At 42.9% G+C, this 144,179-nt stretch overlaps 1 long non-coding RNA gene across 6 annotated transcripts; it reads right to left on the bottom strand.

Moving 5' to 3' along the window:
• Nucleotides 1–43,050: 43,050 nt before the first annotated feature.
• Nucleotides 43,051–125,895, bottom strand: LOC111751346 (uncharacterized). 6 transcript variants are annotated; one of them, XR_010318223.1, is made up of 6 exons: nt 124,649–125,895; nt 124,086–124,270; nt 122,675–122,735; nt 118,188–118,272; nt 66,324–66,471; nt 43,051–53,145 (listed from the first exon to the last, which is right to left on the bottom strand). It is a non-coding gene; the product is annotated as an uncharacterized LOC111751346 (long non-coding RNA). The 6 variants fall into 6 exon arrangements; XR_010318225.1 differs by lacking the exon at nt 66,324–66,471; XR_010318222.1 differs by lacking the exon at nt 43,051–53,145 and having other exon boundaries at nt 57,437–66,471.
• Nucleotides 125,896–144,179: the final 18,284 nt, after the last annotated feature.

The raw sequence follows: 144,179 nt of genomic DNA, 5'->3' as shown, positions 1-144,179 counted from the left end.
TCCCAGAAAGCAGGGGAGCCTCTCCACTGGACGTACGACATGGAAGTCCCTCTGTCCCCAGAGTACCTGAGGCGTCTTTAATAGGCCAGCTTACGGGTATTACACATTCTGTCCCAGGTGTTGCAGCCCTAAAGTCCAGCCCACCCTCAGTCTCTTGGAGTCCCTCAGTGATCCTTAATAGAATTTTTTTTCCCCTGGCTTACTTGCCAGGTTCAATATCTTGTTGATCCGAGGACACCTCAGAGTGGCCTGTGGGCACTTGGGAAAACAAGTTTAGAGCAGCAAGTCTCAAAATGGGGTCTCTGGACCAGTAGCATCAGCCTCATCAGGGAGCTAGTTATACCACATAGCATACCAGGTGCAGTGCAGTCGGCTCCGACTCGTGGTGACCCCATGTGCGTCAGAGAAGAATTGTGCTAGGTAGGGTTTTCAGTGGCTTATTTTTGGAAGTAGATCACCAGCTCTCTCTTCTGAGGGGCCTCTGGGTGAATTCAAACCTCTGACATTTCTGTTGGCAGCCAATTGCTTCAACCAACCATTTGTATCACCCATAGACCCCTGGGAGCTTGGTAAAAATGCATATTCTCAGGGCCCACCCAAAGCTACTGAGTCAGAAAGTCCCAAGTAGAGCTCAGTAAGCCTTGCTTTCACAAGTCCTCCAGGAGAGTCTGATGAATGCTCAAGTTTGAAAACCAAGTTTGGATCTTAACATGGGAATTTCCTCCTAACAGAATTGTGGAGGCAGTTCTGGCAATGTGGCAGCAGATCCAGGGCCCCTGCCCCTCCAGGCACATTGCCACCGTTGTGAACTGCCTCCTCCAGCAAGTAATGAGTCACCACACCTCCTCACAGACAAGCATCCATCTCCCCACACAGCCTCTGCAGCATCTTCCCCTCCTGCTCAGGCCTGAAAGAGAAGACAACTGCAGATGGATACCTGAGAGCCCAACCCAGGTGCACGAGTTATTGCCCAACCACCAGGTTTGTTATCTGTTCCCCAAGGCACCGCTCTTTACTCATCCGGAGATGAGTGAAGCGCCTCCAACTTCCACCAGGTGCGTTCTCATTAGGCACTGAGTGGAATAGATAAATGAAAGGTGCTATCAGTAACCACACCACTTACCCAGGTGAAGCTCTGTGTTCCACAGCCCCATGAGCCTGGCTGACCAGGTAGCTCGCTGGAATTCTCCCACATAGCAGGAAGTGGGGGAGAGGCCGGAGCTTAGAACTTTGACTGTAACTACAAACCAAAGGGTGTACCTCCTCCTTGCATAGAAAATGGCCCTTAGCAAGAGTCCAGATGATCTCTTCACCTAAAATCCAATGGATTCCACCATTGGCAGCCCCTAATTTCCTCCTGCTTCAAACCTAAACTCCCAAAGGCCTTGTCTTTCTCTCACTCCTCATTTCCCACCCCCTCGGTTGCCACCGAACCCCAGTGCCTACTGCTTCACCACAGTCCAGTCAGGAGAAATTCACAGTCCATGTTCAGAATTAGCCAGTGGGCAACCCAAGTCACCAAGACCACAAGTCTGTCTGGAAAGGAAATAATGAGGCTGGCCTAAGACAACACGAGAGAATTGCTGGAATTTTTATCTTCAATCTAGAAAGAGTCTGTTCTCTATCATGAAATTTAAGAACTAAAAACTAGGGACTCCGACTCTATGACTCTGTCTCTAGCTCCTTTCATGTCCTTCTTTCTCCTCAAAGCCTAAAATCCTATCCGCTGTCACCTGTCCAGCACACCTTCTCCCTCTTTTGGTGACAGTTCCTTGTTTTTCCTTTCCAGGGGGATCTGGTAAGACTCAGTTGCGATGCCCCAATCCCTCAGCAGGTGGACATGGACCAGCCCAGGCCAATCAAATTCTCTTTCCTGGGAAATTGAATCCTGAAGGCCATGTCAGAGAGGAGGACAAAAGGCACCTGGCGAGAATATCTGCAGAGACTCCGCAGGCACAGAAATCAAGAGAGCCAGGATCCAGTTCCCCTAGGCCTTTCCTTCAGTTTCATGGGCCACCAAGTAGGTTGCTCTCTCCTGTAAAAAGCCCTGATGGGTACCCCATTTTCAGAACCCAGACCAACTCCCAACTCCTTCAGAAAGCCCCTCAAAGATCCTCTCACAGAGCTCCTTGGTCCCTGATTTGGCCACCATTTATAATCTTCAACCTGATGTAGTATCATATATTACAAAGCATGTGTTCGGCCATGTGACATAAGGAAAAGTGTATGGCATCAGAGGGACCTGAATTTGAACACTGCCGCCACCATTATTTAACCTTGTGACTACAGTAAATTGTTTAACTTGCTTTCTGTACTTCAGTATCCTGAGGATGATACTGTTTACAATGTACAACTACATATTTATTATGAAGAATAAATGAAGAGTCAATATAATGAGTCCAGCACATTGTCCACCAAATACTAGATATTATGGGTTGAATTGTGTCCCCCAAAATGATATGTTGAAGTCCTAACTCCTATACCTATGAATGTGACCTTGTTTAGGGAAATAGGATGTCTGAAGATACCTGTAAGCATGAAGTCATACCAGAGTAAGGTGGATCCTACTCCTGTCTGAGTGGTGTCCTATAGAAGAGGAGAAGAGGCACAGGGAGACAGAGGGAAAATGACCATGTGAAGATGCCAAGGAATGCCTATGGCTACCAGAGTCTGGGAGAGACAAGGAAGAATCTCCTAGAGCCTTCAGAGAGAGCATAGCCCTGCTGACACTCAGGATTCAGACTACTAGGCTTTAGAACTCTAAGACATTAAATTTCTGTTGTTTAAGAAAGTCCAGACTTACTGGTCTGAGACTGGAGGAACCCCCAAGACTATGGCCCTTCTGACCTGGAAATGAAGCCATTTGCAGGGACCACCTTCCAGCCAAATAATAGACAAGCCCATAAAATAATAACGCCCAAGAGGAACATGCTTCTTAGAACAATCAATTACATAAGATCAAAAGGGCAACATTTGCCTAAAACCAAAGATGAGAAAGGAAGGGGTAGAAAATTAGGACAAAAGGATACAGGGAGCTCAGGGGAGAAATGAGGAGAGTGCTGACACATTGTGGGGAATGAAACCAAGACCATGAAACACTTGACGTACAAACTATCGAATGGGAATCTAATTTGCTTTGTAAACTTTCACCTACTGCACAATAAATAAAGGTCTGTGGTTTAAAGCCACCCACTTTGTGGAACTTTGTTATGCTCAGCCCTAGGAGACCATGACGCTAGTAAGTAACCAGTGTTGCTTTCTTTCCTTGCTTGGCGTCATTTCCCTGATTTGATTGTTCTTGAAACAAGGACCATGGCTTGTACTTCTGTATCTCAGCACATAGTAGGTGTACTTTGTCTCGGTTTCATCTGCTGACCCTAAATCCAGATCCCAGCCATTCGCTGTAGAATCTTTAGAATCCAGTTTCAACTGCAGGAACACTTTCAGATTCTATGATTACAGTTTTCTTGACTATAACTTTATTTGCTATGAGTTGTAAAAAAAAAAAATTTTTTTTTTTTTTTATGAGTTGTATTTGGAGCAAATGTCTCTAAATATATTTTTTAAAGTTTTGTTTTGGTTGCTATTCTATTAATATGCAGCTCCAGAAAAGCTAAGAACTAGAGGGAGAAAAACTATAAGAAATTAAAAGCAGGATAAAATTCTACCCAAGTGTTTACTCATCCTTAGAGTCACGTTATCCGTAATGATGATCTAAATCTTTCTTGCTGCAATTTAGTCTTATTTTCTATCACACTCTGCATTTTGCATAATATACTTGAAGAGAGTCTTTGAGTCACTTTCAAGTTTGTATCTTCAGCTTCCTTATACTTTTCTCTTAGCAGCTCATATTTATCACAGGATTACTAGATACTAAGCACTAGGCAAAGCACTTAACATGTATTTTTGAAATTTAATTCTTATAATAATCCTATGATTATCCAGTATACTATATAAACACTAGTATCATCCCTATTTGATGAATGAAGAAACTGAGCTTAAAGAGGTTGTATAACTTGCCCAAGCTCACACAGCTAGTAACTAATGGTGCCAACACTTGAACCCAGGCACCAGCACCCACGCTGCCTCAGAGGTTCTAGTGTCCTTACTTTTGTGCTTTCTGTTGGGAGGGCAATCTGTCATGGCCCTGAAATCCTCACCTAGACCCCTAATCAGGAGCCTGGGGCCCAGAGCATCTCCTGATGACAGAGGCTGGAAACTGACCCTCCCATTCCCCAGTTGCTTCTCCTTACCAGGGAAACTCCTTCCCTGTTCTTGGGTACACAGAAAACACCCTCTCCACTGCTCATGGGTGTGCATCACACAGCACCTGGCCAACCCCACTTTTGTATCTGTTCCTGGTGAGGAGGGAACAGGCCCTTCAACTGCAGAACTAAAGGGGTACAAAAAGACCATCATCCCTGCATTGGCTGATCCAGAGAGTGGCTCATTGGCCTTGGGGACCGACACCCATGGTTGAAGCTGACCTTGGTCTGTCTCCTGTCTATGTGAGTAAAGTGTTGTTCCTCCCATCAGATGCCTGTTTATAACTCACGTCTTTCTGTTTCAATGCTGTTATTGGACTTTCTCCCATTTCTCTTCATTCATCTTAGTAATAGTTTACTTATGATGATGAAAACTATCCTGTGCAAAGAATGGGAGAAAGGTCTCAGAGTGTACACAGACCAATGGGGCCATGTTGACAGCACAGAAGAGGAATGGAGAGGCATTAGGAAGAGCTTGACTCCATGTTACTAAGCAATTACAGGGATTACTGGATAAAGACTTGTGGCAGCTAGAACCTCAGCGCAAAGCCCAACATCCAAGAACCCTTCCTTGAAATAATAACTCTGATTTGATGAGTGCCTACCACGTGCACGGTGCTTTAGGGCACTTGGTATGCTCCACGGTGGCTCTTGTTTAGATGAGGAAAAGGGAATTCAGAGAGATTAAGTGGCTTGCTCGCAGTCACATAGCTGTAAATGACAGGTTTGGTATCCATGCCTCTACATGAGCCCAGAGTATGTGCAATCTCCCCACGTACACCTTAGTAGGTGAAGGATTGCCATGGGCAACACTCCTGCCTGCCCAGGGGCCTGGTGGGAGCGTGGAGTTATTTAAGGAATTGTATTACATGCTGCATCTACCCACCCCATCTCAGCTTTGTATTCATTCACCCATACTTACTCAGCAAGCAGACACCATATTTAACATCTTCGGTTTATAGAGGGGCAGTTGGAGCCCTGGTGGCACAGTAGTTAAGAGCTATGACTGCTAACCAAAAGGTCAGCAGTTAGAATGCACAAGCCACTCCTTGGAAACCCTATTAGGCAGCTCTACTCTGTCCTGTAGAGCCACTATGAGTTGGAATTAACTTGAAGACAATAGGTTTAGTGGTGGTTCAGTGGTGAAATTCTTCACTTTCACGCAGGAGACCCAGGTTCGATTCCCAGCCAATGTACCTCATGCACAGCCACTGCTCATCTGTCAGTGGAGGCTTGTGTGTTGCTATGATGCTGAACAGATTTCCATGGAGCTTCTAGTCTAAGACCAGGAAGAAAGGCCTGGTGATCTACTTCGAAAAATCGGCCAATGAAAATCCTGTGGATCTGATCCCCAACTGGTCATGCAGATGGCATAGGACCAGGCAACATTTCATTCAGTTGTGCATGGGGTTGTCATGAGTCAGGGGCCGACTTGACAGCTGGTAACAACACCAACAAAACAATAACATGTTAATAGAAGACTTTACAGATCACAGAGGCGTTTTCACAATGAAGCGAAGGTAAGCTTGGTAAATTAGTGAAAGCCTCCTAATTCCTAATCTAGCACTCCTCCCATTTCGCCTTGCAGTATCTAATCAAAATGTGCTCTCTGTAGAAAATAAACAGAAGAATTGTGTTGGAATGAGTGTTAGTGAAGAGAAATTGACACCTGGGACCCGTTTTAAGGCAGTCTTTCTATACTACAGTGAGGGGACGATGTATAAAGTACCTCCTTAGAATTAATGTCCCCAAATCCAAACGGTGAGAATGTGATTGCCAGAGTACCCACATATGACTTCCATTGAATGCTGGGCATTGAAGAGTCATGGTCCACGTGACTAAAATTACACTAACACTTCCGGTTCTTCTTGGTTCTGCAGGAGGCCATGTTGGAAGGCTTATGGCTTCAGGTTGTTTGTCACTTCCATGGGTAACCAAAATTACAAAAAAACAAGCCAGTTACTGTCAAGCTGATTCTGACTCACGGTGGCCCCATGTGGGTAAGGAAGTAAATGACCAGCAGTGAAAAGGTAGGCATGTTTTTAAGGGCTTGTAAACGTGTGATCCAAGTTTTTCTTTGCTGGTGGCCTTTGAAATCAAGCCAGTTGCTCAAGCAGAACAGGGTCATTGGCTTTCTTATGGGGTCTATTAGTTGAGCCACGTGTTATGCTCTTTCTGCTGAGACGGAGGGGTTAGCATTGCATCAATGGCATAGAAAAGACTTTATTCATGGGAAGCATCCCAAATAGAAATGTTGCTGTAAAAGTAATTAGACTTGAGTTTAAAAGGATCAGTTCCTCATTAAGGATTTTCCTCAAAGGCTTTTTACAAGCTTAAGCTTGAATCTAATCTCCAGTGTCAGCTGTGGAAGGGAGTAAGACACAGATGTGCGTTCACATACTAAGGAGTGTGTGCTCTGGCTTCACTAACAGAGCGTAATAAGCATTTGTATACACAAACATAAATCTACACTCACATTCCATTTTCATACACCTACAGAAATGTAGATGCTAGAGATCAAAGTCGAGTATTGCACTTATAAAACCCACAGAAAACTCCATAGCCATGATTAGAATTAAAATTGGTTATTCTCTACTGTTTTTGTTAGTTGCCATCAGCTCCAACTCATGGTGACACCATGTACACCAGAACAAAATGTTGCCCAGGCCTGTGCCATCTTCATGATTGTTGATATGTTCAAGTCCATTGTTGAAGCCGCTGTGTATTTTGAGTGCCTCCCAACCTAGGGAGCTCATCTTCCAGCAGGATATAGCACGATGTTCTGTTGTGATTCACAGGGTTTTCATTGGCTAATTTTTCAGAAATAATTACTGGGCCCCTTAGTTATTTTTTTAGTAGTCTGAAATGCCAGTGGAAACCCTTTCAACATCCACTATAATTCCCTCTCAGCACATTCAATGTTTACTGTATATCTGGCTGTATTCCAGGCTTAAGAATACAAAGTTAAATAAGATATATTCCTTCTCTTCAGGAACTCACAGTCTCAAGCAGGGTTTCTTGAAGTACGGTACAACCCGTAGTACCCATAAAATACTTACATGGAACTCTGGATTTCTGGGAGTTGCCTACACACAGTGGGGTGCAGACTCTACTCAGGGCCATTGAATCAGGATCTAAATCAGAATCTCTAAGAGTGGGCTCAGAAATCTTTATTTTATATGAGCCCCCCAGGTGATTTCTTATTATGCAAAAGTTAAGTAAGCGACATCCCCATATCAAAATATTTGTAAAGAATTCGTGATTTGTATTCTGATAAGGTTTCAAAGTCTGGGCTTTAGATGCTAACTCACTTCTTAAGAAAGCAGAGACAAGAGGCAGAATCAACATGGCACTATAGACAGATGCACCATGCCATCCCTCCACAGCAAAGACCCCAAAAACCAAGTAAAACAGAGACAAACATTGATCCTGGAACCCTAAACATCAAATGAAGAGATAAAGAACTCAACCAAGCACCAAATGGAATAAGAAACTGACGAAGAACACAGACTGAGGAGAGATAAGAGCAGAGGTCCCATATCAGCTAATGCTGCAGGGATTTGCCATCTTGGACTCCTGTCAGAGATCAGTGGGCACGGAGTTTGGGAAAGCAGCTTCACAGAGCTCCCAGCAGGAGACAGAGCTCCCAGCAGGAGACAGAGCACCCGGTAACCAGCCATACACGCTTTCCCACCCCCCACCCTTCTTCCCCCCACTTGGCCTCTGCCGCTTCCCAACAGGCTGAATGACCACAGCCCAGCAGGTGCCAGCTTGGAGCCACTTGGATTCACCCCACCCACACCGGCTGACTCTGTCAGTGCCATTTTGTTGTTGCTGCTGTTGCTTTTTTCAGCTTCTTTTGGTTTCTTCCCTGCCTCTCACTTCCTCCCCATCCTTTCTCTTTAACACCTGGCTCTGTGTGCCATCTTTGCTTCTTCTTGACAGGCTGTGAAGTGCCACTTGGCTAGGGAACTGCTTCCCCAGTCCACACAACCACACTGGTGGGATCCCTGGGTTCTTTTGTTTTGTTTTGTTCTGTTTGTTTGTTTTCCTTTTCTTTTCTCAGCCTTGGGAGCACCTTCTAGCCAGGCTGTACCGGGCAGCTTGGAAGCCACTTACTCGGTCTGCGCAGCCACTTTGGTGGGATCCCTGGGGGCATTTCTTCTATTTTTTTTTTCTTTTTTCCTTTTTATCTTACTTCATTTCTTAGATTCTTTTCTCTCTCTACTTATTATTCTTTTCCTGTCTCCTGAATACCTGGAGCTGTGTGCCATCTCTGCCCCTTCTAGCCAGGCTGTACTGTACAGCTTGAGAGCCACTTGTCCAGTCATGCAGCCACATCAGTGGGATCATTGGGGGCCTTTCTCTTTTTTTCTTTTTTGTCTTTTTTGGTCACTCAGTTTCTCATCTCTGTCTAATTACGTTCTTCTCCTGTCTCTTGAGTACCTGGTGCTGTGTGCCATCTTTTCCCCTCCTACCCAAGCTGTACTGCGCAGCTCGTGAGCACTTCCCTGGTCTGCACAGCCACACTGATGGAATCCCTAGGGGCTTTTTTTCTTTCCCTGTTTTTGTTTTTTTTCCTTTTTCTTTTTTATTATTTTTTTCTCTTCCTTTTTTCCTTTTATCTTCCTTCGTTTCTCAGTTTTTTGTCTCTCTCTCTATGTAACTTCTCTTCCTGTCTCCTGGATACCTGGTGCTCTGTGCCATCTCTGCCCATTATAGCCAGGCTGTACTGCACGTTTGGGAGCCACTTCCCCAGTGTGCAAAGCCAAGCCAGCAGGATCACTGGGGGCCTTTCTTTTTTTTTTTCTTAATTTATCTTTTCTTTTTTCCCTTTTGTTTTTCTTCATTCCTCAATTTCTCATCTCTCTCTGTTTTCTTTTTTTTTTTTCCTGTCTCCTGAATACCTGGCACTGTGTACCATATCCATGCCTTCTAGACTCACTGTGCCCCAAGGCATGGGAGCCACTTCTCCAGTCACTGGTGACATCCCTGGGGTCATTTTTTCTCTCTCTCTCTCTCTTTTTCTTTATTTCTCAGTTTCTTTTCTCCCCACTTCAATGCCAACCTCCTCCAGCACTTTTTTTTAATTGTTTCTTTGTTTGTTTGACTCCTGTTTCTCTATCCTCTCTCCCTTCTTCCCATATCCATCTTAGTTTCACACATCACCACCTCCCCTTTCCCTCCTGCCGACCGGCACCGTGTGCTGAACATTACACCCCCAAGAAGCACAAGCATGGCCAACTGGAACCTGCCCTGCACTTAACCCTGGCCTGCCGCAAACAACCCATCCCTGCCCCTCCCCTTCATCTGGACCTGCCATGCTGTACCATAGCCGAGCGACTGGCCCTGCCCATTGGACAAGAAGGTAAAAAGTACATGCCCACAGATGAGCAAACAACAAAGAATGCACAGTCCAACTGCTCAGACATAACCAAATAAAACAAAAAAGCAGGATGAAAGAAAAAAACCTACCATCAATAAATGAAGAAAATAACTACTGAACGCCCCAGAAGAAAGCAGACAATATCAACATGTATTTTAAAAAAGGGCAGGATGGTTCCAGCAGGTGTCCAAAATAAAACACCAGATGACTTTCCAGTAGAAGAAAAGGCACTAGAACTACCTGATAGGGAATTCAAATCTCTGATATTCAGAGCAATCCAAGAGTTGAAGCAAAAAAGCAGATAAAAATGAAGAAAAAATAGACAAATTTATGGAAAATACAGACAAAAAATGGAAGAATTCAGGAAAATAATACAGGAGCAAAATATCAAAATAAATTCACAACTAGAAATCATACAAAAACAACAATTAGAAACACAAAAGATAAACAACAAGATTTCAGAAATGGACAGTATCCTAGAAGGCCTGAGGAGCAGGTTGGAAACAATGAAAGACAAGATCAGTGAAATTGAAGACAAATCCTTGGATACAACTTTGTTGGACAAAAAATCAGAAAAAAGAACAAAGAAAAATGAAGAAACCCCAAGAATTATGTGGGATACAATCAAAAGCAAAAATTTTCAAGTGATTGGAGTTCCAGACAGGGGAGAAAATGGAAAACACAGAGAAGATCATTGAAGAATTGCTGACAGAAAACTTCCCTAATATCATGAAAGATGAAAAGCTGACCATCCAAGAAGCTCAGTGGACCCCACATAGGACAGACCCTAAAAGAAAATCACTAAGGCATATCATAACCACACTCTGATAACACCAGAGACAAAGAAAGAATGCTGACAGCAGCTCTAGAAAAATGAAAAGACACATACAAAGGAGAAACGATAAGGCCAGTTCTGACTACTCAGCAGAAACCACGCAGGCAAGAAGGCAATAGGATGACACATATAAAACCTTGGAAGAAAAAAATTGCCAACCAAAAATAATAAAACTGACAAAGCTATCATTCAAATATGGTGGTGAACTTAGGATATTTCCAAATGAACAGAAATTAAGGGAGTATGTAAAAACCAAACCAAACTTACAAGAATTATTAAAGGGAGTCCTTTGGTTTGAGAACAAACAACATCAGACCACAGCCTGAATCTAGGATGCAAAATCTCACCAGCCAGATACCAACTTAGGAAATGAGTGTTCAAGGACTATTCAAAACCAAAAGAGTTACAACAGGTAACCAGAGAGGTTGATGTGTAAATGACAACACTCCAGAATGATAAAAGAAGGAATAAATGGTATAGGTATAGAACTTTCTAATAGAGAGGAAGGTAAGGCAATGCCAAGTAATAATAGACTGGTTCAAACCTAGGAAGATAACGGTAAATTTCAAGGTAACCAAAAAGAAAGTTAACAACCCTACTCATCAAAATAAAGAAGAAAAACATAGTCTCAGTAGAAAAAAATCTACAAAAACAAAAGAAATGGGAAAAAATAATCCACAAACAAAAGGAACTCAGCACAGGAGAGTAAGAGGAACAAAGAAAACGTCTACACTTAATTTAAAAAAAAAAAACTACAAAATGACAGCAATAAACTCACACCTATCAATAATTACACTAAATGTTAATGGCCTAAACGCACCCATAAAGAGACACAGAGTGACGGAATGGATTTAAAAAAACAGGATCCATCAATATGCTCTCTACAAGAGACTCACCTTAGAAAAAAAGATGAAAATTTATTAAAAATGAAAGGATGGAAAAATATATCAAGCAAATAAGTACCCAAAAAGAGCAGGAGTGGCAATACTAATCTCAGATAAAATAGGCTTTAAAACAAAATCCACCAGAAAAGACAAAGAAGGGCACTATATAATGATTAAAAGGATGATCCATCATGAAGACATAACCATAATAAAAATCTACACACTCAATGACAAGGCTCCAAAATACATAAAGCAAACTCTAACAGCACTGAAAAGAGAAATTAACAGCTCTCTAATAATAGTAGGAGACTTCAACACATCACTCTCAGTAAAGGACAGAACATCTAGAAAGAAACTCAACAAAGATACAGAAGATCTAAAGGTCACAATCAGCCAACTTGACACTGTAGACATATATAGAACACACCATCCAACAGCTGCAAAGTACCATTCTTTTCCAACACACATGGAACACTCTCCAGAATAGACCAAATCTTAGGCCACAAAGGAACCCTCAACAAAATCCAAAGCCTTGAGATAATACAAAGTATCTTCTCTGACCACAACACCATCAAAGTAGAAATTAACAACAGGAAGAGCAAGGGAAAAAAAAAAATCAATTACTTGGAAACCTGCTTAGAAACCACTGGGTAACAGAAGAAATTAGAGATAGAACAAAAAAAAAATCCTAGAATTAAATGAGAATGAAAACACCTCATACCAAAACCTTTGGGACAGAGCAAATGCAGTGCTCAGAGGTCAGTTTATAGCAACAGATGCACACATCAAAAAAGAAGGGACAAAATCAAAACATTAGCTACACAACTCAGACAAATAGAAAGAGAACAGCAAAAGAAGCCCACAGCCACAAGAAGAAAGGAAATAATAAAGATTAGAGCAGAAATAAATGAAATAGAGAATAGAAAAACAATAGGAAATATCAAGAAAAACAAAACTTGGTTCTTTGAAAGGACTGACAACATTGACAAACCACCTTCCAAACTGACAAAAGAAAAACAGGAGAGGATGCATATAACCCAAATAAGAAATGAAATGGGGGACATTAGAACAGATGCAACTGAAATAAAAGGATCATAACAGAGTACTATGAAAAAACATACTCCAAAAAATTTGAAAACCGAGAGGAAATGGACACATTTCTAGAAGCACACTACCTACCCAAACTAACACAAAATTATGTTGAAAATCTGAACAGACTCATAACAAGATAAGAGATTGAAGAGATAATAAAGAAACTCCCAACAATAACAAAAAGCCCTGGCCCACATGACTTCACTGGAGAATTCTACCAAACAGTCAGAGAAGAGCTTATACCAGTACTACTCAAACTATTTCAGAACATAGAAAAGTGATACTTCTGAATTCATGCGATGAAGCCAGCATAAGCCTGATACAAAACCAGGTGAAACCAAATCCATTGCCATCAAGTCGATTCCAACTCATAACCAACCTATAGGACAGAGTAGAACTGCCCCATAGAGTTTCCAAGGAGCACCTGGTGGATTAGAACTGCCAACCTTTTGGTTAGCAGCCATAGCTCTTAACCACTAAGCCACCAGGGTTTCCAAAACCAGTTAAAGACACCATAAAAAAAGAGAATTATAGACCAATATCTCTCATGAATATAGATTCAAAAATTCTCAACAAAATTCTAGCCAATAGAATTCAACATCAAAAAAAAAAAAAAAATACACCATGACCAAGTGGAATTCATACCAGGTTTGCAAGGATGGTTCAACATTAGAAAATCAATCAATATAAACCACCCCATAAATAAAAGAATCACATGATCATCTCAATCAACGCAGAAAAGGCATTCAACAAAGTCCAACACCTATTCCTGATAAAAACTCTCAATAAAATGGGTATAGAAGGGAAATTCCTCAACATAGTAAAGGGTATCTACACAAAACAAACAACCAACATCATTCTTAATGGAGAGAGGCTGAAAACATTCCCCCTGAGAACAGCAACAAGACAAGGATGCCCTTTATCACCACTCCTATTTAGTATCGTGCTGGAAGACCTAGCTAAAGCAATAAGAGGAGAAAAAGCAATAAAGGACATCCAATTGGTAATGAAGAAGTAAAACTGTCCCCGTTTGCGAATGATACGATACTATACATAGAAAACCCAAAAGACCCCATGAGAAAACTATTGGAACTAATAGAAAGATTCAGCAGTGTAGCAGGATACATGATACAAATACACAAATCAGTTGGATTCCTATACACCAACAAAGAGAACTCCAAAAACGAAATCAGGAGAACAATACCATTTATAACAGCTCTTAAAAAAAAATAAAAACTTAGGAATAAACCTAACCCAGGATGTAAAAGACCCATACAAAGAAAACTACAAAACACTACTACAAGAAATCAAGAGATCTCCAAAAATGGAAAAACATACCATGCTCATGGATAAGTGGACTCAACATTGTGAAAATGTCAATCCTACCCAAAGCAATTCATAAATACAATGCAATCCTGATCCAAATACTAACAACATTCTTTAAAGAGATGGAAAAACTAGTCGATAACTTTATATGGAAAGGGAGGAAGCCCCAGATAAGTAAAGCACTACTGAAGAGGACTTGCACTACCTGACCTCAGAACCTACTCTACAGCTACAGTAGTTGTAACAGCCTGGTACTGGTACAAAGACAGATACATTGACCAATGGAACAGAATTGAGAACCCAGATGTAAATCCATCCACCTATTATCACCTGATCTTCAACAAGGGCCCAAAATCCATTGAATGAGGAAAAGACAGCCTTTTTAACAAATGGTGTTGGCTAAACTGGGTGTCCATCTGCAAAAAAAATGAAACAGGACCCATACCTCATACCATACACAAAAACTAATTCAAAATGGATCAAAGGCCTAAATATAAAGCCAAAAACTATAAAGATCATAGAAGAAAAAATAGGATCAACACTAGAGGCCCTAATACATGGCATTAACAGGATAGAAACCATAACTAACAACACACAAAGACAAGCTAGATAACTGGGATGTTCTAAAAATTAAACGCTTATGCTCATCAAATGTCTTCACCAAAAGACTAAAAAGAGAACCTACAGACTGGGAAAAAAATTTTTTTGGTTATGACAAATCCAACAAAGGTCTAATCTCTAAAAAATCTACAGGAAAATCCAACACCTCTACAACAAAAACAAATAATCCAATTAAAATGTGGGCAAAGGAAATGAACAGACACTTCACCAAAGAAGACATTCAAGTGGCAAACAGTCACATGAAGAAATGCTTGTGACCACTAGGTATTAGAGAAACAAAAAAACGCAAATCAAAATAATCGCAGTAGATATCATCTCACCCTGGCATTACTGACACGAATCAAAAAAACAGAAAATAACAAATGTAGGAGAGGCTGCAGGGAAATTGGAACTCTTATGCACTGCTGGTGGGAATACAAAATGATACAACCATTTTGGAAAATGATTTGGGGCTTCCTTAGAAAGCTAGAAATAGAAGTACCATATGATCCAGCAATCCCACTCCTAGGAATATATCCTAGAGAAATAAGAGTCGTCACACGAATAGACATATGCACACTCATGTTCATTGCAGCATTGTTCACAATAGCAAAAAGAAGGAAACAACCTAGATGCCCATCAACAGATGAATGGATAAACAAACTGTGGTAGATACAAACAATGGAGTATTACGCAATGATAAAGAACAATGAATCTGTGAAGCATCTCATAACATGGGTGAATCTGGAGGACATCACGCTGAGTGAAATAAGTCAGTCACAAAAGGACAAATATTATATGAGACCACTACTGTAAAAATTCATGAAAAGTTTTACACCCAAAAAGAAACAATCTTTGACGGTTACCAGGGAGGAGAGGGCAGGGGAGGGGTAGGGATGGAAAAACACTAAACAGACAATAGATAAGTGGTAAGTTTGATGAATGGTAAGCAGTACAAAATACTGGGGAAGCCAGCACAACTTGTACAAGGGAAGGTCATGGAAATTCCATGGACACATCCAAACTCCCTGAGGGACCAAATTGCTGGGCTGAGGGCTGTGGGGACCAGGGTCTCAGGGAACATCTAGCTCAATTGGTATAACACAGTTTATAAAGAAAATGTTCTGCATTCTACTTTGGTTAGTAGCATCTCAAAAGCCTGTGAGTGGCCATATAAGATACTCCACTGGTCTCACCCCTTCCAGAGCAAGGAAGAATAAAGAAAGTTAAAGACACAAAGGAAAGATTAGTCCAAAGGACTAATCACCACATCTACCATGGCCTCCACCAGACTGAGTCCAGCACAACTAGATGGAGCCTGGTTACCACCACCAACTGCTCTGACAGGGATCAAAATAGAGTGTCCTGGACAGAGCTAGAGAAAAATGTAGAACAAAATTCTAAATCATAAAAAAAAAGACCAGACTTACTGGCCTGACAGAGACTGGAGAAACCCCCAGAGTATGGCCCCCGGACACCCTTTTAACTCAGTACTAAAGTCACTCCTGAGGTTCAGCCAAAGATCAGATAGGCCCATAAAAGGAAACTAGACTAAAGGTGCACACTAGCCCAGGCGCAGAGACTAGAAGGTAGGAGGGAACAGGAAAGCTGATAATAGGGAACCCAAGGTCGTGAAGGGAGAGTGTTGACATGTCGTGAGACCGTTAACCAATGTGATAAAACAGTATGTGTACTAACTGTTTAATAAGAAGCTAGTTTGTTCTGTAAACCTTCATCTAAAGCACAATTAGAAAGAGAGAGAGAGAGAAAGGAATGAAGGAGGGAGGGAGGGAGGGAGGGAGGGAGGGAGGAAGGAAGGAAGGAAGGAAGGAAGGAAGGAAGGAAGGAAGGAAGGAAGGAAGGAAGGAAGGAAGGAGGGAGGGAGGGAGGGAGGGAGGGAGGGAGGGAGGGAGGGAGGGAAGGAAGGAAGGAAGGAAGAGAAAGCAAGCAAGCAGAGAGACCCTTCTCCATTCTATGTGAAATCCTGGTAGAACAGGACAGAAATGAACTTCTTCCAACTGATCATGGTAAACCTTCCTAGATTCTGCCTTCTCTCAGTAAGTTTCCACACCTCACCGTATTTCACGAGGCCCCCAACAAGCCCCCTGCCTTGTAAAATAGCAGGAAGAATTCTGGAGTGGCTAAGAGTTAGAGGCATGTTAGAATCAGACCTGGGATGAATCCTGGTATATTCACTTATCAGGAGGAAACCACAGGCAAGTTACTGAGCCTTTGTATCCTCATCGGTAAAATGGAGATAATAGTAGTACTTAGCTCATTGGATTATCAGGAGTGAATGAAAAACACATACAGAGAGCACACACATGACATACAGTAAGCCTTTAATAAATGTCATTGCTGTGGTAACCAAAGTCCTTGGTGGAACTCTTGTGGGTTAATGGCTCTGGGATTCCACCAGCTCAGAAACACAGAATCCTCTGCAGGACAAGATCTTCCCTTAAAGGAATGTCAAAAACCATGAAACACTGGCACCTAAGTAAGTAGACAGGAGTCCCTGGGTGATGCAAATGGCTGCTAACCAAAAGGTTGAAGGTTCGAGTCCACCCGGAGGTGCCTAGGAAGAAAGGCCTGGCGATTTGTGTTCAAAAATCAGCCACTGAAAACCATATGGAGCAAAATTCTACTCTGACAAACATAGATCCCTCATGAGTCGGAGTCAACTCTATAGTGACTTGTTAACTAGTAAGTGGATGGACAATGATGCACTTCTAAACCATGGTGTGGAATTTGCAAGTTATGGGATACTATAATCTGTGGCTGGGGCAGGGGAGTGGCCAGTGTTTGATATATAAAAAATATATATATAAAACCCACACAGCTATACCTCACCTAAAGCAAGCTAGATCTATAGAAGTCCAGGGTTACTATGCATGTCTTTATCAGAGAATAGACATTTAGCCCCCTAAAAAACATTTAATATATAGTTTTATTTACAAAATCATTATCCAAACATAAAACTTCAGGAGAGCATACAGTTTAAATAGTGTTGCCAGATTTAGAGGCGCCCCGGTGGTAGGGTGCTTAAGCACTCAGATGCTAACTGAAAGTTTGGCAGAAAAAAAAGGTTGGCTGTTTCAGCCCACCAGCAGCTCCGCTGGAGAAAGATGTGGCAGTCTGCTTCCGTAAAGATTACAACCTGGGAAACCCAAGGGGGAGTTTTGCACATACATTTATGATTTGAATTCAACATCCTAGTAACTTTTATGTTAGTAACAGAAAAACTAGAAATAAACTTATCACTAGTCATGTGAATTATTAAAGTTGGAAGTGATATAAAAATTAGTGACACCGATCACATGGATTAAATAAATTTAAGCTTTCCTTCAAATGCCTTGTTAGTACTAGAGGAATAAAAAGAGGGAAAGAAAAATTAACTTGCTGAGCAATTAGTTATTAAGACCAGGTGCCAAGGTTCAGCCTGTAACCCGGGCTCAAAGGTCAAATTTGCTCTTTTACAATGAAGAAACGCTGACCCTGAGCTTCTAGGGCTAACGTGGGGGTTAACCAGCCCCCAGTGCAGATTGCCTTTCATTCCTTTAATTCCGTCTAACATGGGAACAGGTAAAGTGCTTTTCCTTTGATTGATAATACTGGTTGATATTACAAAAAAAAAAAAAATTCCCATTTTGGAACTGCCAACTAGTTTCCATGGTGAAAATTTCCTTTGGAAATTTTCAAGTCTTTAATAAACCTTGCATTGAAGTGGTATGGAAGTGAATATCAAGAGAAGTTTCAGGACTTTGTACTTTGTATTTTAAAACAATGCCTCTGCCATTCATATTGATGCTGGTGCACTTTTAATTCCTCTCAAATCGGTAGGCCACAATAGTTGAGAAAGTACTCCATGGCAATACAAGTATCAGTAATCAAAGGGAAATGAGATCAGGGTAGTAGAAAATGCATAAATGTGGAAGCAGACAACCAGGGTTAGGGCTCTACCTCTGTTGATTACTGGCTATGCAGAATTTGGTAAATCAGTTTCTCTCTCTGGATTTCTTTTCTTCATCTGTAAAAATAAATGGTTTCCATCCAAAACCGATCATGGGGATAGCGCGGAACAGGGCGGCGCTCCTTCCATGGCTCGTGCTGTTGCCATGAGTCAGGGGCCTCCTCCGTGGCAGCTAGCAAGAACAACAATCTACAATTCCGTGCTTCTTGGTCTAACGATGGAACTCAGATCTCTCATCTTTTACGGGCTATAATAGTTTAAGCAAAATCTCTCCTTTCCCTGTTTCTAGAAGTCTTCTGTGTTCATAACCCACACACACCTCCCTCACCCTGCTCTGATGATGAAGTCAGGTGGCCTTAGAGACCACTGTGAAAAATACTGTCCTGTAGCAGAGACACACCAGCAACGTGTACAAAGAGAGAAAACGGCTTTAAAGTAACATCGTCAACAAGTAAGGAATGGTAATACTGGAGAAGACACACATCAGAGGAGCTGTCGTCAAAACCCAGGCTTGAGCCGTTTAAAACTACTGAAGGGTGAAATCCTGAGCTGCCAAACATCCAGAGGAAGAAGGGTCAGGAAATCATGTCCCATAAGGAATTGCAGGGGAAGGAATCGACCATGAAGATACAGGGAAACATGCTGGCCACCCTCTAATATGTAAGGGATCGCTTCTCTTGCAGGCCACCACCATCCTAGCCCTCACTCCCAGCTGAGAAGCCAAGGACAGTCAGCCCTGAGACCATCTCTGTGTGCCCCAAGTCCAGGAAAATGAAAGGGGGAGAGGCTAACATTTTGCTCTGGAAGCCCCCTGCCCCGGTGACCTCTGACACCCTTGTCCTCTGAAATAATTAGTGCTGCAGTGAACACCAGTGTACAAGTATGTGTTGTGCTCCTGCTCTCCAGTCTCTTGGGTCTATAAATACCTAGGAGTGAAATTGCTGGGGTAAGACTTCTTTTTATATAAGTGTGGGATCTCTTTTAGAAAGATTTTCATCCAACATGAAACCCAGAGAGGTTTCTGAGCTTAAAGAGGCAAGCTGCAGCGCTTTGACAGCACGTATTTGAGACCAGTAGCAGGGTCTGTGTTTTGTACTCACACCTGTTAGCTGGCTGCACTGATGGCAGTGGGGTGAAAGCTCAGTCCCCAACACACGCCTCAGGAATGAGATGGGCTGAATTTACACGCAGTTTAAGTTTTCCCTTCTGCCTATTATACATTCTTGACTTGATGAAAAGCAGCATATTGTCAAGTCAGTATTTCCGAATTGTCAGGGTTCGCCCCACAGAAGGCAGGAAAAAAGCAGGTCACGGGTGGCCCAGGGAAGGTGGTAGCTGCCATTGAAGGAAAGAGGCTTCTATTGGAACCCAGGGTAGTGGCACATTTTTCTCTTCCCAGTAAAATAAAAGTCTGTATCCTCTTGTCATTGAGCTCAATGGAGCTTTTAAGTCTATTTCTAGGAGTTTTTCCTGGAGTCCTTCAAGCTTTTATGAAAGGTTGGGTATGTTTAAAGATTATTTTTCATTTTTAATGTCCGACGAGTATGCTAGTTATATTTTTTATCAAGTTTAGCTTCTCTTTTTGGTTATTACCATTATCATTGTCAATTTTTGAGAGGCAAGTCTTTGCAAGGGAAATCAAGAAACACCATAAAAACCTCTGTATCACTTGAAAAAATGAACCAAAGGATGTGGTCCATGATGGCAGTGTAGTCAGGCGCTTCATGCCATCCCTCTTGGATATATAAGATAACTTAGGAACACTAAGCAACAAGACAAGGCTGAAGAACCAGAGCAAGCGACAGCTAGAAGGAGAGATCATTCAAAAGCAGCAGAAACAGAGAAATACAGGTTGCCAGTGTGCTGCTAGCCAAATAGGCACAGCACGGGCATACTGAGACAAGCAGGCAGCATTCTCAGGCAAACCCACCCCACTGGGTGCAACCAAGCCAGAACGGCTCCACAGGCACCTCCACAGTCAGCAAGGAGCGCTTCCACCCTGCCGGAGTTAAATGCATGCACCCAACCCACCAGGCACACCCCAGCCCTCAGTGCCGTGGTTCCACAGGCCTGAAGGGCACCCTCACCCTCCTCACCCGTCCCCCCTTCTCTCACTCCTGACTCCAGCGCTGTGGCATTCAACATTGCCATGCCCCCTGACCCGAGAGCTCACAGCCTGCTCTGGAGCATCCTCCCCTTCGCCCAGCCACTAGTATTGCGGGTCCACAGTCCATGCAGGGGGTCACCAGTGCCAGCACTTTGCTGGCCAAGTGGGCACAGCACAGCTATACTGGGACAAGGCAGGCAGCATTCCCAGCTGAAGTCCTCTTACCTGAGGGAGCGACTCTGGGCGTAAGTCAGGGGTCACAGAGGAGGGCGTCCAGTCCTGCGAAACTTAGATGCAGGCACCTCACACACCGTATGCACACCAGGCCCCCAGGCCGGAGGTACACAGGCCTGGGGGGGCACTCCCAACCTCCTCACACATTCCCTCTCCCAGGCTAGCAGCTGCTGACCTGTGACATTTGACACCGCCCTGCCCCCTAAACCAGGAGCTCTTGGCCTGGTCTGGAGGCACCTGCCCTTTCACCCAGCCACTGACTGGCGCAGGGGTCCTCAGACTTGCAGCACTTTCTGCCCCCTCTGCTTACCTATGCAAGCACCCTGCTGGCTGAGCCTGCACAATGCAGCAATATTGGGCAAAGCAAGCAGCATTCCCAGCTGAAACCCACCCCACCTGGTGCAGACAAGCTGGAGCAACTCTGCGCTCGCTGCCAGAGTCAGGCAAGGGTGCTTCCTGTCCTGTTAAAGTTAACGACACCCACCCCACTCACCTCACACAACACAACCCCCATGCCAGAGGTCCGCAGGTCTGGGGGGCATTCTCATTGCTTTCCCCACCCGTCCCCACTCAGGACTGCTGTACAGCATGCAGCATTCACCACCACCCGCCCCACAAAGCGGAAGCTCGATCACCCATGCCAGGAACCTGAGGGCTGGTGACACTGTGCAATTCCTCCAGCCAGCGGCACCAGGCACCTGAGGACTGGGTGCACAACCTCCCTCCCAACGTGCTGTAGTGGACAGGGGCACACCTTGCAACTGGGCACCTGTGGGCTGGCGACATCCTCTCTACCTCGCCCCCTGCATCACCCTTCCCCCCAACCAGAGCTTGCTCCCACTCCAAACACCCGCACACAGTCCTGGCCTCCCAGGACTGTCGGTGAGTGTCTCTGCACCACCCATCCCTTTTTGACAATGAATGTGACACCATTCCTCTTCAATTTGTCATTTCTGGCATAATAGGCCATATGACTGTCTGATTCAAAACGGCCTATACCAGTCCATTTCAGCTCACTATGAGTCGGAATTGACTTGACAGCAACAGGTTTGGTACTTATACCTGTGATAATTAGATAATATTTGTGTACCATGCCAAAAGAAAAAAAAAAAAGCAGCAGCAGCAGCTCTGATGGCATAGTAGTTAAAGAGCTAGGCTGCTAACCAAAAGGTCAGTAGTTCGAATCCACCAGCTGCTCCTTAGAAACCCCAATGGGGCAGTTAGTTGTACTCTGTCCTATACGGTCCCTATGAGTTGGAATCGACTCAATGGCAATGGATTTGGTTTTGGTTTTTGAATGTTTAGGATATCAATTTTTATGTGTTTCATTTCATTTTTGATGACTTCCAATTTTTCTAGATTCATACGTTGTACATTCCATGTACCAATATTAATGGATGTTTGCAGCTGTTTCTTCTCATTTTCAGTCATGCCACATCAGCAAGTGAAGGTCCCGCCGAAAGCTTGACTCCATCCATGTCATTCAGGTCCGCTGTCCGTTGAGGAGGCAGCTGTTCCCCAGTCGTCTTTTGAGCGCCTTCCAACCTGGGGGGCTCATCTTCCAGCACTGTATCAGACAATGTTCCGCTGCTACTCATGAGGTTTCGCTGGCCGATTATTTTCAGAAGTAGACTGCCAGGTCCTCCTTCCTGGTCTGTCTGAGTCTGGAAGCTCCACTGAATTACCCTGCTGGTAATTGAAATACTGGTGGCAAAGCTTCCAATATCAGAGCAACACGCAAGCCTCCGCAGTACGACAAACTGACAGACGCGTGGTGGCCCTATGAAGTCAAAAAGTAGAAAATTCATTGTCCTTGTCTCACAGATTCAGGAACTTTTAAGTACGGTTCCACATGCCAGAGCCTCCTATCAGGCTGCTCCCCGCCGGCCTCATCCAGATCAGGGCTGTGTTTAATCGGCATGCCTTCCCGCAGTGCTGAGACGAGGCTGCTGGGGCGCAGGGCGCTGTGGAAGGCTGTCATGGCCCCAGGCCGCTGCAAGGGAGTCCCTGACCACTCTGCCCATGGATTAAAATACACAGTGGCCTTGGGACTTTCCCACCAGGCAGAAATCAAACCCTCCTGGCTGGCTCCACCCATGTCCTTGGTGTTCGGTCATGGACTATTACTCGCTCATCATACTGTAAACCTCACTCAGCTCATTTCCAGCGTGGAAATAAAAGTAGTGGAGGGCTATACAAGGAACAGATCGTTTAGGTGTTTGTGATATTTTGGGTGGTTTGTTGATTTGCTTTTATAAAAGGTTTCCAGAATGGTTAAGTGTGATGAGAAGACAGCGTGACTATGTGGAAACAGAACCACAGGATTTGGGACCCGCTGGGGCTGGGTTAGAATCCCAGCTCCGCCAGTTACGAAGATATAACCTTGAATTAGATACTTAACCTTTGTTGTCAGTTGCCTTTGAGTCCATCGTGTGCAGAGTAGAACTGCTCCAGAGAGTTTTCAAGGCTGCGACTTTTTGGAAGCAGATCACCAGGCCTTTCTTCCAAGATGTCTCTGGATGGCCTTTGAACCACCAACATTTCAGCTAGCAGTTGAACACTTAACAATTTGCATCACCCAGGGACTCCTTACTTAACCTTTATTGCTTCAATTCCCTTACCCACACATTCACAAACGAGCTCTTGTGAGGATTTAACAAGACAGCTCATGTAAGGCAGTGGTTCCAAAGTGTTGCCCCCAGACCAGCAGATCAGCCTCACATGGGAACTTGTTAGAAAAGCAAATTCTTGAGCTCCACCCCAGGCCTACTAGATCAGAAAGTGATGGGGCCCAACAATCTGTGTTTTAACACGCCCTTCAGGTGATCCTGACGCAGGCTCCAGTTTGATTACAACCCAGGGAACCTTACAGGGCAGCTTTACTGTATCCTACAAGGTCGCTATGAGTCAGAATCAACTTGATGGCACACAACAATATAAATAAGGAGCGCTGATGGCGAAGCGGTTAAAGCATTCAGCTGCCAGACGAAAGGTCGGTGGTTCGAACCCACCAGTCACTCTGTGAGAGAGTCTGCTTCCGTAAAGATTTACAGCCTTGGAAACCCTATAGGGCAGTTCTACTCTGTCCTATAGACTTGCTATGAGTTGGAATCAACTTGATGGCAGTGGGTTTGGGATTTTTTATTTTTGGTGGTACAAACAGTTAACATGCTCAGATCCTAACTGAAAGGTTCAAGGTTCGAGCCCACACAGAGGTGCCTGGGAAGAAAGGCCTGATGATCTACTTATGAAAAATCAGCCATTGAAAGCCCTAGGAAGCACAGTTCTCTTCTGACACACATGATGTCACCATGAGCCGGGTTGACTCCATGGTCACTTTAATCCGTTCTGATAGCCACTACTGATATATATTCCAGACCCTGCCCACCATCCCCCTGCCATCCCCACCCAGCCACTGTCTGTACTTGAGTACAAAGAAGCTCTCCTAGCCCCCGGGAGGCACAGGAGGTGCAGGTGCAGCAATTAGGAAGATTCCAAGGTTCAGTGGAGAAGCTGTGAGCCTGCCTGTTTCTCTTCCTTGGCCTGGGCAGCCTGAAAGACCCGCAGTGGAGGCCATCAAACACTTGCCATTTTCTGTTGGTTAGTTGGGGAAACAATTTTGTTTAATCTCTTGGTGAGCATGATATCCATGCTATTGTCATGGATGCCTGACGTTATGCTGCCAGTGTGTGGTGGGCTGACCCTGGCAGATCATCCCCTGGGCTTCGGACTCATCACTGGTAGCAGTTGGTGGGGCTGGACCCTGGTAGATGGCTCTGAGCAGGAGGTTTCTGGCCATCTGAGCCATTTCTCTGTCCCATGTTCCATGATTGTCTGTGTCCCCAGACCAGGGATCTCCAAGGTTCTTTTAACAGGAAAAAAACTGGTCTTGTAACCAATGTCCCTAAATTCTACATATAGAAATTGTTGAGTTGGCAAATGTTTTGTTGGTTAGGTTTTTAATCACAATTTTTTTTTAATGGTCTTCTTCGAGGGTTATAAATGTGGTCAATCTCACATGGCAACACAGAAAATTCAAGTACGGGGCAGGCAGGAAGACATTGCTCATCACAGACTTCAGGGCCACTGACCACAGATAACAAACCGAGGTATGGCCTGGATTCATGAGCCTGGAACCTTCACCAAATGGTAAGAGTAGCAAAACAATGCATTTAATATGAACCGAACAAACAAACATGAATCATCCATTCAATGACGCATGTCTGTTGAGACCTGTGCTGTGCCCTGGGAACACAATGGTGACAAGGAAAGATGCCCTTAGCCAGCAGTGACAGGAGTGTGGGGGTGGGGGGTCCAGGAGAGCCTCCCAGAGGAAGGGAAGCCAAGGCCAAGGGGTGACGGGTCAGCGCCCCTTAACCAGGCAAACCGACAGGAGGCTGCACAGAAGGAGTCTGTCATGGGCCACATTGTGGCCCCCAAACAGGTAGGTTGAAGTCCTAACCCCCAGTGCCTGTGGACATGCCTTACTTGGAAATGGGGTCTTTGCAACTGTTATCAGTTAACATGACGTCACACTGGAGTAGGGTAGATCCTAATCCTATATGACAGGTGTCCTTATAAAAAAGGAGAAGAGACATGGAGAGAGAGGATGGCCAAGAGAAGAAGGAGGCAGAGATTGAGGTTTTGCGGCCACAAGCCTAGGAACACCTGGGGCTACCAGAACCTGGAAGAGACAAGGAAGGACCTTCTCCTCGAGCCTTTGGACAGAGCATGGCCCTGAAGACACTCTGAATTCAGACATCTAGCATCTGGTTACAACAGCACTAAAACTAATATGCTGTCCTCATGTAGGTCTGGAAACCTAAAGGAAAGTGAGAGAAGGCTGCTCGGGCAGCAGGAAGACATGAACTGGAGGGTAGCTGAGGGGCCATGTGACCAGAGATGAAGAAGGTGAAATGAACAGGGACTAGTACTGAAGACCTCATAAGCCTGCTAGTGGCTGGGCATCTATCCCCAGGGCCTGGGAAGCCACTAGAGGCTTGTAAGCAGCGAACCAACTTCATCAGGACACGATGGCATGGGGTTTCTAAGCATAAATTCAGAACTGGAGTTGAGTCTAAGTTCTATCACTTTTTAGCTTATGTCCTTGGGCAAGTGTCTTAACTTCTTTATACTTCAGTTTCTTAGTCTATAAAGTGAAGTTTTGGTATCTTACAGGGAAGCAATGAGGAATAAATAAGATAAATGTATATAAAATGCTTAGCATAGCAACTGGCATATAGTAAGCTCTCAATAAACATTAGTTGCTATCATTACTATTATTAATGTTACTCGGCAAATATTATTTTATTATAAATTTAACATATAATACAAATTGGGGTTGTCACAGCCTTTGACCCTGCCCCGACCCATCCAGAATCATCCGCTCAGTTTTCCCCCTTCTTCCTCCTTCTAGCAAGGAAGGATTCTTGTCCACCGGGATTGAAGCTGCACAAGGCATCCAGTCACTCCAGGAGATAATTGGGGCTGTGGAGGGAGCTTCTGGACGAGCCATCGCAAGACATGTGAAACATGTCTGTCCTGAAAAGAAGGTACTGAGTGCCCCAGACAAGGGAAAGCAAAGATTTTTTAATGAAAACAATCCGTCTCCTTGGGGGAGGAGGAGCAGGAGGACGGAGCAGGGGAGAAGTTTAGGACTGGAGGGTGGTGTGAGGAGCATAGGGGAGCAGCTGGGGGTGAGAGGAAAGGTGGTGGGGGAGGAGACAGAATTCAGTGAAGAGTTGCACTTGTTGTCGTTGTTAGCTGCGGTCAAGTCAGGCCCCCAATTCATGGTGACCCCATGCACAATGGAACAAAACGTTCCATCACAGATGGGACCATTGTGAACCACGGGGTTTTCGCTGGCTGATTTTCAGAAGTAGATCACCAGGTCTTTCTTCCTGGTCTATCTTAGTCTGAAAGCTCCACTGAAACCTGTTCAGAATCATAGCGACACAAGCCTTCACTGACGGGGGATGGTGGCTGCACATGAGGTGCATTGGGCAGGACTTGAACCCAAGTCTCCTGCATGGAAGGCGAGAATTCGACCATTGCCCCCAATAATTGAATTTGGGCTTCTTTTAAAACCTTTTCTACAGATGCAAGAATAAAATTCCCTTTTAATTAGTTTGGCTCTTGTCCTGTGCTTTATAAGTTGACTCTGGGTGGAGACTCTGTGAACAGAAGCCAGGATCTAGGAGGGTTATTTTTTATGGAAACCCCGGTGGCATAGTGGTTAAGTGCTACAACTGCTAACCAAAGGGTCAGCAGTTCGAATCCACCAGGCTCTCCTTGGAAACTCTATGGGGCAGTTCTACTCTGTCCTATAGGGTTGCTATGAGTCAGAATTGACTTGAAGGCAGTGGGTTTGTTTTTTTGTTTGTTTGTTTATGGTACCCATGCAGCTTAAAATGGGCTTATGAATACCAACTCCCTGGGCTATTCTTAGGATTAAATGTGCTAATGCACATTGTATCCATCACCCTTTTACTAGATTATGCTGCAAACAAGCCTCAAATCTCAGTGGCTTACAACAACAAAGGTTTATTTCTCACTCCTGTTACATGTTCATTGTGGCTTGGCTGCATGTCTTTCTTCTGGGAACCAGACTGATGGACACGCCCCTATCTGGGACAAAAGCAGGACTGGTGCAGAGGGAAGAATGGCAGAATCCTTAATAGCTCCCAGAGCTTCTACTTAGCAGTCTGTTACTCCCAACTGCATCCCATTGGACAAGCAAGGCATGTGTGTCCTCAACAGAGTAGGGAGGGCATGTGTAGCACAGAGAGGGGCAATGGGTACCTGAGAACAAGAATGTACACTGCCACAAATACATGAAACACTTAGGATAGTGCCTGGCACATGGAAAGCCCTCAACAAATTATTACAATCATTAGTATCAATCTGTAAAATGGGAGGAATGTAGTCGCAACTTCATAAGGCAGTTGTGAGGATAAGGGGGGTAACCCACGTAACCACTACCGTCTATCAGTTCGTCGTACTTGGTGGCTTGCACGTTACTGTGACGCTGGAAGCTATGCCAATGGTATTTGAAATACCAGCAGGATCATCCACGGTGGACAGGTTTCAGTGAATCTTCCAGACAAAGAAAGACTCAGAAGAAAGGTCTGGCAATTTACTTGCAAAAGTTAGCCAATGCAAACCTTATGGAATATTGTCCATTGTAGTGCTGGAAAGGTGAGCCCCATAGATAGGAAAGATCTCAAAATACACAACAATGGACTCAAGCATAACAAAGATTGTGAAGGTGGCACAGGGCTGGGAAAGGTTTCCTTCTGTGATACTAGGGCCACCATCAGTAGGAGCTGACTCAGGAGCAGCTAACAAGAACACACATGCAGCCCTTGGTGCAGGGCCCAGCATGTAATAAGCTGCTCGATAAATGGCAGCAATTAGTGAGGCTAATGGACAGGGGAGGCTCAGGCAACAGAGAGGAGGCAGACAAGGCAGCATGTGGTGGCCTGAAGCTACAGAGGGTAGAGGACTTGGCGGGCTGGGTGGGAAAGGATGTTTGTGTTTCAGGGGGTCAGAGACCAGAGCAGGACCCCGAGAGCCAAGGGCTGCCTGGCAGCAGGAAATGCCAATAACTCCCAGCCGGCCGAGGGGACAACCTGCAGCCCACCCGCAGAGCAGAGCAACAGAGACCTCGCTGTTTGTCCAGCCTTGCCTGGGCCTCAGGGCCAAGCCTGCTCCTGACAGAAAGCCCATGCCTGCCGGCACCATGCCTGCCTCCCTGCTCTGGGGCCTCAACCTCACAACAGCCATGCTTCCCATTTCTGAGCCTCTCAAACACCCTGCCAGCAAGGTGGGGGCCAGGGACCACAGGCCCTCAGGAAAGATATATTTAGACCAGGTTTTTTTGGGAGGCCCCTCCTACTCATTCTAGCCCCTGTCTCCACACTCCCCCACCACAGTGCTTTCCTCCCCGAGGTGGGTCCTCACACCTTCCCCAAGCCTTCTTTGTGCCCAGGTCTGTACTCAGAGCTCCACCCCGCCCCCCAGCCGCCTTCCTTCTCATTCATTCACTCAACAAACACTTCCTGAGGGCCCACGCTGTGCCAGGCCATGCTTATGCCCCAGGGGAGGAGACTGACAGGAAACAAGAGAAATAAGCAAAATATTTCATACATTAGACGATGGTAAGAGCTAAGGAACTAGAGCTAAAGAAAACCCCAAACCAGTTGTCAAGTCGGCTCCCTACTCACGGCAACCCCATGTGTGTCAGGGCAGAGCTGTGCTTCACGGGGTTTTCAATGGCAGATATTTTGGAAGTAGATTGCCGGGCCTTTGTTCCAAGATGCCTCTGGGTGGACTTGAACCTCCAACCCTTCGGTTAGCAGCCAAGAGCGTTAACCATTTGCCCCACCCAGGGACTTACTCCTACAGTGCTAAGAAGGGGCTACAATTTCAATGTGGACACAGAAGGTCTCACTCAGATGGTGTAGCAAAGGCCTAAAGGAGCCAAGGGGAAGAACTTTGGTCAGAGGAAACAGCAGGCCCAAAGGAGAGTGTTACATATTGGAAAAACAGCCAGGAGCCAGTGTGGCTGCAGCAGTGAGCAGAGGAGAGGCGCCTCCACAGGGCTTTCTTCTTCCCCCAATTAACTGTCCCATTCTCCCAGCCAGGGAACTCTCGGGCTCTGTGTGATTCTGTTTCAGTCACAGGGAAAATCTGTTTCCTGGAGCTGTGGCTGCTGGACTCTTCTGATAGGTCTGAGCTGGCGGAGCCTGCCTTCCTGGCTGTGGGACTGGGAGGGCAGGCATGGAACCACACATACCTCAGTTTGAATCCTGGTTCTGCTGCCCCGAATCAGCTGTGGCAGACAGATGTCGTGAGCGCCCCGTCCATATCAGCCAGCCCTCCCGGAGGCGACCTGCTGCCCCTTCCAGCTCAAGCTAACAGCTCCCTGTGTCCCAGCCTAGGTGGTAGCCCCAAGAACACGCCTGGCCCTACACAGGGCAGCAGGAAGTGCTGGAAAGCAACCCCCCACCCCCCCGCCCCCCGTCAGCTCTGCAGTCTCTAGAGGGCCTCAGCAGTATAACTGCTCCCAGCATGCCTCAGTGGCTTTCCTCACGTCCCTGCTCCCTCTGCATGCTTCCTGAGATCACCACTCGAATAGACTACTTGCAACCAAATTCGTGTCCTGGGGTCTGCTTTTGGGGAAACCAAAATTAAGATGCCAGCCATGTGAATCTGGGAAAATTATGCAAATTCTCTGAGCCTGTTTCCTCACCTATGTAAGGGAGACTGTGAAGAATACGGAGTCCCTGGGTGGTGGAAATGGTTAACGCTTTCGGCTGCTAACTAAAAGATTGGAGGTTCAAGTCCACCCAGAGGCACCTTGGAAGAAAGTCCTGGTTATCTACATCCAAAAACTCAGTCATTGAAAAACCTGTGGAGCACAGTTCTACTCGACTCCCAGCAGCTGTTTTTTCTGAAGCATAATGAAGAAGAGATGGGCAATGAAGAGCAAATGAATGGGTTAAATTTGTAAGGCAGATTGCAAAACACAAACTGTGAACCCTAATGTAAACTATGGGCTTTGGATAACAATAACGTATCAGTATTTGTTCATGGAGTGTATCGAATGTGCCACACCAGTGCACGATGTCAACCACAGGTCAAACAGCGCACGCGGGGGAGTGGGGTCTGTGGGAACTCTGTACTTTCTATGCAATTTTTCTGTACACCTAAAAATGCTCTAAAAAATAAAGTCTATTTTAAAAAATCATAAGGCAGCTAGTCTTATGCCTGGCACAGAGCAGGCAAGCAATAATATTGGACTGTCAGGAAGAAACGGAATGGTGTATGTGAAATTGCTCTGCAAACTATGGCAAGTCTACTAATTAAAACCACGGCCTCCAAGCCAGAATAGCTGGGCTCAAGCTCTTCTGCCCCTTACCAGCTGTGCAACCTTGGACAACTTATTTCACCTCTCTGTGCCTAGATTCCTTAATCTGTTAAGTAGGACTAGTATTACCAATTGCACAGGGTTGTTGTGAAGATTGAATAGCTCGTGTAGCGCACCTAGACCTGCAACGGCTCATAATAAGAACCACACAAGTGTTTGCTACATTATTGTTATCACGGATTTGTTTACATGCATTGCAGTGTTACTTTAGTTTTATGCTATGCTGAAAATGCACCCGTGTTTTATGGACTAGGAGATGCCTCTCTCCAGCTGCTGCTCCAACAAATTCTGCAGGTTTAGTTTGTCACCATGAGTTTTTTTTTTTTTAATTACATAAATAATTCATGAATTCATTCAATTAAAAAAGTCAAAGAGTATACAGAGCAAAACTTGAAAATCCCTTAACCTCCTCCCACTCCCTTCCAGCTGAGGACAGTTGGGAGGGCTTTCTCCCAGTTCCCTTTTATGCACCGACATACGTACATACGTGCCTATATGTTACAGAGGTAATAACATACTAAACCTACATTCACACTGCTATGCGATTTGCTTATTTCCTTTCAGATACATTTTGGAGATTTTTCTCTGATGATGCAATGAATCTGCCTCATTCTTTTAATTCTCAGAATGGATATACCCTCCTTTGGTTTAACAATTCCCGTATTGATACACGTTCGTGTGGCTTCCAGCTTTCCCCCTTTGAAGACTGTGCCACAATCAACATCTTTGTGCACACATCTTCACACATGCAGATGAATACTTCTAAGGACAGATTCCAGGAAGTGAATCTGCTGCGTCAAATGTATGCGCGCTTTTTTTTTTGTTTGGACAAATATTGTCAAATTGCCTTCCACTTTACACTCCTACCAGCTTTGGAAGGGAGGCTTGTTTGTTTGTTTGTTTTTATTTTAAAGAACGCCAGGAAAGGTTTTCTTAGGCATTTGGTCTCATAAGAGAGAAGCATCACGTTTCTCTCTGACCTCTAGAAACAGTAATCTGTTCCTTCTTTTCATTCCAGAGAGCCAACATCCCAGTGGCAGAGCCCCTTCCTTCAACCCGCGCCAAACCACACACAGAGTAAGCAACTATAATGGGGGAGAATTATTCCCCTAAAAAGTGTCGCTGATTCGATTTGGTATTCACACTGAAGTGTGAAAAGATTGAATCTCCTCCTCTGTGGCCACCTAAAAGTTTGCTTTTTTAAGCAGAAACTGCTGGTTAACTACCAAACACCCCTGCTTCCTTAGAACCCCAAACCAAACCCACTGCTATGGAGTCAATTCCGACTCATAGCGACCCTATAGGACAGAGTCAAACTGCCCTGTAGCGTTTCCAAGGAGCACCTGGCGGATTCGAACTGCCAACTTTTGGGTTAGCAGCCACAGCACTTAACCACTACGCCACCAGGGTTTCCGCAGAATTTTATATTTTTGGTGGCTTAACAATCTGAACTACATTTCCCAGCCTGCCTTGTAGACAGGGGTGGCCAATGGCCAATGAGCTGTAAGTGAATCTGTGGCTGGGGCCTCTGGGAAAGACTCCATAACGGTGGCCACTCAGCTGGGAAGTGAGCCCCTTTTCTCCCTCCTCCCTTCTTTCTACTTGGAATTAGGCGTGGTTTTCATCAATTTCAACCGTTCAACCATTAGAATGGACTGTAGCCTTTGTGCTTAGCAAAGTACTGGAGGATCCTGCTGGGGACTGTGTTAACTCTTTAGTTGCTAGGTCTTGGGGAAGATCCAGAGAGGCCAAGAGGCAGTGGTTATTTGCCCGCCAGTTCAGAAATGCGTTGGTATTTTAACAACCAATTAGCCGTATCTGTGTATTCTAACCAAATATCAGCCTACCTGAAATAAAAATGTGATGGCTGGCGCTCCAGCTGTTACGTGGGACCATGAGGTAATCTTCAAGATAGAAGCCACTTACTAAGATGATGGACAAGTACAGATCCTTGGCCTCTAAAGAATATGGAGCTACCATATAAGCCCTTTAGACTTCTTTTACAGAAAGCCCCTGGGCAAAAACTCAATCACTTGCTTAAGCAGTAATTCATTGTTACATGTTTTTGCCCATCATGACTGAAAAACTCAAGTCTACACTTCTGTGGCCAAAGGAGCAGCTCTTATTCTACAAATTAAAAGTGCTTTGAGGTTCCTGTGAATAACTCTACACCAACCTGTGGCCTTCCCTAAACATACTCCCATTTGCCAATTCCCCTCTTGTATTTAGCATCGGTTTTGCACAGTTCTCCAGAAATGGCCTGACGCTTTTTGCTTTGGACACTTTCTATTAATCCAGATTAAATCTGGGTGAATCTCTTGGCTCCAGGATCCCATCCCTGACTTCTGTCAGGCAGCTGAGCTCCCAAATGCAAATCTCCTATGATTCAAAATTTCAAAGGAGTCGAAGTTTGATGTTTGCACCCATTATAGAACAGGACATGGAGAGATTTTCTATAAAAATGTTCAGTTAAGTCTTGTTTATAATACTGGAAAAATGGAGGCAATCTGTGTCCCGTAAGAGGGAATTAGGTAAATTATGGTATGTCCATTCAATGGACTACTGAGCAGGTATTTTTAAATGTCGGCAATGTTCAAAATATATTATAAAAATTATCTGTTGCACAATTTCTTTTGTAAAAATAATGTAGAACTGTATAGATGTATTTACATGTATTAGTAAGCATTAGTAAGGGCTAATGCCAAATATTTTTATACAGGTTATCTCTGAATTCATGGATGATTTTTAATTTTCTTCTCTGTGACTTTGTATATATTTCAAAATTTCTAGGATATGTATTAACGTTATAATCAGAAAAAAAAATCCACATATCTATCTATCTCATTGTCTATACCTATCTATAAGTATGTGTGTATGTAACTTTTCAATAACTTAGAGACAGGTGAAGGGATGGGCTAATGAGGAAAATCCAGTCTGGAGCTTCAAGTTCGTGGCTGATTCTTAAATCTATTACTCTGAGCCCAGGCTGATTCAGTTCTGGGAACGGAACCTTGTTGAACGCCCCTGGCGTTTCCTAAGTTGTATCACATGACCCAGTCATGTGCCCAGGTAACAAGCTGTCCAGTTCCTCGAGGAACAAAGGCTAGAAAAGGCCACTGAGGGGCTCCCACATCTGGGAGTGGATGGTGGCAGGGCTGGAACATTCTCCCCCCACCTCCCTTCTCCTTTCCACTCATGCTCCCTCCCCCAACTTGGCACCACTCTCCCCCTCTGTCCCAGATCCCTCTGCTCTCCTCCCCAGGGGGAATGTGTCCTGCCAGCTCTTACCCCACCAAATGAGGAAAGGGAACTTTTTCCCTAACTGCTGCCCCATTATGGGAGATTTGTTCATTAAACCAGCAATCCTCTTGGGCCGCAGACAACACTACCCAGCCCAGCCCTGGACCTCAGCCTGGGCTCCAACCCAGGAATGGTGGCAGCCCAGTCATAGCAGCTGCCCTGGAGTCCAGTACCCATTCTCAGGGCCAGCCCAGGCTCCTCCCCATTCTCAGGGCCAGCCCAGGCTCCTCCCCATTCTCAGCGCCAGCCCAGGCTCCTCCGGCCCTTGGGTTCTGATGCATCTTGCAGTATGCACTGGAAGGGCAAAGGACCAGGCACAGGACTCTCACAGCCAGCCAGTTAGGATCTGCCCAGCAGAATTACTGTTTAGGAAGCATTGGGTTTTTGTTTATGGGGATGGAAAATTTGGCAGCGGTCATTGGAGATGGTTGCACAACATGATTGATATAATGGATCTCACTGAATCGTGTATGTAAAAAATGTTGAATTGGCAAAAGTGGTATTAGCTATATTTTTAAAACAATAAAAACAAATAAATAAAAGGATCTGCCCGTCTGTTGAACCCTTAGCTGAGAGGATTGTTTTCAAGTAGCCCATCACCTGAGCCCAAGCCAGGAAGGAGTTTAGCCTACTGGCGGCAGCCTCCCTCCCCACCCCATCACTCCCCTCACCTCAGGCTTGGGAGTTCTTCACACGGAAGGGAATCTTGCTGCTCGGATCTAGGGTGAACCCTACAGTCCAAGGCCTTGCAAATTCAAGGCCTTAAGCCCACTCTGTTTAACTTCAGGTCAACAAACCATCTGCCTCTAGGGCTGCATCCCCTCCCCCCACCTCCTCAATTACATCTATTTTGGAGGTAATGAGGACCAGAAGAATGTAAACAAGACATAGTATATATACACGATGGAATACTACTCAGCCCTAAAGAGAAATGAAGTCCCGATGCAGGCCAGAACATGGATGAACCTTGAAAACATCATGCTGAGGGAAATGAGTCAGTCACAAAAAGACAAACACTGTATGATCTTGATTCTATGAAACAGCAAATAAATAGAAGCCAAAGATTATTAGTGTTTACCAGCAGTGGGGGGAAGGGAAAGGAGGAGCCTTTGATTAGGGGGCACTGAGGTTATATTAACAGCAGTGGGATGGTTGGGAAAAGGATCGCAAGAATGGTTGCACAGCTCGAAGGATGTAATCGACGTCATTGAACAGTTCATGGAGAAATTGTTGAGTTGGTATGTGTTTTGTCATGTATATTTTCACCACGATAAAAAAAAATGTGTGTGTGCTTGCACACACACAGAAAGAAAACAGCAGTGTACCTGTAGACTCAGTAATAAACTATTTACCCACTTGGAGACAGGCATAGTTCTTCCCTCTTCCATCCCCACCCACCCTTTTTCATCCTTAACCCAGCCAGCACGAGTCCCTCCCTGAGAGATCATTCTGAAGGTACAAGAGCGATCCCCCAAATGGCTGTTTCCCTCCTGCACAGCCTCAGCCCAGGGTCTTCATAAACAGGCAGGGGTTCTCAGAGAGCCCAGTGGGGCTGAATATTCATGAGAGCTGCAGCTTGCAGAGCAATGGTCCTGTTAGACCAGGCAGTCCAGAATAGCCGGCCTGCCCAGGGAGGTGGGAAAAGCCATTGTTACCAGGTACCTGCACTTGGCCACTTCCAGGGGAGTGACTGTGCCCTAAGCTCAGTGACATGAGCTTTGTAAGCCTCAGCGTCCTCTTCTGTAAAATGGGTCTAATGCCAGTAGCTACCTGATTAAGGTATTGTGAGGACTAAATGAGCTACTGCTTGCAAAGTGTTTAGCACTGTGCCTGGCAAAGAGTAAAAGTCAATTGCCATCAAGTAGATTCTGACTCATGACAACCCCATGTGTGTCAGAGTAGAACTGTGCTCCACAGGGTTTTCAATGGCTGATTTTTGGAAGTAGATCACCAGGCCTTTCTTCCAAGGCACCTCTGGGTAGACTGAGCCTCCAAACTTTTGGTTAACAGCTAAGTCTATTAACTGTCTGCACCACCCAGGGACTCCTGCACAGAGCAAGTGCTCAAAACATGGTAGTTTCACAGTGATGGTCATGGTAGTTAGTGTGACCACCATCAACACTTCCTGAGAGCCCACAAAAGCAACAGAGCCAAGTGTGCTGAACTGTCCACAGACCCCCCGCCAGGGTCAGCCCTTTCACACAAACTGCACACTGATCACAGCCCAAAAGAGACTACTTCTGATGACAGATGGAAAGTGTGCCTGGTATGTGGCAGGTCCTCAGTAGATGTCTGCTAAACACGTGCTAAAAAACAGACGCTAGAATGCGGAAATAGTGAACAGATCAGGGCTGACACGTTCCTCCCAGAAGGACCACAAACCATGCCCCCTCGCAGGCAGCAGTGATGCCAGCTCTGTAGCTGGCGGCACGTGTGGGCTGGATCGAAACCTTTGGAGCCAGGCTGGCTGGGTGTGAATCCTGGCTCCGTGGCTTACCTCCTCTGCATCAGTCACTTAAACCATCTGTGCCTGTTTGCTCATCCGTGAATTGGGTGCCATAAAACGGCACCCACCTAATAAGATTATTGTAAGAATTAAATGCAACACAGCACCTGAAAAGCAACCAAGTCACTGCCTTTGCACACAGTAAATGTTATCATATTATTGCTGTTATTATTACTGCCATCATTATTGTTGCTGTTAGTCTTTATTTTTAGAAGATGTAAGTTCGATTCCTGCCTATAAGCTATACATAAAATTTTGAGGCAATTTTAGTCATTTCTCTGAGCTTTGGTGTCATCACCTATAAGATGGAGGCCTGATACCCTTTCCTTTCTTGACCTTGCTGTGAAGATGAAAGCAGGGAAGGCCAGTGAAGTGCCCTGTGCCTGTGTGACATTCCATGATAGCCTTGGTATTGAACTGCTTTCTGAACATTTCAGTTAAAATTCAAGTTTTTAAAAAGTTCTTATTTAAAAAGTTTAAATTTTATTTTATTGCAGTGAAATATGTAGACAAAACGTTTGCCATTTCAGCCATTTTTACATGTGCAATTCAGTGACATTACTTCTGTTCACCACGTTGTGCACCCATCACCCCTGTTTCCAAGCTTTTCCTCACAGGTGCTCAGCGCTCCCCAAGCGATGACCCCCTCCGCCCCCCCACCCCTGGTACCCACTGACAGGCTTTAGTCTCAAAGTGTCTGCCTAGTCCAGATACTCCATGTGAGTGGGATCATATAATATTCGTCCTGTTGTGTCTTACTGAGTTCACTCAACATAATGTTTTCAAAATTGAAGTATTTTTGAGTAGCTTCAGGAATTGTGGCCCATCAGTTCAGAGGACAGATCAGCAGCCACGCCCAGTGGTGTCCGTTACTTCAGTTCTTAGGAACATGGGCTGAGTAGCCAAGCCAAACTCATCGCAACAACACTGACCCTTTAGGTCCTGCCTCCCCAGCATCCTCTGGAAGGAAGGTCACCTTCTTTGTTCATGGAACATGTTAAGTGAAAGATACACTGCCGGCCACCAGGTGACTTGTCGGCTGGAAGCAGCACTGACGTTAAAACACACAGCAAGTCGTCTTCTCTTTGTCTTGAAGAACTCGAAGTCTACTTCTTCAGTTCCAGTTCAGCCTTCTCCACGGTTGCGCTCGAATTTTGTGGTTGCAGTTCCTCTTCTTAACTAAACTCATTCCACAGCATAGTCTAATTTAATGGCCCTGGTCAACAGCCTGACCAAAAAAAAAAGAAGGAAGGAGAAACAATGGTTCAAGGTAATTTTGGTTCTGTGGATTAGTCCAAAACCTTTAACACTCATAGTCATGTCTCAACTTGTCCCTCAGAGCTCTGGAACGAAGTAAATCTCCTCAGGGGCTCTACCAGAGCATGTTAATTCTAACAAGATGAAACTGCTCTTCCAGGAATTCATTTCAAGAAAATTTTCCTGGAAAACTCTACTGTCCTCCATAAGAAAGCATTGTTGTATTAAGGTGCTTAAGATTATGGACATTTTTCTAGGTGCAGGCACTCTGAAGTCATAACTTATTTTTTGACCAGCCCTTGCTTGCATGTGAGCTCATGAGACAGAACAGAAGAAAGCGGAGAGAACTCCCACCCACTGCTGGTGTTTGGTCATTTCTGGCTGTCTTTCCTCTCTTAAAAAATGGAGATAATGGTACCTGCCCAGCAGATTCTACCAGGGTGATAAGATCATGTGTATAAAAGTGCTTTGATCTCCTTATAGAACTGATTTGACAGCTACCATAAAGTCAACTCTGACTCATTGTGACTTTATGTACAACACAAGGAAACGCTACCTGGTCCTGCATCATCCTCACTGGGGCCTTTGTGCCAGTCCATCTCACCAAGGGTCTTCCTCACCTTCATTGGCCTCTACTTCACCAAACATGATGTCCTCTTCTGGTGATTGATCTCCCCTGATGACGTGTCCAGGAGCCTAAGCTAAATTAAGGATCAGCGGTTCGAACCCCCAAGCTGCCAAAAAAGATGTGGCAGTCTGCTTCCATAAAGATTACAGCCTTGGAAATCCTATAGGGCACTTCAGCTCTGTCCTGTAGGGTTGCTGTGGGTCAGAATCAACTCAACGGCAATGGATTTTTTTTATGGGATGACATGCCCAAAGCAAGCAAGTCAGAGAGCATTCTGCTGTGATCCATAAGATTTTCACTGGCTAATCTTCAGAAGTAGATCACCGGCCCTTTTTTCTAGGCTGTCTTAGTCTGGATGCTCTACTGAAACCTGTCCACCACAGACGACCCTGCTGGTATTTGGAATACCAGCGGCATAGCTTCCAGCATCATAGCAACACACAAGTCGCCACAGTCTGACAAAGTGACAGACAGGTGGTGGCCTTAGAGAAATAAAAAAAAAAAACTTCTAGAAATACTGTTCTTTAAATACCATTTTATTATCATGTATAACTTTTAAATTTGTCTTGTGTAATCAAGTGGCAATATTTTTGGATCGTCTCTAATCCCATTGGTCAGTGTTAACCAGAGGCCCATCCACTCCTTTTCCTACTTCCCCACTGACAAGCCTACCAAAGATTAAAAACAGAAAAAAGACAAAAAGAGTAAAGAAAACTAACATTTGTGGTGTGCCTTCCATGTGCCAGACAGCACACGTACGAAGAGCTTTGTATAAATCATCTCATTTAATCCTTACAACAGCCCCTGTGAGAGAGGGATTATTATCCCCACTTCAGGGGTTAAGAAACAGGCTCAGAGAGGTTAAGCAATATGCAGAACTCTAACCCTAGCCCAGGATTTCCTGGGGCCTAATGGGTTGTTCTTTCTACTCAACAGTGGCGTCATCTCTCAAAAAAACAAGTTGCCGTCAAGTTGGTCCCAACTAATGGTGACCCCATGTGTATCAGAGCAGGACTGTGCTCCAAGTGGTTGAATTTTTTTAAAGTAGATCACCAGGCCTTTCCTCTGAGGCATCTCTGGGTAAACTCAAACCACCCGCCTTTCTGTTAGCAGCAGAGAGCTTAACTGTTTGCACCACCCAGGGACCTATAGTGTCTACTGTCTCTCCAATTGAAGCTCCTATTTACAGCTTTTGGAAACCCTGGTGGCGTAGTGGTTAAGTGCTATGGCTGCTAAGCAAAAGGTCAACAGTTCTAATCCACCAGGTGCTCCTTGGAAACTCTATAGGGCAGTTCTACTCTGTCCTATCGGGTCGCTATGAGTCAGAACCGACTCGACAGCAACGGGTTTGGTTTGGTTTTTGGTTATTTAAAGCCTTTAAGTTCCTCAACAGTTAGACCTATTACTCATACGCACTTATTCTTTCATGCAAATTCACGCATCAAATAGTTATCAAGCACCTACCACATGCCTGGCCAAGACAATAAACAGAACAGATGCAAGCACTGCTCTCATGGGGTTAATGTCAAAGTGAAAAAGAGTAAAGCAATAAAAGTAAATAAATGAGCAAAGATTTAAAGAATGTTTGAGAGGGAGCGAGAGAGGGAGCCACACAGATATCTGGGGAAACAAAGGGTAAGAAAAAGAGAAAAGCATGTGCAAAAGCCCTGAGGCTCAATGGTACCCGGCAGGTTCAGGGAACTGTACGAGGACAGTGGACAGTCTGGCTGAAGGATTAAAAAGGAAAGGTGGGAAGGCGAGGTCAGAGCAGGGCTGAGAATAGGGTAAGACAAGTGAGGCACTCACCTGGGGCACCGAACAGCTCAGAAGTCAGGTGACTCACGTGTTTTTTTAAATTTTGTAGTTGTTGTTGAGAATATACACATCAAAGCATACAGTGGCATTGACCACATCCTCTGAGTTGTACAACCTTTCTCCCTCTCCTTTTCTGAGGTGCTCTTCTCCCGTTAGCATAAACTCACTGTCCCCAAAGTTTCCTAACTAATCTTTTTAGTCACTGTTGTCACTTTGATTCTACACAGATAGTTCTTAAAAGAGCATAATGCCCAAAGCAGACATTTTTTGCTAGGAAAGCTAGACTATGTGGTTTTAAGAAGATTTCAGGGAATATTTTTGGTTTAAGGTTTAAAGATGATCTCAGGGCAACAGTTTATAGGGGTTCATCCAGCCTCCATTGCTCCAGAAAGTCTAGAGTCCATAAAAATTTGAAATTCTTTCTGTATTTTCCCCCTTTTGATCAGGATTCTGCTATAGAATCTTTTATTGAAATGTTGGGTCATGGTAGCCATAAGCCATCCAGTTCTGGTCTCGTGCCAAAGGAAGCTGTTGTTTATGGAGGCAGTTAGCCACACACTCCACATCCTCCTCATGTCCCTGACTCTCCTTCCTGTGTTGCTCCAGGAGAAGACAGACCAATTGTTGTGCTTGCGTGGCTGCTCCAAGCTTTTGAGACCCCCAGGCACTACGCATCCAACTAGGAGGTAGAACAGGGGCACTAAACATGCCATTAGGCCGATCCTGGGACATCCCATGAAACTGTACCTCCAAACCTCCAAATCAAGGGACCAAATCCCATGAGGTTTTGGTTGTACATAAGCAGCCTCAAGCAGCTACTCTTTTGTTGTTGTAAATAGATCACACAACTTTTGCCAATTCAGCTTTTTACGGGTGTACGACTTATTTGCAATTACAATAATCAGCTGTGCAACCCTGCCCTTAATCAATGCAGTATTTTAATAAATCAAAATTAATGCAGACTAATAACCCATTATAAACATCAGCATTTTAAATAAAGACCGCATCAGTCTGAGTATTCTTTCCTTTTGCCTCAGGCTTCAATATGGTTCGTCATGGGATTTTTTCTGATCCTGTCTTTATTCAAAATGCTGATAATTTTTTATCCCATGGATTATTTTGTATTAATTTTTACATGTTTCATATTCCATTAAAACACTATTATCTTCATTACTGAGGGGGCGTTGCTTGGTTTGTTTGGCTCCCCCTTAAGTTTTGTACCTGAGGGGAAGGTCTCACTTGCCTCACCCTGGGCCTGGCCCTGGGTCAGAGGGAGAACAGGGCCCTCCAGGCCACTCTGTCTGTGAACTCTGACCTCACGTATACCTCAGCTGCCTCAGTGATTCTAGCCACTGGCCCTCCGTGTTACCCACGCTCCAGCTCCAGTGCACTGTGCACGCTGTGGCCCCGGATCAGAAGCTGGTTTGTCTGAGAGGCAGCTAGACTGTAGAAGTTACAGCGACATGTGACTCTCGGCACTGCACCAACAGGCGAGGGGAGCCTGGACCTCCGGTGTATTCATTCAGCAGGGATCGCGAAGCACCTGCTGTGCGCCAGTCGCCGTCCTAGACACGAGGACGTAACCGTGAGCAGGAAACCACGCGGCCTGGCCTGCTGGCCCGCTCACAGCCCCAGCGGTCCTCCCAGGAGAAAAGGGATCCTGGAAATAAACGCAACTAGTTGCTGTGGCGTCGACTCTGACCCATGGCCCCCCATGTGGGTCAGAATACAATCGTGCTTCAGCGGTTTTCCGTGGCTGATTTTTGGGCAGTAGATCACCAGGCCTTTCTTCTGAGGAGCCTTGGGGTGGACTCAAAGCTCAAATCTTTTAGTTAGCAGGCAAGCATGTTCACTGTTTGCACCACCCAGAGAAACCTCTAGAAATACACAGCATCCTCAGATGATACGGTCAGATGCAGCCTCCGGTTCACAGAGGAAGGGTGCTTAGTGGCCATGAAGATGTTCTTCAGAGCAGACACATGTGGGCTCTTGGGTTATATAATTATCCCAAGCCTTGGTTTTCTCATCTGTAAAATGGGAATAAGGATACCTCTTCAGAAGGCCCTTGTGGGGAACCGTGAATAGCTAGCTGTAAGGTGTGGCGTGCCCCAGGAGGGACGTCTCTGCTAGGATCACGATGGCAGCACTGAAGAGCTTTCTGTTTGCATCCTGACTTACACTGAATGCCTCTCTCTGTCACCAAGTGTAAATATGAATTGCTAAAAGAACGCCAAGCCTCTCCAGCGGCTCCAGGTTCCTGTGGGGAGGCAGCTGGCAGCAGATGGAAGAGTCGGGACAATCAAAGACGGAACCAGATCCTGCCAGCACCACTCACAGGTTTGCTAATAAACTGTCCGCGCAGCTCTCGGCAGCTCGTGGCTGTGATAGACAGGTGAATGCGGGTGCAATGCCGTCTTCTCTGCCACCCCCAACTTTACACTTCATAAACCGAAAAAAATCTCAGCCTGCACAGAAAAGCGGCTTTCAAGCAGGCGAAGGAATTTATGGGCCCCAGGCTTTCTCCGGTGGTATCTGTGGGCAGTGAGGGAAGATGGTGCCTGCATCTCTAAGCTGGGTGTCAGCCTGATGGCTGCTCTTTGCCAGGGAGAACCCAAGGATCTCCAGCCAGCGTGGTGCCTGTTGGCAGGCCCAGCCCCTGAGCATGCAGCCAAAGCCACCTGATGCATTTTTCCACACCCAGCTTTCTGTGGTCCCACCTCCAAATCTTAGACCAGGGAGAGGTGGTCAGAGCCCTCTCTGTGGCACCTCTGGGGAAAACCAGAAAGCAGGATGTAGAGAGCGCTGGGAGTGTGGAGCTGGACAGTACCTCAAAGGACATCTAATCCAGAAATGTTCAAACGTTCATTTTAGCAGCAGAAGGAAACCTCCTATTCGTCCCAGATCAATCCTACATATAACCTCAGTAAGCATTTAAAAAAAAAAAAAAAGATGCTCCTCTGAGTTTCTCAACAGAGATGCTGCTGACAATTTGGGCCGGAGAATGCTTCTTTTTGTGGAATGATGCTGCATATAGCAGGATATTTAGCGTCCTTGGCTCCCACCCGTCATCCTTGAGTGGCCAGTTTGCACTCAACTACTAGTCTAAAGGTTGGCAGTTCAAACCCACCAGCGGTACCACGTAAGAAAAGCCTGGTGATTTTCTCTGATAAAGATTAAAGCCAAGAAAACCTTATGGAGCAGTTCTACTCTGCAACACATAGGGTTGCCAGGAGTCAGAACCCCTTTGATGGGAACAGATTTGGTTTTGGGGCCCTTACTCACTAAATACCAGTGCCCTCTCTCCCTTCTTCACCCGTGAATGTGAAACTAAAAAGGTCCCTCACGTTTCCAAATACCTTCTGCGAGGACAGCTGGCCCCTGAGGACTCACCAAGTACACGAAGTTGCAGGCCAGGCAGGGGTCGCTGTCTGAATCTGAGGTATCACCACAGAGCCTGGGCTGTGCAGAGCACCCCTTGAAAACCAGAGCGGCTGTCTGACGGGACCCACAAAACCTCTGGGACCGGCCACATACTCACTGTGCTACCACGAGTAAACCTAGTGGCCTCTTTGGGCCTCAATTTCCTCTTCTGCAAAACGAGACTAACAGCCCCTATTTCCCTGGGCTTTTGTGCGAACCAAGTGAGGCAGCGCACACGCTCGTCCATTGTAAACCCTCAAGCCCTCGGCCTCCCTACCGGGTCACTCATCATAGTACTTGCTGGTGTATGTAGGCACTGTTACCTAGTTTTTTGAAAAGGCTTACCATGGAAACCAAATAATAAAAGCAAAAAGCTCAGTCATAAGGCTGCCACTAAAATTCGCTTCTGTTCACATCCTCGCACACAGGGCCCCATGGAGACCCTCCCACCCAGGCACCTATTTTCGCTTTTGTCAGCCACCAAGATAATCCACCAGCCTGGCCTGTGGTGACTGCTAGACCTAGCACTTCTAGAAAGCCGGCAACTTAAAGAACACTGCTTAAAGCCCAAAAAAGCATTGCAGCCTAGTGGACTCTGACTCACAGTGACCCTATAGGACACAGTAGGGCTACCCTATAGGGTTTCCGAGGCTGCAAATCTTTCTCCCACCAGTGGCTGGTGGGTTCAAAACGCCCACCTTTCAGTTTTGCTGCGTCACCAGGGCTCCTTTGAACATTGCTTAGTCCGCCTCAAATGCTTTCTTTATTACTCCAACGAGTACTCATGACTTGAAAATACATCAGAAAGAAAGGTAAGAACAGATGTGGCGACTCTCCAGATGCCACCATGCAACGTCCATGTCATTTTCAGAATTTTGACAGATTGGAGCCTCGTTCAGGAGTCCCGGGGCAGTACAAGCGGTTAACGTGCTCAGCTGCTAACCAAAAGGGTCACTGTTCCGATCCACCTAGAGACTCCTCAGAAGAAAGGTCTGGAAATCTACTTCCAAAAATCAACCACTGAAAACTCTACAGAGTACAGTTCTACCCTGACACATATTGGGTCACCATGAATAGGAATCCACTCAATGGCAACTGGATTTTTTTGGTTGGTTTGCTTGGTTTTTGTTTTTGTCATGGCTTGTTTTGTTTGTTCGTTTGGGGGGGACCTAGTTCATGAAAAAGGAGTCCCTGGGTAGCACAAATGGTTAAGCACTAGACTACTAACCAAAAGGCTGGCAGTTCAAACCCACCCTGAGGCCTGGCAATCTGCTTCCAAATGGTCATAGCTTTGAAAACCCTATGGAGCACAGTTCCACTCTGTACACATGGGGCTGCCATGAGTTGGAACTGACTGAGTAGCAGCTAACAACAACAACAATAATGGTTAATGAAAAAAGGCTGAGATTTTGTTCATAAAGGAATCGAGAATGACATCACATTATTGAGGCTATATTTTGTTTATTTTCATTGTTGTTATTGTTTTGTCTTTTTTGCTAAATTTCTTGAAATGCACTCTTTAAGTAACAAAACAGAAGGTAGTGCAGGAGGGGAATGAACAAAAGAATCCAGTTTAGCTTTACCCCAAACTGGGACCAACTTTTTTCAAGTTCCAGGTTTTATGAGGTTTTATAGTTGTGCTTATTTACTTCTTTTTCCCTTCGTTCTTCATTCCTGTGTTCAGTGTATGCATTGCCCTGAAAGAAGTGATCTTAAAACTTTCCCAAGGAAGCCCCAGGAACCAGGGAGTGCTGTTTTAGTAGGCTTAGGATCAGCTTTGCAGAATAAAGTTTCACCATATCCCAACTCTCAGCCCCACTCCGCCCCCGGCAATTGTTCTATCAAGTTTGGGCTAAATACAACTTCTTGGTTCAAAGAGAAAATGCAAGGAATGGTTTCACTTGCTTCCTCCCGGGGATTCCATGTGAGTGAATTTAGTATAAGTGAATAAGAAGCATATGATTCCGTCTTTCTATAAACATACCTGGGCTTAAAAGAAATGGAAAAGGTGCCTAGCTCAAAATATTCTATTCCCTCCACATCAAAGAGAAATAACATGAATCCAAAACAAAAGTCTAGGATCACCTGAATAGAATGAGGAAAATACCAAAAGAGCAAAAGAATATTTGCATGAAACTTCCATCTTCACTCACACTGTGGGGATTTAGAGAAGCTCACCTAAACCAGCAGCTGAATTTACGAGGACCACATGGGGCTTAATTTTACCCAAGGGAATACAGGCTCTGCTGTGCTGCTCGCTGACCTGGGCAGCTACAGTTTTTCCGTGTGCGTTCTGGCTCATGTATCTCTACTCAGCTCAGCTAACGAACTGCCAAGGGAAAATGGAAGACAGGCATAGGAACAGAATGTCAAAAAGGGCAGAAGAAAAAGGAAACCTGTTAAATGTCTCTCTTTGCCTTTCCATTACCTTTGCTACCTTTTTAACTGTCAGAAGAACAAACGCATCTGTCTTGGAAGTACAGCCAGGATGCTCCTTAGAAGCTAGGATGGCAAGACTTCATCTCAGGTACTTTGGACATGTTATCAGGAGAGACCAGTCCCTGGAGAAGGACATCATGCTTGGTGAAGTAGAGCATCAGCAAAAAAGAAAAAGACCCTCAGTGAGACAGATTGACTCAGTGGCTGTAATAATGGGCTCAAACATAGCAAAAATTGTGAAGATGGCACAGGACCAAGCACCACTTCATTCTGTTGTATACAGGGTTGCTATGAGTTGGAAAATACAAAACTCTTCTACAATTTATTGTGTCTGGGAAATAATAAGACTATTAACTTACATTAGATTTTAATTAGTGAAGGACACATAATGTAACCTCTAGGGTAACTGCTAAATAATAGTAAAATAAGCTAGTAGAGGAGGGAAAGGAATAATTTTTAAAAAATCCTTAAGTCAAAAAGAAGGTACAAAAGGGGAGGAAGAAACACAGGAAAGGTAGAACATATTGAAAAAAAATAGAAAGATGATATATTTAAACTCAAATATGTCAATAATTAGATTAAAGCAAGTCAACTAAACACCCCAATTAAATGACTGGGAATGGAAATCAAAACCAATTATACACCACTTAAAAAGACCAACCTTAAATATAAGGATGAAAAAGATACACCATACAAGTACTAACTCCAAGAAAGCTGGTGTGCCTATACTCATACCAAAGTAGGCTTCGGGTTGAGAAGCATTTTTGAAATAGAGGCATTTCCTTATACCAGTGGATGTCATTCTGTTTGGGACTAGGATTTTCTTTGTTATGTTAATGGAGCCATGATAGTGTAGGGTGTACCCTAAACTTAATCACTTCTGAGTTACATAAAGAGCAGCATAGACACAGAGACACACAGGAACACCCCAGGGAAGACAGATACCATGTGAGAAATGTTTACAAGCCAAGGAACTAAGGAACATACAGGGTTGCCTACAAGGAAGGGATTAACGTGGTTGAGACCCTGATTTGGATTCTCAGCCTCCAGAACTAAAAATAAATTTCTGTTCTTTAAAACTAAAAATAAATAGAGACATTCCATAAAGATAAAATGCCTATGTACCAGGAAGATACAGCAATTCTAAATTTCTATGGGCCTAACGTCGTAGTTTCAAAACGTACAAAGCAAGAGGAGCAAACAAACAAAAAAGAAATAAATTCATAATCATTGTGGGATATTTAAGCACATTTCTCAAACAGACATAAAACCAATAAATATTTAAAAGTAAATAAATAAATAAAATTTGATAATAAAATATCATTTTAATTAACACATATTAAACACTGCACACAACTACAGAATAAATATTCCTTAAAATACGCACTGGAAATTTACCAAATGTGTAAGAGTACCCTAAAATCCCAAAACCTGAGGTGGTTGGCATAATAAATGGCTGAAACTAGGTTTGACACTAATTCCATTTTACTTAAAGAGTGCACTCATTTTGCCTAACAGTAGTGACCCTTTGTACAGACATAATCTAGCAAGAGTCAGGGAATATTTTTCTTTGTGGTTAAGAATGTTCTGGGGAAGTCTTCCTCAATGGTTATCAGAAGATTGCCCGTGCAATGTGTCCCCCAGAATTGTTTTCCCTAGGATTGTTCTGTTCTCAAGAAATTAGTGCAATGTATGTAAGCAAAACGTCAAAGGATAGAATTAGCTGATATTAAACAAGATATACTCTGAGTAAGGGATCTTATGATCATCATGTAATTGTCTTGCGACTATAGCCAAAATGAAGTAAATGTCAACCAACCAGAATATTGTTCAAATTAAGTTCCTGATATTTCTGTACAAACATCCCTACCCATATTCTGTACTTCGGAGCATTTTGTTCATAGAACTTAATGTCGCCCGGTTCATGAGTTGCATATCTCTCAATAACACTCTTTGCCTTCACTTTCGACAGACTCAAGGATTTTACTATTTGACACTTCTTGGTGCCAGGTATGTGGGGTCCGAAGGTGCATTATCTTCAGCAGCCCCCAAGGAACTGGGGAACCAGGCTACAGTACCAGCAGAGCCATCTTGAGCTCCCCATTTCCACAGACCTCTCTGGAGTTGCCCAAGGTAAATAACCTCTCGCACCTGAGCTTTCGTTTTCTTGTGTTGAGTCTCTCTGAGTTTTATTTTGATAGTCTGTCCTTTTTGTCTGTTTTACTTTCATTTTGTCTTAATTGTTACACAGAATCTAAAAGTCCTATAAACCTCAATAACAACGTAGGCACAGGACAAGCTGTTCCCCATGGCACTTATCCCCTGTCAGGACTTTTGTTTTGGCTCTGGGAAACTGAAATTAATGCTCCGTTCTTACTCCTTGTTTTATTTCTGTTTCTGTGTGCACATTTAAGGACCCCAAAGGAAGTTAATTGAACTCAGTGATCCTCAGGTATCTCAAAAGAGGTAATAGGTAATGCCAAATCTAAGAGTGACTCAGAGTTCCCTTCAGGGATTCCAGCTCATTACATGAATAATCATTCTGGTCCCATAACTCAGTTATTTTTTGTCTAGTTGGCATCACCACACAAGAGACAGCTTGGAAAATCGGTGGCCACTATGGGGATCTTTTGAACATTCTAAATTAGCATTTCTGTGTGGTAGATTGAAAAAAAAGAGGCACCTCACTTAAGCAAACTCAATGAAATTCATATTTTGATTGGTATCAGAAGCACCTAAGAAATATCAGGACAATAAAATTACTTCCCCACAGCACACTGTCTCAAAATTAACTAAACAGAATAAGAAATTTCGAAAGTCAGATTTAAGTTCCTACCCCATCTGCATCATTGCTGGCTGCTACTCCTTATATTCTTCTCTGCCCTCCTACTTCTCTGATAACACTGTCTGAACTCCCTTTCTTTCCTAAAGAATCTGCTAGCAAACCTTTCCCTGAAAAGCCTTTTAAGGTCCACCCCAGTGATACTGATGACCCCCCCCCCGCATTACTTTTGCTCCTTGGACATATACAGAACTGTGCAATGCTGTAAAGAACTTTCTAAAGCTACATGAGGACCCCTACACATTTACTGAAGAATTTGAAATCTTTGTTGAAGCTTGCCAGCCTGAACTCCCTGATTTATACCAGTTAGTCTATATGATAATCAGACAGAGGGAAGTCCCTTTAATTTTAGAATGAAAGATTTGATTTGACCCATAAGAAAACAAGAAATGGAAGGCTCACAGGACTGAGAAAATTTTGTCTCCCATATAACAGCTTTCTGAGTCCCCAGCATTGAGAATACCCAGTGCAAAGAAAGAGAAACAAAGTAGAAAGCCCTTCAAGGCAGGCTTGTATTGAGCAGCCTTAAAGAGACCTTAGAAGCTTCCTCTAGAATGTGCTGATAACTGTCCTTGCCAAGATAACTGAACAACATAGTCGCAGCTGATAATAAGACAGAATAGGAAAAAACTAAAATGAGAGGGACTGCCTCTGTGTTGCAAGGCAAATGGGCTGGACCTGTGCTGCTTGCACTTGAAATGGTGGAGGAATGCCTCCACAAATGACCAAAAACTCTGCCAACTTTGCCCAGATCTCCTGACCTGCAAAAATAATTAAGACTGAGGAAATTAAGGGAAGCAGCCTTGCAGACAAGGCAGCCAAACATGCTGATTCTCAAATGATTAAACAAGAAATATCCAAAATTTGTTTATATTTCTAATTTTCATGAATTAACTTTAGAAAGACTATTAAAACATCCTTGATAAATGATGCTGGATTTCCCCCTACCTGGAGGCTGCTTTTAACATCATATTCAAAAACACTATAAACTGTTGTCGTTTTTGTTGTTCGGTGCTGTCAGATTGATTCCAACTCTTAGCAATGCTATGCACAACAGAATGAAACACTACCAGGTCCTGAGTCTTCCTCCAATCCTGATCCATGTTCTTAGTGCAGTCCAGGTTTTCGGGTTCTTTGCTCAGCACAAAAATTGAGTAAGTATGGTGAAAGGATACAACCCTGAAGCACACCTTTCCTGCTTTTAAACCACTCAGTAGCCCTTGTTCTGTTCTAATGACTGCCTGTTGGTCTATTTACAGGTTCCACAAAGCACAACTGAGTGTTCTGGGATTTCCATCCTTCACAATGTTATCCATAATTTGTTATGATGCACAGAGTCGAAGGCCTTTGCATAGTCAATAAAACACAAGTAAACATCTCTCTGGTGTTCTCTACTTTCAGCCAAGATCCATCTGACATCAGAAATGATATTCCACATTTCGAATTTCTGAGGGTTCCCTGTCAATGTACTGCTGCAAACACTGTTGAATAATTTTCAGCAAAAATTTACTTGCATGTGAGGCAGACACATGAGACTATGTGGGCAGCTCCTGTCCAGAAGCGAGACGAGAAGGCAGAGGGGGACAGGAGCTGGTTGAAAGGACATGGGAAATACAGGGTGGAGAGGAGGAGTGTGCTGTCACATTATAGGGAGAGCGGCTAGGGCCACATAACAATGTGTGTATAAGTTTTTGTATGAGAAACTGACTTGAATTGTAACCTTTCACTTAAAACACAATTTAAAATTTTTTCAGAAGAAAAAAAATTTACTTGCATGTGATATTAATGATATTGTTCGATAATTTCCACATTCTGTTGGGTTGCTTTTCTTTGAAATAGGCACATATATGGATCTCTTCCAGTTTGTTGGCCAGGTAGCTGTCTTTCAAATTTCTTGGAACAGATGAGTGAGTGCTTCTAGCATTGTATCCATTTGTTGAAACATCTCAACTAGCATTCCATCTGTGATTGTTAAGGTTATGTGTCAATTTGGCTGGCCCATGATTCTCAGTCGTTCGGCAGTTATGACGTATTTTGGCAATTGTATGATATTGTAATCACTTCCATGTTGAGATTTGATGTAATGTGATCACCTCCATGATGGGATCTGGTGTGAGTTGCTGATCAGTTGAAAGGGAGTTTCCTTGGGTGTGTGGCCTGCATCAAATATAGGTGGACATTCTGGCAAGGCTTGTGGGCTTCTGCTCACTCTGGATCCTGCAGCTGGGTCCTGTTTGTCTGACCTCTGGTTCTTGGGACTTGAGCTAGCAGCTTACCTGCGGTCTTGCCTGCCCATCTTGGGATTCATTGATCTTGGCAGGCTGTTAGCAAGAGCCCTGCTCTCTGACCTGCCGATCTTTGGTTCACCAGCCTCTGTGGCTACGTGAATCAGGAGAAGCCTCTATCCTGACCCACAGGCTTGGAACGTTCCAGCCTCCACAACTGCATGAGCCATGGAAACCCTGATGGCATAGTGGTTAAGTGCTACAGCTGCTAACCAAAATGTCAGTAGCTCGAATCCACCAGGTGCTCCTTGGAAACTCTATGGGGCAGTTCTACTCTGTCCTACAGGGTCGCTTTGAGTTGGAATCAACTCGATGGCAACAGGCTTGGCTTTTTTTTTTTTTTGGTTTATGTAGATACTTATACACTTTACTGGTTTTGCTTCTCTAGAGAACTCAGCCTGAAAAAAAAAAATTTTTTTTTTTTTTTTTCAGCCGAAGACACTGTCAATTCCTGGGACCTTGTTTTGTGCCAACGCCTTCAGTACAGCTTGGGCTTCTTCCTTCAGTACCATTGATTCTTAACCATTTGCTACCTCCTGAAATGTTTGAATGTCGACCAATTCATTTTGGTACAGTGACTGTGTTTTCCTTCCATCTTCTTTTGATGCTTGCTGCATCAGTTAATATTTTTCCCATAGAATTCTTCAATATTGCAACTCCAAGCTTGAATTTTTTCTTCAATTCTTTCAGATTAAGAAATGCCAAACATGTTCTTCCCTTTTGGTTTTCTAATTCCAGGTCTTTGTATATTCCATTATAACACTTTAATTTGTCTTTTTGAGCCACCCTTTTAAATCTTCTGTTCAGCTCTTTTATATGATCATTTCTTTTACTCGCTTTAGCTACTGTACATTCAAGAGCAAGCTTAAGAGTCTCTTCTGACATTAATTTGGTCTTTTTTTTCTTTCCTGTCTTTTTAATTACCTCTTACTTTCTTCATGTATGATGTCCTTGATGTTATCCCACAAAAATTGTATGGTCTTCAGTCATTAGCGCTCAATGCGTCAAATCTACTCTTGAGATGGCCTCTAAATTCAGGCGGGATATACTCAAGGTAGTACTTTGGTTCTTGTGGACTTGTTTTGATTTTTTTCAGCTTCAGCTTGAACTTGCATATGAATAATTGATAGTCTGTTCTACAGTCAGCCCCTGGCCTTGTTCTGACTGATGATATTGAGCTTCTCCATTGTCACTCTCCACAAATGTATTGATTTGATTCTTGTGTATTTTCATTTGGTGAGCTCCATCCATGTCTATGTTCACCATTTATGTTGTTGAAAAAAGGTATTTGCGCTGAAGAGGTAGTTGGTCTTGCAAAATTATAGAATTTCTATTGCCGAAGCCATAATTTTCAACTACTGGTCCTTCTTCTTTGTTTCCAACTTTCACATTCCAATCTTGAGTAATTATCACTGCATGTTTGATCAATTTCAGACTAAAAAAAATAGACAAAAATCTGAAATTTCCTTATCTCTGGCATTAGTGGTTGGTACATAAATTTGAACAACATATTATTCATATTAACAGGCCTTCCTTGTAGCCGTGTGGATATTATCCTATCCCTGAGAGTGTAGTACTTCAGGATAGAGCTTAAAATGTTCTTTTTGGCAATGAATGTGATGCTGTTCCTCTTCAATATGTAATTCCCAGCATAGTAGACCATATGATTGTCTGATTAAAAATGGCCAATACCAGTCCATTTCTGCTTACTAATACCAAGGATATCTATTTTCAAGCATTCCATTATATTTTTTAACAACATCCAACTTTTCTGGATTCATATTTCTTACATTCCATACTCAGATTACTAATGGGTATTTGCAGCTGTTTCTTCTTATTTTGAGTCATGCTACATCTGCAAATGAAGGTCCCAAAATTTTTGCTCCATCAATGTAATTAAGGTCAACTCTACTTTGAGGAGGCAGCTCTTCTCCAGTCATATTCTGAGTGCCTTCCAACCTGGTGGGCACATCTTTCAGCACTATATCAGATAATGTTCCTCTTCTATCTTAGGCTGGGTTCTCTAGAAAAACAAAACCAGTAAAACATATAAATATATATAGAGAGATTTATAACAAGGAAATGGCTCACACAGTTGTTGAGGCCAGAATGTCCCAAGTCTGCTAGTCAAGCACGGACTTCTCCTGATTTTGTAACTACAGGAGCTGGTGAACCCAAGATTGGCAGGTCAGAGAGCAGGGCTCTTGCTCACAGGCTGCCAAGATTGATGAACCCCAAGATCAGCAGGCAAGACCACAGGTAAGCTGCTAGCTGAAGTCATAAAAACTGGAGGTCAGGAGAACTGGAGCCAGCTGCAGAATCCAGAGAGAACAAAAGCCCATGAGCCTTGCCAGAATGTCCACTTATGTTTGGTGCAGACCACACACCCAAGAAAACCTGCTTCCAACTAACTGGCTACTCACAGCAGATCCCATGATGGGGGTGATCACATTACATCAAATCTCAACATGGAAGTGATCACAATGTCATATAGTTGCCAAACCACTGACAATCGTGGCCTGGCCAACTTGACACACAATCTTAACCATCGCACCTGCTATTCATAAGGTTTTCACTGGCCAATTTTTTTAGAAGTAGATTGCCAGGTCTTTCTTCCTAGTCTTAGTCTGGAAGCTCCACTGAAACCTTTCCACCATGGGTGGCTCTGCTGGTATTTGAAATACCAGTGGCATAGCTTCCAGCATCACAGCAACACACAAGCCACCACAGTAAAACAAACTGATGAACTAGTGGTGGTAAGTTAAATATAGTAGACGTAATTTAGAATTTCAGTGATCAATTTCAGAAAATGAGTGTCCATCTGCTCTTTTTCCTTCCATTTTTAGGAAAATGAGTTGCCATTTGTGTTGTCTTTCGTCTGGGAAGCTTTTGTTTGATGCTCAAGTTTTGTCAAAGGGTCTGATATGCCGGCATCTGAGGCTTTGACAAGTTATGAACTGTTTTTCTGTTGAATTGAGTCACTCTCATCCAAGAAATACTCTATACATTTTAGGAAAATGAATTCCCCACATGTTTGGCTTGTGTGGTATTTTATAAACCTGGTTTTTGAGCTGATCTTACAGACAGGTGAATTTACATTGTTTTTCTGTTTAGTTTTTTTTTTTTTTTCCCTGAGGATTTGCCCCTAATCTAGAGTGCTGTGTCTGAGTTTCTGCCTCATGCCAACTTGGAAGCACGGCTGGTGTTCTTTATATGGCTGTCTATAATATCAGTTCTTTTCTCTTCCAAGAAAAACTGCTCTTTTGTGGCAGGGCTTTTAATAGCTACTTTCAGAATCTTTAATATAAATCAGTCCATTTGAAAAGTGTGCTGAAAAAGGATAAATTGTTTATTTTGATTGGTATAACAAGGCCTTAAAAAATAGACAAATTATTTTAAATTACTTCACTAGAGCATCCTATAAAGCATTCAAAGAGAAGGTTATAAAAATATAATTTCCCACCTCTAGATAGTATTATTAAATTAGATAATAATTTCTTCAAAGAATTTATTCTGATTGATTCAGTGATAAATAAATGCTTATATAAATTGCATAGTCTTAATATTCACAGAAATTAAAGAACATGACCACTGCTCATCTGTCACTTTGTTGTACTGTGGTGGCTTGCCTGTTGCTATGATGTTGGAAGCTATGCCACTGGTAATTCAAATACCAACAGGGTGACCCATGGTGGACAGGTTTCAGTGGAGCTTCCAGACCATGACAGACTAGGAAGAAAGACCTGACAGTCTACTTCTGAAAAAATTGGCCAATGAAAACCTCATGAATAGCAGTGGAACACTGTCTGATATAGTGCTGGAAATAAGCTCCTTGGGTTGGAAGGCCCTCAAAATGTGTCTGGGGAAGAGCTGCCTCCTCAAAGTACAGTGGACCTTAATGACATGGATGGAGTAAAGCTTTCGGGACCTTCATTTGCTGATGTGGCATGACTCAAAATAAGAAGAAACAGCTGCAAACATCCATTAATAATTAGAATGTGGAATGTACAAAGTACAAATCTAGGAAAACCAGAAGTCGCCAAAAATGAGATGGAATGCATAAAGACCAATATCCTACCCATGAGTGAGCTGAAACGGACTGGTATTGGCCATTTTGAATTCGATACTCATATGGTCTACTATGCCGGGAATGGTAAGTTGAAGAGGAATGGCACCACATTCATCATAAAAAGGACATCTCAACATCTATCCTGAAGTACTACACTCTCAGTGATAGGATAATATCCATAGGCCTACAAGGAAGACAAGTTAATATGACTATTATTCAAATTTACATACCAACCACTAAGGACAAAAATGAAGAAATTGAAGATTTTTACCAACTTCTTCAGTCTGAAATTGATCAAACATGCAACTAAGATACATTGATAATTACTAATGATTGGAATGTGAAAGTTGGAAACCAAGAAGGATCAGCTGTTGGAAAATATGGCCTTGGTGATAGAAATGATGTCAGAGATTGCATGATACAATTTTGCAAGTTCAGTGACTTTTTCATTGAAAACCCTTTTTTCAGCAACATAAATGACAATTATACATGTGGGTTTCACTGGATGAAAAACACAGTAATCAAATCAACTACATCTGTGGAAAGAAGCAATGAAGAAGCTCAATATCACCAGTCAGAACACGGTCAGGGGCTGAAGAACAGATTATTAATTGCTCATATGCAAGTTCCAGTTGAAGCTGAAGAAGATTGGGGCAAATCCATAAGAGCCAAAATATGACCTTGAATATACCCACCTGAATTTAGAGACCATCTCAAGAATAGATTTGATGCATTGAATACTATGACTGAAAACCAGATGAATTGTGGAATGATATCAAGCACATCATACATGAAGAAAGCAAGGGATCATTAAAAAGACAGGAAAGGAAGAAAAGACCAAAATGGATGTCAGAAGAAACTCTGGAACTTGCTCTTGAACGTTGAGTCACTAAAGAAAATGAAAGAAATGATGAAGTAAAAGAGCTAAACAAGATGTCAAAGGGTGGTTTGAGAAGATAAAATAAAGTATTTTAGTGAAATGTGCAAAGACCTGGAGTTAGAAAAGAAAAGAGAAGAACATGCTTGGCATTTCTCAATATGAAAGAACTGAAGAAAAAATTCAAGCTTGGACTTGCAATATTGAAGGATTCTATGGGCAAAATATTGAATGACACAGGAAGTGTCGAAACCAAATGGGAGGAATATACAGAGTCACTGTACCAAAAAGAATTGGTCAACGTTTAACCATTTCAGGAAGCGGCATATGATCAAGAACCAATTATATTAAAGGAAGAAGTCCAAGCTGCACTGAAGGCATTGGTGAAAAACAAGGCTCCAGGAATTGGTAGACTACTAATTGAGATGTTTCAACAAACAGATGCAGCACTGGAAGTGCTCACTCATCTATGCCATGAAATTTGGAAGACAGCTACCTGGCCAACCTATTCTGAGGAAAGGTGATCCAGCCCAATGTGGAAATTATTGAACCATATCATTAATATCACACACAAGTAAAATTTTGCTGAAGATCATTCAAAAGTGGTTGCAGCAGTGCATCGACAGGGAACTGTTAGAAATTCAAGCCAGATCAGAAGAGGACTTGGAACAAGAGCTATCATTGCTGATGTCAGATGGATCTTGGCTGAAAGATGTTTACCCGTTTTATTGACTATGCAAAGACATTCAACTGTGTGGATCATAACAAATTACAGATACTATTGCGAAGAACGGGAACTCCGGAACCCTTAATTGTGCTCATAAAGAACCTGTACATAGACCAAGAGGCAGTCGTTCAAACAGAACAAGGGGATACTGCATGGTTTAAAATCAGGAAAGGTGTGCATCAGGGTTGTATGCTTTCACCATACTTACTCAGTCTGTATGCTAAGCAAATAATCTGAAAAGCTGTATTATATGAAGAAGAACACGGCATTAGGATTGGAGGAAGTCTCATTAACAACCTCCGTTATGCAGGTGACACAACCTTACTTGCTGAAAGTGAAGTGGACTTGAAGCACTTACTGATGAAGATCAAAGACTATAGCCTTCAGTATGTATTACACCTCAACATAAAGAAAACAAAAATCCTCACAAATGGAACATCATGATCAATGGAGAAAAGATTGACGTTATCAAGGATTTCATTTTAATTGGCTCCACAATCAATGTCCATGGAGGCAGCAGTTAAGAAATCAAATGACATATTGCACTGAGCAAATCTCCTGCAAAAGACCTCTTTGAAGTGTTCAAAAACAAAGATGTCACTTGAGGACTAGGTGCACCTGACCTAACTTATGGTATTTTGTATCACCTCATATGCATGAGAAATTGGAAAATGAATAAAGAAGACCTAAGAAGAATTGACATTTTGAATTATGATGTTGGTGAAGAATATTGAATACACTGTAGATGGAGAGAAGAACAAACAAATCTGTCTTGGAATAAGTACAGCCAGGATGCTTCTTAGAAGCAAGGATGGCAAAACTTTGTCCACATACTTGGACATATTATCAGGCATGACCCATTCCTGGAGAAGGACTGTCTTAGCCATCTTGTGCTGCTATACCAGAAATACCACAAGCGGGTGGCTTTAAGACAGAGAAATTTGTTCTCTCACAGTCTAGTAGGCTAGAAGTCTGAATTCTTGGTGCCAGCTCCAGGGGAAGGCTTTCTCTCTCTGTAGGCTCTGGAGGAAGATCCTTGTCCTCAATCTTCCTTTGGTCTAGTAGCTTCTCCATGCAGGAACCCCAGGTGAAAAGGTTATACTCTGCTCCCGGTGTTGCTTTTTCAGTGGTATGAGGTCCCCTGTCTCTCTGCTTGCTTCTCTCTTTTATATTTCAAGAGATTGACTTAAAATACAATCTAATCTTGTAGATTCAGTCCTGCCTCATTAACATAACTGCCTCTAATACTGCCTCATTAACATCATAGCAGTAGGATTTACAGTGCATAGGAAAATCACATTAGATGACAAAATGGCGGACAATCATACAATACTGGGAATCACGGCCTAGCCAAGTTGACACACGTTTTTGGGAGACACAGTTCAATCCATGACAGACATCACGCTTGGTAAAGTAGAGGGTCAGCGAAAAAGAGGAAGCCCCTCAATGAGGTGTATTGACACAATGGTTGCAACAACGAGCTCAAGCAGAACAATGATTGTAAGGATGGCAAAAGACCAGGTGATATTTTGTTCTGTTGTACACAGGGTTGCTATGAGTCAGAACCGACTAGAAGGTGCCTAATAACACAATGAACATGAATTAGTTCTGACAAAATTTTTTATGTTCTGTAATATGTCAACTTAAAATCAGTTTCCAGGATCTCATCAAAAGAGACTGGTTGTTACAAGATAAGAAAGGGAAAAACATAGAAAAAGAATTTGGATGGATATAGAAAGTTGCAGAAGCTTAGAAGAAGGTTAAATAGAAAGTTACGCTGAAGGAAGGCTAAACTAATTCCAGAGAGAAAAGGGTATATTTATGTGTATTTGGGTGTAGTAATGAATATGTTCTTTTTCTTTTTTTTTTTCATCACGTGAGGGATTATGCTATGGGAGATATACAACAAAGACAAGAAATTTGTCTTTTAATTTGTTTAATAATTCCTTTTATTTTTTTGATGCAGTAGAAGTTCTTGTTTGCTGTAACTAAAGGTTCAATGGGTTTATTCATAAGCATTTGTTTTCTAAAAAAGAAGTTTAATGTTAAATAGCATATAAAACAATGAATTGAGTTTCTTGCTGTTAACAAAATTTTCCTTGATTCTGGGATAAAGAGTTAATTTTATTCTTTGTGCAATCTGCCTAGAAAGCAAAGGTACAACAGAATAAATTCCTGAGTCAAAAACCAAGCCTCACTGCTTCAGAAAAAGCTAAGGTTTTTACCTTCAAGATATTTGGTTAAATAACTCAAGTATTGTTCCTTGGTGACCTATGATAAACCCCTGACAATTTTGAAACATTATAGGAAAGTCACGAAAGATTTGTTTCTGTTTTATAAAACTAAAAGGGCTATGAAAGGATTACTTAATATGTTATGAATTACATCAAATGTGTTGACAAGTCAAGAGAAGTGCCGGCTGTTTGGGGGGGTGAAAATTTATATGCCAGTGATGTTTACTAATATTAGACAATAAGTACATAACATTGTCATCATTTTATTATTTCAATTGCTAAATTAATTGTAATTTTGTTTCCTTTGAATCTAACATTATTGAAGCCAATAGTTTCAACTGAAGAATTCACATAATTTACCCATAGCATGTTTATTACTATTCAGATGTTTATAAACTTGATAATCTTAAAATATTCTTAGTATATTCTGACTATTTTGTATTATGGCTCAAGATTATTATGTGTTGTATCTGAAGTTCTTTGAAAATAAGGCTAATCATTATGTTTAAAGGTATTTTTGTCGAAAGTTTCTTTTTAATTGACTTTATTTGGTTTTGCATTAGTTTTTTAATCCCTATAAAGTCTTTAATTTTTAAGAGTTATTATTACTATAATTTAACCATAGCCACTTTTAAGTTTATCATCTGCAGATAAGTTTTACTTTGCTGATTCAATGGAAATGCTTGCAAAAATATTTCAACAAAAATGGCATATATAGGACTTAAAAAAAGAACCATGCTTAATTCGTCTCACCAATTCCTGTGGGGTTAAACCTGTGATTCATTTATCCCAACTTAAGAGGACTAAGACACCTCCCTGGACTTGTCAGGCCTCTGGTGACTTAAAAATCACATTTAAATACCTTCATGACCAGAAGCAGATGACTACAGAAGTAGACAGCTAATCCCAAAATCACAGAACAAGACTTCATGCAAGTTACTAAACTCTTTGGACTTTGTCTAATAATCATAGCTGTTCTTATGTTAATAGCCTACTATACACTTGTGGTCCTATTCTTTGGTAATGTTATTCACAATGAAGAGTTGTTTAGATTTTATACTACTTTTTTCAGTGATTTACCCTAATGCTTAGAAAGAAAATACATTTGTTAGACTAGCCCAACCAATAATTAGTGCTAGTAACTTGACCGAATGCTGGATCTGTCACCCTTCCCCACAAATTATGCATGAAAAATCAAATCTATTGGCTTCTACTATACTATAGTTCAGAAACCCTGGTGGCTTAGTGGTTAAGAGCTGCAGCTGCTAACCAAAAACTTGGCAGTTCAAATCTACCAGGCGCTCCTTGGAAACTCTATGGGGCAGTTCTACTCTATCCTGTAGGGTCTCTATGAGTCAGAATCAACTCGATGACAACTGGTATACTGGTATACAATAGTTCTGTGCCCCCTTTACCATTAATTTTCATATGATGAGAGTACCCACTGGGCACAAAACTTAAAACTATTAGAAAGGAGAAGATCCAAAAGAGTCTATAAGACAAGACCCCAAAGTACTAATCCTTTAGCTGAAAATTTCAGGTGCAGATATACATTTCTTAGAGCCCTTATCCCAACTTATGGACTTGTTGATTTAGAAATGTCTATCCATAACCTCTCAGCCACAATAACTAAAATTGCTGAAGATATTGAAGCTGGCATGTCAGCACAACAGAAATCTTTAGAATATTTGGTCAAAGTTGTTTTGGATCATAGAATAGTATTAGATTTTATTATAGCTCAACAAAGAGGAGTCTGAACCATTGCAAATAATTCTTGGTTCACCTGATTAATACCACAGTAAAGTAGAACAAGATATCAACAAAAATTCACCAGCAAGCCACCTGGCCTTGCTCCATCACCCTTTTTAGATATATTTAGTTGGTTCATTCTAGCCTTGGATCTTGGTTTAGAGCTATACTGCAGACCGGGTTTGTTGTTGTTGTTAGGTGCCGTCAAGTTGGTTCCAATTCATAGCGACCCTGTGCCCGCTCCTTCACCAACCTTACAATCGTTACTATGCTTGAGCTCATTGTTGCAGCCACTGTGTCAATACACCTCATTGAGGGTCTTCCTCTTTTTTGTTGACCCTGTACTCTGCCAAGCATGATGTCCTTCTCCATGGACTGATCCCTCCTGACAACATGTCCAAAGTATGTAAGACACAGTCTCGCCATCCTTGCTCCTAAGGAGCATTCTGGTTGTACTTCCTCTAAGACAGATTTGTTCATTCTTTTGGCAGTCCATGGCATATTTGATATTCTTCGCCAACACCAAAATTCAAAGGTCTCAATTCTTTGGTCTTCCTTATTCATTTTCCAGCTTTCACTGCATATGAGGCAATTGAAAATACCATGGCTTGGGTCAGGCGCACCTTAGTCTTCAAGGTGACATCTTTGCTCTTCAACACTTCAAAGAGATCCTTTGCAGCAGATTTGCCCAATGCAATGCGTCTTTTGATTTCTTGGCTGCTGCTTCCATTGATTGTGGAATCAAGTAAAATAAAATCCTTGACAACTTCAATCTTTTCTCCGTTTATCATGATGTTGCTCATTGGTCCAGTTGTGAGGATTTTTGTTTTCTTTACGTTGAGGTGCAATCCATACTGAAGGCTGTGGTCTTTGATCTTCATTAGTAAGTGCTTCAAGTCCTTTTCCCTTTCAGCAAGCAAGGTTGTGTCATCTGCATAACACAGGCTGTTAATGAGTCTTCCTCCAATCCCGATGCTCTGTTCCTCTTCATATAGTCCAGCTTCTCCTATTATTTGCTCAGCATACAGATTGAATAGGTATAGTGAAAGAATACAACCCTGACACACACCCTTCCTGACTTTTATTATTATTATTGGTATAATTAAATGCTGCATGATACATATATCCAATGCTTTCACTTCTACTACTACTAATATCATGGTTTTGAAGAGTCTGAGAGACTTAGTCTCACAATTTAGAATATCCTATAGAATACATGTCATTTTTCCTCTCAATATTGCCTATAAAAATATTGCCTATACCCCACCTTAAACATCACAGAAGCAGAGGGCCAAGCTATGGCATGACAAAGATGGAAGACTAGATGGTGCCCAGTTATAAATAATGCCTGGAGTCTTAAATGCTCACTAAAGTGTGCAGCCATGTAAGAAATGAAATAACTTAGCCCATGAAGAAGAAGGCACTCTTATAATTGTGATTTTAAAAACTCTATGCAGATCCTTGATCAAAAGGGGGGATTGTGTAGGAGTACCCTAAAGATCCAAAAACCTGAGGCGGTTGGCATGACTAAAATGGTTTGACATAAAATCCATTTTACTGAATATAAACTCCATTTTACTTAAAGAATGTATTTCTTTTGCCTAACAATAGTTAACCTTTGTACAGAAGTAATCTAACAGAAACCCATTGCTGTCAAGTCAATTCTGACTCATAGCGACCCTATAGAACACAGCAAAATTGCCCAATAGGGTTCCCAGGAGAAGCTGGTGGATTTGAACTGCTGACCTTTTGGTTAGCAGCCATAGCTCTTAACCACTGTGAAGCCAGGGCTCCAATCTAGGAAGAGTCAGAAAATATTTTTCTTTGTGGTTAAGAATGTTCCAGAGAAACCTTGCCTCAATAGTTATCAGAAGATTGCTTACACAGTGTGTCCCCAGAAATTGTTTTTCCTAAGATTGTTCTGTTCTCAGTAAAGGTAGTGCAATTTATATAAGCAAAATATCAAAAGATAGAATTAACTGATATTAAGCAAGATATACCCTGAGTAAGGGATCTTATGAGCATCCTGTAATTTTCTTGTGACTGTAACCAAAATGAAGTAAATATCAACCAATCAGAATATTCTTTAAATAAGTTGCTGATATTTCTGTATAAATAGCCCCACCCTCTTTCTGTAGTTCAGAGCATTTTGTTCTCAGAACTGAATGCTGCCCAATTTGCGAGTTACATATCTCTCGATAAAATTCTTTGCTTTCACTTTCAGCAGACTGAAGGATTTTACTCTTTGACCAGACCAAATCCTTGTTCATAAAGCATGCCTCAGTAAATGTCAAAGGATTGAAATCTTACAATGTATTATGTTCTTTTATCAATAACAAAAAGTCAGAAAATCTCAAACTGCTTGGAAATTAAGCACCTATCTACAGAGTCCAAACATATATTCTTCAAAAATACATACATATCTGAGGATTTAAATAAAAATTAGAGTAAGCATCTAGGGACAGGGCATAGAAAATGAGGAAAACAAGACAAAAAATAAAACATAACAAAGACAGAGGCCTTGCACAGAATGATGATGTTAGTGAACTATGATCCAAGGAGTATGTTTAATTCAACCCTGTACACCTGGGGTCCAAAGGTAAATAAACAAATAATTTTATAAAGAGTTATTATGTCGATATCAGAAAATCTGAATTCGACCATGTTCAAAACTACTGACAAATCAACTTTTGGGGCCTCATGTATGATATCTATAAAAGATTAATCCTAATACTAATTAGCAAACTCTTCTTGTGCTCACTCATTAATACAATACACATCTGTTGAGCATTTTATGTGCCAGACACTGTGCCAGTTTTTGAGGATACAAAGTCACATGAGACACAGTCCCAGCTCTCAAGACACCTGCTTTTGAAGGGAGCTGATATGATATGAGGCAAATTGAGGAAATAGTGTGAGGATAAACAAAAAGCAAAACTGCAGGGAAACGGTAGGTTATACAATAAACTAAGTATTTGCTGATTGATTTTGACTTGGGCTCAGAGGGGTCTACTTTCTAATCTTGGCCTTGCTATGCAACACTTGAACATCTGAGGGAAGGGGGAAGGGTTTATTCAATTCTACAATCCCTGCAATCAGAAGAATAAGAGTTCATTATGTCTTTGTTGAATGAATGAATGTAGAATGATGCCAGTCTTGAGCCAGTCTTCCAAGTTCTATATTTCTATGCCAAGAACCCAGGTATAGAAAGAATTACAGCCTGTTATGGAAAGCAGACTTTACTGAATCCATTAGTAGGTGAACATGATTAGGTGTTGGACTATAGACGATGTCCAATTGAGGATGTTATATCAAGAGTATTGGAGAATTTCATTATCTGTAGGTCAGCTATGAGTCAAACCTACATAATGGCAAGAAAGAATCACCCATCATACCAGTAGCCAGTTGCTATTGAGCCAACTCATGGTGATTCCATGCGTGTCAGAGTAGAACTGTTCTCTATAGGGTTTTCAATGATTGATTTTTCAGAAGTAGATTGCCAGGCCTTTTTTCTGAAGCACCTCTGGGTGGATTCAAACCACCAACCTTTCAGTTAGCAGCTAAGTGCGTTAACGATTTGCACTACCCAGGGACCCCTCATTCATCATACAGTCCTAGAAAACAGCCTGCTCTCCAACACACACTGGGAATGAATGAGAACAGTAGTGCTCGTCTGTAAAATTAGCAAGATGATACCCTCCCAGTAAGGTTGTTGGAAGAAAGACATGAGATGGAAAAGGTCTAGCAATTAGAGGTGATCAATGAATATTTGTTAAATTAATAAAGAAATAGTGAGTATTCTGTAAATGTGATTTCTCCTTCTCCCACCTCTCCACTTTCCTAACACTCAGGGGCAGGTAACCATTAAAAATATATATACTTTAAGAAACTTTCATGTACAACTCTGGGTATATTGAAGTGCAGGAAAAAAACCACCACAGTTATAGCACGTAGAGGTCAACGTTGAACAACCAAAGACAGTGATCGCTGCAGGCCAACGCTAGGAGTGAGCCATGGATCGAGCTAGTGGAGACTCTAGCATCATCAGCCTCAATCAAAGGGCAGCCTTGATGCACACACAGCGTGGGCAGCTCCACAACCCCTGCATACAGATAGACTTATCTCCTTAGTCAATAGATGGCATTGCAAGCATGTGGGCCAAGACACACACCACACAGAATCCCCACCCCACCCTATATCACTTTGCAGCTCATGGTGAATTAGATAGCCTCAGCCTTTATGTGGTTTTGAAGATCAGTAAATGGACTCAATTTCTTTAGACATGGTCAAGTAATCTCCAAAGTAGTTTGCATGTATAATATGCATCAAATTGCATTTATTTATAGTCTGCAATGCGCTAGAAGTTTTGCTGGATGCTGTATAAATTAGCTAGATATTTTTGGATCGAGACTGGGAGGAATCTGGCTTTGCAGCTATAACTCTACAAACATCACCCTCCACTGGCTTTCTAATCTCCATATCCAGCAGCCTTTTCTCAGTCCTCATTTGCTTCAGCTCATATCCCTTCCTGATTTCCATGACATGAAAATTTCCTATTTTTCTCACTATTTCTCTGACTGTTTCATCTGTGTTTACATTGGTTCCTTTTCCTCTTGCAGAGCACTAAAGAGATATTCTTTAGGGCTTTGTTCTCTGCCCTTTTCTCTTTGGTCCGCACTCTCACCTTGAAAATTCACACCTACAGCTTCAGTACTCCTCTCTCTGTGTGTGTCTCTAAATTCAAGTTTCCAGCCACCCTGTAGCTGGCCAACACTCAAATTCTTATGGCTAAAATGATGCTTATCATGTCCCCTAAACCAGCCCTCCCTCCTGACTTCCACATTTTGGGCAGTAGAATTCAGTGGTGAGCTGGTAAACTAACTCTTTGGACTGGAAAGAAAAAGTCCTGGTTTCTAGCATTTGCTGGTTTTCATGGTGTAAATACTCCTACCATGACCAATTTCAAGCTACCAATGTGATGGCACTGAGTACAAGTCAGGAAGAGACCAGTACTAACCAGCTCCAGAAACCACTGAACCAGCCTCCAAACTTCTCAGACTCCAACCTTGAAGTCATGTTTTCTCTTGCCCATGTATTCACTGAGCCATCCAGTAGGCTGCATAGTGCAATTGGGTCTGTTTTAACACAGATTCTACCATCTAGTCTCTCTTTTCCATTTTCACCATCATTGTCTACTCAAAACTATCCTTGCCTCCTGTTCTGCTCACTATATCAGTCTCCTATTTGTTCTCTCCACCCCTGGGCTCTTTCGTTTCTACTACATGACTAAAAGCTTAACCTTCCTAAAGTGCATTTCCCATTGTGTTACTCAAAACCTTCAACAGATCACTTACAAATTAAACATCATAATATGACGTTCAATGCCTAACTCAATATACTCTGCCTGTACCCGTGTTCTTTATCGGTTAAGACTAGGTTGGCCGCAGTTCAACATGTTGATCCAAGATAATGACATAGATAGATAGCTGCTATCCAGTCAACTCCAATTCATGGCCACATTATATACAACAGAAAGAAATGGTACCTGGTCCTGCATCATCTTCACAATTGCCAGCATGTTCGAATCCACTGTCGCAGCCATTGTGCCAATCCATCTTACCAAAGGTCTTCTTCACCCTTGCTGGCTGTCTACTTCACCAAACATGATGTCCTTCTCCAGCAATTGATCCCTCCTGATGACATGTCCAAAGCAAGCAAGTCAGACAGTGTTCTCTTGTGATCCATAGGGTTTCCATAGGCTAATTTTCAGAAGTAGATCACCAGACCTCTCTTCCAAGTCTGACTTAGTCTGGAAGCTCTGCTGAAACCTGTCCACTATGGGTGACCCTGCTGGTATTTGGAATATCAGTGGCATAGCTCCCAGCATCATAACAACACACAAGTCACCACAGTACAAGAAACTGACAGATGGGTAGTGGAGACCCAAAATAATAGTGGTTTAAAAACACAAAAGTTTATTTCCTTCTCATGTAAAAGTCCGAAGGGAAACAGTTCACAGGTGTAGGAAGACTGTGCTCCATGAACTCCTTAACAATCCATGCCATTCCAGCTCACCATTCTGACATTGGTAGTTGGCCAGCATCCTCATGTTTTAAGATGGCAGCCATCACATCTATGTTTCATGCAGCAGAACAGAGGAAACGACAAAGAAGAAAGGACAAAGGGCACATGTTGGCTTAAAGAAGTTTCCAGAAACTGCCACAGGGTATTTCCACCTATCCTTGTTTACCTGAACCTAATCACATGGCCTCGCCTAGCTGCAAGGGATGCTGAAAAATGGAGTCTTTATTCTAGGTGGCCCTGTGGAGATTCTGGAAGAAAGGGAGACTAAATTTGAGAGAACAACTATCGGTATCTGCAACAGGCTTCAACTTACTTTTAAGAACTTATTCCCCATCAAGCCATTACCTAAATATAACAAAAAACAGACATTTATGTAACACTGACTATGTGCTGGAGTCCCTGGGTGGTCCAAATGGTTAATGCACTTGGTTGTTAACTAAAAGCTTAGAGATTTGAGTCCACCCAGAGGCGCTTCAGAAGGCCTGGTGATATACTTTCAAAACATCAGCCATTGAAAACCCTTCTGACCTGAAACTAAAACCATTCCTGGAGACCAGCCCCCCAGCCAAACAATAGATAAGCCCATAAGATAAACAGTAACACCCGAGAGGAGCATACTCCTTAGAACAATTAATTATAGGAGATCAAAAGGACAAACTCTGCCCAAAAGTAAGGCCAAGAAGGCAGGAAGGGGTAAAAAATCAGGACTAAAAGAAATGAGGAAACCAGTACAGAAATGGGGAGAGTGCTGACACATTGTGGGGAATGAAACCAAGGTCATGAAATACTTTTTGTACAAACTATCTAATGGGACACTAATTTGCTCTGTAAACTTTCACCTAATGAAGAACAACAAAAAAGTTTAAGGGGGAAGTAAGTTAATGGTGGTGAAACAATACAGATAGAGATGGTGAGAATGGTGACTGTGAATAATGTAACCAATTTCATTGAACTGTACATGTAGGAATTGTTGAATGGGTGTATGTTGTGTACATTTTCACCAAAAAGATAAAATTAAAAATTTTCTATTAGCCACAGTTAAAGAAAACCTATGGAACATAGTTCTGCTCTAACACACATGGGGTCACAAGTCAGAATCAACTAACTCAGTGGTAACTGTTGCATACTGGTATGACTATGTGCCAGGTACTGGTCTAAATGCTTTACATATATGAACTTATTTGTCATTATTATCCCATTTTATAGACAGGGAAGCTGAGAACCAGAGGATGGGGAACAATACACCTATATAGTTTGTTAAAATGTGAATTCACAGGATTCTGTCAAGAATACCTGTTTTGATATTTCCAGAGGTGAGTCAATGAGTGGTATTTTTTAAGTCTTTCCCACATAATTTGATAGGGCTGGTCCAAGGGCTGCCATTTGGGAATTACTCTTCTATTCAGAAGGGGTTACTTTCCCCATATACACCAAAACTTTCTACCTTTGGACCCTGGGCTTATTGTTTCATTTATTGTGTTTTCCCCGATTCCCTTTCCTGCCCAAACTTCTAAGTTCTTCTCAAATGTTACCTCTTCCTTATCCTGATATTCTTCAACCAGTTGCAATTGTCCCTTTGTTTGAATATTTCCCCTATTGTGAACACCATAATCTGCTTTGTATTATTGTTATTTGTTTGCGCTTAACACACTTAGAATGCAAACTCTCTGAGTAGAACTGCTCTTTATCATCATACTCTCATGTAATGTGCCCCAGTGAAGTAGAGACTGAGTGTCGAGTAAATATTTATTGATCTGAAATGAATTTGGCTCTGAAATTCATTCTATCGATGTAACCACACATGTGTAGAAGGGCTCCTCCTGGTTCTCCCGGAGCCACTGTGATCCCTCCCTCTGGCTCCTGCCTCACTTTCTCAGTACCAAAGCAAAGTTTCCTGAAGGACTAGTCCATGTTCCTTGCCTCCTCGGAGGTACTTTCCACTCCCTCCTCAATGCCTTCCAATCTGGTTTCATAGGGAATAGAATTGATAGGACTTAGTGCTGGGTTTTGCCTCATATGCATACAAAAGGTGAACAAATCTGTCTTGGAAGAAGTATGGCTAGAATGCTCCTTAGAAGCAAGGATGGAGAAGTTTCTTCTCACTTACTTTGGACACATTATCAAGAGGGACTAATCCTTGGAGTAGGACATCCTGCTTGGTAAAATCAGCAAAAAAGAGGAGAACCTTCAACAAGATGGATTGACACAGTGGTTACAACAATGGGTTCAAACATAGCAACAACTTTGAGGACAGTGCAGGACCTGGCAATGCTTTGTTCGTTGTACATAGGGTCACTATGAATCAGAGCCGACTCAACAGCACCTAACAACAGCGTGCTGGGTTGTGGTGATTCAGTGGTAGAATTTTCACCTTACATTCAAGAGACCTGGGTTTGATTCCCAGCCAATGCGCCACATATGCAGCCACCATCAGTCTGTCAGTGAAGGCTTGTGTTGTTATGAGGCTGAACAGATTTCAGTGGGGCTTCCAGATGAGGACAAACTAGGAAGAAAGGCCTGGTGATCTACTTGCAAAAATTAGCCTGTAAAAACCCTATGGAGCACAATGGTCCAATTCACAACCAAACATGGAGACGGCACAGGGCCAGGCAGCATTTTGGTCAGTTGTATGCAGGGTCACCATGAATCAGGAGCCGACTTGACAGCAGCTAACAACAGTGCTGGGTTAGCTGCAAAGAGTGAGAGGGAATGGAAGCTCTGTGAAGGGGAGCTACTAATAGAATGACCACCAGCCTAAGTGACAGAGTTGGAGGGATGCCATTAATCAGAAGAAGGTAGACAGAAGAAAGACAGGTTAGGCAGGAATGAGGATAGAATAAAATTTGGACATATGGTGTCTGAGGTGCCTGTGGGAATGTCCTAGAGCGGATGCCCAATTAGTAACTGATAAGGCAGGTGTGACCTGAAGAGATGGACCTGGGACATATCAAACACGAGAGAGGACGTATGGGACTAGATGAAATTGCTGAGAAAAAATATGGGGAGCAAAAAGGTGATCAAAGGTGTAATCTGGGAAGCAGTGGTGTCAAAGCACTGGGAATCATTTATTGAGACTGGCAATCAGAAGGTCAGAGATGACCTCAGTGAAGGCAGTCTTAGTGGTGTTTTAGGGAAAGAATCCATGTCCTTGTCCTCAAATACTTTGTAAGGCCTTTGTTATTGGTTTTGTAGGGCCACCATACAAAGTACCACAAATTAAATGGCTTAAAACCCAGGAATTTATTCTCTCCCAGTTCTAGAGGCTGGAAGTCTGAATTCTGGGTGTCAGCAGGGCCATGCTGCCTCTGAAGGCTCTAGGGGAAGATCCTTTCTTGACTGTCCCTGCTTCTGGTAGCCTTAGGTGTTTCTTGGCTTGTGGCATTAAAACTTCAGTCTTTGCCTCCATCTTCACACAGTGTTCTCCCTGCATGTCTCTATGTGTCTCTTCCTGTGAGGACACTGGTTCATAAAAAGATTACAGCCCACCTTAATGACCTCATCCTGACTAATTGCATCTGCAAAGATCCTACTTCCAAACAAAGTCACATTCATAGGTACCAGGGGTTAGGACTTCAACATATATTTTGGGAAAACATGAATTAACCCATAACAACCCTTAAAGGAAGAATTACACTCCTGTCTTTCCCTCTTCCCCTCCTTTCACTCCCTCTCTCCTTCCCTCTTTCTTTTTTTGCATGTGCTGTGCCTAGGACCACAGTTATACACAGTAAGTACTCGTTTTTCTTATTTTTCCATTGCCGATGAGGATAATAACATGCCTAATACTCTTGTTGCAAAGTCATGAGTAAAAGATGGAGGACTTCCAGCCAATAGGGCTCCATAGACAGAAGCACCACGCAGTTCCTCCACAGCAAAGATCTGAAAAACTTAAGTAAAACAGAGACAAACATCATTCTTGGAACCTGAAGTGCTAAATGAAGAGTTAAAGAACTCTACACACTCAATGACACACTCAAGAATATCTACACACTCAATGACAAGGCTCCAAAATACATAAAGCAAACTCTAACAGCACTGAAAAGAGAAATTAACAATTCTCTAATAATAGTAGGAGACTTCAACACACCACTCTCAGTAAAGGACAGGACATCTAGAAAGAAACTCAGCAAAGATACAGAAGAGCTAAAGAGCACAATCAGCCAACTTGACCTCATAGACATATATAGAACACTCCACCAAACAGCTGCACAGTACACATTCTTTTCCAGCGCACATGGAACATTCTCCAGAATAGAAAACACCTAAGCCTCATAGCAACCCTCACCAAAATCCAAAACATTGAGCTAATACAAAGTGTCTTCTCTGACCACAGTCCCACCAAAGTAGAAGTTAACAACAGGAAGAGCAAGGAGAAAAATGAATTGCATGTAAACGGAATAACATCCTATTTAAAAACCACTGAGTAATACAAGAAGTCAGAGATGAAATAAAAAAAATTCCTAGAATCAAACGAGAATGAAAACACATCACACCAAAACCTATGGGACACAGCAAAGGCAGTCCTCAGAGGTCAATTTATAGCAATAGATGTACACATCAAAAAAGAAGAAAGGGACAAAATCAAAACATTAACTACACAACTTGAGCAAATAGGAAGAGAACAGCAAAAGAACCCTGCAGCCATCAGAAGAAAGGAAATAAATATCAGAGCAGAAATAAATGAAATAGAGAATAGAAAAACAATAGAGAGAATCAACAAAACCAAAAATTGGTTCTTTGTAGGGATCAACAAAACCAAAACAAATCACTGGCCAAACTGACAAAAGAAAAACAGGAGAGGACACAAGTAACCCAAATAAGAAATGAAATGGACCACATTACAACAGACCCAACTGAAATAAAAAGGATCATAACAGAGTATTATGAAAAACTATACTCCAACAAATTTAAAAACCTACAGGAAATGGACAAATTTCTAGAAACACACTACCTACCCAAATGAACATAAAATGATGCTGAAAATCTGAATGGACCCATAACAAGAGAAGAGATTGAAAAGGTAATTTTTTAAAAAAGCCAAAAACAACAAAAAAGCCCTGGCCCAGATGGCTTTACTGGATAATTCTACCAAACATTCAGAGAAAAGCTTACACCAGTACTACTCAAACTATTTCAGAAAATACAAAAGGAAGCAATACTTCTGAATTAATTCTATGAAGCCACCATAACCTTGATACCAAAACCAGGCAAAGACTCAACAAAAAAAGAAAATTACAGACCAATATCTGTCATGAATATAGATGCGAAAAATCCTCAACACAATTCCAGCTAATAGAATTCAGCATCGTATCAAAAAAATTAATACACCACGACCAAGTAGGATTCATACCAGGTATGCAAAGATGGTTGAACATTAGAAAATCAATCAAGATAATCCACCTCACAAAAAAAAGGAAAGAAAAGAATCACATGATCATCTCAATCAACGCAGAAAAGGCATTCAACAAAGTCCAAAATGAATTCCTGATAAAAACTCTCAATAAAATAGGTATAGAAGGATAATTTCTCAACATAACAAAGAGGATATATGCAAAGGCCAACATCATTCTTAATGGAGAGAGGCTGAAAACATTCCCCTCAAGAATAGGAACAAAACGATGATATCCTTTATCACCACTCCTATATAACATTGTGTTGGAAGTTCTACCTAGAGCAATAAAGCAAGAAGCAGAAATAAAGGGCATCCAAATTGGTAATGAAGAAGTTAAACTCCTTATATGCAGATAATATGATACTATACATAGAAAACCCAAAAGACTCCATGAGAAAACTACTGGAACTAAAAGATTCAGCAGAGCGGCAGGATATAGGATAAACATATTGATCAGTTGGATTCCTATACACCAATAATGGGAATCAGGAAAAAAATACCATTTATAATAGCCCCTAAAAAAACAAAATACTTTGGAATAAATCCAACCAGGGATGTAAAAGACCTACACAAAGAAAACTATGAAACACTACTGCAAGAAACCAAGAAAGATAAATGAAAAACATACCATGCTTATGGATAGGTAGACTCAACATTGTGAAAATGACAATTCTACCCAAAGCAATTTACAAATGCAATGCAATACCAATCCAAATAACAACAACATTCTTTAAACAGATGGAAAACATTATCATTAAGTTTATATGGAAAGGGGAGAAGCCCCAGATAAGTAAAGTGCTACTGAAGAAGAATAAAGTAGGAGGACTCACAGTACCTGACCTCAGAGCCTACTATACAGCTACAGTAGTAAAAAACAGCCTGGTGCTGGTACAATGACAGATGTATTGACCAATGGAACAGAATTGACAACCCAGGTGGAAATCCAACCACCTATGTTTGCCTAATCTTTGACAAGGGCCTAAAGTCCATCAAATGGGGAAAAGACAATCTTTTAACAAACGGTGCTGGCAAAACTGGATGTCCAGCTGCAAAAAAATGAAACAGAACCCATGCCTCACACCATATACAAAAACTAGCTCAAAATGTATCAAAGACCTAAACATAAAGCCAAAAACTATGAAATTCATAGAAGAAAAAATAGGATTGATGCTATAGGCCCTAATGCACGGCATTAACAGGATACAAACCATAACTAGCAACACACAAGCTCCAGATGATAAGCTAGGTAACTGGGATCTTCTAAAATTTAAAAACTTACGCTCATCAAAAGACTTCACCAAAAGAGTAAAAAGAGAACCTACCAACTAGGAAAAAAATTTCGACTATTGTAATTCAGATAAAGGTCTACTCTCTAAAATCTACAAGAAAACACCTCTACAACAAAAAGACAAGTAATCCAATTAAAATGTGGGTAAATGAAATGAACAGACACTTCACTGAAGGAGACATTCAAACGGCCAACAGACACATGAGGAAATGCTCACGATCTCTAACCAAATGCAAATCAAAACCACAATGAGATACATCTCACCCCAGCATTACTGGCATGAATCAGTAAAACAGGAAATAGCAAATGTTGGAGAGGCTGTGGGAGGATCGGAACTCTTATGCACTACTGGTGGGAATGCAAAATGATACAACCATTTTGGGAAATGATATGACGATTCCTTAGAAAGCTAGAAATAGAAATACCATATGATCCAGCAATCCCACTCCTAGGAATATATCCTAGAGAAATAAGAGCTGTCACACGGATGGACATATGCACACCCGTGTTCACTGCAGTATTGTTCACGATAGCAAAAAGATGAAGACAACCTAGATGCCCTTTGACAGATGAATGGATAAACTGTGGTACGTACACACAATGGAGTATTACACAATGATAAAGAATAATGATGAATCTATGAACCCTCTCATAACATGGATGAATCTGGAGGACATTATGCTAGTGAAATAAGTCAATCACAAAAGGACAAATATGACACCACTACCGTAAAACCTCATGAAAAGGTTTACATACAAAAAGAAACAATCTTTAATGGTTACGAAGGAGGGGCAGAGTGAGGATAGAAAAACACTTAATAGATAAGTGGTAACTTTGGTGAAGGGTAAGACAGTACACAATACCGGGGAAGCCAGCACAGCCTGTACAAGGCAAGGTCATGATAGCTCCATAGACACATTCAAACTCCCTGAAGACCAAACTGTTTGGCTGAGGGCTGTGGGTACCATGATCTCAGGGAATATCTAGCTCAATTGGCATAACAGAGTTTATAAAGAATATGTTCTACATTCTACTTTCGTTAGAGCGTCTGGGGTCTTAAAAGCCTGTGAGCGGCCTTCTAGGGTACTCCACTGCTCTCATGCCTTCAGGAACAAGGAATAATGAAGAAAACTAAATATAAAAGGGAAAGATTACTCCAAAGGACTAATGGACCACATCTGCCATGGCCTCCACTAGACTGAGTCTAGTACAATGAGATGGTGCCCAGTTACCACTGACTGCTCTGACAGAGGTCACAATAGAGGGTCCTGGACACAGCTGGAGAAAAATGTAGAACTAAATTCTAACTCAGAAAGAAAGATGAGACTTGCTGGCTTGACAGACTGGAGAAACCTTGAGAGTACGGCCCCCAGACACCCTTTTAGCTCAGTAATGAGTTCACTCCTGAAGTTCACCCTTCAGCCAAAGACTGAACAGGCCCATGCAACAAAGCAAGACTAAAGGGGCATACCAGCCCTGGGGCAGGGACTGGAAGTCAGGAGGGAACAGGAAAGCTAGTAATAGGGAACCCAGGTTTCAGATGGGAGAGTGTTGACATGTCCTGGGGTTGTTAACTAATGTCATAGAATAATGTGTGTACCGTTTGATGAGAAGCTAGTTTGTTGTGTAAACCTTCATCTAAAGTACAATAAAAAAATTAAAAAATAAAAAAGAGTTAAATGAGTTGACCCTCAGGTCAGGAAAAACAAGGGAACCCCTCAATGAGGTGAATTGACACTACAGCCACAATAATGAACTCTAACATACCAAAGATCATGAAGATGGCACAGGACCCCAGGCAACATCTTCTGTTATAAATAAGGTCAGCATGAGTTGGAGCTGACTAGGGCACCCAACAATGACAACCACATGAGTCGAGATTTCAGTAATAGGAAGCGAGAGGTGATTACCCCTGGGCTTCATTTAGGTAGGGAAGGTTTCCCAGAGGAGGAGACAGGCAGACAAGAGCTTCTTCCATTGGCAGAGACTGTTTCAGTCCAAGGATGTCCCATGGACAATGCCTGATGAACAATGGTGGAATTGACTCAGACACTGGGTGGCAACCGCAGCTCCCAGATAATGAATGCAGTTGTCCACCTGCCTGTGAAGAGGCAAGTGTCAAAAAATAAGGGATGTTTCGAAGTCACTAGGAGCCTAGGGCCCACCCTGAGTTGCTGTCCATTTGTCTGCATCTTTTGTCCATTTCTCTGTTTTTCTTGTTCACCCTCCTAAAACCCAATCATCCTTCGCAGTTACAACCACCCTCATGTGTCTGGGAGAAAAAAATGCACAGCTCCTCACAGTTTTTGCCAGTAGTTGGGGGAGGAATATGAAAGCTGGCTGTTGCTCCCACAGCTGAGGCAGCATTAAGTCTTCAAAAGAGGAAACACTTCTGCTATCATCACCACAGTGGTAACTTCTGCAGGATTTCTTCTTCCCATACAGCACTGGACAGCCAGGCTTGGCACACAGCTGAGAGGCAAGAAGAGGGCGTGGCCATGACACTGACTCAGGCCCCTCCCCTGCACAGCTGCCTGTCCCCCACTTCCTCCTCCTCTGAAGTTAAAGGTCAGCCTCCCGTTCTCATGCCAAGTTTTAAAAAAGACCCAAAAAATTAAAAAAAAAAAAGAAAAGTCTCGCTCAAAACTAAATTCGAAAAATGAATAATCTTTCCCCAAACTACTTAATGATACCAGCAGGGGAGAATTATCCCATAAGCAAGGTAAGCACAAGTAGGCCCCTGCTTACTTTGCTTGCTGGATCATCTGCTTTTGTCAGGGATTGCAAATTTTAAAAGAGGCTTTGATTCTGTAGGAAGGTTCTGTGGTTGCTGGGAGAGAGACAGAGGCCAGCCATACCTAAAAGCAGAATTTTGATGTGGTGAAAAAAAGTGAAATTGTTCACTACAGATGATCTGGTAAACAAGGTAAGCACCTTGCCTGTTGGTCAATCCACCCCTGGACACCAGAATGATAAGATCTTCCAATTATAAATGTTTAACGGACAAAATAAAATGCATAAATGCCCTACTCTCTTTTCACGCAAAACAAAAAAGTCAAACTCATTGCCTTCAACTTGATTCCAACTCGTAGTGACCCTACAGGACAGGGTAGAACTGCCCCAAAGGGTTTCCAAGGAGCGGCTGGTGAATTCGAGCTGCCAACCTTTTGGTTAGCAGCTGAACACTTAAGCATTGCATCACTAGGGCTCCATGTTAATGCGGACCTCTTAAAACTGATCCTAATTTCTTTCAGAAGGCTCTGTAGGGTAGATCAAAAGGCTCTTCTTAATACAGAAATATTCCAGTAGTAATGTATTTCCCCATCTTTCCACGTCTTTCACCCTAGTGTGAACACTAAAATATTGTTCATTGCTGCGCAAAAATGCTGCATTGCAAAGGGCTACAAACACTCTGAAAGTTGCTCTTGAAGGTAGAGTAGCTAAAGCAAATGGAAGAAATGATGACATAAAAGATCTAAACAGAAGATTTCAAAGGGCGGCTCAAAAAGACAAAGTGAAGTATTATAATGAAATATGCAAAGACCTAGAGTTAGAAAACCAAAAGGGAAGAACATGCCCAGCATTTCTCAAGCTGAAAGAACTAAAGAAAAAATTCAAGCCTTGAGGAGCAATATTGAAGGATTCTATGGGCAAAATATAGAACAACTCAGGAAACAACAAAAGATGGAAGGAATACACAGAGTCACTGTACCGAAAAGAATTGGTTGACTTTCAACCATTTCAGGAGGTAGCACTTGATAAAAAATTGATGGTATTGAAGAAAAAAGTCCAAGCTGCACTGAAGGCAGCGGCAGGAAAAAAAAAAAGAAAGAGTTGCCAGGAATTGATGGAATACCAAGTGAGATGTTTCAACAAATGGATGCAAAACTGGAAGTGCTCACTCATCTTTGCAAAGAAATTTGGAAGACAGGTACCTGGCCAGCCAGTCGAAAGAGATCCATATTTGTGTCCATTCCAAAGAAAGGCAAATTCAACAGAATGAGAAAATTATCAAGCAATATCATTAATATCACACACAAGTAAAATTTTGCTGAAGATAATTCAAAAACCGTTACAGCAGTACATTGACAGGGAACTACTAGAAATTTAATCCAGATTCAGAAGACATGGAACAAAGGATATCATTGCTGATGTCAGATGGAACTTAGCTGAAAGCAGAGAATACTAGAAAGATGTTTATCTCTGTTTTATTGAGTATGCAAAGGCATTCGATTATGTGGATCATAACAAATTATCGATAACATTGCAAAGAATGGGAATTCCAGAACACTTAATTGTGCTCACGCAGAACCTGTACACAGAACAAGAGACAGTCGTTCAAACACAACAAGGGGTTACTGTGTGGTTTAAAATCAGGAAAGGTGTGCATCAGGGTTGTATCCTTTCACCATACATATTTAATCCGATGCTGAGCAAATAAAATGAGAAGCTGGACTGTACAAAGAAGAACAGGGCATCTGGGTTGGAGGAAGACTCATTAACAACCTGTGATCTGCATGACACAGCCTTGCTTGTTGAAAGCTAAGAGAATTTGAAGAACTTAATGATGAACATCAAAGACCACAGCCTTCAGTATGGATTACACCACAACATAAAGAAAACAGAAATCCTCAAAACTGGACCAGTAAGCAACATCATAATAAACAGAGAAGACTGAAGTTGTCAAGGATTTCATTTTTCTTGAATCTGCTGCAAAAGATCTCTCTACAGCATTAAAAAGCAAAGATGTCAAATTGAGGACTAAGGTGCACCTGACCCAAGCCATGGTATTTTCAATCACCTCATATACATGTGAAAGCTGGACAATGAATAAGGAAGACCGAAGAATTTATGCCTTTGAATTATGGTGTTGGCAAAGAATATCGAATATACCATTAACTGCCAGAAAAACAAACAAATCTGTCTTGGAAGAAGTACAGCAAAAATGCCCCTTAGAGAAGCAAGGATGACAAGACTCCATCTCGTGTACTTTGGGCATGTTATCAGGAGGGACCAATCCTTGGAGAAGGATGTCATGCTTGTTAAAGTCAGCGATACACAGGAAGACCCTCAGTGCGATGGATTTACACAGTGGTTGCAACAATGAGCTCAAACATAGCAAGATTGAGAGGATGGTGCAGGACCAGGCAGGGTTTCGTTCTGTTGTACATAGGGTTGCTATGAGTCGAAACTGACTTTACGGCACCTAACAACAATAAAAACAAAAGGGCTACTCTCATACACTGTGCATTTGAGAGGCCTGTGAGGAAGAGCAAACATCAACTCGGGCACTGAGCAGCCCCCTTCAGCAGACGAGGCCAACTCCCACCTACAAGCCACCATGTAGAGCTTTCTGCTACCACCACTTCTCAGCCTCTGCTAAAAGGTGAGGAGTCCCTAGATGGTGCACTCTGCTGATAACCAAAAGATTGGAGGTGCCCAGAGGCACCTCAGAAGAAAGGCCTGGTGATCTAATTCCAAAAGATAAGCCATTGAAAACCCTGTGGAGCACAGTTTTACTCTGACACACATATGGAGTTGCTGACACTCGACAGCAATTCATGTATGGTAAAAGACGAGTAGCCCATTGAACTGCAGGCCCAGGCAAGTCCCCAAAGGCTCCCAAGGCAGAGTACCATGGTGAAGCTTTGAATGAAGTGTAACTTCTGCCTCCTATCCTTCTTTCGTCCCAATTTAAGAATGTGCACAGCCCTTTTCTATGCATTGACTCATTTTGTCCTCCCAGGAGGCCTGTGAAATAGGGTCGAAGAGGTTAGTACTACATTGTCTCTATTTTACTGAAGAGGAAACCAAGTCTCGGATGGAGTTCAATGGCACAGCTGACATGCAGAAAGCCCACATTGTTTGAATCTCTCCACTGTCTAGCTCACTTCCAGCTCTGTTGTGTCCCTTTCCCTACAAGGTAGACCCAGTGCTGCCCATAGGGGACCAGCTCTGTTGTGTCGCCTTCCCTACAAGGTAGACCCAGTGCTGCCCATAGGGGACCAGCTCTGTTGTCTCCCCTTCCCTACAAGGTAGACCCAGTGCTGCCCATAGAGGACCAGCCCTGTTGTCTCCCCTTCGCTACAAGGTAGACCCAGTGCTACACGCAGGGGACCAGCTCTGTTCTGTCCCCTTCCCTACAAGGTAGACCCAGTGCTGCACATAGGGGACCAGCTCTGTTGCGTCTCCTTCCCTACAAGGTAGACCCAGTGCTGCACGCCGGGGCCTGGCCTGGTCACAGTAGGAGTTGGGGGCCCCTCCTCTCCCACCCAGTGTTCACACGCCACATTCCAAGCTTCCAACCTAAGCACATTGTGTTTTTCATTGACTGTCCCGTTCAACTTTCCGAAACCTCCATCTATTTCCACACCTCTCACCTTTCCCCATGCCAATAATAACCTGCTCAGATTAGTTTTAACAATTTTCTCTGGAGAAGTTCCAAAATCTCCTCAGCCAAACAATCAGGAAAAGGGCTGGGTCTGGTGTCTGCCTAGCACAGAGCACAAGAGACAAAAACAGCAATTCCCCCACTGGCCTGGGAACAACTCCTGGGGCATGGTCAACCTTTACCCAGGACAAGAGTTATGGAAACAATTTAAAGTTATTAGAGTTTGACTGAATGAGAGGAGTGATATTTTCAAATATATAGACGTGCTTTTCTGTTTTGCATTTCTCTGTAAATTTTTCCGAATTGAGGGTGGGACTGTCGGAGGAAGGAATATTAGAATGTTAAAGTAAGAAGAATGCCAAGAAAAAGAAAGACGTAACTCTTTTGTGCTCATGGGTACCTGGAGGGAGCAAATACTTCTGCCTCTGAAGGTTTATTGGGAAGCTGCTGCACCACTTTAGGACTGTTTGAAACCAAAGATACAGGTGTATGCTATAAATTGCTCTTTTTACAGGATATTGTATGAGGTGTCTGAATTTTTGGTAGGAAAAATAGAAATTGCGAGAATGTTTATTTGTTACAAAGTTGTACCAATATGCCCCAGTGGGGCTCTGGTACTTCATACGTACCTCTAAACACTTGGGATAGGCTTGTGGGAGGGGGCAAGGAAAAAATCCATACTACCTTCCAAAAATTCAGACATGCTTAGTGTTTCAGCATGCTTCCGTTAATGAAAACACATGGTATCAACAAAAAATTAGAAGCAGAAAATAATTGGTTCACCAAAGGGTTAAAGTTCAATTTCTAACATCCATAATAAGATTAGCAAGATCGTAGTAAGGCTTTGTCAAGATAGAAAAGGGTTTTCTAAATTTTTTTACCTACCCTGTAACATGTCAAGAGGCAAGCCTGGAAAACTGGGTTATAGTTTTACCTGGGAAAGTCCCATCCAGGGAGCAGGGAAAGCCTGATGTTACTGGCCTGATGGACAGTGAGAAGAAGGACATGGAGAGAGAGGAAGAAATTAGGGGTTGGGGCCAGCTATTCCGATACCCCGTAGGCCCACACCTCACAAAAGGAGCAGGGGCTTTAGATGCACCAGACTAGGTTTGTTGTTAGTTGTTGTTAGTTGATTCTGACTCATGGCGACCCCACGCGTGCAGAGTAGAACTGCTCCATAGGGTTTTCCAGGTTGTGCCCTTTCAGAAGCAGATCGCCAGGCCTGTCTTCTGAGAAGCCCCTGGTTGGGTTTGAACTGCCAACCTTTCAGCTAGTAGTCAAGTGCTTAACCATTTGCACCACCCAGGGACTCAGATTACATATGGGAGAATCTAAAAACATTAAAGGTAGTGGTGGTTTGGTGGTAGAATTCTCACCTTCCATGCAGGAGACCTGGGTTCAATTCCTGGCCAATGCACCTCAGGCACGACCACCACCCGTCTGTCAGTGGAGGCTTGCATGTTGCCATAATGCTGAACAGGTTTCAGTAGTGCTTCCGGACTAAGACCAACTTGGAAGAAAGGCCTGGTGATTTACTTGCGGAAATCATACAATGAAAACTTTATGGATCACAATAGTCCAATTCCAACCAATCATGGGGATGGCACAGAACTGGGCAGCACTTCATTCTGTTGTGCATGGGTCACCATGACTCCCAGGCTGACGCAACAGCAGCTAGCAACAACAACACTGATTCCTTAAAATCTGGTTCCATAATCCCCAAGCAACTATCTATTTGTAACTTTACTTCTCAGGAAGATAATGTCCAGGTCAAATTAATGCAAACTAGTACTCACTGAGCTTTAGTAAACTGACATTTTTGTTTATACATCACTTTCCTAAAGGTTGGTTAGTGTGAGTCTGTCTCTGAAAATGAACCCTATTCTCAGCATGCAAAAAAATTAAAATCAGAATACCAGACCCTGAATCCTATGAGATCCACAGGAAGCTTTAAAAGGCTTCCTAGCCATCACAATAATTTGAAATAAAGAGAACAAAACCCTTTGAGTGGTATTATCTCATCATTTCTAATTTATTCCAGTCAAAAGAACAAAGTAGGATCTCATACAGAGAAAGGTGGCATTCTCAATTTTGTAGACCTCAAGTTAGAAGGAATGAGAAGTTTAACGAGAAAAAGTACATAATTGATTGGTGCTGCCTGCCATGGGCACAGAAAGGAAGAGTGTGGCATCTATGCTGTGTATCTGTCATCCCTCATCTAGACACCCTTCAGTCCTGCAGCTTCTTCTGAATGTTCAGATACCTACTCAGGGCCTCTAATTAAAGAGCACCAGATTCTGTCATGGCATCATCCATCTGGGAGGTTTCTACTTCCCTTTCCAAGCTGCTTCCTGGATGGTTGATGTAGGAAAAATTACTTTTCGTCCCTCAACTCCTACTGTCTGTCTCCTTGTTCACAGAAGAGCCAGCTAGACTATTGCATCTGAATGGATTCTGTACTCTCAGACCCGCCAGTGGAAAGCTATGATCTACCAGCAGTTATCCATTTGCAAAACTCTGTGCACCTTGGTTCCAAACCCCAGCATTCAGGGTGAGAGCAAGAACATTCCATCTCAACTTTTCACTGGAGTGACTCATGTGTGCCCCAACTCATCTCCTCACACTCAGCTTCTAAAATTAGGCATCGGAACAAATACCATCCTCCCTCATACAGGTTTGTTTGTTTTCTTATCTCATAGGTCAAGGCGACATCCTCCACTACTGCCTCCCCACCTCCCTGCACTACCTGAAAAAAAAATCTCAAGCTTCTTCCTTATCAGTAGCCCAGTGTCCTCACTGGGGGCTGTAAGCTCCATGTGACCAAAGACAAGACCAAAGCATGCTGAAGCTTGGAGAGCAGAAGGCTTTCAAGACCCAAAACACAACTCTTAGAACATGACTCAATTTCATTACTCATTCTTCTACTAATGGACCTTGGGGCTTATTTGGACTTTCTCGTTGGGAAGCTGGCCATGTGTATACCCTTAACAAAGAACGATCTTGCTCTATCTGGAAAGGTGTTCTTCTCAAACCCACCGTGCTGCCATGGGAGGTCAGGCTGTGAAGGGGGAAGGGCAGGCCTATCCGGGGGGTCTGATTAACAACCAATGCGTAAAATACCAAGGCAGCAGGTGAATTGTCCCTGTATCTGTATCTAATTCTAAGGGAATGTAAAGCAAAAACGAAAGCAGGTATTTCCACAGTGTTTTCTTTCACTTTAGTCTCTGTCTTAGTCTCCTAGCGCTGCTTTAGAGAACAGAAATATGTTTTCTCACAGTTCAGGAGGCTAGAAGTCTGAATTCAGGGCACCGGCTGTAGGGCAAGGCTCTCTTTTGGCTCTCGGGGAAGATCCTTGTCTCTTTCAGCTTCTGTAGCCACAACGCTCCTCAGTTCCTTGACAATCTTCAAGTTGCATCTCTCTTCCCTGTTTGTGCTTGCTTGTCTCTGGGTCTACGCTGCTTCTTAAAACTCAGGAGTGATTAGGTTGAGGACACACCCTACACTGATAATATGGCCTCATTAACATGGCATAATAAAGAAAAACCTAGTTTCAAACAGGATTGCATCCACAGATACAGGGGTTAGGATTATAACACATTTGGGGGGACACGATTCAATCCATAACAGACTCAAAGTCTAGATAGTCAACACTATGAAGGCAGGGACCATGTCTTATACTTTTCTGTGATTCTCACTAATGGAAGCCACCAGTAAGTATTTACTCTTTTATAGTCGTGGGACACCTGTAGGGTGGGCAGGATGATCATTTTACAGACGGAACTGGGAACAAATAATGTTGTTTGACTACTTAATGAAGCTTGATGAAGGGAAGTCAAAGAGATGATCTGATTCCTAATCTCAAAGAGAACAGACTAGAAACATGATGAGTGGACTGGGACCTCCTTGGGATATTAGAGACATTCCATTTCACCACAGTCTTCTCAACTTCACATAGTTCTCACCTCCATGAGGTTACACCATGTTTGGATTACTCACAGATGATATGGTCTCAATATTCAATGGAGAGCAAGGAAAAAATATATAAGAATCCCTTGGAAAGTGAAGAAAACAACTTCTGAGCATAGCATGTGTTAGAATACAGCCAGAAGGCTCCTTAGAATTGAGGATGGCAAGACTTCATCTTACATGCCTTGGACATGTTACCAGGAGGGACCAGTCCCTGGAGAAGGACATTAAGTCGAGGGTCAGCAAAAGAGAGACAAACTCCCAACAAGATGGATTGACAAAGTGGCTGCAATGATGGGCTCAAGCATAAGAATGATTGTGAGGATGGCACAGGACCCAGCAGTATCTTGTGCTGTTGGATATAGGGTCGCTATGAGTTGGAACTGACTCAATGGCACCTAACAACAGCTATTCAAAAGGAACTATTTGCTGAATGCCAACTATGAATCAAACTCTGAGTAAACACTTTGTATAAAATATCTCATTTAGCTATGCTCATTTTGATTTTAAATAACATACTTTTTTGCATATTATTAAGTCCATAGAGTTTCATAGAGACTTAGTGAGATGTCTATAAATAGAAATGCGGAGAGTCACAGGTAACTAATTACTTCCTCCTTCCCTTAAAAAAAAAAATATATATATATATGAACCACTTAAGCTCTGGAACTCTGTAAATTATTTTTAAGCAGACATAACTATTTATGAAAATAGGAAGAACAAGATAACATTTCTGACACACCTCTAAGTCTAATGACACCTGAGCTGTTCAGAATAATGTTCATGAGCATTTAACACTCTGCAGACGTACAATGGAGAATTATTTTAATATGACTCATTAGGTTGATGGAGTCTTCTTAAGAGGAAATAATTTTGACTCATATCCCGAGCTTGATCAGGCTGTAGGCAGGTACCTCAGGTCAGAGTCACCAAACACCAATTGTTTGTTGTTATTTTGTTTTGCTTTGTTTTTAACACCAGACAGTAAGTGGCTCAGGGTACACCATGCCCTAGCTAACTCAAAAATATCACTTCATTTTCGAAGAATAGGATCATTTTGTGTGAGTTTGGAAGGCAGTTGCTTAATGAAAAGTCTCTTCTGGTCAGTGAAAAAATACACTTTGATACTCACCTCTTTTCTCAGTAGCTTCCCCAAGTAAGTTGATGCACTGACCACGTTCAGAATGTTTATAGCTAATATAATGCTGTTGTTGTTAGATGCTGGTAAGTCAGTTCCGAATCATAGCAACCCTACGTACAACAGAATGAAACACTGCTTGGTCCTGCACCATTGTCACAATCGCTGTTATGCTTGAGCCCATTGTTGCAGCCACTGTGTCAATCCATCACCTTGAGGCTCTTCCTCTTTTTCGCTGACCCTCTACTTTACCAGGCATGATGTCCTTCTCCAGGGACTGATCCCTCCTGATACCAAGTACAAAGTATATGAGATGTAGTCTCACCATCCTTGCTTCTAAGGAGCATTCTGGATGTATTCTTCCAACATAGATTTGTTTGCTCTTTGGGCAGCGAATGGTATATTCAATACTCTTCACCACCACCACAATTCAAAGGTGTCAATTCTTCTTCGGTCTTCCTTATTCATTGTCCAGCTTTGGCATGCCTACGAGGCGATTGAAAACACCATGGCTTGGGTCAGGCACCCCTTAGTCTTCGAGGTGACATCCTTACTCTTCAACACTTTAAAGAGGTCTTTTGCAGAAGATTTACCCAATGCAATGCGTCTTTTGATTTCTTGACTGCTGCTTCTATGGGTGTTGATTGTGGATCCAAGTAAAATGAAATCCTGGGTAACTTCAATCTTTTCTCCATTTATCATGATGTTGCTTATTGGTCCACTTGTGAGGGTTTTTGTTTTCCTTCTGTTGAGGTGTAATCCATACTGAAGGCTGTGGTCTTTGATGTTCATCATTTAGTGCTTCAAGTCCTCTTGACTTTTGGCAAGCAAGGTTGTGTCATCTGAATGATGCAGGTTGTTAATGAGCCTTCCTCCAGTCCTGAGGGCCTGTTCTTCTTCATATAGTCCAGCTTCTCATATTATTTGCTCGGCATACAGACTGAATAGGTATGGTGAAAGAATACAACCCTGACAAACACCTTTTCTGACTTTTAGCCATGCAGTATCCCCTTGTTCTGTTCGAACAACTGCCTCTTGATTAACGTACAGGTTCCTCATAAGCACGATGAAGTGTCTGGAATTCCCATTCTTCACAATGTTATCCACAGAGTCTAATGCCTTTGCATAGTCAGTCTTTCAGCCAGGATCCATCTGACATCAGCAATGATATCCCTCATTCTGTGTCCTCTTCTGAATTCAGCTTGAATTTCTGGCAGCGCCTTGTCGATATACTGCTACAACTGCCTTTGAATGATCTGAAACAAAATTTTACTTGTGTGTGATATTAATGATACTGTTCAATAATCTCTGCATTCGGTGGGATCACCTTTCTTGGGAATAGACATAAATAAACATGAATCTCTTCCAGTCAGTTGGCCAGGTAGCTGTCTTCTAAATTTCATGGCATAGATGAGCGAGCACTTCCAGTGCTGCATCTCTTTGTTGAAACATCTCAACTGGTATTCCATCAATTCCTGGAGCCTTGTTTTTCACCAGTGCCTTCAGTGCAGCTTGGACGTCTTCCTTCAGTATCATCGGTTCCTGGTCATATACTATCTCCTGAAAGGGTTGAACATCAACCAATTCTTTTTGGTATAGTGACTCTGTGTATTCCTTCCATCTTCTTTTGATGCTTCCTGCGTCATTTAATATTTTCCCCATAGACTCCTTCAATATTGCAACTCGAGGCTTGAATTTTTTCTTCAGTTCTTTCAGCTTGAGAAATGCTGAGAGTGTTCTTTACTTCTGGTTTTATAATGAACACTGTGTATTAAGCACTTGCCATGTTTTAGCCAATTAACTCAATTTTCCACATTCTAACATTCCTGGATGGTACAAACAGTTAACTCACTTGGCTGCAAACTGAAAGGTTGGAGGCTCAAGTCCACCCAGAGGCACTCAGAGGAAATGCCTGGAGATCTACTTCTGAAAAATCAGACATTGAGAACCCTATGGAGCACAGCTCTAGTCTGACACACATGGGGTTGCCATGAGTTGCATCGACTCAAGGGCAATTGGTACTGGTACTGATAACCTTGTGAAATATTATTTTTCCCATTTTAGAGGTTAGAAAAACTAAGGCTCCGAGACGTTAAGAAACTTGACCAAAATCACGAAGACAGTTAGTTGAAGACCTGGAATCCCAAACCATGATTTTGAACCCTAGGCGCAAGCCTGTTCTAGGGTAGACCACTACCCATGGAGTCACTTCTTGGTGCCTCTGGGCCAGCATAGTTATAGAACAAAACTTAAGAGATTTGAGTTGGTATCTGGAGTCAGCTCAGGTGAAAAGACATTAACCCACCCCCTAGCCTAGCATGCAGCCTGGCTAAGCTTCTGGGGTTTGCTGGGCAGAAATAAGCATTCTTCTTTCACTGTTGGATGGAATTCATCATGGGTGAAAAGGAATGAGCAGAACTGACCAGACAGATAAAGAAAGCAATACTGTTACTCTCTAAGCAGCTTTAAATCTGCTTCTGTCCTCTCAGCACTAGTAGCAGCCACTCCACCATCACCACCAGTAACACCAACCACCAGGACCTCCACTGTCCCAATCACATTGCAACCTGACCCCTACAGATGCCAGTAAGTTTCCATTAATCCTCAAACTAGCCCAAGCCAGATTTGGCCCACCCCTCATGCTCAGAAGGGCCAGCTGTGACCCCTAATTGACCTCAACACCGGACACAGCAACAGGTGGAATGAATCAGAAGAAAAATCATCACCCAGACCCTATTCCAAAGTAAGAGGTCCCACAAGAACCACATCAATTCCTGTTTCCTGGCCGCCTTCTAGAATTTTCCCTCTCCTGTACACCTGCATGGCTTCCATCTTGCTGCCCAAATCACATATAAGCCCTGCTTTCCATGGGAGTCAGATCCGAGGAACTTCCTCCTGGCTCCTTGCTCTGGGCATTGCAATAAAGTTATTGTCTCTTTCTCAAAAACAGGTGTCCAGATTATTGGCAAGTCTGAGCGCGCCTGACAGAACTCACCTTCTAGGGTTCGGTAACAACAGCAGCATCACCAAATTGCCAATGCCACCCCAGCACTGACACCCCAGCACCAGCACACCTGCTCTCCTCCACTTCCCTCTGTCATTTTTGTTCATTGACTCTTTGCGGTTTCTTCCCTCCCTCAGCTGTCTTCCACTTACCAGTAGGAAGGCAAGAAGCTTGCACCAGTATGGAATCGTTCTTGTTTCACTGCCACTCAATCTATGGTCCTTTGCAGGACTATAGATCTAAACCAGGCTGTTTACTTTAAACCCGTATTAGTGTGTTTTAGGAAGCTGACTCAATAGTGCAATAAAACGGTTCCAATCCTGGATCTGCCACTTAAGTACCATGTGATATTGGACAGGAATCCTGGGTGATGCAGTTAACACACTGGGCTGCTAATCGAAAGGTTGGAGGCTCAGTTCCACCCAGGGGCACCTCAGAAGAAAAGCCTGGCAATCTACTTCCAAAAAGTCAACCAATGAAAATTCTATGGAGGACAGTTGTACTCTAAAACACATGGGGCCAGCATGAGTCAGGATTGACTCAACAGCAACGGGTTGGTTAGTTTGTTGGATATTGGATGATTCGTTTAACCTTCGGGTGTCTTGTCTTTGAATGAGGATAATAAACTCTACATTTTAGATTTATTGTGATAATTCAATAGATAATAGATGTTTGGGTAGGAAGGGGGAATCCAAGGCAGCTGAATCCGCATTCAGATCCAGAGGGAGCTGAGCGTGGGTCCACCTGGCAACTCTTCTCAGTCCAGCTATCCTGAAACTGAACTCCCTTCTTGACCTGGAAATGTAAAAATTACTGGCAAGAAACAGAAGGAACCAAGAGAATGGGAGATGAAGATAACAGGGAAAGACATGAGAGGCACTGGTAATTGTGTGGGCGGAAGGAAAGGTGAATTTCGGCAGGCGTAGTATTAATTTTTAAATGCCTAAAAACTTTTAGACGTTGCTTCTTTCTGTCTGACTATGATGCAGGAAACAAAAGGTATATTAAGCAGAAAGAGATTTAATACAGGGAATTTCATGCTTACAAAGTCTTTGGCAGGGCTGAAGGAACAAGTCCTGGGATGGCCCTTTAGCAATGACTCCCAGAGCAATACAGAACTGAATGGTTCAGGAATCACACCCATAGCTGTGAATCAAGAAGCCACCACACTGCTTCTGTGTCTGCAACTGCTTCTCAATACCCAGAAAGCTGAAGAATGCATTCGGCAATACTGCTCCAGGAAAACCTCACCAAAAAAGAAAGAGAAAGTAAGATGGCCTCCACCTCTCTTCTGCCTTCCAAGTCCAAATCATAAGAGTATAAAATAAATAGAATATAAATCTCATTCCCACCTCCCATCTGTCAGTTTGTGATACTGTAGTGGCTTGTGTGGTGCTGTGATGCTGAAAGTTATACAACCAGTATTTCAAATACCAGCAGAGTTACCCATGGTGGGCAGGTTTCAGTGCAGCTTCCAGACTAAGACAGACTTGGAAGGAAGTCCTGGCGAGCAATTTCCAAAAATTAATCAGTGAAAACCCTATGGATCATAACAACATTTTTTTACTCGCTTGCTTTGGACAAGTCAACTGGAGGAGGACAACACGTTTGGTGAAGTAGAGGGCCAGCAAGGACAAAAGAGACCCTCAGTGAACTGCATAAGCACAGTAGCCATAATGATGGACTTGAACATGCTGGTGATCATGAGAATGACAGAGGACTGGGCTACATTTTGTTCTGTTGTACATAAGGTAGCCATTTGTCGGAGTCACAGCAGCTATCTGTCTACCTACCTACCTACCCACCTATCTATGTATCTATCTATCTGTCAGTCTATCAGTCTATCTATCCAGCTATCCATCTATCCATCTATCCATCTATCTATATCTATCTAATCTGGAAACCCTGGTGGCATAGTGGTTAAGTGCTACAACTGCTAACCAAAAGGCTGGCAGTTCGAATCCACCAGGCGCTCCTTGGAAACCGTATGGGGCAGCTCTACTCTGTCCTATAGGGTCGCTGTGAGTTCAATCAACTCAACAGCAATGAGTTTGGTTTTGGTTTGGTTATCTATCTATCTATCTAATTCTCATTCTGAATCCCAGCTGCAAGGGAATCTGGAATACATCAATTTAGACTGCCAACATCTCCAACTAGAGGGAGGGTGGAATGGAACTTGAGCAAGCAATCCATAGTGCCCACCACAGTGCCCACTGAAGATGTTTGAGCTCCACATGTTCTAACTCTGACCTTGCCAAACTGCTAAACTTCTTCCACCACCCAGAACCTAAGACTTTATATAATCAAGTCATTTTCTCTTTTACAGCCCCTACCTTTTGATAAAAACATCCTTTTTATCTCTTTCCAATACATTTTAAAGCTACTAAATGGGTGCTTATCTTTTCTCTTTGTAGTATGTAATTTGACTTATTTTTTGCATATGAATTTCAAGGTCTAACTCTGATAAACCCTTGGAAACCAATTTAGCATGCAGTTTATGTACAAGGCACTAGACCATCTTTTCTTCGGTGTCTCACACAATAGCACTACTGACCTTCAAATAATACAGGGGAAGAGAATACGGCTGAGAAATTTCTTGTTTTATTATGGGTTAGTTACAAAGGAAGATTATTTAATATTGCCAGATTTATACGCTATTCATTCCATTTTAAGTGAATTTATGTTAAGTTTTATTTTGATGACCCAATACTTCAGCATGAAAAATATTAATAATAGAAAGGAACATTTGGATCTCGTTTAATTTAGTCATGGAAACCAGGCATTCTTATATTAATTATTCTGTGCTGCAATTTTTTTTAATAGCCTACTCTGTCTTTTGTTTACCCTTAATTTAGAAAAATTTCAGACATGTACAATAATGGTCATATTTATTTAATTTTTCCCCCATTCACTTTCTCCCACACCAATTATTTTGAAACAAACCCCAGAAAACATTTCATCTTTTAAAATACGTATATCCAAATTACCATTACCATACTTAAAAAATTACAATAACTCCTCAGTATAATTAAATATGTTTCCCTGTCTTCGCTAAAACTTTTTACTCTGGAGGGTTTGAACAACCAACCAAGTAGAGGAAATATTCCAATGGCCTCCCGTATGTGCACCATCTGTCACCAACACCGTCCCCTGTGGTCTCTCCTGCCTCTTTCCACCCCCACCAACTTCTCCCTTCCTCTATACCTTTGAAGCAAATCCCAGGCATTATTTCATTTCTGTAAATATTTCAAAATGTATTTGTAAAAGATAAATATTCTAATATAACCACAATACCAGTATTACATGTAAAAAATAATTCCTTAGTGTTCAAATTTTCTTGCCTCATAGATGTCATGAATGTTTTTACAGCTTTTTTTTTTTTTTTTAAATTAGGGTGCTTTTTTAAAATGGGATCTAAATGAACTCCACACATTGGGATTACTTAATGTCCATTAAGTTGTCTTCGATCTTACCAGTTCCTTCTCCATCCCCTTTTCTTTCCCTTGCAATATATTTGTTGAAGAAACTAGATTGTCCTGTTAAGTGTTCTCACAGTCTGGATTTCAGTGATGTAGTTTAACATGATTTAACAGTTTAATATAGTTCATCATTGGAAATGCCAAGGAACCAACTTATTATTTGAAAACTAGTAAAGAGAAAGAACCAAGCATTTACCCCGCCCTTCTAATATGAACTGTACTGGCAGTTGGCAAGTAATAGATGGGGAAAGTTTCTCATTATAGAAGTATTCCAACTAATAACTCCATCACTGTGATATAGTTTAACATGATTCCCTGTCCTCTGTATTGCCTACCAATTGGTAGCTGGATCTAAAGGCTTAATCAAATTCAAGTTTGATAGGGTTGTTGTTGTTTTGTCAAGGCTATGCTATAGAGTGTTATGTTCTTCCATTGGGAGGTGTACAATACCTGGTTTCCTTGAGTTTTGTGCTGTTAGTACTTACTGATGTTCAATGTCTAGATCCATCAATTCATTGGTGTTTAAAATGATATTTAAATGATATTTCTCCTTCAATTATTAGTTGAAATACTTCTATAATGAAAAACTTTCCCCATCTATTACTTGCCATCCCCCAGTACAGTTCATTAGAAAACGGAAAAGAAAAAAAAAAAACCTGTTGCCGTCAAGTCCATACCAACTCATAGTGACCCTATAGGACAGAGTATAACTGCACCATAGAGTCACCAAGGAGCACCTGGCTGGATTCAAACTGCCAACCTTTTGGTTAGCAGCTATAGCAATTAACCACTACACCACCGGGGTTTCCCCGTATTAGAAGGGCGGGATAAAATGCTTGGTTCTTTCCCTTTGTTTACCAGTTTTCAAATAATGAGTTGGTTCCTTGGCATTTCCAATGCTGACTTTTATAAGTATCATTACGAACTCAGGAATTTAGACATATTTAAACTGCTTCCGTTGCAGTAATTATGCTTATTGATGCCAACATTTTCCTATTTTTGACCAAGTTAGCACTTGAGCCTTTTTAATATGACCCTAGTAATCTTTGATACCTTCCTTGCTATCTGGTATGGCAAGATTTTCTAAATTTATTTTGTGTATTTCATGCCCCCAAGCTGGAAGTGGCCATTTCTCCAAGGAACCATGGTTCCTTTTAGCAGGAAGTGACATTAGAGCCCACAGTCTAGTGCTAATGGCACTCTTTGCTACTGGGCTGTCCCAAAACCTTTTTTTTTTTTTTTTAACGTAGCTTGTTTGATTTGGGATCCAAGTAAAGTCCAACATTACAATTAGTTGTTTTATCTCATCTCTTTTAAATTATAGGACTCCTCTTCATTTTTTCCCATGTCTGTTACTATTATTGAAGAAGAAGAAATCAGATCATTTATTCTTTAGAGTTTCCTGTATCTGGATTTTGCTGATTGCATCCCATGGTGTCTTTTAACATGTTCCTCTGTTTTTTTGTTTTGTTTTGTTTTCTCCTTTAAATTGGTTGTTAGATATAGAGACTTAATTGAGCCAAAGATTTATTGACTTTATTTTCCCTCCTATTTTCCAATTCCGTTGGATTTTACATAACAAAAGAAACCTATTTGATTTACTTAAATGAATCAAAAAGTTTCAGAGAGAGAGAAATGCGAGTTCAAGGTCCCACACAAAAATTATTTCTGTATGTTTCATTATAAATTATCTATCTTTAATACTTGCAAAAATAAAAACAAGGATACTCTGATAAGGCATAGTATCACATGTAAAAGACGCATCTTACCATTCATGCACCTCTTTTTTTTTTTTTTTTGCCTACCTCTAAATCAGGTATAGGAACTGGACACCTTACCTAAACATGCTACATGGCTTTTCCCACTTCAACACCCTCCAGTAAACCCAGTGCATCTTCTAATTCAGATAAATTTAAACATTCATTTTAAGGGAAAGAATTTGAGCAGCGAGGCTAGTACATTCTGTAGTTACTCCCTGCACCAACTGAAAATAAACTTGGTTAACCAAAACTCAGCTTCAAGTGCTTTGGTTTTGCTCTTCGCAAAGACATTTTGTTATCTGTCGTCTAAAAAGCTGCTCGATAGTAATCTGACATTGGAAACTTCCAATCAACAGGTCCTGAGCTTGATTTGAAATTATTTACCTAGTCATCCAAGAGCCTTCCTGTCACTAGATTCTTAGAGAATCTAAGGAGAAAAGGGTGTCATTATCCACAGGTGACTGTGCACAATAAGCTATGGACCGGTGTCAAATCGGAAGAGGACTGAGGTCATGCGGCAGCCCAAACTTAGACCCAATTTTCATGAGAAACAGTACTCCGTTTGTGTCATTGTTGTCGTTGTTGTTGCCCAACACAAAGGAGAGAGCTCAGTCAAGCGGGCTTAGAGTTTTTCTGGCCAAACTGTATTACCAGTTGCCATTGAGTTGATTCTGATTCGTGGCAATCCCATGTGTGTCAGAGCAGAGCTGCGCTCCACAGGGTTTTCAGTGATTAATTTTTAGGAAGTACATCACCAGGCCTTTCTTCCAAGATACCACTGAGTGGATTTGAACCACCAACCTTTCACTTAACAGCTTAACTCATTAACCATTGGCACCACTGAGGGACTCTGCCAAAATCTAATGTGACCTATTTCACAATGTACCTGGCAAGACAAATGGGGTACGGTTAGAACATTTAGGGAAAGTTGCTCTAAGAAAGAAAAAATTACACTGTACATTGAAGATTATAATTTAATGTCTAATATATTGCAATAGAATCAAAAGGAATAGAGTATCCCAACAAACAATGCCTTATCGAGAATAGAGTTTAAAACTGGAGTAGTTTGTCACGGTTGGGTTTGGTCCTTGAACAAAAGCTATATCCTACGTAAAGGAAGGATGCTCAGCTGATGGAGATAACCAGATGAGGATTAATTCACTTCATGAACATCTTTTAAGAAAATTCTGTATGTCAGACATTGTGCTATGGACTTACATCTACTTTCTCAGTTAATTCTCATAGGATTCCATTTGCCAGACAAAAAAATAAGCTCAGACAGAATGAGTGACAGATTCAAGGGTGCACAGTCAGCAAATGTCAGCGATAAGGGCCTTTCCGTTTCAATCTCACTGACTTCTCTGCAAAGGACAAGCTTAAACAAGGCACATCCTCCTCCAACCAACTTGGTGACTCTCCATGTGCACGTACAGTCGTCATCGGAAGGGGATGGGGTAAGAGGTGGGAACTCCATAGCATGTCAGAACACACTACGCTTCTGCTTTCATTGAGTCATGGGTGCTGTTCTGTGCCTATGAAACCAACATCCAAATGGAGCTTTATTGAGCAATTTGTATATTTTAGAAAGTCAAAAAGTGATATTTCTACCTCACATAGTGGGCATCAGGCCTGGAATTTCTATTACCTAACCCACCAAGTATCTCGACGATACTGGGTTTGTTTTTTTTTTTAACCCACCCAACCCACTGCCGTTGAGTTCTATTACCTATGACTATCAAAATGCAAGTGCAACCAAGATGTTAGCAAGGCAGTGGTGAGCGTGCAAACAGGTAGAAAAGTTTTGGCAAAAGCTATTAAAACTAACAAATCTTTTTACCCAATAATTCATTACCCAGAAATTTGACTATAGGTGTACCAGATGTTGTTGTTAGGTGCCGCGGAGTCAGTTCCAACTCATAGCAACCCTATGTACAACAAAACAGAACATTGCCTAGTCCTGCGCCACCCTCAGTTGTTGCAGCGTTTGAGCCCATTGTTGCAGCCACTCTCTCAATCCATCTCATTGAAGGTCTTCCTCTTTTTTTGCTGACCTACTTTACCAAACATGATGTCTTCTCCATGGACTGGTCCCTCCTGATAACATGTCCAAAGCACATGAGATGAAGTCTCACCATCCTCACTTCTAAGGAGGAGTCTGGCTGTACTTCTTCCAAGGGAGATTTTTTTCATTCTTCTGGCAGTCCATGATATATTTTATATTCTTCACCAACACCATAATTCAAAGGCATCGATTCTTCTTCAGTATTCCTTATTCATTGTCCAGCTTTCACATGCATATGAGGCAATTGAAAATACCATGGCATGAGTCAGGTGCACCTTAGTCCTCAAAGTGACATCTTTGCTTTTCAACACTTTAAAGAGGTCCTTTACAGCAGATTTGCCCAATGCAATGCATCTTTTGATTTCTTGACTGCTGCTTCCATGTGTGTTGATTGTAGATCCAAGTAAAATGAAATCCTTGACAACTTCAGTCTTTTCTCCATTTATCGTGATGTTGCTTACCGTCCAGTTGTGAGGATTTTTGTTTTCTTTCTTTTTTTTTTTTTATGTTGAGGTGTAATCCATACCAAAGGCTGTAGGCTATGATCTTCATCAGTCAGTTCTTCAAGTCCTCTTCACTTTCAACAAGCAAGGTTGTGACAACTGCATAACGCAAGATATTAATGAGTCTTCCTCCAATCCTGATGCCATGTTCTTCTTCATATAGTCCAGCTTCTTGGATTATTTCCTCAGCATACAGATCGAATAGGTATGGTGAAAGGATATAACCCTGACAAACACCTTTCCTGACTTTAAACCATGCAGCATCCCCTTGTTCTGTTCGAATGGTCTATGTACAGGCTCCTCATGAGCACCATTAAGTGTTTTGAAATTTCTGTTCTTCACAATGTTATCCATAATTCGTTAGGAACCTCACAGTCAAATGCCTTGCATAGTCAATAAAACAAAGGTAAATATTTTTCTGATTTTCTCTGCTTCCAGCCAAGATCCATCTGACATCAGCAATGATATCCCTTGTCCTGCGTCCTTTTCTGAATTCGGCTTGAATTTCTGGCACTTCCCTGTCGATGCACTGGTGCAACTGTTTTTTAATTATCACCAGCAAAATTTAACTTGTCTGTGAAATTTAAAGATATTGTTCTGAATGGGCAAAAATATGGATCTCTTCCAGTTGGCTGGGCAGGTAGCTGTCTTCCAGATTTCTTGGCACAGACAAGTGGATGCTTTCAGTTTTGCATCTGTTTATTGAAACTTCTCAGTTGATATTCCACCAATTCCTGGAGCCTTGTTTTTCGCCAGTGCCTTCAGTGCAGCTTGGACTTCTTCCTTCGATACCATTGGTTCTTGGTCATATGCTACCTCTTGAAATGGTTGAACATTAACCAGTTCTTTTTGGTACAGTGACTCTTGTGTATTCCTTCCATCTTCTTTGAAGTTTCCTGCATCATTCAATACTTTTAGAATCCTTCAATATTACAACTCAAGACTTGAAGTTTTCTTCAGTTCTTTCAGTTTGAGAAATGCCGAGCATGCTCTTTCCTTTTGATTTTCTATCTCCGGATCTTTGCACATTTCACTATAAATCTTTACTTTGCCTTCTCAACCCACTCTTTTTTCTTCAACATTTCTTCCATTTGCTTTAGCTACTGTACTTTCAAGGGCAAGTTTCAGAGTCTCTTTTGACATCCATTTTAGTCTTTTTTTTTTTCTCTCCTTTTTTTTTTTTAAACATTTTATTGTGGTTTGGGTGAAATTTTACAGAGAAAAATTAGTTTCCCATTTAACGATTTATACATTTTGTTTCATGACATTACTTTTAATCCCTTCAATGTGCCAGCACTCTGCCTATTTTCCCTCTGGGTTCCCCATTTCCATTTGCCCATCTTTCCTGCCCCTTCCTGCCTTCTGAATTTTGTTTTGGGGCAAATGCTGCCCTTTCGGTCTCATATGGTTGATTGCTCTGAGGAACACGTTGCTCACCGGTGTTACTGTTCACTTTATAGGCCTGTCTATTGTTTGGTTGAAAGGTGATCTCTGGGAGTGGGTTCAGTTCCAGGTTTGAAGGGTGTCTAAGGGCCATAATCTTGGGGGTTCTATCAGTCTCTATCAGACGAGTAAGTCCAGTCTTTTTTTGTGAATTTGAATTTTGTTCTACACTTTTTTTCCACTCTATCCAGGGCCTTCTATTGTGACCCCGATCAGAGCAGTCGGTAGTGGTAGCCAGGCACCATCTAGTTCTTCTGGCCTCAGGCTAGTGGAGGTTATGGTTCTTGTGGTCCATTAGTCCTTTGGACTAATTGTTTCCTTGAGTCTTTGATTTTCTTCACTCTTCTTTACACCAGACAGGAAGAGACCAATAACTGTATGTTAGATGGCCGCTTGCAAGCTTTTAAGACCCCAGATGTTACTCACCAAAATGGGATGTAGAACATTGTCTTTGTGGACTATGTCATGCCAATTGACCTAGATGTCCCCTAAGACTATGGTGCTAAGCCCTGAAGCCCAGTGACCCAGTCCCTCAAGATGTTTGGTTACAGCTAAAAAGTTTTTATAACTTTGTCCCCTGTGTGCTCTACTACATACATGGATATATTTGCAGCACATACATATATATATGTAAAAATACCCTCGACCAAACCAGTGTATGCTTGTGGGTGTACTCCCATACCACCATCCCACACCTGTTTAGCTTATATATCTACCTATGTACCCACTTTATATTATTTATTATTATTACTGTTGTTATTGTTACTGCAGGATTGTGTATGTAATAGTATTTACCGTTGTTTCCTTTCACTTTTGCATTACTCCCAGTGTTTTCCTTTGCCTTGGTCATGTTCAGCTGACATCTCCCCTATTGTGTATTGCCTTTCCCTTCATCCAAGTTAATACTTGTCTACCATCTAGCTAGTGATTTTCCCTCTCTCCCCTCCCATCCCTGGTAACCATCAAAAATGTTTCTTTCTGTGTGTGAACCTTTTCTTAACTTTTTATAATCATGGCATCATATAATATTTGTCCTTTTGTGATTGACTTATTATACGCAGCATTATGTCCTCCAGGTACATCCATGTTGTGAGATATTTTTCAGATTCATCATTATTCTTTAAGTTTGTGTAGTATTCTATTATGTGTATCTACCATAGTTTGTTTATCCATTCATCTGTTGATGGGCACTTAGGTTGTTTACATCCTTTTGCTATTGTGAATAATGCTGCAATGAACATGGGAGCGCATATATCTATTCGTGTCATGGATCTTATTTCTCTAGGATGTATATTGCTGGATCATAAGGTGTCTCTATTTCTAACTTTTTAAGGAAGTATCATATCATTCTCCACAGTGATTGCACCATTTTACAACCCCACCAACATAGTATGAGAGTTCCAATCTCCCTACACCTTCTCCATCCAGCATTTGTTATTTTCTTCTTTTACTTAGCATTGCCATTTTTGCTGTGGTAAGATTTTAAGATGCTATCTGGTTGTTTTGATTTGCATCTCTCTAATGGCTAATGATCATGAGCATCTCTTCATGTATTTGTTGACCGGCTGAATGTATTCCTTGGCAAAGTGTCTATTCATGTCCCTTGCCCACATTTTAACTGATTTTTTGTCTTTTTGTCTTTGAGATGTTGAAGTTTTCCACGAATTTCATGGAAAAAAAATTTAGAGATTAATCCCTTTCCATAAATTTTAGAGATTTGTCATTGCCAAATCCTGTAGTAAGAAAGCCAAAAAGGAAGATCACGCTTGGCATTTCTCAAGATGAAAGAACTGAATTAAAAATTCAAGCCTCAAGTTGCAATAATAAAAGATCCTGTGGGCAAAATATTGAACGACCCAGGGAGTATCAAAAGAAAATGTAAGGAATACACGGAGTCACTATACCAAAAAGAATTGGTCACCACTCAACCATTTCAGGAGGTAGCATAGGATCAAGAACCAGTGGTACTGAAGGAAGAAGTCCAAGCTGCACTGAAGGCATTGGTGAAAAACAAGGCTCCAGGAATTGATGGAATACCAGTTGAGATGTTTCAACAAATGGATGCAGCGCTATAGGTGCTCACTCATCTATGCCAAGAAATTTGTAAAATAGCTACCTGGCCAACCAACTGGAAGAGGTTCATATTTGCACCCATTCCAAAGAAAGGTGATTCAACAGAATGCAGAAATAATCGAACAGTATTAGTATCACACACAACTAAAATTTTGCAGAAGATACGTAGGGTCTCTATGAGTAAGAACTAACTCAACGGCTCCTAACAACAACAACAAGAAGCACAGATCCTTCATTCAGTGTTTCTGTTCAAGAGATTAGGAAAGGATCTAATAGATATTTGGTTGGGTCACTGAAGCATGAAATGCATAGTGGCTTACACTAAATCAAGTTGAAGTACCAGACCTGCATCGGTATACTTAAAAGAAGGTATCCTAATGCTTAAGGAAATTGACATGTTAGTGTAGATTTATCAGGTTAGACCACAGACCCTTACATAGAGTGCCCAGAGGACACAGCTTTTGCCACAATGGAACAAATTTGTGAAGGGAGCCCCAGCATCCTTGAAGACTGCCCTGATTGCTATTTTATGTAAGTCAGATTTGACAGTGAGAACTGCCTTAACTGAATTGAGACACCTAACTACAGTGGGGCTGATTGGACACAGTGGTGAAAGTGGCCATGTGGCAGCACTCAATCAACAAAGATAAGGTGGGCATGGTTGCCATAATGGACGGTGGTGTCAAAGCAGTAATCAGAGTAATCTGACACTTATGGACTTATGGCATTCCCTACATAGTCCTGGTATACCCAGGAGTGAAACAGATGAAAAATCTACCACACATTTACTTGCTCTATAGAAGCGGAAGAATGCTAAGTCAAGTGAGCAGCAATCTAACTCAAATCATCAGAATAATGAGTCACAGTTCCTCAATCAATTCCCAGACTTGAGGCAGATTACAAACCCACAACCCCTTGAATAAAGGGTAGGCTGGGTCCTCTGGAAGAAGGACCCCACCACACTGAGAAAAATTTATACTGTTAGCCTTTCTTCCAGTCTTCCCCAAAGGGATCTATGGCCTTTTACAAGAGTGACTTTTCATTGGGAAAAAGGAAATAATCAGACTTTTGGGGGATTACTGGATATTGGCTCTGAACTGACACTAATTCCAGGAGACCCAAGACATCACTGTGGCCCATCAGTCAGAGTGAGGGCATATGGAGGTCAGGTTACTAATGAAGTTTTAGGCAGGTTAATCTGACATTGGGTCCAGTGGGTCTTCAAACCCATCCTGTAGTGATTTCTCCAGTTCTAGAATGCATAATTGGAATAGATATACTCAGCAACTGGCAGAACGCCCACATTGGATCCTTGACAAGTGGAGGAAGGGCTATTATGATAGAAAAAAACCAAGTAGAAGCCATTAGAATTGCCCCTACCTAGGAAAATATTAAACCAAAGGCAATACCACATTTCTGGAGAAATTGCAGAGATTACTGCCACCATCAAGGACGTGAAGGACGCAGGGGTGTGATTCCCGCCATATTTGCATTCAACTTGCCTATTTGGCTTGTGCAAAAAACAGATGGATCTTGGGAATGACAGAAGATTATCGTAAATTTAACGAGGTAGTGACTCCAGTTTCGCCTCCTGTTCCATATGTAGTTTCATTGCTTGAGCAAATTAGTACATCTCCTGGTACCTGGTTGACTCGACGGCACTGGGTGGGTACCTGGTATGCAGCTAATGATCTAGCGAATGCCTTTTTCTTGATTCTGGTTTCAAAGGCACATCAGAAGTAGTTTGCCTTCAGCAGCAAGACCAGCAGTACAGCTTCAGTATCCTACCTCATATATATCAGCTCTCCAGCCCTGTGTCATAATTTAGTCCCCAGGGAACTTGGTTGCATTTACCTTCCAGAAAATGTTACACTGGTCCATTACATTAATGAATTTATGCTGATTGGACCTAGTAATGATAAAGTGTCAATTACTCTGGACTTATTGCTAAAATATTTGTTTGCTAGAGGGTGGGAAATTAATCCAACAAAAATTCAGACACCCTCCACCTCAGTGAAATTTCTAGGGGTCCAGTTGTATGAGACATGTCAAGATATTCCTCCGCAAGTGAAGGATGAGTTATTGCAACTGGCCCCTCCCACAACTGTAAATGAGGCACACAGCTGTGGGCCTCTTTGAATTTTGGAGGCAATACATCCCTCATTTGGGTGTGCTATTAGTTGTTCTTAGGTGCCATACAGTTGGTTCCAACTCATAGCGATCTGCTATACAACAGAAAAAAGCACTGCCCGGTCCTGTACCACCCACACAAGCATTGCTATTTTGAGCCCATTTTTTCAGCCACTGTGTCAATCCATCTTGTTGAGGATCTTCCTCTTTTTCACTGACCATCTACTTTACAAAGCATGATGTCCTTCTCCAAGGACTGGTCCCTCCTGATAACATGGTGATAGTAGTGAAACAAAGCCTCACATCTAAGGAGCATATTGGCTGTACTTCTTCCAAGACAGATTTTCTCACTCTTCTGGCAGTCTATGGTATATTCAATAGTCTTCACCAATATAGTACAAAGGTATTAATTCTTCAGTCTCCCTTATTTATTGTCCAGCTTTTTCTTTGGTTTTCCTTATTCATTGTTCAGCTTTTGCATGCTTATAAGGCAATTGAAAATATCATGGCTTGGGCCAGGTGAACCTTAGTCCTCCAAGTGACATCTTTGTTTTTTAACACTTTAAAGATGTCTTTTGCAGCAGATTTACCCAATGCAATATGTCATTTGATTTCTTAATGGTTGCTTCCATGGACGTTGATTGTGGATCCAAGTAAAATGAAGTGCTTGGCAACTTCAATCTTTTCTCCTTTTATCATGATGTTGCTTATTGGTCCAGTTATGAGGATTTTTGTTTTCTTTGGGTTGAGGTGTAATCCACACTGAAGGCTGTGGTCTTCGATCATCACTAAGTGCTTCAAGTCCTCCTTTCTTCGAGCAAGCAAGGTTGTGTCATCTGCATAGCACAGATTGTTAATGAGTCTTCTTCCAATCCTGATGCCATATTCTTCTTCATATACTTCAGCTTCTCAGATTATTTGGTCAGCATACAGACTTAATAAGTATGGTGAAAGGATACAACCCTGACACACACTTCCTGATTTTAAACCACACAGTATCCCCTTGTTCTGTTAGAACAACTGCCTCTTGGTTCTTCCTGTACACAATTAAGTATTCTAGAATTCCCATTCTTCACAATGTTATCCATAATTTGTTATGATCCACATAGTCGAATATCTTTGCATAGTCAATAAAACACAAGTAAACATCTTTCTGGTATTCTCTGCTTTCAGCCAAGATCTATCTGACATCAGCAAAGATATCCCTCGTTCCACGTCCACTTCTGAATTCGGCTTGAATTTCTGGCAGTTCCCTGTTGATGTACTGCTCCAATCATTTTGTAATTATCATCAAAAAAATTTTACTTGTGTGTGATATTAATGATATCTTTTGATAATTTCTGCATTATGTTGGATCGCCTTTCTTTAAAATGGGCACAAATACGTATCTCTTCCAGTTGGTTAGCCCGGTAGCTGTCTTCCAAATTTTTTGGCATAGGCAAGTGAGCACTTCCAGCATTGCATCCTTGGGTGTGCTACTCTGGACTATTTATGAAGTGACTCCAAAAGCTGCTAGTTTTGAGCTGGGCCCAGAACAAGAGAAGGCTTTGCAATGGGTTCAGGCTACTGTGCAATCCACTTTACTGCTTGAGCCATATGATATGGCTGATCTAAGGGTGCTTGAAGTGTCAGTCACAGATAGAGATGCTGTTTGGAGTCTTTGGGAGGACCTTATTGGTAAATCGCAGTGCAGACCCCTAGGAGCTTGGAGCAAAGACCTGCCATCCTCTGCAGATAACTACTCTCCTTTTGAAAAGCAGCTTCTGGCTTATTACCGGGCCTTTGGTTAAGTGTAGTCTCTACTACCACAGTGGTGGTGGTAGTAGAGACTGTACACTTAACCGTGGGCCACCAAGTCACCATGCAGCCTGAGCTGCCTCTCATGAACTGAGTGTTGTCTGACCCGCAGAGCCACTAAGTCAGACACGCACAACAACACTTCGTTAAATGGAAGTGGGATATACAAGATTGGGCCCGAGCAGGACCTGAAGGCACAAGTAAGTTGCATGAGAAAGTGGTCCAAATGCCCACGGTCTCCACTCCTGTGACATTACCTTCCCTCTTCCAGTCTGCATCTATGGCCTTATGGGGAGTTCCTTATGATCAGTTGACTGAGGAGGAGAAAACTCATGCCTGGTTTATAGATGTTTGCTGCACTATATGCAGGCACCACTCAAAAATGTGCAGATTTTACTAGTTTCACTTTGAGAAGATATAGTAATCAGGATAGGCTAGGCTATGTTGAGTTAATAAGTAAATTAAAATCTCAGTGGCTTAGCAGGGCAGTTTGCTTCTTATTCTTCTAAAGTCTGGCGTAGACAGCAGGCCCTCTACCATCTGCTGATTCTGGACGAGGTTCTATCCATTCTGTGATCAGCAAGTCAACACAAGGCTTCTAGGATCAGAGCAGTGGGAAAGGAAAGATGGAGGAGAGTACTAACTCTTATGTGCCAGGACTGGAAACAAGACATCTGCTTTCCCACTCACATTTCATTGACCAAAGCTACTTACACAGCCAATCTAACCACAAAGGAGGCTGGGAAATATGAAGGCTCACTGGATCATATGGAGGGTGCGAGCTGCACCTGAAAGAGAAAGCTACCCTATTTCCAGGTTTCTGAAAGCACTTTACTGTCACTTCTACTCCAGTAATAGCTATAATCAGGGGGCTTGGACGTATTTCTTCTTCACAACTCCTCTCCTAGTCCCTTTGTCGATACAAGTCAAATCATTTGCTGAGGGTAAAAGACCTCTGGGTTAGTTTAGGATACAGAATAAGAACTTTTGTACTTGATTTGTACAAGCTTTGTCCTTGAAAAGTACATAATCTAGTAATAAAAACATTACATTAATAAAAGCATTATTATAGTGATATATGATTATAACAAAATGTGCACTGTATAAAAATATATACACATATATACATGCACACATGGAGCCCTGCTGGCACAATGGTTAAGTGTTACACTGCTAACTAGAATGTCAGTAGTTCGAATCCACCAGCCCACCTCTGGAAACTTTATGGGGCAGTTCTACTCTGTCCTATAGGGTCACTATGAGTCGGAAACGGCTTCATGGCAATGAGTTTGGTTTTTGGTTTTTAAGTACATATATGAGGCATTAGTCATTCAGTGGTAGAAATCTTGCCTTCCATGCAGGAGACCCGGGTTCGATTCCTGGACAGTGAACCTCATGTGCAGCCACCACCTGTCTGTCAGTGGAGTCTTGCATGTTGCTGTGATGCTGAATGGGTTTCAGTAGCACTTCCTAAGACAGACTACAAAGAAAGGTCTAGTGATCTACTTTCAAAAATGGGATCACGGTGGTCCGATCTCCAACTGATCATGAGGATGGCGCAGGACCAGGCAAAGCTTCATTCCATTGTTCATGGGGTTGCCACGGGTTGGGGCCTCCTCAACAGCAGCTAACATATATGCATATATATATTGGGTTTTTTATGTATATTTAAAGATATGTAACTACATACAGAGAAGAATTAGATGGGGACGAGACTAAACGCACAAATCAAGTTTTGTCGAAAAGGAATCATTCCATTGTAAAAAGTCTGAGATGTGAACTTGGAGAAGGTAGAGTGTTTACTAGGCTTCATAAGGTTCTTGAAAGGTAGAGAAGTGTGAGGAGCACACAGAGCAGGGGTATGAGATTACAGGCGCCCACACGGGCGGGGTGGGGGGCAGTGGTGTGGCTAGAATGGAGGCTTAAAGCAGTCAAGGAGTGGCTGATCAGGCAGCTTGAGGCCTTTATTGCTGCAGGGCTAGCAGGACTGAGTCTAAAGGCAATGGGACATATGGTTGGTCAGGGCAAGGAGACGGCCAAACCTCCTTTAGAAAGGTAACTCGGGTTATCAGAGTGGAGGCTGGCCAGGAAGCTATTGCAGCAGCCCCAGAGAAGCACTTGCCCCTGATGGCCCACCCCTGCCTGGAGTCTCCCCATTCTGAACTCCCAGCAGTGCCCAGGGCCATTGAACCTGCTCAGGTATCCAAGTCCTAGACCTGGCAGTAGCTCATCCGAACACCTCTCTCTTTCAGCCCCCCACCCCCAGCCCATCAGCAAATGGCTGAATCGGACCCCTCCAGCCCACCTCCACTATCCAGTCCCCACCCTCCTCCGGGACTACCCTCAGGTCCTCTCTTACCCTCGCTGTCTATCCTCCACACAACAGCCACACTGATCTGTAAAAATCCAAGTCAGAGCTAAAGCCCTGCAGAGGTTTCCCATCACACTCAGAATAAAATCCCACGTCCCTCCATGAACTATAAGAGCCACCTGCCAAATGAGGCTTTGTCCTCAACAGCCAGTCTGCCCTGGATGCTAACACTGTCCCTGGTCTCTCCCTTCTCCAGCTGTGCTGACTCCTTGCTATCCCCTCACAACATCAAACCTGCTCCCACCTCAGGGCTTTTGAGCAAGGAACAGTCTTCCCAAGATGGCTGCATTCAGCCGCTGCTCAGAAGAACTTCTCTAAGCTTCCTGTCTGAAGAGCAACACGCTCCATACCTCGCCACCACTCCCTCCCTGTACACAGCCTCTCCAGCTTCTCTGAACATAGGCTGCAGGGCCCAGAGGCCCTATCTTTGCTCCACACAGCTGCAGTCCCAGCATCTATGCCAGTGTCTGGCACATTTCAAGCCCTCGATCAATATTTGTTGCATGAAGCAGTTAATAAATGGCAATTTTCAAATATCAAATGGAACAAAAATGAGGCTAATAGGCTAAGAGTGGGGCAGCTGCAGTTCTGCCCTTACAGACTTCAACAAATACCGCAGACCATGTCCTCATCTCAAGCATCTCTCGTTGCTGTTAGTTGCCCTCAAGTCAGTTCTGACTCACAGCAAACAGAATGAAAACCTGCCTGGTCCTGCACCATCTCCATGATTGTTGGTATGTTTGAGTCCATTGTCGTGCCTATGGTGTCAATCCACCTCTTTGAGGGTTCCCCTCATTTTCACTGACCTTCTGCTTTATCAAACATGATGTCTTTTCCTAGTGATTGGTCTTTCCTGATGATGTGTCCAAAGTAAGTAAGCGGAAGTCTTGCTATCCTCACTTTTGGTTGTATTTCTTCTAAGACTGGTGAGTTTAATTACTGCTCAGGTTTGAGGCTCCTACCTCATAGACAGGACAGGAACACTTAACATCACCAGTCAGCGATCAGAGGGAATATCCTAGAGTCCCACTGAGCCAAGTCAGCTATTTGGCACCTTGTTTGGGGCCTGCTTCCACCAAGGCCAGGGGAAAAGGAGAAGGTGGTGGAAAAGACCCTGGTACACATTTCAGAAGACTGGGTTTCGTGGCCCGTGTCTGCTCCCTGCCAGCAAATGACTGATGCTCTCAGAGTCTCCTCAGTTTTCTCATAAGTGAAAAGTCTGGGCTGTACTACCTACCCCTCAGTGTTCTTTCAATGAGAGGACAAGGAGATGCAGAGACAAGCAATGTGCACCCACCTGCTGACCAAGCAGGACATCCCAGCTCAGCCGAGAGAACAGGGAGATAGCAGTCCATCCACATGCTGGATCTCCCTCCTCGGAGAACCATGAGGAATCATCTAGATAGTGCTTTTGGGAATTGGGGGAAGGAATAGCTCATGTGCAATCATTTTGAGCACTACAGAATGGTTCACATGCTCACAATTTTTTTTTGTACTTTAGATGAAGGTTTACGAAGCAGTTTCTCGTTATATAATTAGTACAAATATTGTTTTGTGACATTTGTTGCCAACCCCACAACATGTCAACACTCTCCCCTTCTCAACCATGGGTTCCCTATTATCAGCTTTCCTGTCTCCTCCTGCCTTCTTATCCCTACCCCTGGGCTGGTATGCTCCTTTAGTCTTGTTTTGTTTTATGGGCCTATCTAATCTTTGGCTGAAGGGTGAACCTCAGGAGTGACTTCAGTGCTGAGCTAAAAGGGTGTCCAGGAACCATACTCTCAAGGTCTCCCCAGTCTGTTTCAGACCAGTAAGTCTCGTCTGTTTTTTTTTTCTTTTGAGTTAGAATTTTGTTCTACATTTTTCTCCAGCTCTGTCTGGGACCCTCTGTTGTGATCTCTGTCAGAGCAGTCATACCACAAATCAGTTCACAGTCTCAGGCTTGTGAGGCCAAAACCCAGCAGCCTCCTGACATAGCCGAGTCCTCCGTTCACTTTTCCCCATGTTCAGGCTGTCTCCATTCATCACTTCATCCATTCCTTAAGGTTTAGTCAAGGATGATCCAACAAAGACAACGAGAAGGAGAGAGGATGAGGATGAATGAGATAAAAGGAACAGTGGAAAAATCCATCTTTCTGTGCTAGACAAGATAATCCATCTTCTTTTTCCTTCAAAGACTGATCTAGTTCCTCCACCTGAAAGGTAGATGTCTCAGTCTCCTAGTGCTCCTGTAACAGAAATACCACAAGTGGGTAGCTTTAAAGAAAGACATTTATTTTCTCCAAGTCCTGGAGCCTGGGAGTCCAAATCAGGAGTCCAACCGGGCATTCTTTGATTCCCTGACTATAGATAGTCCTCACATGCAGTGTCCGTCTTCCCCCACATGTGAGTATCTCTGTGTCTCATCTGCTGTTTTTATAACTCAGAAGTGATTAGATTTAGAACCCACCCTAACTTGGGTAGAGAACTAATTAACATAACAAAGAAAACCATATTTCCAAACTGACTGGGTTTTGGCCTCACACAGCTGGTAATGTAAATAGGTATAGGGGTTAGGATTCTAACACATATATATATTTTGGGGCGGGGGGGCACTGTTTAATCCATAATAGTAGGCATGTCAGGAACTCCCTAAGTATAAACTGAGAACACCAGAGACTGAGTAAGCATTGGCCTGAAAGAAGAGAGCCACTCTCTTCTTCCGTTACCCGGATGTACCTCCCCATACACATGCCCTCTGGGCCCCACCCTGACAGGTTCTGATTCAGGGTGTGTGTAAGTATGTGAATGGGTGTGTGGGGGCAGATTACTTGCATTTTTAAGCACCCCCAAGTGATCCTGATTCACACAGTGCCAGTTGAGAACCACTTCAAGAGAGAAGAGGGAGCTGAGTTATGCCTTCACAAAAGATCTTGCCACTGATTGGGATTCCTTATAGAAAAGTCACTTATCAGTAATGCAACTCTCCCAGATGGTGAGAAGCTCACACGCCCCTAGGATGTTGGCCTGAAAACATTAACCACAGACTTTATCAGTAGCAGCTGTGAATTTGAACACCCATCAAATTCCCCTCAGGTTTCAATAGCCCACTCCTTCCCGCTCCCATCCTTTCCTGATTTTCATTCACTCAACAAATATGCACTGAGCACCTTCAGTGAGCCAGGCCCCGCTGGGCACAGGGAACACAGCAGAGCACAGAACCAAGATGGTGCCTTCCCTCAGGAGCACAGGACCTCACACAGAGATGGCAGTGGTCTCTCAGACAACTGTGCACACACAGTCATAACACTAGCCAGGAAGCATACAGGATTGCGAAAGTGTATGTGAAGGAGGCCTGCTTCTGCTTGGACGGTCGGGAAAGCCTTCTGAGGAAGGAATGTTTAAGCTGAGATCTAAAGGACAAGAATCAGCCAAGCAAAAGGTTTTGGGAAGGAGCACATGACGCCCGTTTTTAACTACGAAATGATCAATAAGCTTTGTTCCTGAGAGGAGGCATTCACTCCCTCTGCTGTGTGATCCCTCTGAGACTTGGCCCTCATGCCAACGAGGAAGAGCCAAGGAACCTGTTGTGGCTTGAACTGTGTCCCCCAGAAAATATGTTGAATCCTAACCCTTAGTACCTGTGGCTGTGTGTGACATTGTTTGGAAATAGAGTCTTTGAAGATCATATCAGTTAAGTTAGGTCATATTAGAGTAGGGTGGATCCTAATCCCATCCGAGTGGCGTCCTTTTAAAAGAGAAAAAGAGACACAGAGACTTCCGAGAGAGCAAGGTCCTGCAGGCACCCTAAATCTGAACTACTAGCCCTAGAACTCTGAGACAATAAATTATCTTCTTAAATGCCACCCAGTTTATGGCACTTTGTACAGCAGCCCTAGTATGTGGAGACAGAGCCTGTAACAGATCCTTCCAACCAAAGGCCTACAGTCTGTGCCCATCGGACCACTTGGTATAACTCAGAAATCCATTTCCCATGTTAGCCATGTAGTGATCAAGGGCAGGGAACTGCTTTGCCTATTTTATGCATTCGTTCACTCTTCACTCAGCAATTTCTTAAATGACCACCTCGTTATGAGCACAGTGCCCAGCACTGAGGGTGCAGAGCTGACCTATCACATCCCTAACCCCCAGAAGCTCACCACCTGTTAGAAAAGACTGCAAACAGGTACTTGTAAAATAGTCTGTAAGTGGGAGCAATGATGGTACTAAACTCAAGAGCAGTGTGAGAATTCAATGAGAAGACACATGTAAAATCCTCAAAAGAATGCTTGTCACATAGCAAGTATTCAGTAAACATTAGTCATCATCATTAACATATGATATGTGTCCTGCAGGACAGAATAAGTTATTATAAGATCACCTAACTCAGATGGTCAGTGTCTTAGTTATCTAGTGCTGCTATAACAGAAATACCACAAGTGGATGACTTTAGCAAAGAGAAGTTTATTCTCTCACAGTCTAGTAGGCTATAAGTTCGAATTCAGGGTGCCAGCTCCAGGGGAACGCTTTCTCTCTCTGGTGGCTCTCAAGAAAGTCCTTGTCATCAGTCTTCCCCGGTCAAGGAGCTTCTCAGCACAGGGACCTGAGGTCCAAAGGATGTGATATTCTCCTGGCCCTTGTTTCTTGGTGGTATGAGATCCCCATGTCTCTCTGCTCACTTCTCTCTTTTATATCTCGAAAGAGATTGGCTAAAAACATAACCTAATCTTATAAATTGAGCCCTGCCTCATTAACACAACTGCCTCTAATCCTGCCTCATTAACATCATAGAGGTAGGATTTACAACACATAGGATAATCACATCAGATGACAAAATGGTGGACAATCACGCAATACTGGGAATCATGAACTAGCCAAGTTGACACATGGTTTGGGGAGAAACAATTCAATCCATGACAGTCAGGAAAGGTTTTCTGAAGGGGATAACACCTGACCTGGGTTTCAAAGGATGAGCAGGAACAGCCAATCTACATCATCTCAATTTGAGGATGTTAATAAGAACAGCTAACCTGTACGGTATTCTAACCATGTGTCAGCACTGCTTGAAGTGCTGTGCTCATTTTACAGATGGGGAAGGAAACTAAGGCCTCCAAAGCTTAAATAGCTTAAGGTCATACATACAGCAAGTGGCAGAGCCAAGAGTTGAAGCCAAGAAGATCTTATTCCAGAGGCCAATTTCTTATGGTAGTTATATTTTTGTATTTCAAAACTTTTTAAGCTGCAGTAAAGAACAGAATATACAAATATCCATGTACTCATAACGTGGAATTTATGTAATGGAATATTTCATATTTGCTTCAGTTATTTTTTTTATAAAAGCACTGAAACACTATCGAAACGCCTTCCTTGTACCTCTCCTCGATTCCATGCCTTTCCTTTCCCAAAGATAACCATCAGGTTGACTTTGGTGTGTGTCCTTGTAGTCCTTTTTTTTTTACTGGGACCACCTGTATGTTGTTGTTGTTGCTAGTTGCCATTGAGTCAGCTCCAATACATAGCCACCTTATGTATAAGAGAAAGAAATGTCTTCTGAGTCCATTTCTGTGGCTATTGTGTGAATCCTTCTCATGAAGGATCTCCCTCATTTTTGCTGACCCTCTACCTTACCCAACAGGATGTCCTTTTCTAATGTTTAGTCTTTCCTGATGACATGTCCAAAGTAAGTGAGTCAAAGTCTTGCCATCCTCACTTCTAACGAGCATTCTGGTTGTATTTCTTCTAAGACTAATTTGTTCGTTCTTCTGGCAGTCCATGGTACAGTCAATAATCTCAGCCAACACCACAATTCAAATGCACCAACTCTTCTTCTGTCTTCCTTTTTCATCGTCCAGCTTTCACATGCATATTGTTGCCACCCAGGAAGGTGGGTCCTTGTCTGGCACACTCAGACTTGCCAATGATCTGAACACTGGTCTTTGAGGAAAACAAAGTAACTTTACTGCAATGTGCAGAGCAAAGAGGCGGGAGGCAGTTCCTCCAATCCGACTCCCCACGCTATGGGGAAACGGAGCTTATATATAATTTGAACAGCGAGATGGTGGCCGTGCAGGAGTAGTGGGGAGGAAAAATTCTAGAAGGAAGACATTGCAGGAATTATGGTGGCTAGGAAACAGGAGGTGATGTGGTGGTTCTTGCTGGACCTCTCACTTCTTCAGAATGGGGTCCGGGTGATGATTTTCCTTCTGATGCATTCCACCTGTTGCTGCATCCTCTGTTGAGGTCTACTAATAGCCGCAGCCAGCCCAGGTGTGGCTTGAGCTGGTTTAAGGCAGTCTTTTATGACTAATGGAGATTTACTGGCATTCATAGGATCAGGTTGCAATATGAGGTGGTTGATAACCCTGTGTACAATAACCACCTGTAGAGATGCTCAGAAATAGTGCATAGTATTATATTGTGTGTTTAAAGTATTTAAATAGTTACTTTCTCTACATATTGTTCTGTAACTTGCTTTTTTTCATGCAACATTATATTTTGAATGTTATAAGATGATATTTCAGGATTTGATTTGTTCACATTAGTTGCTGTACAGTATTCCATCTTGGCTGCCATTGATCGCTGATGTATCCATTGCCGTACTGATGGGCACTGAGTTGTTTCCACATTTTCACCATTAGAAACACTGCTGCTATGAACATCCTTGTACCTGCTTCCTTACACAAGGCAAGAATTTCTTCAGAAGCTGACTCTTAACCTCAATACTTTATTACTTCCCTAGCTGAAATATTAAGACAAAAGATGGAGAAAAAGACAGATGGCCACGGGGAGACCAAGCACAGTCAGCGAGGCCTTAGAGTGAGCACCAAGCAAAACCCCCACTGGCTGCAATGACCTCCTTGAAAATTGAAGGGAAGAATGTGATACATTTGATAGAAATCTGCACAAACGAACCTGGCTTCTCTTTTCAAAGTGTCCTCTCAGGCTTAAAGCCGTAGTTCTCAGCCTTGGCTATATATTAGAATCATCTGGAAAGTTTTTTAAACTGTAGATGTCTATACCAGAGATTCATGATTTAATTGGTCTGAGGTGTGGTCTCCACATCGCAATCCAGTTCTTCACACTTGACTGGGCAGAGATGACATGATAAACACACCCTAAGTTCACTCCTACATTAGGACGGTTGATATCACTCCTCTCCCTCCTTTTTAGGCCTCCTACCATCTCCCCTCACCCCATGTCATGGATTGAATTGTGTCCCCCAAAAATATGTGTCAATTTGGTTAGGCTGTGGCTCCCAATATTGTGTGGTTGTCCAACATTTTGTCAACTGATGTGATTTTCCTGTGTTGTATATTCTACTTCTACACAGTTAATGAGGCAGGATTAGAGGCAACTATGTTAACGAGGCAGCACTCAATCTACAAGATTAGATTGTGTCTTAAGTCAATCTTTTTTGAGATATAAAAGAGAGAAGGGAGCAGAGAGATGTGGACCTCACACCACCAAGAAAGTACAGCCAGGAGAATAACTCATCGTTTGGACCCAGGCTCCCAGTGCTGAGAAACTCCTCACCTGGGGAAGATTGATGACAAGGACCTCTCCCCAGAGCCGACAAAGAGAGAAAGCCTTTCCCTGGAGCTGGCACCCTGAATGGGGACTTCTAGCCTCCTAGACTATGAGAGAATAAATTTCTGTTTGTTAAAGCCATCCACTTGTGGTATTTCTGTTATAGCAGCACTAGATAACCACGACACCCCACATTCCACAGAAGGGTCCATGCTGGCTTCTCTGCACACTAGTCTTTTTCTGGCTGCCCCAGTGGAAACTTTGTCATGCTGAGTTTGAAATCACACAAGGCTCCCTGGCTGCCATTTATTTAGGCTCCTGGAAGCAGAGGAGAAAATGCCAGTTAAGGAAAAATGAGGGCAAGAGGAGTTTTTCTTCTGCTTTACCATCCGTACATCTATCCATACAACGACTCATTTGGCCAATATTGACATCGCTGTCCACTCAGTGAAAAGTATACAGCACTTTGTCTACAATGGTCCGTGACCTTCATTAGCCTATCTGAAACTTAAAACTGTGCTGAGGGCTAGGTAGCCCATGTGAGTCTATACCTATTTCATAAGTGAATCAATGAGGTTCAAAAAGATGAAGTGACTTAAATCAGGGTTCCCAGACTTTGGAATTTTACAGATCAAAGAAAAAACTAACGTAGGACAAATGTCCATTGACATCTTAAAACACCATCTACTATTACCATGATTTGAAAAAAAGGAAGAATATTTTAACGGCAACAGCAAAAGTAAAGAAAATAAAACCCCTTATCTCAGAATAAAGAAAAGCCTTTAAAATTGAAGAAATTTAGCCTTAAGGAAAACTAAATGCATCGTGCTTATTTTTCTGCATTTTAATGCAGATGGTGAAAACTTTATCAGAGACCAGGATGCTCCAAGGGCCTGCCCCTGGAAACTATTGTGTTCAAGCATAGAATTTTAGATTCACAAAATATCTGCAAAATAATCATGTTCAACTAACCACATGATTCTTGAGTTCCTTCTGTGATATACTTGACAAGTATTCGTCCAGCTAGTTGTAAGAGCGATATTTTGATGAGGCCGTTTTGACACATGGACATCTTGACATATAGAGTAAAAAATTAAAATTGAGACTTTTTTGGTAACGGCAGAAAATACCAAACACTCTAAAATACAAATAAAGCTGTGACTCCTCTTAGTATTTTCAGCTCCCAGCCCCAGCTCCACCCTGGAGACATGTCACTAATTTTCAGTATCATCAGATCCCCATCTTCAGTCGAATCAAAAGGGACAGACACATGAAGGGTAGGGCAAGTCCCAGGGATGCCAGCAAGTGTCAGGAACAGAGCCTGGGTCAGGAAGAGGGAGGGAGCAGGGAACTGGGCCAAAGGCATCTGTTTTACACATTACTTAGTTAAAAAAAAGAAGAAGAAGAAACATTAATGGTAGGAATGAAACTACTTGCTATGTTCTACTACTGTCAAACAAGTTTGATTTTATACTAAAAGAAATTTCAAAGGTCCATGATGTCAAAATGGCCACCTCAATGTACCGCATCAAAATAAACACAGCAGAGAGTCACAGAATGTGGTGTCATTACCCCCAGTGACAACCTCTGGGACATCTTAAGACACTTCGACTATCATAAAGTTCCTCTAGAGCCTCACAAAATGAATCTAATTCCTCTTCCCCATGGCAAGCTGGCAGATAGTCACACCTTCCCCAAATCACTTCTTCAGGCTAGCAGCCTCAGTTCCTCTGCAGGCTCCTGAAGTGACGTGGTTTCACATCCTTCCCTGCCCTGGACGAAGTCTTCTGAGCAGGTTTTAGCTTATCTGTATTGCTCTTCAAGTATGACACCCAGCACGGATTCCAGACCTGCAGGCATGAGGGCCTGGTGGGACTTTCATCCCCTCTGTATTAGAAGGCCCTCCACTCCTGTATGCCAAGAACATACCAGATTTATTTTGTCTGCCATGTCACACCACTGATGCTGCAACTACGTTACCAGCATTTGGGCTGAAACCTGGATCATCCACCGTTTAGGTTGGGGCACCATCCACTGCACCACACAGCCTTGGGGGCCCAAGGCCCTTTCCTAATGGAGAATGACACGGTAAACGGTGTTGCTGTTGCAGCTCCAGAATGAGCCACAGAAGCTCAGCTCGAGAGGCTTTTCTTTCCTTTGCCCCAGGGAACACTGGTAGACATGCCCTACGTACAGGCAGCATGATCTCCAGCTGCTCAGACTGTATCTGGTTCACTCCTGCCACCAGCCATAATCCCCACAGCATAGATAATTGCTCGGAGGAACAGAAAAATGGGTGAATCTCAAGGAAGGCATACTCCCCCTCGCCCTCCCTCCCCACACTACTCTGGCAGGTTGACTGCCTGGGACAACACACAGGTGCCGCAGCCCAGCCCAGAGTCACCGACAGCCCTGGGAACAGTAGGGGGATTCCATATGGTGACATCCAACGCTTAAAGAAGCAGCAAAAATTAGTGGAATTTCCAAGGGGAATGGACTCAGCGGGGGATACATGGTACACTGGCTTTGGCAGGCTTTTTCTGCAGACTGCGATCTCTTCTCTCTGAAAGCTTCCTGACTACTCCCACTTCCCTGCCTCCACTTCCCTTTAGAATAGTTCACGGCATGAATGAGACAGTCATGAAGACAGGAAAACTACGAAGTATGGATGGCTGTGCATTAAACAATGGGTTCTCCTAGCAAACTTCCTCGTGGTGAATATATCCCTGGTCAGGCTGACCTTGGATGTGTGGGCACTGTCACTGCACACACCACATTCGCACACACCAGCTGTAACACCACACCGGACAGACTGTAGGGTCCGGCTTTCAGCTGTCAGCGGTACCCATCAGCAGTGCTGCAGGGCTGGCAGTGGGTCACCACAGACCATCTCCTTTAGAACAAAATAACTCTCACCAGGGCCCAGGATCAAGCTGATTCTTAACTCCTCAGCCAGTCAGCCTCCCCCTTTCCCACTAAGCCCGGGTTCTGCTGGAAGCCAGCCTGCCTAATTCTATTATCACCATTAATATTCATAAGGACGGTAGACTAAGGAGAAGAACACAGTGTCGGCGGGCGCCGAGGAGACCTCCACCTTGCAGCAGGATGGAGCTGCAGCGCTCAGACTGCAGGAGCCTTAACCTGCCTTCTGGCGGTGGAAGATGTGCAGTGGCGCCAAGGAGAACCGGCTCTGCCCAGACGCCTATTCTCCTCTCATTAGATGGACATTTTCAAGAATATTCAAAATGCAACACAGATTAGGCGTGTCACAAGGCGACAGAACACACTGTTCACTGTGGAAAATGTCCAGCTGACTGCGGCTGAGGAATTGCTGGCAGGCAGGTTCCTTTCCTGCGTGGCAGGAGCTTGAGTTTAGGCGCCCGCTAGGGATTTCCACTCGGTTACACAGGCTCGGAAAGGGCCCTGCCCTTAGCCCTCGGCCTAAAGGAAACCATGTGGCCAGAAGCAGCTCTCTGTTCTTCAGCCTTGGCAGACGGAAGATGGAGAAAGAAAGTGGTTTCTTGGGGATCTGGAAGCGCATTTCAGGCCTGCCTTCAGGATGAGAGGAGCCATGGGTACCATGGGTCTGGGTGGACAGGCCAGAAATACCTGCCCTAGAAGCTCCGGCCAGGGACTCTGGAGTCATGCAGCCATTCTGAAACGAAAGCACCTGACTTGTGGAGTTCTTGAGGTCCACCTAAGATGTTCCAGTTACTGAACGTCCTTGCCTCAGAAAAGAGCAGGGTCAGGACCTGCTGTGCAGTGAGCCTGCCGCGGGAGCTCATGACCTGTTCCGCTTCCTCTTTAAGGAGTCCCTGCGTGACGAAAACGGTTGAGCTGTCGTCTCCTAGCCCAAAGGTGGGCAGCTTGAACCCACCCACAGGCACCTCGGAAGACAGGCCTGGTGATTTGTCTCCCAGTGAGAAGGACGTATTCTCACAGCCTTGAAAACGCTATGGAGCAGCTCTACTCTGCACACACGGGGCCGCCTTTGGTGAGCTGCTGTGCTTCTCCCTGTGTGTGTGTGTGTGTGTGTGTGTGTGTGTGTGTGTGTGTGTGTGTATTGTGTGTGTGTGTGAGAGAGAGAGAACGAATCAGCACAGCTACTAATGGCAAGGGCTGGTTGAAGTGACCAAGGCCCCAACCCACTCAGTTTGGGTTTGCCATTCACACCGCTCCCTGCATATCTGAAACAGGCCGTTGTTACATACATGCCGGTATGTGTCAATGCACATACACACAGAACCTGGATAAGATAAAGATTCACTGCAATTTCTCTTGGTCTTGGAAGGACAGGAAAGCACAGGATAGAAGTGAGCAGAGCGCTCCTGGCCCTCTCTGCCCATTCTGTCCCACTTAAGACCGCTCTGGGCATGCTCAGCAGGCTCCTATTCCTTTTATTACAAACGGCATCACGAGGGAACCATGGCAACAAGAGCATCCGCTCCTGCAGGTCTTTGGCCGTTGATAAAATGTCTCCTGGGTCACCTGCGTCACTGAGTCCTAGACTCTAGAACTGCTAACAATCAAGTTTGCCCCCCAATCTAGGGACCCAAGAAAGCTGAAACAGCGCAGAGGTGACCCAAATACCTTTCTTAAATAAAGAATTAATTTACTTACAAAAGGAATAAGACAGAATCTTAACCAGCAGCGTTCTACCAAGCTATGCAATTTTGCGGTTGACCTAGATAATCCGAGTTCTTGGAAAATTCCAAAAGGACTATACCAAATAATAGAAAAACACATCCACGTTATCCCAAAACAGTTGTCTTTAAATAAAATTGTTCTCACTTTTCTCTAATATCATGAAAATAAGAATCTAAATTTCCATCTTTCTGTACTCACGGTTTGGAAACCCTGGTGGCACAGTGGGTAATATCTATGGCTGCTAATCAAAAGGTTGGCAGTACAAATCCACCAGGCGCTCCTTGGAAACTCTACGGGGCAGTTCTACTCTCTCCTACAGGGTCACTGTGAGTCGGAATCAACTCCACAGCAGTGGGTTTGGGGCTTGGTACTCACAGTTTAAACTGACACAGATAGAGAGGATAAACTGCGTTCTCGATGTATGTTTACCGGAGGAAGGGGGCTCTGACTTCTGATGTACCTGCAGAGGCAAAGAAACGTCAGCATAGCAGTCTGGAGAAGCCAGTCCTGAGACCTTGAAGCTATCTCCCTGTGTGCCTACTGTAGTATCAAGTAAGGCCCTACAACCAGGAAGCAGTACAAGTATTCAAAAAGAGATACAAAGTAGTTCACAATTCTTCTACTGGCGGGTATGTTTCATGAATTTCAGCAGCTTAACCAGTCTCTAAAAGTCAATGTCTCCTAAAGGCAGAGCCTATAATTTGAATGTCAGTGTTCAAGCCTGGGGCTGGCTGGCGAGTTCTCTGCAGAGAAGGTGGCTGCCAGGACTCAGCCCCCTCCAACGCTGGGCCGCTTTACTGAGCCCTCTGGATACATCTCAGCCAAGTCGATCCCCAGAGGAGAAAGTGGCCAAGGAGTTGAAAAGAGAAAGCATTTCACACCTGCTAGCCCTTCAGGAACTATTCACCCTTGAGTGTCGTAAAGGAAGAAGCTAAAAATGGCTCTTGAACATGTATGCCCCAGGGAGGGTGAGGCCCGTGTGTGTGCAGCCAGGAATCTTACTTCCTTTGGTCTAGGGCAGCAAGATTCACATCGCAGCTCTCCAGCTGCAAGCAGACCTGCTCACATGCAGACTACGGCTGGCGAAGCCCCCCCACCTCTACCGAAGCATCACATTTCACCTCTTTTTCCAGGGCAGCACCAAGAGATGCTTTCATTCTCACTGGTACTTGCAACTGGGAGTCCTACCATGTTTCACTGTGAGGACCAGTGATGTGGGTTCTTTCATCTTCTCGGGGCACCTTAGAAAACTGGGAAAACTTTAGCTAGTTACTGAATCATCAGCCAAAAGTGGGGTAGGGGTGGTGAGGGAGAGTGGCAAAATGTCCTAATTGCTTCCTGTCCTGTTCACACCAGTTTTCCCAGAAGATGATCCCAGTGAGAAGGGAGTATTCTCACACAAGCCCAGAATGTGTATATACCAAGCTGCTCAGGCCTCAGGGGCGTCTGCATTGACACTCTCCCAGCTGAGACTCAGAAAAGCCAAGTGTACACGTCACCCAACCATAAGTTCCAGAACCATAATTCAAACCCAATCCTGTTGTGCTCGAAAGCTCATGATCTTTACATTGCATGACGCTGTTTGACATTTTTCTTACGGGATTTCACGGGTGGCACGAGTAGTTAACGCTCTCAGCTGCTAACCAAAAGGTTGGAGCTTCAAGTCCACCCAGCGGTTCCTTGGAAGAAAGGGCTGGCAATCTACTTTCAAAAAATCAGCCATTGAAAACCCTAGAGCACACGGTTCTACTCTGACACACAGGGGATTGTCACGGGTGGGGGCCGCCTTGACGGCAACGGGTTTGTTTTTGTAGTAGTTAAGGCAGCATTCGCTACTATAAGAAGCCGAAATTGCATGATGGCTCAAATTGGATAGAAGTTCATTTCTTGCATACACCTGAAGTCTGAAATGAATGTTCCTGCATAAAGTCTCCTCCAAGCAGTGACTCGAGGATCCAGGCTCCTTCCACCTTGTAGCTCTGTCATTTCAAGAAGAGAGAAGGGGAGGCGCTTGGGGGGGCCACTTGTGGGCAGGGCCTGAAGGCGCATACCCTTTCCACTCCCGGTCATCTGTCTAGGACTCAATCATGTGGCCTCTTTTGAGTATGAACTCTAGCTATGTGCCCAGCATAAAGAGGAACCAAGCTGGTGAGCATCTCGACAAAAGCTTTTATATGTTATTTAAAAGACACATGTATGAGGGCAGTTATATATATTAACCAAACCAAGATTTGAAAAAAATTTAAGCCAGGCCCTAAGATCAGTAAGTATTTTAAATATTCTAAGGAGGAATACAAATTACTTCACAGTCTTTCCACTAGTCCATGTTTTACCACATTTAGCAGTCTAACCAGCCTCTAAAAGTCAACAGAGACAGCGGTGGTTCAGTGGTGGAACCCTTGCCTCCATGCAGGAGACCAGGTTTGATTCCAGACCCGTGCACCTCGTGCACAGCCACCACCATCTGTCAGTGCAGGCTTGCATGTTACTATGATGCTGAATGGGTTTCAGGTGAGTGTCCAGACTAAGACAGACTAGGAAGAAAGGCCTGGCGATCCATTTCTCAACATCAGCCGAAAACCCTATGGGTCACAACGATCAGAACAGACCCCCATCATTGGGATGGTGTAGGACCAGGTAGTGTTTCTCTCCATTGTGCATGGGGTCGTCATGTGTTGGGGGCCAACATGATGGCAGCTAACAACAACAACAGAAGTCAACAACTACTAAAGATAGAGTGGATATTATGAAAGTATCAGACTTCCCTGAGTATTACACAATCTAGCAGAAGCTGGGCCTGGCCCTGAAAAAGTATCCACCACATAGATAGACCCTGTTGTTTTAACAGAAGGGTCGTGTGTTCCTGAAGTGCCCTGTGGACTGGGCAAATTCTAGTTTGTTAACTTTATTGGCAGTAAAGTACACAACTATCCTAGTTAGCTACACCATCCTTGGAGCATAAATTTCTGAAAGCCCATCTACATCTGCCCACATCTTTTTGGCCAGTGATGACTTCTCCCTCCAGACCCTTTCTAGCAGCAAGAGAAGAAGGGCCAATGACAACAGCGAACAAGGCCCTAAGCATTTTCTCCATGCATGAGCAGGTCAGTGACTGGGGAGGACGAACCAAACCCATCATGGCCCGTTCACTGACTGTTCCCAATGCCCAGGTGAACGTGGCAGCGTTTGGAAGTGGAATCTCTGATCATCCTGAAGAATTAACTAAACATCTATGTTCTCAAACAAACTTGGGCAGATAGAGTTGAGTTGCTTGAGGCAGGAAAACATTGACTTCCTTTTTCTGGTTTGTTAGATGTGGTTCAAATAAAAGTCTCTTCTACTCTTTAGCAGCCTTTCCTCTGTCCCCTCCCCTATATTAGCTTTCTTCTTGATCTTCTGCAGAAAATCAGAAGGACGGGAACCAGAGCTTAGCAGAGAGCCAGGCACATGCTAAGGGTGCAGTTCAACTCCGCAAGCACGCATTAGGTGCCGTTCTGGGCAGAGCAGTAGATGCAGTATTGAGGCTGCAGACAGGTCCCACCTTAAAGGAGGTCCCACTCTTTCAGAGAAAGCAAAGGTGTGTACCCTCTGGCATACAGTAGAATTTTGGAAAGTATTTATTGAATAAATGAGTAAATTTTCAGGCCCTGTGGTCATATTGTACATCAAGGAAAAGCTCCCAGACTTTTCTAAAAATGAAGAACAATAATATTGTTCAGTTTTTCACCTTGCTTCTTTCAATACAGTAGGTAGATTGGCCACAACAGCACAATGGATAGATTCTCTCACTAATATGGTAGGTGGATTGGCCATGACAGGCAATGAATGGATTTTCTTACTAACACAGTAGGTAGATTGGCCACAACAGTGCAATGGATGGGTTCTCTTACTAATACAGCAGGTAGATTGGCCATGACAGGCAATGGATGGATTCTCTCACTAATACAGTAGGTAGATTGGCCATGACAGGCAATGCATGGATTCTCTTACTAATACAGTAGGTAGATTGGCCACGACAGTGCAATGGATAGATTTGCTCACTAATACAGTAGGTAGATTGGCCACAACAGTGCAATGGTTGGATTCTCTTACTTGATTAAGGCCCAAATTTTTATCCAGCCCTATACACTCAAAATTGCTCTAGAATGAATTCCTGATTTTCTCCAAAGAAAGAAAAGTCTTACACAGAAACAAATGAGAACATGGATCCCAAAGAGTTCTATGAAAGGGAGATTCGGTGGCCTACTAAGTGTGTGAAATAGTGCACACTTTCCCTCTTAGAGATTCACAAAGCAAATCACCATATTTAAGCTCTGGGAAGACCCACGGTAAAGAACTGTTTAGCCTGCCTTTCTCCAAATTTACTTGAGCGTAGAAAACTTTTTTGCGTGTAATAGTAACATTTTTTAAAAGTATATTCCATGAAAAAAGATTTTGGTGAAAACTCTCTTGAATCCATAAGATTGTGTGTAAGGTGGAAGTCCACTGCCACAAGGGTGCTTGAAGGGGCAGTGGGCCGAAGGGATGCTCAAGAGAGTCTTTGTGAAAAGTGATGACTCACAGGAGAGGCTACGTCAAGACCGCCCAAACTCGCCCAAAGGCGAGTTTCACGTGTAACTCAGTGGACATACACAAGTGATGGCTTCTAACAGCAAATGCCTGGAGGTTGGTCCCGTGTCAGGTTGCAGCTTCTGAAGAGTTCGTCTCCCTGAGTTTCCCACTACTGTTCACACGATTGCCATGTTTCTCAGAAACTTTCCAATTCGAAAAAGAAAGTAACAGAAATTTAAAATGAAAACTAAAGCAGCCCACTGTCTACAGACTTAAAGTGAAGCAGCTGGCCTTGGACCGAGAGTTCTCACCTGGACGTCGCTGTGTGACCACGAGCAGGTAATCTGACTCCTTGCACCTCATTTCTCTCACCTGGAAGGCGGGGAAGTCACAGGAAGGTACCCGAGCTGTAACTCATGCCAGGAACAGAGCTATGCACTATGCTTAGCTTATGAGACTCAAGAGCGCACATCTCAACTAAAGCTTGTGTTTTGAAAGACATATTATGAATACAGTTCTGCACATTGATCAAAATTAAGATTTGAAAAAAAATTTAAGGCAGGTCTTATGATCAGTAAGTATTTAAATATTCAAAGGGAGATAGAAGTTAATTCACAGTTCTTCTACCAGTGGATATGTTTCATGGCACTTAGCAGTTTAACCAGGCTCTAAAAGAAGCCACTGCTAAAGGCAAAGCAGATAATATGAAAGTGTCCGGCTCCCCTCAATAGTCGACATCTAGCAGCTGGACCTGGCTCACCATCTGTGCCTTACTCGCTCCTCACAGACTAGTGGTCATGTGCAGGCTCACTGATACATGAAGACCTGGGGCCCAGAAACATCAGAGACCCACCCGAGCCACCCAGTAACTGGAACAAGAGCAGAGTTAAGCCTGTACCTGTCCAACTATAAAACTCCCAACCACATAAGCTCTATCTTGTCCTTTCTGTCTCTGATATTCTCCAGGATTTCCTTTAAAGCAATGGAGGGTTTTGAGCATTTTTATTGACAAGGGTGGGGGAGAACAATATTAGCGGTATTTATCCATAAGAAATTTTGATAAAATGATAATCAAAAGAACAACAAAAAAAAAGCTTTTAAATAATTGTTAATGTTTAACTTGCCCTAGTTTGTCTTTGTAAAGAATAAACGCAGTCCTACTTTATTTCAAGCTTGTGAACTACTAAATGGTTTTTAGGTTACTGTTGGGACTTAATACAAATTGTGAAATCAAAATTCATTTCAAATCTCACCTAACGTTCCACTAACTTTCAAAATAGAGGTAAGTTGTCATACAGTGCGAGAAATCCATTTCCCTTCAAATACATTCTGCCATAAAATTAAACAGGGAAAAAAGCCATGGCAAGTCAGACTTGGAGAGTCCATGGTTCACAAAAAATGGCTCAAAACAGAGAAAAAAGCAAACGCATATGGTAGGTGGGCTGGTCACATTGCCTAGTTTACTAACCATCATTTTGGTCAGCCACAGGCTCTTTCTAAAAGCCAATAAGCCCACTTGACCATTAGGCCACTCCCACTGCCTGAGCAAGAAACTGCCTGAGTCAGAGAAGTATGAGAGATTTTCATCTTGTGCTATATTTTAGTCATAATTCTTGCTGATTTCTTTGTAGATTCTCCCTTTGGTTGTTGTTAGTGATGGTAGTTGCCCTCAAGTCAGCCCCGGACTCATGGGCACCCATGCACGATGGAACAGAATCTTACCGTTGTGATCCATAGGGTTTTCATTGGCTGATGTTCAGAAGTAGATCACCAGGCCTTTCTTCCTAGTCTTAGTCCAGAAGCTCCACTGAAGCCTGTTCAGCATCACAGGAACACACAAGCCTCCGCTGACCGATGGGTGGTAGCTGCACATGAGGAGCACTGGCCAAGAATCGAATCCGGATCTCCTGTGTGGAAGGCGAGAGTTCTACCACTGAACCACCAGTGTCCTCCCTCCCTTAAAGTACACTGTCTGAATCTTTCATGTGTGCAAGTGTGAGAGAGAGAGAGAGGGAGCTAGTATGTACGGGCATCTATGGGTGTGATAGCTCTTTACAGTTTTGGGGTTCCCCCCGATTGCACAAATTCATTCTTAAAATGACTGTGGCTGCTTCATTTTTACACCCTCAAGTGGAAGTACCCAGCCTTCCTTTAGTACCCTTAACCCATTTAAAACATCATCCCCCACGCCTCGGTTCTCCACCCTCCAAATTTCTGTGTCTTCAGTTCCTATTTCCTGTTCTTTTTTTAAAGATAGAGGTTTTTTTTCAAGGGGCATCAGGCACCTCTGTTCTTTTGATGGCACTACTGTGAGCTCTTCCTCCCTGTCTGATACAGAAGAGGGGAGCATTTTCGTTCAGCCTCTTCTGTTCCTTTATGTCTTTTGCAAGTGGTGTCTTCCGAACTGCATTCGCCCGTGTGACCGCCTCCCGTCGAGCTTTGTCCCCACCGTGTGTACCGCCTGGTCACCCGCTCCAGCTTTCTTTTATTGCTGCATTCACATCTGTATTTCTTCTTTTTGTTACGTGAATAGGTTTTCTTCTTCCTCCTTTTCTAGTTTTTACTGGAGCCAAAGGAAGTCTTTTCTTGTGTTCTTCTATTTTCTTCTCCTTAAAAGAAAAAAAGAAATTCAATTTTTCAGAGCTCCATTGTTCCTTACACTCCCAGCCTCGCCAGATTTCTTTGATTGTATGTAAGCTTGTCTGTTTTCTTAACAGTCATTTGCTGAAATCAACTGTTAGATCTGTGAGTGCTGACTTACCAATGATTTTCCAAAAGAATAGTTGAACTGTTCTCATTTCTACAAATTGATAACTGAAGACATTCTTTTTGTATTATCTGCAGCGGCACAACTTTATTAACCATTGTTTAGAGATGGTGATGCAAATGGTTACTATGCTCAACTGCTAACCGTCCACCCACAGGCACCTCAGAAGAAAGGCCTGGTGATCTACTTCTGAAAAATCAGCCACTGAAAACCCTACAGAGCACAGTTCTGCTCTGACACACATGGGGTCATATCAGTTGGAACTGGCTGGACAGTGACTGATGAGCTTAAGGCAGGGTCGCAGTGTTTTAAACCTGACTGCGCTTAAGTCCATATTTTATTCTTCTATTGCTCTTTTAAGCATTCTATTTGACTGGAATTATCTATGCCCAAATTTCTCTGCAGCCAGTTGAAAACAGTACCCTGGCCCCTACTATTATTGATTTTTTACCCACCAGAAAGCCTCAGTCTTTCTGTTCAGCACCTACTAACCAGGGAACAGTGGAGCCGACAAGCAGACACACATTTCCCAAGACAGGCTAAGAAAACCACTTTCACTTTCAGAAGGGAAGTCGCATAATTATACTGCTTCGAGCAGAGAACCACACACAACTAAATACTCAACAAACGCCTTTGATTAGGATTTTGAAAATTCTTGAACAGAGGAAAGAGTGAAGCAAATGAAAGAGATTCAGAGAAGAAACGGCCCCACGGTCAGAACAATAAAAACATATAAAGATAAAACCTCTGGCCCACTCCCATAAAAAAAATTGTAGCAGCTATCATTTATAAAAGACATACTCTGTGCCACGTACTGGGTTAAGCCGTTTACATGGATCAGCTTCTCTCAAAGACCCAGTGAACAATGTATTACAATTATTTTTACTTTTTGTGTTGTTAATTGCCATTGAATTGGCTTTGACTCATGGCAATCCCATGTACAACAGAACAAAATGTTGCCCAGTCCTGCACCATCCATGATCACTGGTATGCTTGAGTCCACTGTTGCAGCCACTATGAATTTTGAAAGCCTTCCAACCTACACGGCTCAATTTTCAGGAGTCTATCAGAAAATATTCTTTTGTGATCCATAGGGTTTGCCTTGGCTAATTTTTGGAGTAGCTCGCAGGCCTTTCTTCCTAGTCTGCCTTTGTCTGGAAGACACTGAAACCTGTCCACCACTGGTGACCCTGGTGGTATTTGAAATTCTGGTGGCATAGATTCCAGCACACAGCAACACACACACCACCGCAGTATTGAGGGGTAGATCCCTACTTCACAAAGGAGGCAGTTGAGGCACAGTGAGGCTCAGTAATTAGCCTCAGCTGGAAAGTAGCTTTTAAACTCCAGAGACTTTGTGCTTGTCCACTACAACTCACAACGTCTGTTGCCTGGGGCCTAGAGCTTTCTCATACCAGTGCCAGTGCCATCGCATGGACTCCCCCTCATGGCAACCCCATGTGTGTCAGATTACAACTGTACTCCATAGGGTTTCTGAGGGCTGATTTTTCAGAAGTAGATCCCAAGGCCTTTCGTTCAAGGCACCTCTGGGTGAGCTCAAACTGCCCATCTTCCAGTTAGCAGCTGAGCACGTTAATCATGTGTGCCACTGAGACTCCACAGCTTTCTCATAGGGAATCTAAAATGCTTATTTTCTTCCCTTCATCCCCTGCCCCCAGGCCCTTTCCTGCTGGCAAGCACACTGCCTTCTCTGTTCCTGACAAGCCTCAACCCTGGATCCCAGATTGCCAGGTGGACTTCTACTGCTGGTGCCACCTCCTCCTTGGCTGTCCTGGGATCACTTACAGAGAAAACCCACTGTAAGGTCAGAAGCTCTTGCCAGCTGTGAGTCCTTCTTAGGAATCCAGCTCTCTGAGACACCTCAGCTAAGGGTCAAAGTCATCCCTAGGGTGCAGGTAATAAGGCAACCAGCCACACACCTGGCTGCCACACCTGGTCAGTGACTGGGGGGACATGGCAACAGTAGCTAGATAAGATAAAAAAAAAAAAAAAATTTTTTTTTTTTTTGCTGCCATCATATCAGCTCCAACTCATGGCGACCTTATGTACAACAGTATGTCATCTTCATGGTTTCCGGTGTGTTCTGAGTCCAGCGTTGCAGCTGTTGTGCCAATCCATCTCACCAAGGGTCTCTCTCGCCCTCACTGACCCTCTATTTCACTGAACATGATGCCCTCCTTCAGCAGCTGATCCCTCCTGATGACGTATCCAAAGTAAGCAAGTCTGACAATGTTCTATTGCGATCCAACAGCTAACAGGAGCTAAAATCCCCCAGATACAGCCAAATCTACAAATTCAACTGCACCCAAACTGGGCTATGGTGTGCCCCCACAAAAGCACAAATTTAGAACCAACACAAATGGCAATTGACTTCTGGACCCCAGAACTGACCGGTTCCTTGTGTAGGTTCACCTTAGTCATTTCATTCACCTCCACATAGCCACCCTGCATTTCACATGAGTCTCTTAGACATTTGTCTTACAGCCATTGCACTTACTGAATCAACACTATCAATGGTGGAGACCCACTTACACAAGTCATACACAATACACATCTGCAAGCCCTCAGCCCCTCTTTCCTCCTTCATGTTTTTTCTTTAATGTTGAATTTGGTTCCGTCTTCATAGAAGCAATAATTTGCAAACATTTCTAAACCCAGATGTAACATTCAAGAAAAATGAAACAAGTTAAATCTCAAACTAGAACCCTCCGTGAACACAATCTGTCCAAGGCTGAGGATGACAAGATCTATGTGAAGAGAAAAATTACCCTTCAAAAAGAGCGTTCAGAAATCATTAAGAGGTCTGTGAGCAACACCACAAAATATGAACCGATTGATGGTATAAGAAAAAGGGCTTCTGCTAGGAAGCCCATGCAGCAAATTACAAATTGGGCAGTTCACATGAAAGAGATTAACCTTTGGTATCGAGCTGATGGATGTCTCAGATGGCACTGGCCTCTGGCCATTCATACCAACCAGTACTCAGAGGGTGCCAGCTCTCACAGGCTCTGGAGGTCAGGCTAGGTCAGGACAGGGATGGAAGCTGGCCAAGGCTTACCAAAGGGTTGGCAGCAACTCAAACGGGGATTGGAGCTTCCCTTGTGAGTTTCCCGAGCCCCGGGCCTAGATAAGTATCCTTTGCTGACAAAGGGTCCTAACCATTCAATGTGTACCACTGTGTTTCTACATTGCATGCAGTGCCTTTAACACTAACCAAGTGCTTTTTCAAAATCAGCATGACTTAATGGCTTCTTTTCCTCACTAAAGCATTTACAAGGGCCCTGGGTGGCGCCCTGGTGGTGTAGTGGTTAAACATTCGGCTGCTAATCAAAAGGTCAGCAGTTTGAATCCACCAGCTGCTCCTTAGAAACCCTATGAGGCAGTTCTACTCTGTCCCATAGGGTCGTTATGAGTCAGAATCGACTCGATGGCAATGGGCTCGGTTTGGTTTTTTGGTTGGGTAGGTAGCACAAACGGTTTGTACTCGGCTACCAACTGAAAGGTTGGGGGTTCAAACCCACCCAGTGGCTCCGTGGAAGAAAAGGCCCGATAACCTGCTTCCATAAGGAATACAGCCAAGAAAATCCTGTGGGGCAGTTCTACTCTGTAACAAATGGGGCTGCCATGTTCAGGGCCGACTCAACAGCAGCTGGCAGCAACAACAAGGTGCAGCTAGCAACAATACCAGGAAAGGAGCATGGTCGTAGCTGTACACTTACGGGTGCCTTTTGAAGTGACTGGCTATTCCATTAGTTTAACATTACGGGGTATTTCCAGATTCACTCTAACAGGTGACAGAACCTGGCTGGGGAGGAACAGATCGCCCTGAAATTTTGGACAGGTTAGACCCTGTTACATATGTGAGACATGGACCCAGATCTTCGAAAGTTTGCTTTCATCTGATGCCTTTCTATAAAGAAAAAATTATCCAGAATCATTAACGCTTGTTTGTAAAACATAAATGTCCCATTACTTTTGTTAAAGAGACAACGAAGCAAATGCACAAATAGATTAGTAATACCCTAAGTCAATTTCACCTGTCAGGGTGTCATACTGTGGTAGCCTGGGTGTTGCTGTCATGCTGGAAGCTATGCCACTGGTATTGCAAATACCAGCAGGGTCACCTGTGGTGGACAGGTTTCAGCAGGTCTTCCAGACTGAGACTGACTAGGAGGAAAGACCTGGTGATCTACTTTCAGAAATCACCCAGTGAAAACCCTGTGGATCGCAACAAAGCGTTATCCAATATGGTGCTGGAAGTGCGCCCCCTAGGCTGAATGCCACACAGTGGCCCCAACAATGGACTCCAGCATACCAAGGACATGTCGGCGTTTTGTTCTGCTGTGTGCAGGGTCACCATGAGGAGCTGACTCGACAGCAGCTAACAAGAACAAATCAGTCTCAGAGCAGACTCTGTGGACGGGCAGGTCCAGATGCATCTCAAGTACAGGTGTATTGATCCCCTGCTGTGGCTCAGGGCTTCACTGGGCTCCATGAGCAACACAGTGCTGCTACGCAGGGAATTCTGATGCACGCTCCCTTCCGGCAGCAAGTGGGTCGGTTTAAAGACTCTGTGAACAAGAATTTTATCTTTGTCTGTGCAGAAAAGGTGTCCTGAGCTGGACAGCTGGGCAAGAGGGGCGAGTGAGAGCTGCCAAGCGCCTCATCGCTCAGCACGGCCACGTCATGATGGTCACTGGGTCAGCCCTGGGGACTTGCTAATGGCAGCCCCGCAGGACTCACCCCAGCCACCTGGACGCAGACTCTGACAAGGGCTGACCAGGTAGATAAGGATGCCCGCTGAGTGCCGCTCATCTGCACCTCCACTTGACTCGACGACGACGGCAATGGGTAACCTTCCTCACATGATTGCTGTGAAAACTCCACGCCACCCACACGTGTCTCATAGCATCCTCTCAACCCGTGAAGACAGCATTTGAAAAAATGCCTTCTGCTTATAAATTTTAACTTTTTAGCCAGTAATAAGTTACCAATTCAAAAAGCATAGCAATTCTCTAAAAATTAGCTTTCACAGTAAAAAGAATCTCTTTTCCCCTGTGGTTTGTGTGCCATCTTTAGTGTTCATGGCTCTGCTTGCTTCATGGAAGTCCCCAAACATCACCCCAGGAGCCTGGAGAAAAGCTCAGAAGTACTCTCCCTTCCTACAAACCGGCTTTTCTTTTTTCTCGTATTAAAGAAAAAAAACCCATCCTGGGATTGCTCAGCCTTCAGAGAAGAAAAGAAAATGAATATTCGTTACACATTTCTAAATTTGGCCTATAAATTTAATAATTTTTATGTTGTTTTTATTTTGAAGGTTTTTCTCATTTGGATCTAAATCCTAGATAGTTTGGTATTCCAAATTCCTCAGTTTCTAAAATCTCTAGTGCCTTATTCCAAATCAGGTGTTCAAGTTAATTATGTCCCCCAGCTCCCGTTAAACAGGAGGAATTCTCTAGAGAGAGTGCTATTTGAATAAAATTTCTTGGAATTGTTTCATTGGAAGCATTGTCCTGGGCCCCATGAGAAGAGGCACACATGTTAGGAAACGTGACTGCTCAGAGTTGAGGCAATTATTCAGTGATTTTATGTTGCATTACCAGAATGGCATATCAGCCTCAAAGGCCCACACACAAAGCTTAATCAGTACAGAAAATACACTTAAAAATATCAAGATAGATCCTGGGCAAGGTGAAGAGACCTACTAAAAGAGTGGGTTTTAGATGGCCTTAATTCTATCATATCAAAATTAGAGCCTAGGAAAAGGCCCCATTTCAAAAAGAATCACCTACATTTACTTGCTGTTAAAAATAAGGGCAGTTTCTCCCATTCAGACCAAGTAGGATTCTAAGCTCAACAAGCTTTAAGTGTTTCTTGCTTTTAGTCAAAGCAGTATATATACAAATAGAGATTTAGAGTTGTAGAAGTCTGAGCGGCAGAAGTCACCTCTCAGCAGGGTGTCCCTTCAGTGTTGCTGAACTATAACCCTACTCTTCCCCTTCAGCTCCTCCAGGTAAGATGACCCTACGGTATGCTTGGGATCAGCCTGACCCAGCTTGGGGATCACCTGTGGCTCCAGGGAGTCTCAAGTGGTATAAACAAAGCTGAGAGGCTCATCACAGAAGGTGTGGGCAGTTACAGAGAGTGAGCACAGGCCAGGCAGGCATTCAGAAACGTGCAGATTGCATTGGTCAATTAGAGCAAATGCTAACTTGGGACATGGGAGACCCGGGTGCTAGAGTTAGCTGTTTCTAACTTATGGGGGCCATTTAACCTGCCTGACTCTCAGTCTCCTCATTTGTGAAATGGGCCTGTTGTTAATATCTGTGTTTCTTACCTCACCAGACCAGGACCAGCTACGTAATTTGTGAAGCCAAGTGCAATGTTCAAAATTGTTAAGAATATCAAGATACCACTATTACAAGAACTAGAGAAATAGTTTAAACAGAGAAGAAAATATTCTTTGATGGTTATGATAGGGGGGAAGGAAGGAGGGAGGGAGAGCAGTTTTCACTAATAAGATAGTAGGTAAGTTTTATTTTAGGTGAAGGGAAAGACAGCACATAATACAGCACAACTGGACTAAACCAAAAGCCAAGGAGTTTCCTGAATAAACTGAAGCTTCAAAGAAAAAAAAAAATATATATATATATATATTTTTTTTTCTTCCTCAAAGGCCAGTGAAGCAGGGGCAGGGGTTTGGGGACCATGGTTTCAGGGGACATCTAAGTCAATTGACATAATAAAATCTATTAAGAAAACATTCTGCATCCCACTTTGGAGAGTGGTGTCTGGGGTCTTAAACGCTAGTAAGTGGCCATCTAAGATGCATCAATTGGTCTCAACCCACCTGGAGCAAGGAAGAATGAAGAACACCAAAGATACACGGTAACTATGAGCCTAAAAGACAGAAAGGACCACGTAAACCAGAGATAACTTCAGCCTGAGGCCAGAAGAACCAGATGGTGCCTGGCCACAGCCGACGACTGCCCTGACAGGGAACACAACAGAAAACCCCTGAGGGAGCAGGAGAGCAGTGGGATGCAGACCCCAATTTCTCGTAAAAAGACCAGGCTTAATGGTCAGACTGGGACTAGAAGGACCCCGGAGTTCATGGTCCCCAGGCCTTCTGTTAGCCCAAGACAGGAACCATTCCCAGGGCCAACTCTTCAGACAGGGATTGGACTGGAATATGGGATGGAAAATGACACTGGTGAAGAACAGACTTCTTCGATTAAGTAGACACATGAGACTGTGTTGGCATCTCCTGTCTGGAGGGAAGATGAGAGGGCAGAGGGGCCCAGAAGATGCCCAAATGGACACGAGGAGAGAAAGTGGAGGGAAGGAGAGTGCTGTCTCATTAGAGGGAGAGCAATTAGGAATGTATAGCAAGGTGTATATCAATTTTTTGCATGAGAGGCTGACTTGATTTGTAAACTTTCATTTAAAGCACAATGAAAATTAATTAAAGAAAAAAAAAGAACGTCAAGATAGTGGCAGCAGAGTACTAAATCAAGTATAAGGCCCTTGAAGTTGGCCTTGCCTGGGGCGCTCTATTAGCAGAAAAATTTCCCAAATGTTCAGCTACTATGGGCTCACAGGGGAAGCACTGCCTCCTAATCTGCACCTATTGAATCTAGTCTCTCTTGTGGCACAGCCTGACGCGTTTCTAGGTCTTCTATAAGCTCATCAGTTCTCCCTTATGTTGTCCTCCACTCATCACTCTCACTCGGTCTAGTTGCTTCAATCCATTCTCAGAGAAAATAATGTTCAGCTCAGACAATATATAGCTTGTCTAGGTTGTTGTTAGCTGCCATTGAGTCAGCCCCCAATTCATGGTGACCCCATGCACAACGGAACAAAATGCTGCCCAGTTCTGTGCCATACCCATGGTTGGTTGCAAAATGAACAGTTGTGATACATAGGGTTTTCACTGAGTAATTTTTGGGAGTAGATTGCCAGGCCTTTCTTCCTTATATGTCTTAGTCTAGAAGCTTTGCTAAAATCTGTTCAGCATCTTGGCAACACTCTACCTCGGCTGACAGCCAAAAAATGGCTGCACATGAGGAGTGTTGGCCAGGAATCAAACCTGGATCTCCCACATGGAGCACGAGAATTCTACCACTGAGCCACTAAGGCTCTCAAACAAACAAACAAACAAACAAAAAAAACAAACCCAAATCTGCTGCTGTTGAGCGGATTCTGACTCATAGCGACCTTATAGGACAGAGTAGAACTGTCCCATGGAGTTTCCAGGGAGTGCCTGGTGGATTTGAACTGGTGACCTTTTAGTCAGCAGCCATAGCTCTTAACCACTACACCACCAGGGTTTCCCAAGGCTCTCATACCCCGTTTTAATTTACTGACTGTCATGGGTTGAATTGTGTCCCCCACAAAGTACCTGTCAACTTGGCTAGGCCACGATTCCCAGTATTGGATGATTGTCCATCATTTCATCATCTGATATGATTTTCCCATGTGCTGTAAATCCTACCTCTATGATGTTAATGAGGCAGTATTAGAGGCAGTTATGTTAATGAGGCAAGACTCAATTTACAAGATTAGGGTTGTGTCTTAAATCAATCTCTTTTGAAATATAAAAGAGAGAAGCAAGAGAGAGACAGGGGACCTTAAACCACCAAGAAACAAGAGCCAGGAGAATAGCACATCCTTTGGACGTGGGGTCCCTGGGGTGAGAAGTTCTTCGACCAGAGAAAGATTGATGACAAGGACCTTTCCCCAGAGCAGACAGAGAAAGCCTTTCCTGCAGCTGGCACCCTACCCTGAATTTGGTTTCTAGCCTCCTAGACTGTGAGAGAATAAATGTCTCTTTGTTAAAGCCATCCACTTGTGGTATTTCTGTTACAGCAGCCCCAGGTGACTAAGATACTGACTAAAGCAATAGCTCCAGCTATTGAGGAAAACGGTATTGAACCAGGGACCCGGTTTTGCTACTGTGGCAGTCATTGCCAGTTACTCACCTGGCATCAGTCCCCTTTCCACCTCTCTAAGAGAACTTTGATCTTTTTGAGTATATGTGTCCCCACGCCCAAGTTCCCAATGGTAATCCTGACTGCATGCTATTGGGGAGCCTTGGAATGGGCAGGTAACCAAATCGGAAACAGTGAGAAATGTGGAGAGGTTTGCTAGCAGGTCTGGGAAACAAGCTTCATTGCCTTTATGAGAGAGCTTCCACAGTGACATTTGCTCTGCCTTTAGAGGGCTAAGTGAAAGAAATCAGTTACAAAGGACCACATATGATATGATTCCATTGATGTGAAGTGTTCAGAATAAAGCAAATCTATAGGGATGGAAAGTAGATTTGCGGTTGCCTAGGACTGGGGTGGGGGGTAGGGACTGGGAAGCGAAAACTAATGGGAATTGGGTTTCCTTTGGGGATGGCGAAAATGTTCTAAAATTGATTACAGTCATGGTTGCACAATTTGGAATATACTTTCAATGGATAAGTTGCATGATATGCAGACTATATCTATCTGTATAAAGCTGTTCAAAAAAAAACTTAATCATTCTGAATACATTGTCACAGCTGTCCTTGTGAGGCCATTTCTGTGCCCACCTAAACTGGGCCTCACCCTGAGGAAGCAAACCAGCGCCCTGCTTAGGGGAAAACTATTTTTAAGGGCTATTCATTCTTCTGAGTCCATTGATCCCCTTTCTCAGCCTCTTTCCACCTCTTTTCTGACCCAATTTATTCCTTTCATTGTTATTGTTAACTCTGATGAAACATACATGTGTGAAGCACGTACAAATAATGCTGGTAATAAGCAGTTTACAGATAACTTTGTGCTCTAATAGTCATTTTCTTCTCTATTATTTCATCACCTTTGGAGGAAGGCAGTACTCACAGGTGAGGACCGGTGGGTCCATGTGACTGGTGACTCATCCGAGGTCATGAACTACACTGGGTCTGGTAGTAGGCCCTGAACCCAGGTCTTCTGCACCCAATCAGGTGTTGTACAGAAGGGTGGTTATTGAAAAGGCTTGGCTGATCTGTTGCTGCCATTGATTCTGTTCAGATTTTGAGGAGAAAGGCTGAGCACAGCCTTGTAAGCAGCCACGGGAAAATGCCCTGACGAACATCACTTCCTTTCATTAACAGCTCTCTCCCCCACATTGTTCTCAGCATTGTCTGCACTTCCCTGTTAACCACCACGTGAGTTACGAACTGGCCACAGACAGCTGTGGACATGCACCACTGGCTCCCCTGTGTGTGTCCAGCCCCCTCGTGGGGCCTAACCCCAACACACTTTCCTCCAATTCACTGAAGAGGCCAGGTTCTGCAGGCCAGCAAGCCACAGGGGACCACCCAAACCACCTGTTACTGTGACCACAAGTGCAGCCTAATGGGCTTGTTTCGGTTAGAGTGTTCCAAAGAGGAAACAAAGCCTGTATTGATTTGTTTTTAAAGAGCAAGCCTACTTGCCCAATCCCCTTTTGAGTATTTAGGAATCCACTGGGCCTCATTCTCCTAAAACCCATTAGAGGTTTGAGTGAAAGACAATTTGCCCACAGAAATGCAATCTCCTGGTTTGGGGGCAAGGGTTAAACACTGAGTCTGTCAGCACCTTTTTCCAAGGTCCTCTGTAAGCAGGGAACTAACTCTGTGAGGTGCTGGAAAGCTGTGAAAGAAGCAGTGAATAACTTGCATGCCTTAGAGGAAAGAAACCCAAACAAACCTATGTGAGCACAGGTCACAGAGATATTCTAGCCCATACATGAGCAGTGATATCAGCACATTCAGCACACAAGTTTTCTCTAACAGCCCCATCTTGCTGGGGCCTTCCCCCTTGAGGGTTCTCCAAAGCTGTGCATGGCTGGCTCCTTCTTACTATACAGGATTATGAATGGATAAACAAAGTATGATATAACCATATGTTGTTGTTAGTTAGCATTGAGTTGGTTCCAACTAATGCTGACCCATGTATGACAGAACAAAACGTTGCCAGATCCTGCACCACCCTCCTGATCCTCGGTGTGCTTGAGACCACTGTTGTGGCTACAGTGTCAACCCATCTAGCATATCCATAAAGAGGAATAAAGTACTGATACGTGCTACAACATGGATGAGCCTTGAAAACATTATGTTGAGATCCTGCCTAACTACCCAAGCTAAAGAACAGCATCCCTACCCCCAGCACTCTCTTGTACTACCTTGATTTATTTTCTTCATGGCACTTCTCACTCTTGTTCAATTGTCAGTTTATTATCTGTCTCTGTATCTCTATAATGTAAGTTCCATGAGAGCAAGGCCCTTATCTGTCTTGATCATAGCTGAGGATCAGAGTGGAAGCTGAATACGTATTTTTTGAGTAGGAACACAAATTGAAAAGAATAAGAAATTAGGATTAGGAAATCTCATTTATTCATTTCTCAACTCACATTATTCAGAGATCATTTATTAAGAATATATGAGTGTCTCATAGATACTGGAAGAACCCCCAAGGCCATGGCTCTAGGACACCCTTCTGAACTGGAACCAACGCCATTACTGGAGACCACCCAGCAGCCAAACCATAGACAAGCCCATAAAATAAACAACACCCAAGAGGAACATGTTCCTTACAACAATCTATTATACAAGATCAAAGGGGCAACATTTGCCCAAAAACAAAGATAAGAAGGCAGGAAGGGGTAACAATTCAAAACAAAAAGAAATGGGAAACATAGGACAGAATTGGAAAGAGGACAAGCACATTGTAGGGAATGGAACCAATGTCATGGAACACTTTATGTACAAGCTATCAAATGGGAAACTAATTTGCTGTGTATGCTTTCACCTAATGCACAATAAAAAATTAAAATATATGTATATAAACGTCTAGAACTCTACAAGACTCTGAAGGAATTCAAAAGAATTTGAAGTCCTAGCCACTGATAAACATAAAAAACTTCAGAATATAGTCTCATGTAATATGTTGTAACCAGGAGAGTATCATTACATCCTATAGCATCTGAGATCAATTTCAGCATTACCAACACCTCACACCCTACCCTTTTCCTTCCTTTGTCCTTCTGTGTACAGAGCAAGACTCTTGAGCAAGAGGACAACAAAGCCAAAATTTGCCTACATCCTCCCTGAGGGATAAAGTCCCTAACTTCCCCTTCCTCCCCTAACCCAAGGCCCAAGCTCACAAGTCCTAAGAGAGCCTCAGCAAGGCCTCAGCAGCTCCAGCTCCCTATGCCTGCACTGATGTCTCTCTCTTCCCACCTTCAGATGAGACGAGGGTTTCAGGAACAGATTGATTTCAGAGTAGGCTGAACAGTTGTGATAATGCCTCGTGCTGTTCCTCTGCATACCTGATCAATGCCTCTTCAGTTTACAGCCTTGGCTAAGCTGTCCACCACTACTCACCCCAGAGGACCTACCCAGGCCCAAATGTCAGTACAGAGCTGCCTCAGGTTGGAGTTGGGGGAAGAGGCATTACCTGTGCCTCTCACCCCAATCCATAATCTTGTGCTAAGAAAATGCTTTGGCTTAGAAGCAGGAGCATCTTTGGGAATTTCAGCCTCTGCTCAACCATTCACTAGCTGCGTGGACTTGCACAAGTTCTCTAAATAGTCTAAGCCTGTTTCCTTCATTGGGCCATGATGATCCCTACCTCATACCATTGCGTAAAGATTAACATATGTAAAAGCATTTGTAAGGTGCTTTTTTTTTTTTTTCTATAGTGGACACTTAATAAATATCAATTGAACGTGAACCTTTCAAATTGTACGCATGGAATAGTTCCTCTTTGTAGTTATGAACAAGAATCATATTACATTTAGCCTACGTCAGTGAAGGGGCTTTGTCAATACTAATTTTGATAGGCCACAGATTATCTGGGAGGAAGGTGGACAAGAGATAAAGGGCAAATGACCCAGGCCTACAGTGGGAAGGGTGGAGATAGAGTGGGAGGGGTGGTGAGTAGCCCAAGAAAGGATTGAGGAAGTGAAGAGGAACTACAACAAAAGGAAGCCACATTCTGGGAGACCACTGGGCCAGAGTCCAAAGGAAAGCAGAGCAGCCCAGGGTCCCAGAGTAGCTGAGAAATTGGTGATGGCATGGCCTCGATTCAATTTCTATATCTAGAACCAAAGGAACTTTTTCTTCAAGGACCAGAGTATTTAGATAGAGCTCTGACTAAATTGTAGCAGAAACAAGACAAAACTCAGAAGAGAAATCTAACTTTTAAAGAAGGCTGGCCTAAGGCCTATGACTCTAAAAGGATCCTAAAGAGCCTAGGAACCCAGCAGACAACACAAGAGGTAAAGCAGGCCAGAGCAGGGAAGCGGTGCGGAAGTGCCTGCGCTGAGAGTAAGCACATTACCTGCCAAGCAACGCTGCCTTTAGCACACTACCACGGCCCACCGGTCACACGTTCACAATCCCTGACCGCATACCCTTATATGTAGTTTGTGACTCCGGATTCCTCACATTCTAAGAAGTTAGCTTCTTGGTGAAATGGCCAGCTGAGTGGAATGTGATTGTTATTTCCGTCACATGCCCACAGGATGGATAAATCACATCAAAACAACTCAGTATTTCCCAGTGGCTTTTAAAAAAAATAGTTGAAATACAGAAATAAAATAAACCTTACAGAGAAGCATCAACATACCAGGCTGAAAGAGGCTTTATTTGGGGTCAATTTTCTCCCTAGGTTTAAATGTTCACATTACTGCTTCACATTGTTCACTGCAAGCAAGAGTATTGGGCATAAAAGAATCTTTCTTCCCACATGGCTAGAATAAGCTGCATCGACACCACTAAAGGCAGATTATAGACAGCATTAAACAGTTGAAACATCACCTTTATTGCCTTGAATTTTTGTTGTTGTTGTTACGTGCCGTCCTGAGTGAATGAGATGAATTATAATAATACAAACGTAGACAACGTTGTTGTTGTTACGTGCCGTCGAGTCGGTTCCAACTCATAGTGACCCTATGTACAACAGAAGGAAACACTGCCTGGTCCTACACCATCCTCACAATTGTTGCTATGTTTGAGCCCACTGTTGCAGACACTGTGTCAGTTCATCTCGCTGAGGGTCTTCCACTCTTTCACTGACCCTTCTACTTTACCAAGCATTATGTTCTTCTCCAGGGACTGGTCCCTCCTGTTAACATGTCCAAAGTACCGAGACGAAGTCTCACCATCCTTGCTTCTAAGGAGCATTCTGGTTGTACTTCTTCCAACACAGACTTGTTTATTCTTTTGGCAGTCCATTGTATATTCAGTATTCTTTGCCAACACCATAATTTAAAGGCATCAATTCTTCTTGGACCTTCCTTATTCATTGTCCAGCTTTTGCATGTATATGAGGCAACCGAAAATACCATTGCTTGGGTCAGGCGCACCTTAGCCCTCAAAGTGACATCTTTGTTTTTTAACACTTCAAAGAGGTCTTTTCCAGCGGATTTACCCAATACAATCCTGCACTTGATTTCTTGACTACTTCTTGCAAGGGCATTGATTGTGGATCCAAGTAAAATGAAATCCTTGACAACTTCAATATTTTTTCTGTTTATCATTATGTTGCCTTGAATTTTCCCCAGCTTTGGTTATTCCTTCCTGAGTGGATGAAAGGAATTAAAATAATAGAAACATAGACAATAAAACCATTAAATCAAGGATAAAAGAACAATCAGTGAAATAGGAGAAACAACTACACCAAAAAGCCTTGACCAGGGATAGTTATTTTAACAAGTACAAGGTATAGCTCTGTATGTTTATATCTGTTGTCCATTTGTAAATTTTCAAGGTCACTGTTGCTCAGAGCACTGAAAAGTTATTCAACTCTGAAACTGTTCCCTTTAACTACTATATGAGGTGCTCAAGGACAGTAGGCTACGGGTAGATGTGATCACAGATTCTGAATTCAGTGTAAATTCTTACCTTACTTATATCTTCTACCCACAACCAAAAAAAAAAAAATTTTTTTTTTTTAAGTGAAGGAAATTCTTTTACACCAGTTGAGAAATGCATGCATTTTCTCAATCCTAAATTTTTCCTCTGTGATATTCCAGGGAAGAGACCTTGGTGGTTTGGCTGTCCTCGTTTGACACATTAGCCACAAGCCTTTCACATACAGAAAAGTGTAGTCATGTATAAATAAACATTCATGGAATAACTTTCAAAATACCCAACACTGCATTTTCAGAAAGCAGCCAGTATTGGGAGCCCATCAATTACTGTAATCACATCTCCCATTGGGCTAGACACCAGTCAGAACATATTTTAAGAATTCAAAGGCTACCCTGTCAAAGACACACCAGCTTGACTGTGGTTCCAGTATTCAGATGGAGAGCTGGCAGGGCTTGGTAGTCCACGGGCTCACTGGGCAAGCTGTCACAGGGGACAATTACAGTGGACTGGCCTCTCTGTGGTTTCTCAACCACAGAAGTCAGGCAACAGCTTGATTTTGCATACTTTTTCATTTCCTCTCCAGTAGACCCTGAGACTTGAAGGCCCTGTTGCTCAGAACTCCATCTGAAGGAGGAAGTTGAGCACTATTCCCTGTGATATGACCCTCTGACTGAGGAGAGGTCAGTAGAAATCTGTCCCTGGCCTTGGGGTTCAGTAATGAACCAGCTCAATTTGCAGCTTTGTGTGGTGTAGGCTGACAAGTCTTCCCGGGTACAGGCAGGGGAGAATTGCCTTTACCTCTTTAGCCAGCTTCAACCCTGGCAAAGAAAATAAGCCCCTTTCTATGAGGACCCTGAGTAGCTAGAGGCAAAGATTCTCCTCCAGTCCCATAGCAAATGGCTGCTTTGTTTGTACGTTTGGGTTGTTTCAGGAATAATTTCCAACTCCTTGTCAGGTATGCTACAAAGCTAATGCCACAGGTGGTTTGCCCTGAGGAAGGCATCACGGCTCCCCTTGCATAAGTCCCCAGAAGCATGACAATGAACGCCCACATTTGGAAGGGAAGACGTAGTGCTATGTCACACCAGCTCTCGTTTGCGACACACCTTACCTTGCAGCTGAGGTGCAAACCCCATATTCATTAGAACCGTTCAAGTATGTGTTCCATGAAATTGATCATCCTGTTAAACTTGGAACTTCTCTCTTATTGCTCCATCAGCCTGTATTATTCTGGACTACCTTTTCCAACTATATGCTTCAGATCCAATTTTCACTTACCTGTGAAACTGTGTTATGAGAAAGCTTAGCTACTTAAGGAATTTTCTAAGCATTTTCACTTAACTCACAAGTTTGCTTAGAACAGTGGTTCTCAAAGTATGATCCCTGGCTCCACAGCACCAGCATCACCTGGGAACCTGTTAGAAATATCAATTCTCAGGCCCCACCCCAGATCTAGTGAATCAGAAACTCTGGGGTGGGACCCTGCAATCTATGCTTTAGCAAGCCCTTCCATTAATTCAGATGCATGCTCTACTATGAGAACAATTGCCTTAGGAAAAAGACCTCTCAGAGAAGTCTATGGGGGATGAAGACAAATACGTACGCATAGGAATCTCTGCGAATCATCGAATGTAGGATAATATGTTCTCATTAAGTAAAATCTACCATTTTTCTGTTAGAGTAGAAGAAACAAGGGGTAGAATTTCACTTCATAGCTCTTTGAATTTGTTTCTCTTGGAGTAGAGCTCTTAACCAGGCAAATAAAACAGAGCAGAAAACGCCCTGGGTGATGTTTTAAACACCCTATCATTTTGGCAAAGGAAGACATATTCTTTACCCCTCAGTTACCTCCAAGCTGCGTTGCAACAGTATGCGACTCTGGCCAGACAACTCCCCAGCCAGATTGATGTAGAAAGTGAGCCAGTGTGTGGTTTATCTCTTCCAGTGCTGGCTCAAACACTACTATTTTCAAAATCCAGTAAAAAAGTAAGTCAATGAGAAATGACAACCACATAATCTTTGTCACCAAGACCGCAATAAAATACACTCTTCTTTCTCTGCTTTCTTTGGTGATTTCTTACTGAAAACACCACCCTTTCTTGATGGCAGTTGAAAACACCATGCCTGGCCTTTCCCTCTGAGAAAAATGGCAGGTGAAATAGAGGGTTAACATTTCTAACATTTGGTTCTCTTCTTTTTTGCGTAAAAGAAGCAAACTGAAGGTCAGGTTTTCCTTACAAATTTGACAGTGGTTTCACAGCTTTCATTAAGGAACCAGTGGCCTGGTTAAAAATTCAGCAACTTGAGAGACTTAATTCTTAAATCTCTCAAAGGACATAAAGTAAACCCCCCCTCTTTTTTTTTCTTTCAGAAACACCAACTTGTTTAATGAAGATATTTAGTTTTAAAAAGATATGAATAATGTTGGAGTACTTCTTTAATGTCTGATTTCTTAATCATTCAAAATAATTAGTTAACATTTATGTACCCTAAAACTAATTAATAAATAAGCAGAAAATACCAGAAAGATGTTTACCTCTGCTTTATTGACTATGCAAAGGCATTTGACCCTGGACCATAATAAATTACAGATAACATTGTGAAGAATGGGAATTCCAGAACACTTAACTGTGCTCCTGTGGAACCTGTACATAGATCAAGAGGCAGTCCTTCGAACAGAACAAGGGGATACTGCATGGTTTAAAGTCAGGAAAGGTGTGCGTCAGGGTTGTATCCTTTCACCATATTTATTCAATCTGTATACTGAGCAAATAATCCGAGAAACTGGACTATATGAAGAAGAACAGGGCATCAAGATTGGAGGAATACTCACTAACAACTTGCGTTACGTGGATGACACAACCTTGTTTGCAGAAAGTGAAGAGGACTTGAAGCACTTACTGATGAAGATCAAAGACCACAGCCTTCAGTATGAATTGTACCTCAACATAAAGAAAACAAAAATCCCCACAACTGAACCAATAAGCAACATCATCATGAATGGAGAAAAGATTGAAGTTGTCAAGGATTTCATTTTACTTGAATCCGCAATCAACACCCACGGAAGCAGCAGTCAAGAAATCAAAAGACGCATTGCATTGGGCAAATCTGCTGCAAAAGACCTCTTTTGTGTTGAAGAGTAAAGATGTCACCTTGAAAACTGAGGTGCACCTGACCCAAGCCATGGAGTTTTCAATCACCTCATATGCATGTGAAAGCTGGGCAATGAATAAGGAAGACTGAAGAAGAATCGATGTCTTTGAATTGTGGTGTTGGCAAAGAAAATTGAATATACCATGGACTGGCAAGAGAAGGAAGAAATCTGTCTTGGAAGAAGTACAACCAGGATGCTCCTTAGAAGAAAGGATGGCAAGACTATGTCTCACATACTTTGAACATGTTATCAGGAGGGATCAAGCCCTGGAGAAGGACAGTATGCTTGGAAAAGCAGTCGGTCAGCTAAAAAGAGGAAGATCTTCAACGAGATGGTTTGACACAGTGATTTCAACAATGGGCTCAAGCATAACAACAATTGTGAAGATGGCATAGGACCTTGCAGTGTTTCATTCTGTTGTACACAGGGTTGCTATGAGTCAGAACCGACCCAATGGCACTTAACAACAACATCAACAAAAACTAATTAATGATAGGAACGGGGAAAAGTATTGCCTTGCTAATGTTTCTACTATTATTTAAATATAAAAGAATCATTTTTCAATGAAGTTCATGGAGTAAATTGCCAATTCTCATTTTTCTGGAAAATCTATTTTTTTATGAAAAAATTTTGCTCCGAATCCAGGGCATAAAAATGGGGTTTTAGAAAATTAAATCAAGTTTCCTGTTTTGAAGAGAAGGTTGGTGATGGCTATCAAGGACCTAGTTCAGGGACAAAGATAAAGCCTAAACTAGGAACAAAGGATAAAAGGGAAAAATGGAAGTCAGACTCCAGAATTCAGCAGACCTGAAAAGACTTAGCATAAGGTACAAGGAAGAGGTAAAGAGCATGTTACCTGCATGAACCTTACTTGCCCTGTGCAACCTGTAACTTTTATCAGCTTCAGCCATGTGGTGCTTCACCTGGCTGTGAGCTTTCTTCTCGGTGCTCTTCCGAGAACGTGGGCTGAGTCCCTCTGACTCTCAAAGGAGACCGTTTAGGTTTGAT

Source organism: Loxodonta africana, chromosome 17, assembly GCF_030014295.1.
Source record: "Loxodonta africana isolate mLoxAfr1 chromosome 17, mLoxAfr1.hap2, whole genome shotgun sequence".
Lineage (NCBI taxonomy): Eukaryota > Metazoa > Chordata > Mammalia > Proboscidea > Elephantidae > Loxodonta > Loxodonta africana.
This window is presented reverse-complemented; position numbering and strand designations above follow the sequence as displayed.